The sequence below is a fragment of the Talpa europaea genome (genome assembly GCF_964194135.1).
Source record: "Talpa europaea genome assembly, chromosome: 7".
Lineage (NCBI taxonomy): Eukaryota > Metazoa > Chordata > Mammalia > Eulipotyphla > Talpidae > Talpa > Talpa europaea.
Window position 1 is genome coordinate 102,872,529 of NC_140074.1, and position 144,179 is coordinate 103,016,707.

The 144,179-nt window shown below is 47.9% G+C and overlaps 1 protein-coding gene and 1 pseudogene across 2 annotated transcripts; one reads left to right on the forward strand and one right to left on the reverse strand.

Moving 5' to 3' along the window:
* Window positions 1-344: 344 nt before the first annotated feature.
* Window positions 345-62,260, forward strand: PHF2 (PHD finger protein 2; the record flags this gene model as incomplete). The annotated part of the gene is made up of 22 exons (XM_084238518.1): window positions 345-442; window positions 31,181-31,266; window positions 36,392-36,506; window positions 40,790-40,950; window positions 42,130-42,271; window positions 43,281-43,467; window positions 44,165-44,327; window positions 45,177-45,264; window positions 45,660-45,766; window positions 47,021-47,112; window positions 47,796-47,885; window positions 48,374-48,742; window positions 49,630-49,749; window positions 50,287-50,405; window positions 52,182-52,360; window positions 52,506-52,576; window positions 53,332-53,492; window positions 58,207-58,481; window positions 59,522-59,617; window positions 60,273-60,382; window positions 61,119-61,503; window positions 62,172-62,260. The coding sequence occupies 22 exons, from the start codon at window positions 345-347 to the stop codon at window positions 62,258-62,260; spliced, it is 3,303 nt and encodes a 1,100-aa protein (XP_084094644.1).
* A 28,441-nt stretch (window positions 62,261-90,701) lies between these two features.
* Window positions 90,702-91,274, reverse strand: LOC311173848 (small ribosomal subunit protein eS1-like; annotated as a pseudogene). Its single transcript has one exon. The product of its transcript is annotated as a small ribosomal subunit protein eS1-like (transcript).
* Between the last annotated feature and the right edge of the window lie 52,905 nt (window positions 91,275-144,179).

Here is a 144,179-nt window from a genome sequence, read left to right on the forward strand (position 1 = left end):
GCTGACGTAGAGGCCGCTCGGCGGCCGGGGGTCCCTTCGGTGGGGCCGCGGCTCCCCGCCCGCCGCCCCCGCGCGTCCATTCCCTTTTGTGTCCCGCGCGCGGCCCGGCCCCCGCGCACACTCGCGCCCTGCGCCCCGCGGGCCGGCGGGCGGCTCCCGGCGCGGCCCCTGCAGCCCGCGCGCCCGGCATTGTGTGGACGCGCCGGCCGGGTGCGCGCGGGCTGTCGTGCGCCCCCGTCCCCGTCCCCGGCCCCGGCCCGGCCCCCGCCCGGCCCGGCCCGGCCCGGCCCGACCCGGGCGGCGCAGCGCAGCTCGGGCCGCGGGCGGGCGGGCGGCGCGCGAACATGGCGACGGTGCCCGTGTACTGCGTCTGCCGGCTGCCCTACGACGTTACCCGCTTCATGATCGAGTGCGACGCCTGCAAGGACTGGTTCCACGGCAGGTGAGCGCGCCGCCCGCCGCCCGCCGCCCGGCCCCGCGCCCCGCGCCCCGCGCCCCGCGCCCCGCCGGCCGCGCGCCCTTTTGTGCCCGGGGCGGGGGCCGGGGCCGGGCCCCCCTGGCCGCCGCCGCGCACAAAGCGGGCCCGCGGGAGGCGGCGGCGCCAGCCGGGCCGCCAAGTTGGGGCGCCGGGCCCGGCCGGGCCGCTGACAGCCGGGCCGCGGAGGCCGGGCGCCCAGGCCCAGGCCCGCGCCGCCGCCTCCCCCGCGAAGTTGCAGGAACTTTCCCCGCGCGGGCTCGGCCGGCCGGGCCGGGAGGAGCGGCGCTCAGCTCGCGCGGTCCCCGGAGAGGCGCGAGTGGCGGGCTCGGACGCGGGCGGGCTGGGGGCGACGCGCGGCCCAGCGAGGTGGCCGCCGCGCGCCCCCTCCCCCGCCCGGCCTGGGCTCGGGACCCCGCCGGGCTCCCCGGGCGGCCAGACCCGCCGGCCTGCGCGGCCCCGGCGGGAGTGTGGGTGACAGAACAGTGTCTGTGTGTGGGTGGGGGGTGCTGTGGCTTTGCCGCCTCCTTCCTGGCCATCGCGTTCCCCTGTTCTCCCCGCGCCCCCCCGCTCCAGAAGGGGACACGCTGGTTTTGACTTGACCTTATGCTCTAGGAGGAAGATGGGGGGGGGGGTAAGGCTTGGCCCTTCAGTGGCCATGATCAGCCTCTGTGGCTAGTTTTCAAAAGCCAGGTCCCTTCCACCCAGAAGTGGATGGAGGAGGAGGAAGAGGAGCTGATGCGGTGCCCAGACTGCTCCAACAGGTTCTCATGTGTCTGGGCCTCAAAGGACCGGCCAGGGGCTGTCCAGGCTGTGTGCCCTCCGGGCTCCAGCCTTCAGGATCCAGGATTGGGACCGGGGGCAAGACAGGGGCATGTGGTGGTAGGTAGTTCCTGACCCAGACAGGAGACTGCCCTGCAGATTTTGACTGTGAATGGGCCAGTGACACTTACACACAGGCTGTGGCCTCCAGTCTCACTAGTTCACATGTGGGGAATTAGGCAGCCAGGATGTGACAGGGCCTGCTCAGGTTGGCCAGTGCCAGAGCCAAGTCCCACCTCAGTATCTGTGACAGGGACCCCAAGGGAGTGGGGGGCTAATGGGGCAGGGATACCCGCTGAAATCTCCCAGATCTGTCAGCTGCCTTCCTTGGATGCCCGCCTGGGGTGTAAATGCTAGGCCCTGCTGAAGACATGCCGCTATGGACACCCACCAAGTAGCGTTCTCCTGAAGTCCACTGCGGCACCTGGGGTGAAAGGTGCCTTCAGTCCTTCAGGGCTCTGCATTTCCAGTGATGCTGAGAAACTTGCCCCCAGTGCTCTGAAAGTGGAGGGCTAGTGAGGGGCTGCCATCACCCTCATCTCCCTCTGTTCTGAGAACTCCTGGGGCACCTATTGGCCCCGACCTGTGCTCCAAGCCGAGGCTGGGGAAGATGTGGGGTCTGGGAGGACCTGTGCCTGCCCAGGAGCCCCCTCCAGGCAAAACCAGTTCTGAACTAGACCTTGAGATGGAAAACCGAGGAACGAGGGCAGGAAGGGGAGAGGGACTGTGGGCTCACTCGGAGGTCTGTGGGACTTGCTGGACTGGGCGAAGTAGAGGCAAGCGATACCTTACTGGGGATGTTTGGGGGAGATGTTAGCTCCTTATTTCTTATTTCTTGTCTGGAGTCTTTAAGGGAGTTTGGTCAGCTCAGATTCATTTCCACCTGTGTGGGCTGGTAGGGTCCAATCGGCCATGCTTCCTCTGCCTGGAGGCATCTCCTGGTAGAAGCCACCAAGGGGCACTGTCAGTGGTGAGTCCTGAGGCCAGAACTGAGCAGATGCTGAGTGGCAAGAGACAGATTAGAGGTCAAAACCTTTCTGGCTGTGACCCCGCCCTCTGTGACAAGAAAGGTGTATGACATGGTCTGTGAATTTCTCAATCTTCAGATGTTCCTGGGTGACCCAGTGACTCTTTCCAGGTGCACTACTACTTGCTCTGTTGTTTACTTTGTATTCTGTAGCTCAACTCACTTTTTAAAGTTTGACTACTTTGTAACTTTTTATTTTTAGAGAATTTTATACTGACAGAAGAGTTACAAAAATGGTATGTTTCTCTATATCCATCCCCCTGCCTCCCCTCAATTTTACATCTGATCAAATAAATCACGGTGGAGAGGAAGCAGAAACCAGATCAGTGCTGTTAACCAAACTGCCAGCCCCCTCAGGTGTGGCCCCACCTTGTGTTTCACTCTGTGCCTCCTTTCTTCCCTGAATATTAACCTTTACAAGGAAACTTCCTATCATCCTGGAACCAGAATACTAGTATAGTGTGCCATAGACAGTACCTGTGAAAACCTGAAACTGTTACAGGAAAAGGCTCTGTTTATGTCTCACCTGCCATCTGTCATGTCCCTCCAGTGCATCCCATTTTGGGAGGATTGGAAGAGGGTCCCCGAGATCCCTTTAACTTATAGTGACCAAATCTTTGCTGCAGATGAATCTAGCAGCTTCCCCAACTGAGCACATGGGGGAGCAGCCCCTTCCTGGGGTCTAGCCTCCTCCTAGGATAACCCAGCTCTCTCCCAGCTTTCTAGGGGGAGTTTCTTGGGAGTGCCATCACCCCAAGAAGTCAGGAGCCTGGGTTCTACCCCATTTCACCATGACTGGTCTCTCGGGCCGGGTGTCAACCTAGCTGCATTCCTGGCACTGACTGGAGTGTCACCTGGCAATTGGCTTTGACTAAGAAGGGATGGATTTGGGTTTATGGGTTGCCTCCAAGCTGTCTTGTGTGTTTTATAGGAAGTGTGGCACCCAGCAGTGTTGGGACCTGTCTTTTTGGAATGCCACAAAGCCATTTGGGCAAAGTACTGCAGGTGCTTCTTAGACCTGTGTCCTCCTCAGACCCGTGTCCCACTGCCCTTGTCTTCAGCGAGGTGTTCAGCCGTGGCCGTCGCTCCAGGGAATGACCTGGCACCTCACCTTGTCACCACCCTGATGTGAAGAGTCTCAGTCTCTGGGAAAGAGGAATGATTGTGTTAAAGTACCAGACATCCTAAATCCTAGCCCTTGTTCAGTTGTCTGTTATATTAAACTTGAGGATTTTTGGAGGCAGAGACAGTACAATTGATTTCAGAATTCAAAAACTAAGGTGCTGTGCAGTCCTGTGAGAGGTTCATTCATTCCTTGGTAAATGTTCATTGGCCGTGCTGTGTGGGATGTAGTGCTGACCTGGGGTACTAAGGCAGAGCCCTGCCTGTTTTGGGACTTTTTCTTTGGAGTCAGACTCAGAAGTCAAGAACTCCAGGCCAGCCTGGTGGGGAGGGACCCTGTTGGAGTCACGATGGAGCACTGTAGGGACAAGAAGTAGGCTGGGGGTGAGGAGCACATCAGGGGGCCGGCAGGGGTGACTTTTCCCTGACAGCCAGCGCCACATTGGCAGACACTGAGCAGAGGGTGGCAGGAGAGGATTGATGATTTAAAAGGTCTCTCTGACTGCCTTGGGGACAGTTGGGGATGAGGGTGGGGCAGGAGCCCACCTCTGGGTGAGAGAGGAGTGGGCCTGAGGGGTGGGGCCTGGGGTGGGAAGTGGGGGTCAGTTCTGACATGAACAGTCTCCAATTTCTGTGTGTCTGTCTGTACGTCTAGGCTCTACCTGCCCTCCTTGCTGGGGTCATCTCTGTGCCTATCCCCGCAGGACTGGCTCAGCCTTTGGGGCTTCTTGTAGAGTCCCTCACCCCACCCAGCCTTAAGCTTCTTGGGAGAGAGCCATCTCTGTAGGTCCTTGGTTCTCACAGGCGATTGTGACATGGAGCTTGGCCCATGTTGCCCTTGGAGGCAGGGACCAAGCTTCAGCATTGTAATGTGGGCGATTAGAGCTGACAATTGTACCAGGGGAGCGCCATCCACTTGGAGATAGCCTTGTGGCTTGTATGATGAGTTTAGCAATAATGGTGAATCATGCAGAAGTGAGGCGTTCTCACTGTGCCAGTTTAAGAAGCTGTTGATGGTTGAAGGATTGTCCGGGTGGCTCTAGAGAGCAGAGTGGATGTCCTGTCCCTCTATCCTTTCCAAAGGAGGCAAGTTCAGGGAACCAACTTGGAGCAGGACTCACTGAAGTCACCAGAGTCTCCAGTTTTACTGAATACATGAGCTGGAGGCATGTTTGGTATGAACCTCTCTCTGCCTTTGCACATGGACTTGTGGGACCACTGGGCTGAGGTGTTGCTCTGGCCTCATGACAGGGGGTAGAGGTTGGGAGCTTGGTGTTAAGCCTGCCCCTTCCCCCATGGGCATCCCTCTTTTGTAGCCTCCCCTCCCCTCCCCTCTGTGCTCATGGCACATGGCAGGGCCATAATCCAAAAGAATAAGGAGATTGCTGTTGGGAGTGAGGATTGGCCAGAAAATGACCTCCAGCTGTGTGCTGGAAGAATCTCATTCCTGAGATTCTGTCAGCTTTGAAATGACTGGTGTGACCAACAGTGCCGCAAGTTCATGCTCACTGGCCTTTATGGTGTCAGGACGAGTTCAGGGTCACCTCTTATTGGTCTTACAAAGACCTAGGCCAGGCGGATTGCCCTCCTACTTCTAGCCTGGAGGGGGACATCTCATCTTCTGACCACCTGGGTACAGGAGAGAGGTGGCAATTAATTAATTAGGTTGTTCTGGCTGAAGGACCTGAACAAATCCAGGCACTGACATCCCCATTTGTGTCCATGGTTGCAAAAGTGCAACATGGATAGAAAGCTGGCAGCCGGAAGGCTACTGCTCCCTTGCCTAGTGGGTCAGCCAGCATCCTTCAGGACTCAGTGGCCCAGTGTCCTGCCATCTTCCCCTGCCTCTTTCCCTTCATCTTGAGTATCTTCATCCCCCTTGTGCCTTGGTTCTGAGGATTTTGGCTTGGTGATTGGGAAGTCTAAGTGTGGCCTTCAGAATGGGGCTTGGCTCTATGTTTTAGGGTAGAGGATCTGGTGATCCAAAATGCTGGGTCATGCTCCGAAAAACATAGACTCGCAGCCAAGCTTTGACCTTCGAGCACAGGAACTGAAGGTCTTTGTGGTATTTGCCCAGACAGATGGAGAAACTAGCCTTTTATTTATTTTTCAATTGGGGTGAAATTCACATACCATAAAATTAACCATTTTCAAGTGTAGTTTATGGCATTTAGCAGTTCAAAATGTGCACCCATCATCTCTTATCTAGCAATAATTCTTAGTTATTTTCATCACCCCCAAAGAAAACCCCAAACTCATTAAACAACTCCTTATTCCCCTCAATCCCCAGACCTTGACAGCCATCCCCCAGCTTTCTGTCTTACAGATTTATCTCTTCTGAACTTTTATATAACATACTCTATGGAGTATATTATATATTGTGTCTGTATAGTATATATTGTGTCTGATTTCTTTCACTTAGCATGAGGTTTTTTGAGTTCATGATGTTGCAGTAGGTATCAGAACTGAACTGATTTTTTATGGCTGAATAATATTACGTTGTATGGTTATACCACAGTTTGTTTATCCATTCACCCCTGATGAACATTCAGGTTTTTTCCACCTATGGCTATTGTCAATAATGCTTTTATGAACATTCCTATACAAATATTTGTTTGAAGACCTGTTTTCAATTCTTTTGGGAGTTGCCAGGTCACATGGTTTATTTTATATTTAACTTTTGAGTAACCAACAAACCATTTTCCACAGTGCTATGCCATTTTAGATTTTCATCATGAATGTGGAAGCAATCTGATTTCTCTACATCCAGGCCAACACTTGGGATTTTTATCTTTACAATTATAGACATCCTAGGGGGTATGAGGTGATAATGACTCTGAGCATTGTTTCAGGTGTTTGCTTTCCATTGGTTTATCTTTTTTGGAGAAATGTCTATTGAAATAGTTGGCCCACTTTTAAATTGGTTTATATGTCTTTATTGTTGAATTGTAAGAGTTCTTTGTATATCCTGGACATTAGACCTTATCAGAAACATGATTCGCAAATGTTTCTCCATTCTGTGGATTGTCCTTTCACTTCTGTGATAGTGTCCAGTATCTGGAAAAGTTTTTAATTTTGTTGAAGTTCAATTTATCTTTTTCTCTCATTGCTTGTACTTTTGGTGTCATATCCAAGAAACCATTGCTAGCTTAAAATCATGAAGTTCAAGGTAAGAATCAACTTTATTAGTTTACATATGGATGATACAGGCCATTTGTTGATAAGACTGTTCTTTCCCTACCAAAATTCTTGGTGGCCTTGTTGAAAAATCATGTGACCATAGACATGCAGATTTATTTTTGGGCTCTTTGTTCCATCCCATTGATTTGTATGTCTATCCTTTATGCCAGTGCTATTCTGTTTTGATTATGGTAGCTCTGTGGTAAGTTTTGAGGGCAGGAGGTTTTGTTCTTTTTTTAAAAAAAAATTCTTTTGGCTTTTGAAGGCTCCTGAAAATCTCATATGAATTTCTGCAAAAAGCGTTGTTCGGATTTTGACAGGGATTGTGTTGAGTCTGGATTTTGTGGATAGTGCTGACATCCTCAAAATATTATGTCTTTTAATCCACAAACAAAGGATGTATCTACATTTATTTAGATTTAGATCTCTTTGATTTCTTCAGCAATGTTTTGCAGTTTTCAGTGTACCAGTTTTTCATCCCTAGGTTACATTTGTCCCTAGATGTTTTATCCTTTTGGAAGCCATTGCAAATAGGATTGTTTTCTTAATTTCCTTTTGGAATGTTCGTGGCTGATTCTGTCACCCTTTAAAAAAAAATCTCTTTCAGAACCAGACGTGTGCAGGGTGCCTCCACATGCTGTTGTGTTCCTGCTCTGTACACACTTGGTTGCATGCCCTCAGCCTTTCTGTCTCACCATAAGTGTTGGTTGAACTGGGTCATTTCTCTATGTGTGTGGGTTTCCTTGTATTGTGTGTGGGATGCTCTTTGAGGTGTTCACCCTGACTTTGAGGGAATTGTGGCAGCGCAGTGCAGGGCTGATGCTGATCTTCTCGATGACTGCAAGGAGGGTGAGGTGGGCTGTTCTATCAGGAGGGAGCATACTGACACTGGACAGCCTGCCCAGGTGACAAGACAGCTTGATGGGCAGGAGTGGCCTGACAGTGGGAGTCTGCCTTGGTACTCCCCCCAGCAACTCATTGCTGAGAGTGGTGGGGCAGTAACAGGACCCCAAGGACCCGCTCTGGTGTGAACCTGACAGGAGAGGTCTGTACCTGGGATTTTAGCCCAGACTGTTGACTGAGCCATGAGCCTTTTGCTGGGGGTGGACTGTGTCCCCAGTACACTTTGGACATGTGTGCCTGGAACAGAGCTGAGCCCTTGGCACTGTGCTTTGGGACTGAGCCCCCCAAGGGGGTGTCATTTTCTGCTTCATCTGGATTGGGCCACATTCTTTCTATTCATGACACACTGTGGGCCTGGCAAATGTAAGCATCTGATTGGGCCTAGAGGGTGTTCTGGGGACAGAATCTGAAAGTGTGACAAATCCCCACTGACCTTTGCTGGGCACCCCCAACTGCCCAGCTATATGGACTGTGGTACATGAGGATCCTATCACTCTGAAACTTTGTTTTCTTGTCCCTTAAAACCCCACTGAGTCTGGGGCAAATCTCTGGGAATGCTGGGCTGAGCAGGAAGGACTTCCTGGACAAAAGCACATCTCGGGGTACAGGACCTCCCCTGCCATTCCCGTCTCCCCACCCCCGGGAATAATTGCCATCTTCATGGAAGACAACACACATTTAGGCATTCATGAGAGACTGAAATATGGTATAGCATCCCGGCAAGATCCAGAAACTGCAGCTAGATCTACTTTGCCTCACAGATGACCAGACTGGGGGAGAGTTGAGGTGTGACTTCTTAAGAACTCCCAGATCCTGGGTGGGGGGAGCCTCCAAGGCACATGGGACACATGTTGGGGTAGGAGGTAGATCCCTACTCCTGCTGTTGAAGTTTGTGAAACTCTGGGATAAATTGCCATTGGTATTGTAGAATCTTTCCCTTAGTCTGTCACAACTCCTGATAGTGTCTCTGGCTGCCTGTGAGTTGCAGCACATAAAAGGTGTCTTAGAGCCAGGCACCCAGGGTGGCAAGGGATTGGTCTGTCACTTGCTTCCTGCCAGCACCTGTACTTTCTGTCATCGCCCCTGGACTGTCCAGCCCCAGGGGCAGTGAAAGTGGATGCTTGTGTGCATGAAGGACCTGCCTGGGGTGAGTCCACAGGTGTTGGAGAGTGTGAGGGGGGTCATGAGGAGTGGTGTGTCTTTGAGTTTAGGGGCTCATCTAGCATGTCCCCCAAGCCCCTCGGGTCAGCTCTGAGGACTGTTCCCATGGTTTCTGCCTTGAGGACAGGTGCAAATGCCTTCTTCCTGACCACGGGCAATTGGGGGCCAGTCTTCAGCTCATCTTTGCCTGAGTGTATGGGGTAGCCTCTCCTGGCCTCACAAGTCCCCTCTCCAGTGTTAGCCACCCCTATAACATCTCTCTGGGGCCCTGAAGATAATGTTGGTAATGATGATGGCACAGGGAAATCTGGGCATTTGGGTGGGGGTGCCTGGGCCCTGCCCTTTAGGTCCCTGCCACTTTTTTTTTTTTTAGATTTATTTATTTATGCATACAAGAATGGCAGTACAGGCCAGAGGTGCGGGGGCAGGGGTTGGGGTGAGAGGATTCACCAGAAACAGAGTGGGGAGCAGAATAGGCAGACTGACTGAAATACACTCTTTTTTTTTAAATAAATTTTATTTTTATATTCCCCATATAATTGCAATCCCCTTATTTTGACCCCAATCCCTCCCCTCCCTGCCCCCCACCCCCCACAGAGTGTCTCTGGTTCATAGTTTTTGTTGATTTTGATTTTCACTTTCTTATAGTTATTCATTTTCCTGGTCCCTTATTTAAGTTTTCTAGATTCCTGCTATGAGTGAGACCATCCGGTATTTTTCTTTTTCTTTCTGGCTTATTTCGCTGAGCATGATCCCTTCCAGCGCCATCCATGTTGCTGCAAACTGCACGTGTTTATCTTTTTTGACTGCTGAGTAATATTCCATGGTGTATATGTACCACATCTTCTTGATCCAGTCATCTATTTTTGGGCATGAAATACACTCTTGAGAGGAGCAGCAGGTGAGGCAGGGAGGTCTGCTGTGCCATCCCTGCCAGTTTTCAAGACTCATGGTTTCCTTCCCTCTGCAAATGACTCTCTAGAATGGCAGGTGGGGGTGTGGGGCCAGGGGCATCCCTCTGCTTTTGCTACCAGTGCAGGCCAGCGAGCTCTGGAGGGGCAGGTTCCAGGTCCTCTTTCTGCAAAGCAGATGTCTAATTTGGGATAAAAGCTCAGGAGAAGGAGGCACACAGATTTGTCTTCAACTCGAGACAAAACTTTGCAATCATTGGAGCTGTTGCCAAACCAGCCATGTATGGAGCAACATCATGCTGGTGAGAGTGGGGTTTCTCAGCCTCTGCTCTATTGACATTTGGGTCAGGAATTCTCTGCATGGTGGTTTTTTGAGCAGGACATCCACCGAATCCCTGGCCTCTGCTCCAGAATCCAATAGTACCCCCACATCCCCAGCCAGAGCTGAATGTCCCCTGGGACCAAGTCACACCAGGTGAGGGCAAGAAACAAACTACTCACCTTCATTGGGTAAAAAGTGGCACCTCTAACTACTGTCTTGTCTTGTATTTATTTATTTATTATGAAAAGAAATAACTGTGTTTATTCACTTAAAAATAGTTAATTGCATAAATTTGCAAATGGAACACTAGCACAGTTTAAAAAAAATAAAGGACAAGAATATGAGTGAAAGCTTGTCTTCTCCCCATACCCAGCTGGATTCCAACTCCTTAGGAAAAAAGGCAGAGGTTTTTGTTGATATATTTGTGTGGTGTACCCAACCTTCTTCCTTGCTTGTGTGCAAGCGTATCTGTTGGGTAAATTCCAGGATGGGAAGTTGTGGGTCTAAGGGCATCGTATTTCCGGTTTAAAAATTGCCAGATAAATTATGCCAATTCCCCACACACTGGGCAGCCCATTTTCTGAAGGTTTTGATCTTCTTTAGTTCAGCCTGGATAGTGAAAAACTGTATCTCACTGCAGTGTTAGCGTGTGGTTATTACAGGATATTAAATATTATTATATATTATCATCTAAGTTACCTAATTATTGGCTTGCTGGCTTTTCCACTCTTTCCTCCCTGCGATGGTAGGATTATATAGGTGGCCCAGAGTTTTGCTAATGCAAGCTGAAAGAACAGGTTCAGTCAGTCTGAAAGGTGGATGCAGGCATCTTGGGCAGAGGGTCCCATCCCTGCCTCCTGCCCCACAGTACCCGAGCCTCTGCTTTCTGGGCTGGGCTGGTGGAAGGTATAGGCTCACCTGTTTGCCATGTGTCCCCTCCACTCCCTTTCTAAGTCCTCTTGTAATGTCAGACCTTATTTGCTTCCCACCCTCTGCATAAACGTTTTCTTTTTTACTTGTTTTAGAAAAATTACAAACATGGTAGTGTTTCTGCATGTCCATGGCTCAGATTCCCTGAATGTTAACATCTCAGGCACCACTGTGCCTTGTGAACCCACATAGGTCCTGCAGAGCCAGCCACCCAGAGCAGACCCCTCTGTCTACTCAGACCCCTTCATGGGGTCTGAGATCCCTTCATGGTCTGTGTGCTTCTGAGGAGCCCTGTCTTCCCACCCCTCGCCTTACCTTCAAGCACCCTGACCAAGCACCTCAGCCTGGAGGGAGACACCCCTGTAGCTTTCTGGCCCCATGACCTAGGAAGGTGCGGTTCAATAGCATGGGTGGTCTCTGCAACGCTCTTGGAGGCACTCTCCACAGCCTGGCCACATCGGGTCATGGATGCTGTTCCTTCTTGTTTCTTCTAGATCTGTAGTGTGTCTTATTTTTTTACCTTTAAAGTGTTCCTTGAAAGGACCTCCCTGGTGGTGCAAGGGGTTAAGAAGGTGCCCGCAGCCACTGCAGCACGCGTTCGATCCCCAGCCAGGGAGCTACCGACATGGCGCAGCAACCTCTCCTGTCTTGCCCGCTGCTCCCCTCAGCAGTGTTATTTCAGTCAATCCACCTGTTGTGTTCCCCACACTGTCTCTGGTGAATCCTCTCACCCCCCACACCTCTGGCCTTTACCCCCATTCTTGCATGTATAAATAAATAAATCTTTAAAAAATATAAAGTGTAATAGTCTTTGGAATCCCCTCTCTGAGGCGCTGACAAGAGCACTTTGGGCCCTTTACCTCCCCAAACCCCTGCTTTGAGTACAGGTGTGACTACCATGTGGTCTGGACACCCCAGTGCATTGGGTGGTATGAGCTGGTCCTGGGGAGCATGTGACCAAGCCCCTGCTTCATAGACAGAGCAGAGACGGTCCCATTGTGTCTTTGGCCAAGTGCTCATGCCTAACCATGCTAACAAATCCAGCAACACCCTGAGAAGACCCCAGGCCCCAGGTGTCCCCAGAAGGGCTAGAAAGCCTCTCATCCAAGTTGGGGAAGCCCTGTGGCTGGTCAGTGATCTTTTGCCATTGAACAGACCCATGATGGACTACACTCCTGGATCCTCGCCATGGCGAGGCCACCCCTCAAGCAGAAGGCTATGTCCAGCTGGACTTATGTTGGAGGAAGTAGCCACAGGCTTGTCTGCCATGAGCATCCTCCTGCTGGGTCCCTCTTCCTAACCCCGCTCCCTCCCCATTTGTCTCAGAACCTGAGACTTGCTCCCACGTTGGAACCTTGATCAGGAGCCAACTCCTTGCCAGCCACCTCCACGCTGGCCTTGGAGGCCCTTGGGGTAGCAGAACCAGGCTGGATTGTCTTCTGCCTTCTCCTTCCTGACACTCTGTGATTTGAGACTGAGGTTCATTTTTAAACTCTTGGGGAACCTTAAGGACAGCCCCTGTACAGGAGGATGGAAGCATGTGGTAGAAGCCCCATTTTAGGGAGTGGGACACAGAGTTACCTCCCACATGGCCCTGTTCATTCTGCAGACTGTCTGTTAGTTAAGGAAAGGCTTTGGTGAAATCACCCTGGCAACACCTGGCACTGGCTGCTGGGCAGGCGAGTCCTTACAGGCCTTTCCTGAAGTGTCCCATTTAGGTTGAAAATCATGGACGAGGCATAACTGTGTGCTTGTTGATATTCTGGAAGCTGTTTCTAGAGTCATGTGCCTCCAACTATTGGCATGGGTGTCATGCCAATAGAAGGATGGAGGGCCCTGGTGCCTCTCTGCACAGTGAGGCTGAGTTCTGTGCACCTCATCTTGTCCTCAGGACTGTCCTGTGAACCAGACAAGCCCCAGATTTAGTGGTAGGGACCCTGATGTTCGGAGTGGCTCTGGAGCCAGGCACAGGTGGGCTGCCTTGTCCTGAATCACAACTCCTTGGCGCTGCACATGGCTACTACTGGCTAAATCTGGTAGCTCAGCTTTCACCATCCTAGCTTATAGCTTGGGCCCCAAGGGATGGCCCATAAGACACTGGCCCCATAACCTATGGCCGTTGGGATTCTGGGACAGGGCCTGTGGGTTGGAGCACCTCCAGATTTCTTAATCTTTGTTTTTTCAGTCCTTTATGGTTAAAAATGGAGGGGAGGGGCAAAGAACAGTAAGACAGGACCCTGTGTTCCCTACAGACACAGCAGCAGTGGGGACCAACCCACCTTTTTTCTAGGGCTGCTTCCCTAGGGTTACAGTACAGAGGTGGTCATCAAACACCACCCCCAGCTACCCTCTAAGCTTCTGTTCTCATGGTATGCTGGCAACTGAGGACAGGGGCCTCCCTTGATCTAGAGTTCATATTTCTCTTAATATAACCTTGGGCTGCTTTTGCTTTCTGGTCAGATTTGTCGCCCAGCAGCCTTGTGGGTCTCTGAAGGTTTTATCCAGATGGAAGGCTGTAATTCCCAGAGGTTCCCAACAGAGGTATTTGCTCTATATCTGCATACAACTGGTTTCCTTAGAAACTGCTGGAGTAAATGCTGCTTCTGAATTTTAAAGGGACCATGCACCTTATCTAGAATATCTGTTCAAAATCCACCAGAACAGGTTTTAAAATATATGGGGAAAATGTATTTTCAGTATTCATTTAATATATCAAGACTTCTAGACTCTTGGATGACAGAGTTGAAGGGATGATTAAGGAAATTATAGTGTACTCACACAATAGAAAATTATGTAGTCATCAACAATCATGTTTACAGTTAGATTTTAATGATATTGAAAATATTTATGAATAACCTATATATGATTTAAGTGGAAAAAAGCAACATTTAATATCTTGTATGATAGCTGGCGTTAATTAGTCAGAACAGAAAATATACAAGGAGACACGCTAAAACGTTAAAAGCATTAGGAGTATTTTTTTTTCCTGCTGCTTTTTCACTTTTCTGTGTTTTCCAGCTTGTTTTCTGGGAGCATAATATTGCTTTTATAACTAGAAATAAAATAAGCACAACTATAAGATGGTCAGAGTTCAGAGGTATATAACCTGTCTGCTAAGAAGGGCTCTGAGAGCCCCTGGGTAGGAGTTTTAAGCCTCTTGGGCTCTGCGTGGTCAGAGTCAGGGACCTCAGGCTTCTGGGTCAGGAGGGTACCCAGCTGATGACTGAACTCTCACTACTGCTTCCTAAGCAGCAGGACTTCTGTCCTCAGCTGCTCTCATGTCTGAGGATCCCTCCCTAAGTGGGCACGCAAGCTCCAGGACATTTGGGGCTGCTGCATGGGGCTTTAAATACTTACTTTCTTATGTGAACTCAGATACAGATTCCGGGCAGTTACTTGGGTGCACTTGGATGTATACAGATACCAAGTGTTTTACTGATACTCCATCTGAATGTAGACTGTGGGGACACCTAAGGCCAAAGTTTGAGGAGCCACTTTCAATTGGACCTACCTAGGAAGACAGCAAAAAAACCTGAAAATGTAATGTAAGCCTTAGAAATTTAGCATTTGGTGTGGCAGAAAATATTTTCTGACTACATTCATTGTGATTGTTTATTCCAAAATGCCCAGTTCTAGAGTGGATTGAGACAGGTGTGCACACACACACCCTTTCTATTTGCCAGACACATTGCAGCGCACAAAGGGGCACGTGGCTGTAGACACCGGGCTCACATTCTTAACTTCTACATGGCTGGTGTGTGCCAGATACGTGTATATCTAAGGATTCCCTGTTCTTTTCCTTTTTCTTACACAATTTACAAAGATCAGTTTCGTATTTTCCTGCTTTATCAAGGCACAATCAGTAAATAGATTTGTTATACATTTAGAGTGTACGACATGAAGATTTCATGTAAGTGTGGATTTCTCACCATGGAGATAATTCAAACACCTTTCACCTCACAAAACTACCCCCCCTTTTGGGGTGAGAATACTTAGGTTCTGCTCTTCCACACAGTGGGGGTCTGATATGTGAGACCCCTTACCCCAGGGTTTACTCAGTGCCTGTGCACTCAGAAGCAGTGTGTTTTATCCTGAGTGTTCTCCTTGAAAGATTTCATTCCTGCTGGTTGTTCTGCAGCCTCATGAGCCAACCCCAGTGGAAGTTGCTGCTTTGAGGTCTGGAGTGGGTGTTCTAGCCATGCCCTGTGTGGAGGTTGGAGCTCCGGCACCGTACTGCAGGCCATTCCACTCCTGTGGCAGGACCGGTAGCTGGCCTGGTCACAGAATGACTTACACCCCCAGGTCCTCGCTGGGAGAAAGGGGTCCACCCACTTGTGATGGCACCCCATCACCCCTGGTTGGCCTTGCTGCCTCCAAGTTCAAGAAGTGGGACAACCAAAGGGTGGGTGTTTCAGACAAATTTCGTGTGAGCAGTGGCAGAGTGTTCCACAGAAAGGGGGTTCTGGGTCTGAGTTGGGAAACAGTGCTTTGACTTGTTTTAGTTTGTTGAAATAGAGTTGACACAGGACTTGTGTAAGTTTAAGGTTCACAGCATAATGACGGGACATACTTACATCTGTACTGAAATGATCAACTACAATAAATTTAGTAACATCTATTACTTAACATAGCTTTAAAAAGAGGGTTTTTTTGACTAATTATAATAAAGTAAAAATCAAAATCAACAAGCAACTATAAATCAGAGACATGCTACAGGGAGGGGAGGAGGGAGTAGGATCAAAACAAGGGAGGGTGGGAATTGTATGAGGACTATAACCAATATGAAAATGCATACATTGTGCAAAAAATGAAAAATGATGAAAAAATATATAAAGCAAAAAAAATTAATAAAAAAATTTTTTTTCCTGTGATGAGAACTCGAGGATTTAGTCCCTGAGTAGCTTCCCACAGCAGTGTTAGCTCTGGTCAGTGTGTGGTACATGATATCCCAGGACTTAGGTATTTTGTAACTGGAAGTTTGTATCTTTAGACAACCTTTCTCCAGCTCTCCCTCCCTAGTCGCCTTCCCTGCTAACCATGAATCTGATCTCCTAAGGATTTTTTTCTTTTAGATTTCACATATAATTGACATCATGCAGTATTGTATTTGTCTTTCTCTGTTGTGACTTATATTTCATTTCACACAGTGTTCTCCAGGTTCATCTATGTTGTCATGAATGGCAGGATTTCCTTCTACTTTTTCACGACTGAGTAATATTCCATTAGATATATATTCCATACTTTCTTTATCCATTTCTCTATTGATGGGCACTTGGGTTGTTTCCATATCTTGACTATTGTAAATAATGCTGCAGGGAATACAGAGATGCAGATAATTCTTTAAGGTAGTGATTCAATTTCCTTGGGTAAATACCCAGGTGTGGAATTACTGGGTCATATTATAGATCTTAACATAGCTTAAAAAAGAGCTTTTTCCTGTGATTTTTAAAAATTTTTTGAGGAACCTATATACTGTCTTCGTAGAGGCTGGAGCAGAGCAGTTTGCTTTCCAACCAGCTGTGCACTAGGGTTCACTTTCATTTTTCACAGGTGTGTATCCAGTTTTCTCTGCACCATTTATTGTCTTGGGTCCCCTGTTAGTTAATTTCATATGCTTGGATTTATTTTAGGACTCTATCCTCCATATCCTCATCAACGCTTACATCTTTTTTCTTTTTGATAATTGTCATCCTAATAATGATGAGGTGAAATTGCATCATGGTGCTGATTTGCACTTCCCTGATGACTAGTGATGTTGAACATCTTTTCATGTGCCTGTTGTTGGCCATTGTATGTCTTATTTGGCCTTTTTTTTTTAAGATTTATTTATTTATTTATACAAGCACTGGGTACAGTCAGAAGCACAGGAGGGTGATAGAATTCACCAGAGTCAGAGCGGAGAGCAGAGCAGGCAGACTGACGAAGTACACTGCTGAGGGGAACATTGGGTGGCAGGAGAGGTCTGTGTGCCATGTAGGACCCTCACCCAGTGGCTGGGGATCGAACCGGCACTGCAGAGGCTGCTGGCAGCTTTGCAACCCAGCGCTCAACCGCTGCGCCACCGGGGAGGCCCTGTATGTCTTCTTTGGAAAAATATTTCATTTGGATCCTTTGTCCATTTTTAAATTGGATTGTTTGTTTGTTTTCTTTCTTTCTTTTTTTTTTGCTGTTGAGTTGTATGAGTTCTTTATATATTCTAGATATCAGATAGATGGTCTGCAAGTATTTTCTCCAATCCTGTAGGTTGTTTTTTACTTTGTGATAGTTTCCTTTGCCCTGCAGAAACTTTATTGTTTAATGTAGTCTTTGCTTATATTTGATTTTGTTGCTTATGCTTTTGGTGTCACATCCATAAAAATGTTGCCAAGACCCATGCCAAGGAGCTTTTATCCTCTATGATTTTGGATCTTATATTCAAAATCTTTAAACTATTTGGAGTTAATTTTTGTGAGTGGTGTAACATAAGGTTCTACTTTCATTTTTCACATGTGAGTATCCAATTTGCCCAGCACCATTTATTGTCTTGGGTCCCCAGTTAGTTAATTTCATATGCTTGGATTTATTTTAGGACTCTCTGTTCTATTCTGTTGCTCTGTCTATTTTTATGTTACCACCATAATGTTTGATGTGTATAGATTTGTAATATAGTTTGAAATTCTCCAGATTGCTTTTGACTATTCAGGGATGGATGTGGTTCCATACAAATTTTAGGATTTGTTTTTCTACTTCTGTAAAATGTGCCTTTAAAATCTTGCTGGGAATTGCATTGGTAATATGGACATTTTAATGATACTATTTTTCCAATCCATGAGCATGGGATATCTTTTCTTCTTTTTCAGATAATTTGTTGTTAGTATATAGGAACACTACCAATTTTTTTGTATGTTAACCTTATATCCTGCAACTTTACTGAATTCGTTGATTAGATTTAACAGATTTTTTTTTTTTGGTAGAGTCTTTAGGATTTTCTGTATTTAATGCAAATACAATTTCATTTCTTCCTTTCCAATTTGAGTGCCATTTCTTTCTTTTTCTTGCCTGATTGCTCTGGCTATGACTTCAAATAATCTTGAATAGGAGTGGCCAAAGTGGGCATCTTGTTCCTTATCTTAGAGGAAAAGCTTTGAACTTTTCACTCTTGGGTGTGATGTTGGACTTGTCATATATGGCTGTCATTACATGGAAGTGTTTCTTCTATACTTAGTTTGTTGGGCATTTTTATCATGAACAAATGTTGAATTTTGTCAATGCCTTTTTTGCATCTATTGAGATAATCATGATTTTATCCTTCATTTTGTTAATGTAGTGTATCATCTTGATTGATTTGTATATATTAAACCATTCTTGCATCCCAGGGATGAAGCCCACTTGATCAAGGTGAATGGTCCTTTTAATATACTGCTGAATTCAGTTTCCTAGTACTTTACTGAGTATTTTTGCATGTATATGCAAGCATAGAGGCCTTTTTTTCCCTTTTCTTGTAGTGAGTGTCCTTATCAAATCAGCAATTAAAAAAAAAAGCAGAGTGTGCTATATTCATGGTTTGAATGTCAATGTTTCAAAAATAGGAACCAAGACCACTAAGCAGCTCATGAGGGAATGGCCTAACCCCTGGAGTTTTTAATGAGGGCCCCCATTTTACCTCTCCTTGACTTTATTAAATGATTAAATGTCCCAGCCAGGGCAGCTGGTGTTCAAACCCATACCTTGCATATGAGCTACTTGTCACATTGCAGATATCAGAGCTGGAGGGGATTTAGAAATGCAGGTATCAGATAAACACTGATTTGTTTCTCTGAAATTCAAATTTAACTGGGTGTTCTGTATTTTTACTTGCTGTCTGGCCAGCCTGGCAGATTAACCCTCTTAACTTTGTCAAGGAAAAGGCAGAACTTGACTTAGGTCAAGAAGGTCACAGCCCTTCTCAGGGAAGGAGTTTGGCTATTGGGATGTTCTGTGCCCTGAGCTCTGTCCAACCTGCTTTGTCATTGAGAGGAGAATGCAATAGTTTGTGCTTGTGTGGGTGCATACGTGTGATATGTGTGTTGTGTGGCATGTATGTGTGGTTTTGTGGCACATGTGTGATATGTGTATTTGTGTGAGGGTATGTGATGGTATGTGTGATACATGTCTGTGTGTGATGTGATATATGTGTGTGTGTGTGTGTGTGTGTGTGTTTCCCTGAAGAGATGGTGGAAACACCAGGAGGAGAGACTAGTTTTCTAGAGCTTCACGGTGTTAAGCTTCACAGACTTAGTCTGAAGTCTGTCCTTACTGTTGGAATCTGAACTGTTCCAGATGCCCTGCTCTGCAGAGTAAACGAGGTAGATGGGGTGGACAGGGTGGGTAGGTAGAATTGGGCATATGGGTCTTGGTCCTTGGCCCCATGGCCTAGAGGTTCTTGGTCAAAGGAGACAGGGAATAGTGCCAAGGCAGGCACCTGGGAGCCCAGCCAGGATCATTCATCCTCAGCCACTGCCTCCCTGCCTCTGCACCTCCCCGGACTCCTGACGCCCAGTTATGTTGTGTTTTCTTGCCTCTCCCAGCTCCAGCCATAACCTTGCTCTGTTTCCTATCTCATCTTCTTGCGGGGTTACATTCTAGTGACTCTAGGTCACCAGTTCTCTGAATTTGATGAATGTATGAAACAAACCTATTGCTTAAACTGTGCATGGAGTTTTAACTTTTAATGGCATTTTCCATTTCTAGAGGTTCTTCTTTTTCAGACCTGTCTACCCTATTTTTCTAGTGTGCATCAATGTGAGTCTTTTTTGCAATCATTTGAAAGGATTCCTTGTTAGATGGCTCTATTATATGATGGCCTTGGGGCAGGTCATCCTGTGTTTGGTAATCCAAGATAGGGAGGGGGCTGTCTTCTGAGGACACTCTCCCTACCAGCTCCAGCCTGCACCACAGTATTGCTTCTCAAGGGCATCTGCGATGCCCCCAGAAGTGCACCCCACCTCCCTCCCCCACAGACACTGTAGGCCCTGCCTGCTGCAGCAACTTCAACAAGGCAGCTGTCTAATGACCCTGGACCTGGACTGCTCTGACCTCTTACCCGTTTTGGACAAGACCTTGAAGGACTGGTGACATGGCTGAGTGGATGGTACTGTGAAGGGGCCCTGAGCAATAAAGCCACCCACACCATTGTGCTGGAATTGGGGCTGCAGCTTTTCACTCCTGTCCTACCCACAGTATGCCTCTGCTTCTGCCCTTGGCCAGCAGGTTCCTTTCCAAGCTGGAGATCTGTCCCCTTGTGCAAAGTTTCCCCATGGTCATCGTCTTTCAGGGCAGCACGTGACTAGTTACATCAGGAGCACCCAGAAATATCCTTTATGTTCTTTGGAATCATGTCTTTGGGGTTGTTTGGTCAGAGGACCCCATGATATTGTGTGACCCATTTGTTGTGATGTTGCTTTCAGGGACTCAGGTATGGTTGTAGCTCTGTCACAAGCTGTTCAGACCATGAGGAGACAGAATCTTCTAGTTCTCCCACAGCCTGTGACTGGGGTCCCTGCTCAGATGTCCTGCATGTGGCTGGGGCCTGGAGAGGGTCAGCCTGCACCCACTGGACTCTGTCAGGCTGTCTGTGGTTAAACCAGAGATGCCTGATGGCCAATGGGGCATTTCTGCTAATTGGCCCTGACCCTGGGAGCACATGGAGAACATTGAGTTGAAGAGGGAAGGACCCTGAGATAAGGAGGGAGAAGACAGATAGGGCTCCCAAGATCAGATGAGAGGCGGACCACCGGCAGTAGCTGGAAACTCCTTCTTCTTCAGGCAGAAGGACTGAAGTACACTGCTGAGGGGAGCAGTGGGCGGCAGGAGAGGTCTGCGCGCCATGTGGGACCCTCCGCCGGTGGCAGGGGAGCAGCCGGGGATCGAACCGGCGCCGCAGAGGCCGCGGGCAGCTTCGCAACCCAGCACTCAACCGCTGCGCCACCAGGGAGGCCCTATACATGGTTGAATTTGATTTGCTAACGTTCTGCAGAAGATTTTTGCATCTATGTTCATGAGAGCTACTGGTCTTTAGTTTTCCCTTCTTATAAGGTCTTTGGTTTTGGTATTAGGGTAGTGTTGCTTTCAGAGAATGAGCTAGGAAGTATTTCCACTGCTTGTAATTTCTGGAAGAGGTTGTAAAAGAATGGCATAATTTTGTCCTTAAATGTTTGGTAGAATACATCAGTGAGCCCATCTGGGCTTGGTGCTTTCTATTTTGAGGGTTATTTATTATCAGTTTAACTTCTGTTACAGGTATAGGACCTATTAAGATTATTCCACACCACACTCCACTGCCAGTATAAGTTTTGATAGACTGATTTTGCAAGCAATTAGTCTATTTCATCTAGGTTCTCAAATGTGTGGCTGTAAAGTTGTTCACAATATTCCTTTATTGTTTTTGTAATGTCTATGGGATCAGAGGTAATGGTACCTACCTCTTTCATTTCTTTTATGAATAACTTGTGTCTTCTCTCTTTTCTTTTTTTCTTTGTTAACCTGACTAAAGATATCAATTTATTGATCTCTTCAACTAACCATGTTTTGTTTTCATTGATTCTTCTATTTGCTGTTTTCAGTTTCATTGATTTTTAGCTCTGGTTTTTATTATTTCTTTCCTTCTGTTTACCTTGGATTTAATTCTTTTTTTGTGGTCTTGTTTCCTCAAGTGAAAGCTGAGATGGTAGATTTTAGATACTCTTTTTGCAATGTCTGCATTCAATACTGTGAATTTCCCTCTATGCATTGCTTTTACTATACCCCACAAATTTTGATATGTTGCATTTAATTTTTATTTAGATAGAAATATTTTTAAATTTTCCATGAGACTTTTTTTTTAAAACACTGATTTCTTTTTTTTTAAAGATTTATTTATTTTTTTATATAAGCACTGGGTACAGTCAGAAGTGCAGGAGGGTGAGAAAATTCACCAGGGCCATAGTGGAGAACAGAAGAGGCAGAATGACTGAAGTACACTGCTGAGGGGAGCAGTGGGCGGCAGGAGAGGTCTGCACACCATGTGGGCGGGGATCGAACCAGCGCTGCAGAGGCTGCGGGCAGCTTCACAGCCCAACGCTCAACCGCTGCGCCACCAGGGGAGGCCCTCCATGAGACTTCTTTGTTTCTGTGTTATTTAGAAGTGTGTTGTTTAATAACCACATATTGGAATTTTCCAGGTATTTCCTCTTACTGGTTTCTGATGCAATTCCTTGAGGTGTGAGAGCATCCTTTGTATGATTTCTTTTAAATTTGTAAAGGTGTGTTTTATAGCCCAGAGTGTGATCTCTGTTGGAGAATGTCCTGTGATTTTTAAGAATTCTGCTTATTCTGCTTTTGTTGGATGAAATACTCTAAAAATGTTATTAGATCCAGTTGATTGATGGTCTTGTTCAGTTCAACTATGCCCTTAATGATTTTTTTTTTTTTTTTTGGTCTGCTGATGTGTTAGTTATTGATAGATGATTTGGAAATCCCCAAAACAATAATGCATTTCTCTATTTCCTGTGCACAACTTCTGCACAATGTACCTTCACACACTTATGCAGTATACCTGTGCACACCTGTGCAGTATACCTACACACTACACCTTTATAGTATCCCGGGCCTTCCTGGAAAGGACCATAAGAAGGGGTGTAGGTTCTCAACCTCAGCAGCTCCCCTAGAAGTTGTGTGTGCCATGTGCATTCTGCTGACAACATATAAGAGTAAGTGTCCCCACATCATGGACTCCTTAGGGTGCACAACCAAGAGAGGACAACCTGTCAGCATGTGTTACTATGTCTTACCACAAGGGATGCTACACCTGTTTCATTGTGTTAAAAGTCTTTTGTGTCATTTCTGCGCACTGTTTACTTCAAGTCACATCAAAATTGTTACTCATGGGGCCTCCCCGGTGGCGCAGCGGTTGAGCGCTGGGTTGCGAAGCTGCCCGCGGCCTCTGCGGCGCCGGTTCGATCCCCGGCTGCTTCCCGGCCACCGGAGGAGGGTCCCACATGGTGCGCAGACCTCTCCTGCCGCCCGCTGCTCCCCTCAGCAGTGTACCTCGGTCCTTCTGCCTGCTCTGCTCCCCGCTCTGGCTCTGGTGAATTCTCTCACCCTCCCGCGCTTCTGACTGTACCCAGTGCATGTATAAACAAAAACAAAACAAAACAAAACAAATAAAGAAAGAAAAGAAAACATGCCTCTATAAAAAAAAAAAATAAAAAAAATAAAAATAAATAAATAAATAAAAAAATTGTTACTCAGGCAGACATAGTTCATTCTCCTTTCCTGCTATCTCCACATCCTGGCGGTGGGTCCAGATCTGGGCCAAGGTCTCTCTGAGGCACTCTGTTGAAAGCACTCATTGACTTGGGTATTTGATATTTTCAGTCTTGGTGCAGCTGTTCTTTGTTTGAATAATTTGAATTTCTTTGTTGCCATGGCCAGTATAGGAAATTCTGGCAGGCAGGGCCACAGGCAATGTCCCTCTTAGCTGGCTGTGGGTGTGGGGAGGCCAGGTGTCCCTCAGGCTCACAGCCTGCTCCAACTTGGTCTTGCTTACTGGCACAGCCTGTGTACCCTTACTTTTCTCCAGCAAACACCCATTTATAATCACCTGTAGATAGGGTTGTACTTTTACGGGTTACAATGTTAAGAAGACAATCCTTAGGAGCCCGCTATTATGCTCAGCCTACATGAGAGACTTGGGCACTTGTGTGCTGTTGCCACTTTGGTCCTCCTCCTGTTCTTATTTGCTTATGGGTGGGCGAGTCTGCTCACCTGTGCCCTACATGTGGAGTGACTGTGCCCACGGGAAGTCAGGACTCCCCTACTTCTCCTGGGAGCAGGGCCAACTAGCCCTTGGGTTTCTAGGTCTCGGAACTTTAGTCTGCTTGGACTTTGAAGATGTGAGGAACTCTGCCTCCTTAAGAGATAAGTGATGTGTCTTCTAAGTGTGGGTGGCTCTGCTCCCTTTGACAGTTTGTAGATAAGGCAGAGCCATGCCTAGCACAGACTGAAGCTCAGTGCCAAAACTGCTGATGTGAACACAAGTCTGCCTGGGACTTTTCTGGAATGGGTTGTGTTTCCCCCTGAAAAAGAAGTTATAACTCCTGATGGGTCCCTGAAAACCCAGGTGAGGGGTGAGAGGGACTTTAGGCTCAACCCCACACAGCTCCCCAAGACAGGCCCTGCTCCAGCTGCTCCAAGGCCTGACCTGTCTTTAGGAATAGGCCTGATCCAATAATAGGGTGGGTGGGACTTTGGAGCCAAAGTCCAAACTTTCTAAACGTCTCCATAATCTGGTCGGAACACATCACCACGATAATGTAATTGTTGGACACATCACTAAGTGGCACCTCCAGGGCAAAAACAGATTCCAGCACTGGACACTGAGGACACAGGTCATAAGTGATGACCACTCTCTGTTGTCATCACCTGACAGTAGACTCATCCCAGCCAGAGACCCGGTCCATGTACCAAGAGGGCACAGGTTGACTGTGTCATGGTCTGACCAGCACCAGCCACAGGCCCCAGCAGAAACCTGGTTGTGTGGAAAAGATGATCCATAACACCATCTCCTAGACACAGTGGTACCACATACAAGAAGCCTGCCCTAATCAGAGACCTGGCAGCTAAGGCCATATATGACCCTGGGCCAACTATACATAGTGCTGGTAGGAAGGTTGTTAGGTTTGGACTCTGAGGAGGTGGGTGAGGTGGAGACTACTTGATGAACTAGGCTCTTCTGATATCTGTACTGCACTTGCAAATGTTTTAGGAAACAATGTACAGAGACATAAAGCAAATGAGGTAAGTTGTAACCACTGGAGAACCCAAATGAAGGGAGCATAGATATCCTTTATACTAACATTTTTGCGGGGTTAAATTTTCAAAATAGGAAGTGGGTAGGGAGCCCTCTCAGGTGATGGTGACACTGCGTGGGTGGAGGCTGTCTCCTGCTTGCATCCCTCACCTGTGCCAGGTGAGGCTTGGGTCCCGTATGTCCCTTTGTGGCTTGTAGATTCCCAGGGCTGTGCGCCACCTCACTTGGGATCCACCCCACGACCCACTCTATTCCCTCTCATTCATTTAATCCTCACACTGCCTTCTGTGCACCTCCAGATTGAGGACTCAGGTTAGGCACGTGAGCTCCCTGCTCAAGGCAGTCACAGAAGAGACTCCACCCATCTCTCCCCATCAGAGTGGGTGGCATCAGTCTATAGGGTCATGAGCCGCCTTGTTTGCCAGTGAACTAGCAGGGGAGGAAACCCTCTCTCCCCATGAAGGCACGCCTGTGAACTCTCTTCCATTGTAAGTATGGACGTGCATACATCTCTTGTGGACTGTGATAAAGCGGAATAAATGGAGAGGTTAGACAGCACTCTCTGGCCCTACTTTCTTCACCCTGCAGAGGGACTTCCTTCGAATTCCCATCAATGGCATCTCAGGGATGACCTAGAAGACAGTGGAAGCTTCTTTCCAGCCTGTCTGCTGTGGCTTCCATTCCCCCATGCCTTCGTCTCCCTTGGGTGCCCACATCTGTTGAAGGGAACGAAGGTGTCATATCCAGGGAGGAAAGGGCTTTGGGTGATATGGAGGCAGGGCTCAGCTGGTCAGAGGCCGCTGACCCGCCCATCCTCCACTAGGAGATAGGAAGGCATTGAGATGGGGTTCATTTCCCAGGGGGGTTGGAGGATGGATGTGGGACATCTAGGATGAAGGAAAGGATGATGACATTCTTCCTATGAGAATTCTTTGCTTTCCGCTGCAGTTTTGCTCTTTCTCATGTACTTGTTGCCTACATAAGAGCACATGTTGTGGTCAGCCCAGCAGGAGAAAATACCGTAATGATGCTGGTGATGGTGACAATGGTGATGATGGTGACAGTGGTGATGAAGTTGGTGAGGGTAGCTGTGACAAACAATAAACAGCCCACAGGCCCTTTCTCTGTGCCAGGCACTGCTGGATATTGTACATAGTCCCCTCTCAAACTCACCTGCCCCACCAGCCTGGGAAGATAGTTGTCCTTTGAGTTTTTGAGCCTGTTTTTACCTGTTTCTGTGCTTTCAGCCCCTCACTCTAGTCCTGGTTATCTATGACTGTGATAGTCACCCCAAAACTCACTAGCTTCTGACAATAAGCATGTTGGTTTACTCCACAAGTGTGCATCTTGGGCTCAGCAGACAGGTCTCCTGGGGGCCTTCTCAAAGTTCTGTCATCAGTCTGGGGCCGGGTCCCTGTGAGGGCAAAGTGGAAGTCTGTGGCCCTTGGGGTTCCTATTGTATTGGGTGCCCAGACAAACTGTCCTCCAGGGGACAAATGGAACCCCTCTTCTGTGGGGCAGTGGCAGCTGCTGCTTTTTGTGGCCTAACACTTATGACACATGCCTTGAGCCAGGCTCTTCTGATCAGGCGTGGTCCAGTTGTGTTTTTTTTTTCTTCTCCAGTAGTGACTTTCCCTCCAAGGACTTGACTGGATCAGAACCAGTTACATCCCTTCTATGTCCCCCTAAACACCCCACTGGACCTGTGCCTGATCTGCCCCTCCCACCGCCCTGGTGTGAACTGCCCTTTCCTGCATAGTGGACCCTCACCTGGCAGGGAGCTGTGGAGGCTCCTGGACTTGGCATATGCAGCTGAGGGTGCAAAGATACTCGGCTGCCCTGCCTTCCTGTGTGGTCCGGCAAGTGCAAGCCTCTCTGGGCCCTATTTTCCTCCTGTGTACCATGCCTGAAGCTCTCAGGGTGACAACGAAACCTGATGGATAGCTGCTGTCCCGGGTACTCCTGCGTAGGGGTCGGATGTACTGTGTTCAAAAGGAACGGCTGGCATCTGGCCCAGCCTGTGGCTCACCTGTGGTCACGTCCCTTCTCCCACTGCAGCTTCACCTCTGTGGTGAGGAAGAGGCCCTGCGGTGCCTGGACCAGTGACTGGGCACTCAGTTACTTACCTGTTGTTGGCACAATTAGGATTCCAAGACCACCTTAAATTTGACACTGGCTGATAATAGTCTGAAGCCAAGTGGCGATCAAGTTGTGTGCCCCACAGCTGCTCCTTCTGGAAGCGTGTTAGTGTCCAGTTTCCAGGTTCTCTCCAAGACAGCAGATAGGCATGGGAGAAGAAGTGGGTGTTCCTCAAGAGGTGCCTGCTGGATGGGGGACCCCAGGTTGCTGCTTGGGAAAGGGCAGGGATTGGTGGGCTGAGGTGTTGGGGCCCTCTTCCTCATAGCTCCCCTTCGTGTCTTCTTGGGTGCCTGACTAGCCCAGGCTCCACACAGGTGTCTGCCTACCTTGCCTCTCCCTGTCCCTCCTACCAGCCTGCAGCTCACCTCCCACTTGGTGCCCTTACCGCAATTCCAGAGGCATGAGTCCAGCTCCCTGCAAGGTGGACAGCTCAGGAGCCCTCTATGGGGTGCAGGGACCTGGAAAAGTTGGGACCTGAGCCATTCAACCTTAAAATAAATCAGGACTTTTGTTGCCTGTACAAAGGGAATCCACAGTTTATTTTAAGTGATTTAGGAAAGTCCAGAAAAGTATAAAGAGAAAAGGAGCCAATTGCTTGCTATTTTAAATAATCCTAGGACAAGCCACTTTGTGCATGAGCCCTGTGTGCATACCCACTTCTGCCTCACAACCTGTACATGCAAAATCACAACCTGAAGAATAGAAACTTTTTTTTAAAGATTTATTTTATTTATTTATGCATATAAAGCTGGGGTGTAGGCCACAGGTGTGGGGGCAGGGAGGGGGGTGAGAGGATTCACCAGAGACAGAGTGGGGAACAGAACAGGCAGATTGACTAAAGTACACTGCTGAGGGGAGCAGCGGGAGAGACAGGAGAGGTCTGCTCAGCTCTTGGGTGCCAGCGCCTTGGTGCCTTGGGTGATGCTGCAGGGCTGACTGAGTGGCTCTGCCTGCTGAGCCTCCTCTATGTTGAAAGGGGCCACTTCCTTTTTTCCAGACACTTCCTAAAACTTAAAAAATAAATAAATGTCAGGACAGGGTTGCAGAAGCTGTAGTTTACATTGAATCAATACTCTTGACAAAGGAAAAAATAAAACATAGTGCAGTCTGTGAATTCCTGAGAAAATTTTAACCTCAATTCGCAAGTACCAAGCAGTGGGGTGAGAAGTGTCTGCCTCCTTCTTGTCTTTAAGGGGTCATTGAGCCCACAGCCCTGCATGTGGGATGGCATTTCCTCTGCTCCAAGAATGGTATCCATCATGTACCCTCGGGTCCAGGGACCAAGTGACAGTCTCCTTCAAAACTTCAGTGCCTTTGCTCTTGATTTTAATGGAGGAAAAATATTTCTGACTTTTCCATAGCTGTTGTTCTCTTCTCAGATTTTTGGGTAATTTCCCAGATAATTTCTTAGGGGGCCCACAAAAAGCTTTAACTTTGGGATCAGAAAAATCAAAGTTGTTTCCCTAAGTGATTCTCCCTTTGAGGATAGTGATGGCAGCAGGACTGAGTGCTTGGTGTGCCAGAGCTCATATGAATAGGAGCCCCCCAGACACTCTGGCTGTCCTGTAGGCAACAATCACAGGCAGCCACAGAGCAGGGTGGGGAGGGGGAAGGAAGTTTGGTTTTCAGAAGTCAGGGGTCCTTGTCAGATTTGGGAGCACAGGGTTGGGGGCACAAGGATGGGTTGCTGGTATCATGAGCTTGATGGACAAGCAAGCTGAGACTGGTCAGCCCAGGTCACCGTGCAGAGCAGGCCATGGACACGACAGAGGGGGATTCACCTGTCACGCCTTCATCAACGCAGATATTACCAGTTACTGTGTTTGGTTTGGGGTAATTTATCAGCTGAAGATTAACTGTGCTGCAATTTAAATTCCCCTTTGTCTCTTCATGGTCACTGAAGTGGGTGTGTCTCAAGTAGTGGCAGAGCACCTTCTGTTCAAGGCCTTTTGGGGGGCAGTCACCTCCGTTCATGGAGACAGATTGTGAGCCCTTGCTGCATTCCCTGTACTTACTTTTCATATTTGTATTTTCAAATTGATTCCATGATGTGGAGCACTGTTTTAATCCATCAGCGCTCTCTCAGCTTCCTTTCCAATTCTTTGTTTGCTCAGGAAGGCACTGAGCACCGTGGGAGCAGACAAGCCCACCTTCCCCTCTGCTCTTACTCATTAAACCACTTGGCTGGTGTTCTGAGGTGACAGGCGAGCTTTTGCCATGGTCTTTCTGGGCTCACACCCTGTCCCAACTGTGGCTGTAGGTAACCATGTCCCTTGGGTCCTTGTTGGCCTGTGGCGGTCCTGTCTGTTGGTATTCACACTGGTTGATGCAAGGTTTGAAGGTGGACTGTCCCCAGGGAACTCTGGGTGCTCTGGAATGGGGCAGCCTCTAGCCTCCCTGCCTTTGTTTGCTGGGTGGTAAGGAGATGCCTCTCTACCTCACCTCGCACTGCGGAGTGCAGAGGTCGAGGCACATGCACACATGCGAGCACCCACAGTGAGTGACCCCTCCAGTGTGTGCTGGTTGTGATGACTCGGGCTGGTCAGCTTCTTTTACCTTTTCAATTGAGATAAAATTCACATAAACAGAAATTTAACCATTTAAAAATGAACACTTCAGGCCTCCCCGGTGGCGCAGCGGTTGAGCGCTGGGTTGCGAAGCTGCCCGCGGCCTCTGTGGCGCCGGTTTGATCCCCGGCTACTCCCTGGCCACCGGAGGAGGGTCCCACATGGCGCGCAAACCTCTCCTGCCGCCCGCTGCTCCCCTCAGCAGTGTACTTCAGTCCTTCTGCCTGCTCTGCTCCCCGCTCTGGCTCTGGTGAATTCTCTCACCCTCCTGCGCTTCTGACTGTACCCAGTGCTTGTATAAACAAAACAAAACAAACAAACAAATAAATAAAAAAAATCATAAATAAATAAAAATACATGCCTCTTAAAAAAATAAAAAAAAATGTTAAAAAAAAAATGAACACTTCACTGACATTTAATACAGTCGCAGTGTGGTGCAATCATCACCTCCATCTATTGAATAGTTCCAGACCATTCTCAGCGGACAAGGAGGCCCACCAAAGAGTAACAGCCCAGCCCTCTCCCCTGCCTCTGCACTGCTAGTCAGCCTCCCTGTGCATTTCCCTCTCTGCACCACACACTTCTTGCCTCCCTCATTCAGCATCATGTGTTCAGGTTCATTCATGTGGTAGTGTCTGTCTGTGCGACATTCTCTTTTAAGGCTGCATGACATTCCAGTGTGTGGATGGACACATGTGGCTTATCTGGTCCTCCGGAGAAACTTGGCGTTGCTTCCGTGTTTCTGTTATTGCTGTTCTGAACATTCGTGTACCAAGATTAGTTTGAGTCCCTGGTCTCAATATTCTTGGGTAGATTGCTGGGTTATATGGTAATTCTATGTTTAACTTTTTGAGCAACAGCCATACTGGAAACTGCCATTTTATGTACCCATCAGTCAGGTAAGAATATCTAGTTTCTCTACACCATCCCCACACTTGATACTTTTCTTTTTAAAATTCAGTTGTCCTTGTGAGTATGAGGTGGTATCTAGTGGTTGTCATTTATATTTCAATAACACCCTAGTGTTGAGGGCCTTTTCATTGGCTTGTTTACCATTTCTTTATATTCTTTGGAAAAATGTCCACTCATGTCGATCCTTTGCTCATTTTTGCATTGAATTTGTTTTTGCTTTTGTTGTTGAGTTGTAAAGCTCTTTATATATTCTGGAAGCTAGACCATTAGTAGGAACATTATTTGCAAATATTTCCTCTTACTCTGTGTGTTGTTATGTGGTCATTGTCTTTTCTCTTTATGGATAGTGTCCTTTAGTGCACAACATTTTTAATTTTTGTTAAAAGCCAATGTATCTTTTGTTGTTGCTTGTGCTTTTGGTGTCATATCTAAGAATCCATGACCAAATCCATGGGGAGAAAGATTTACCCCTAAGATTTTTTAATTTTAGCTCTTATATTTAGGTTATTAATCCATTTTCAATTAATTTTTGATTATGGTGTGAGTAGGGGTTCAATTCCACTCTGTTGCTGTGCAGTTGTCCCAGCACCAAGGTGTTGCCTCTTGGGGTGGGTGACTTCCAACAGTTCGCCATGGGGGCCCACCAAAGGCTCTGGACTGTTCCTGGTGAAGTGATAGAGAGGCCTGATGCCAAGACTACCTCAGCCTCCCCGGCTGTGGTGGAAGGTCAGTGAGGGCTCTCACAGAAGCAGTCCTGCAGAGTGCCCACTTACCCCACCTCTCAGGGTCCACCTCCTCCCACTACATACCCCCCAACCCCCTGGGCCATTGTCCTGAGAGGTGAATGGGAGCCACCAGAGGTATGTTGGACTCTGGTGACATCTGTGTTTCATCCATTTCAGCTGCGTTGGAGTGGAAGAGGAAGAAGCTCCAGACATCGACATCTACCACTGCCCAAACTGTGAGAAAACCCACGGGAAATCTACCTGTGAGTATGGCCTGCTGATGCCCCTCTGCACCACCTCTGGCGCAGAGTCTCTGCTTGGCCTTGACCCTGCCCCTGCCCCAGGCATGCTAGCCTGGTGCTGCCCTCAATTACTACCCCTTCTAGTTTCACTGTCCTCACTGTGGCCCTTCCTGGTGTGTTCCTGCCTAAGATGCAGCTGAGGCCACTCATGGGCCCTGGGTGGAGACCTTGTGGACACTAACCCCAGGGCCTGCTGAGACGGGGATGCTGACTGGAGGCTGGGTTAGTGGTGATGCTGGGCCAACCCTGAACTGCCTCAACCCTGATGCTGGCTGCCCTGAGCAGCCTGCTGGTCACTGCCAGGAGGGAGTCTAGGAATGTGCTCCTTCTCCCTTCTCCAGACCACTCCCCCAAACTCACAGGCAGTCAGATGACTCCTTTTCCCAAACTGCCTGCTCTGTGCACCTCCCCAGGGCTTTATTCCCTCTTCTCTGGACTATTGAGGGTGTGACAGGTCCTATGGGGACTCCCCAAGGTGCAGGTTTATCCTAGGTGGCTGGGGAGGGGGGAGGGGAGCCGATGTCACAGGTGGGAGGTGATGTAATCTTTGAACTCCAGGCTGAGTTCACATGGGGTCTGTAGGACCTTGGCAAGAGCTCACCTGGAGTCAGGACAGTGGCACAGGGGGCGGGGTGGTGTGGCTTGTTCATGTGGCATCTGTTTCTGGCTAGCAAGATGCTCAGCTACAAGCTAGACACTGCCATCCTGAGCCCTGTGCTGACTGGCAAGGTTGGGGGATGACCCTTATCACTCTCCTTCAAAGGAAGCCTCTCCTCCTGGTTCTCAGTCATAAGCAGGAGGACCTTGGTGCCCCCATGGAATAAGTCCTATGGATCCAGAAGGAGCAGAAGAAAAACACTGGCACTGGGGAGCACCCCCAGAGCCCTTTTCTGTTGCCTTTGGGAAGTTGGACACTGGGCAGGGAGCTCTCTGCCAGTCTGTGCCCCATCCTTCCTCATTCCCTGACCCCTAGCATAGTGTTGCCATAGTAGCACACCACCTATTGCAAATGTGTGAGCTGGGGACTCTTATAAACAGGAGCCCCTGCAGCCCCTGACCTTCTCAAACAGGAGGTTCTGAGGTTCCCAGTTCATAGCAGTCTTGTCTCAGAACGTGTCTGCTCCCTTGCTCTGGGCACTGCCATTCAGTGGACTCCAGCATGTGGTTAACTGAGCCTCCAGGGAACTCAGTGCCCATGTGCCTGGGGGACTGGACAAGTGCAAGATTGGAGCCTGGAAACCCTACCTGATCCCCTACAGCCAAGGGAACTCAAAAGGTGCTGTCTTGGGGAACCTCGGGGAGGATGTATTTCGGGGTACTGTCATGTGAATCAGGGCTGAGGTCAGGCTACCTGGGGTGTGAGCTGAGTACCATGTCCGCATGCAATTCCAGAAGCATCCTTCCTGGCAATGACAGTCCCCTGCCCACTCCTGCCAGTGACACTTGTGCCTGCTTTATGCAGACCCTGCCCTGTGCAGGAGGGTGGGCAGAGGCTATGGGCCACAGTTGCCCTGAAGTGCTCTTATAAGCCAAAGGAAGATGCCCCTTTCCCTCACCTACAACCAGCTACACAGGGAACAAGGGACTATGGCCTGGCAGAATAGGCAGCTGTGTGTGTGTGTGTGTGCATGTGCATGCATATGTGTGCACTGTATGTGTGCACATCTTTGTACATGCATGTGTGATTTATAAATCCGTGAATCTGATTTTTTGTCGTTGTTGAGTTTGTATACCTACCAGGGATAAAAGTGCAGGGTTCTAGTACCTTCCGCTAGCATGTGTGCCCACATTTTCATTTGAAATGAAGCCTCTGTCATCTTTTTGCCTCATCGACTTGTCGCACCTTCTGTAGTGAGGCTTATGTAACACCTCATGCCTCCAGGGAACCCCAGACCCATAAGTTACACTAGGGGTTCACTTCCCTTTCCTACCCCTGCATGGGATGGGGCTTGCAGCTTGGCAAGGTGAGGATTACAAAATGGATCAGGATGGGGTGGGAAGGCATTCCCAGGGCCAGCTGGTCTGAGGCCACCTCCCTCCCATGTTGCCTTGTTTTAGAGATCCTGGGGTCCCCTTTGTATGCTCTTACCATATGACCCTTGACCTGGTTTTGCTGTAGGACCCCTGAGCACACAGGTTTGCCTGATTCAGATTTGGTGAGGAGCTCAGGGGTCCAATGGGAACTTGTAAGGAGTCCCCATTTGACACGAAGGCTCCCAGGAAATAGGTAGCACTGCTCGTTAGCTCTATAACTGCTTAAGAAGTCACCTCACTTATTGACTCTCACTTTCCTCCTCCCTAAGTCCTCAAAATCCCTGCAAGGTTAGGGTGAGCTGTACTCAGGGGGTGGGCAGGACTCTGGTGCCTGCTACCTGCAGGACAACTGTCACTTCCATGCCCTGGGTGCCTGCTGAGGCCTACCAGTCTTTCCACCGGCCTCCATCTCCAGGGCACATTGCTGGGGTGGTGTGGAAAGGCATTCATTCTCCAGGCTCAGGGTGTCCAGACCCTCAGGAGGAAGAAACCCATCCACCAGGTCTGCAGGGTTTGGGGGAGGCCCTGGAGCTCAGACCCTGTGTCTCCACTCAGTTTCTGTCTGCTGTCCAGTGCCAGTGCTCCAGCTACATTTTTGGCTATGTTCTGGCCTCTCCCCAAGGTGTCCGGAGCAGCCCAGTTTCAAGTGAGGTCCCGGAAAGACCGTCTGGTCTGGGTCTGCTGCCAGGCCTAGTTAGCAACTGCTTCTCAGGCTCTACCCCCCATGAATATGTGGAGGTGCTGCTGCTTTCTCCTGTGGTGCACTGCACCCCCAAATCCACTGCTGTCACTGCACCCTGCATCCATTGTCCTTCAACTGTGTGTGCCCCCTCTGAGACTCAGTTTCCCCATTGCTGCCTGAGACAAGGTCCTGCATATAGGTTGCTGCATCCTCATGCTCCTCTGGACCCTCCCCAGGGAGACTATGACATGGCTTCACTCCAGTCTACTCCCTGGAAGTGGGGCTCTCCCAAGACAGCCTACTCAGTGTCCTCAAACCTCACTGAGAAGACATCACTGGGGAGGATGGGGGATGCCCCAGGTCTGCTAGCCTAGAGGGGCCCGTGGAGCATCCTCTTCCCTATACCTCCCTTGTCCTCTGCCTCTCTCTGTCAGTCCCCCATACTACACTGGGATCACATCTCTTCACTGGTCTTCCCAGCCAGGCGGTGGCCTCTTCTGTCTGCTAGAATGTGTCTTAGAGTTCTTTTTCCATCCCCTCCTCAAACCCTGGAGTTTCCTGGGTCCCCTCTAAGTGGTGACCCCCAGGACACTCTTGGGATCAGAAAGGGAGGCGCCCCATTCTGTGTGGACATGCATGCAACCTCTGTTTCTCCAGGGCCTTTCTCCAGGGCACCTTGTAAATATGTCCCAGGATTGTTCTTGGTGCAGCCTCATGTCTAACAGGGAGGAATACAATGCTAGGTTTGCTTCTGGTTTAGGAGTAACCTGGATCATTAAGGGGCCTGAGCTGAGCTGAGCTGAAGCCCATCCTCTCTCCCAAGAGCCCTGGGTAAACCATCCACCCCCAAACATCCCCGTGTTCACTCTGTGCTGGGTCAGGCAGTGGGGTATAGGGAAGAGCTGAAGCCTGGAATAGGCACTGAGCCCTGTAGGCACACCTCACAAGGAGCCCTGGGATGCCAGAATCTGCATCTCTCGAGAAAAGATGGGACATAGGGATGCTCAGTAACTTGCCCAAGGTCACATAGCTACAAGACTTGGGGCATAAAGACTAGAACAGATGTCCCAAGCCTGTAACCTCCCATCTATGCCTAGTGCTGCCACTGGGGTCCCAGCTTGGAATCCTCCCTCTGCAGGATCAGGCCAAGTCTCCGTACATCATGGAGGCCAAGCATGACATAAATGTCACACCATTTTTGGAGATGGTCTCAAGTGCCGTGACCCAAATGGAGACAAGGAAGGGGGACCCGATCAGCCAGAGAGATGAGTCACAGTCCTTGCCACACAGCACCTCCCCTGCTGGGGAAGCTTGAGAGATAGCTGTCACCGTACTGTCTTCCCTCAGCCCCACCTCTACCAGGTGTGGGAGGAGGAATCCAGGGTCTTGTCCTGCAATCCTACCCATGGTGGGCCCCTACGACCTCACCAGTCCCTCCCTACATCCAGTCTAATTTATGCTTGTACCTGTCACCTGACCACCCGGCAACCATGCTCCATGGGAGGGCCCATGTCTTGTCCTCACTCATCCGATGTTTCCCAAGATGAGATCAAGGGCCAAGGAAATCACTTCTTACTCTCCAGGAGCTTGCAGTCCAGTGCCCACGTGTGCCATAGTCCTGTAGGGATGTGCGTGTCTGTGCTGTGTGCTCACAGGTGTCACAGTCCATGGGGGTGTATTTGCATGTGTGTGCGCACTTGTATTTGTGTGTGCCGGCTTGTGTTTCATAGTCCAATAAAGGCGTGTGTGCAGTGTGTAAAAAGCCCTTAGGAAGAGGTGTGAAGATAAGACAGCCTGAGGGAGCAGCCAGTGGAGCTCAGCAGCATTCAGAGGGTGTGAGGTGCAGCACCCCAGGGGTGCAAGAGGGCAGAAGGCACAGCAGGTGGCAGCCTGTCTGCTGCTGTTGTGAGCCCTGGGCTGTCAGTGAGGCTAGGTCCCAGCAGGAGGGTCTGTGCTCGGAGGACAAGTCCAGGGGAGGCGTTGTCCAGAACAGCGAGGCTGCCCTTGGTGGACCCATCTCAGAGGTGCCTCTGATGTGGGCTCCGCAGAGTGCGTGTTGAGTGAGGGGGTCCAGGGAGACCCCAGCTTTTGGGCACCATCAGCTGAGCCATAGCATCAGAGTATTGGGTGGGGAGGACCATGACCTGAGGCTGGGTGTTGGGCTGCTGATTATGTGATGCCTCAGGGTGGGGGGGGGGTGGCCACGTGCCTGAGGACCCCTGGCTTCTAGGAGGTTTTGGTCTCTGGGTGTTTGCTCCTTGACTGCCCTCCTGCTGGATCCCCTGGGCTGGATGCCTGAAGTCTTGGGGAGGGGCCATTGGAGAAGGGGCTGCAGGTGACAACCTGCCTCCTGTTCCCCACCCCACACAGTGAAGAAGAAGCGGACCTGGCAGAAGCACAGCCCAGGGCAGACGCCCGACGTCAAGCCGGTGCAGAACGGCAGCCAGCTCTTCATCAAGGAGCTGAGGAGCAGGACCTTCCCCAGGTGGGCCTCCCTTAACCCTCAGTCCCAGGCTCACCAGCCCTGGTCCAGGCTGTGGATTTCCACCCAGGGAAACTGCAGGCTGCACAGCTCCCCAAAGTCCCAGGCAGTCTCATGTGAGTGACTTTCTTCTTGAGCCTCCCAGACAGGGGTGGTGGAGAGGGGCCTGTCCCCTGCCTGGTGTGGACTCCCACAGGGTCTCCTGAGGGAGAGGTGTGGCTTCATTTTGTGGATAGGGGAGGGGGGAGTGGAGGCAAGGGTCCTCCCTCCAACTTGGCAGGACCCCATGGCCACCGGCTCCCCTCTGAGCTCATGGACTGGTCTAGCTGGTGTCCTAAACAGTGCTCACCCAAGGGCACGGCCAGGGCCCAGGAGTGGTTTCTGGTGAGAGGGCATCAGAGACCCTTGGACTGGGCAGCAGCCAGCAGCAAAATTGCCCCTGGGCCCTTCGTGACGGGATAGTTGCTGTCTGACAGTCTTATTTCTCTTTCTTGTTTGAATGATAATTCACCAGACACAGTATTCTAAGTTGATGGGTTTTTTCTTTTAACTTGAAATGTTTCACTGCATTTTCTTCTTGCTTGTGTGATTTCTGATGAGAAATTCAAAGTAACTCACACCCTGTTTCTGGGTGGATCTTTCCTCTGGCTTCTTTCTATCTCTTTTCTTTTATTGAGACATTTTCTGGTTTCCTGTGGTTCACCCATTTAATGGATACAGTTCAGTGATTTTTGGTGTATTCAAAGATGTGGGGACCACCACCAGTTAATTTTAGGACATTGTCACATTACCCCAAAAAAACTGGTGCCTTTATGGCCACATCCTGTCCCCTCTCTCCGGCCCTCAGTAGCCACTGATGTGCTTACTGTCTCCATAGATTTGCCTATTCTGGACATTTCACCTAAAAGGAATCATAATATGTGGTCTTTGTGTCTGGCTTCTCTCAATCAGTGCCATGTCCTCAAGCTTCATCCATGTGGTAGGGTGTCAAGGCTTCATTCCTTTTCATGGCTGAATACTATGCCACTGTGTGAACAGATCACATTGTGTTTATCAAGACACTGAGAAACTGAAGTCTAGTTGAGTTACAACAACTGCACTATAGGTGTATTATGGCTTGTAAACCACATGTTACAGTGGTCGTGGTACAGTTCTCCTGTTATAGCAGTAGCATTTGAGTTCTAACTTGACAGATGTTATTCAAAGTTTTAATCTACAGTTCAGGCCATATAGACAGACTCAAGAAGCACTTGAGCTGTATGTCTAAGCTGCTGCAGGTGGGAGGTGTGTGCTTATAAAGGCAAAAAGAATACTGGGGAGAGCTAATCCTTAAGCCTCTACTTTTGCTAATAAGGTTTTCAGTCAGTGCAGTTCTGATTGGTGGAAAGTTTGTCAAGCAGTGATTGGACTGATGGAATTTCAATCCTTCGTGTGGCTGCCTGGCTGGTATCATTTTCTTCTCTGGGCTGGATGTGTCTGCATCTGCGCGTGACCCAACATACTGGGGCACCTGACCTGCCTGGGACCCGACCCTCAGTAGTCTCCCAGCTCCAGATTGCATAATTATGTGGTTTTTTTTTTTTCACTAATATGAAGAATTCTACCATAAACATGCTCACACAAGTTTTTTGTGTGTGTGTAGACAGAGGTTCTTCTTTTTTTAGGAGTAGATTTGCTGGGTCACATGGTAACTATATTAATTGAGGAACCTCCAAACTGTTTTCCATGGTGACAGCACCCCGCCAACAGTGTTATGAGGGTTCCAGTTTCTCCATCCTCACTGGCATGTTAGCTCAGTTTTTTATTCTAATCATCCTTCTAGGTGTGAATTGGGATCTTACTGTGATTTTTGATTTCCATTTTCCCTCCAGCTAGTGATGGTGAGCATCCTTTCTCGTCCTTTTTGGCCATTGTGTATATTCATTGGAGAAATGTCAGTTCAGGTCCTTTGCCCATTTTTATTATCTAATTGTTTGTTTGTTATTGAGTTGTAAGAGTTCTTTATATATTTCAGATACATGTCTCTTTTCAGATATACGATTACAAATACTTTCTTCCATTTCGTGAGTTGACTTTTCACTTTATGGATGCTGTCCTTTGAAGCACAAAAGTTTCTAATTCTGGTGAAGTCTAATTGACCTGTTTTGGGAAGCTTTGTCATTTTCTTCTAAGAGCTTAATAGTTTTAACTCATAGTTTGGTCTTTGATACAATTTAATTTGTGCATGTAGTGTGAAGTAAGGATCTGATAACTTCCCCTTTTTTGTCTTTCCAGGCAACTATTCATTTTTCTTAGCATCTTTTCTTGAAAACACAATTCTTTCACCATTCCATGGTTTTGACGCTTTTGTTGAAAATCATTTATTTCTGGACACTCAATTCTGTTCCACTGATCTCGGTCTGTCCTCAGGCCAGAACCACACTCCCTTGATCACTGTACTTTGCAGTAAAGTTTGGAATCGAGAAATGACACTGCCAACTTGTTCTTCTTTCCCAAGATTGTTTTGGTCATTCCAGGTTCCTGGCATTTCTGTGGGAATTTTAGGATCATCTTGTCATTTTCTGCCAAGGTAGCAGCTGAGACGCTGTTGGGAATTGTGTGGAATCTATAGATCTGTAGACTCAAGAAGTCAAATTGCCATCTTAATGTTAAGTCTTCTAACCCATGCACATGGGTTATTTTCTCAGTTTTTGAGATCTTTTAAAAATTTCTCTCAACAGTGTTTTATCATTTTTAGAGTATAAGTTTTGCACTGCTTCTCATAAATGTATTCCTAATTAGTTTATTCTTTTTGGTGCACTAATAAATAGAATTGTTAATTTTTTTAGCATGTTCATTGCTACTGTACTGAAATGCAATTGATTTCTTGTATATTGATCTTGTATCCTGCCACTCTGCTAAACTAATTTATTAGTTCTAATAGGTTTCTTTTTCCTTCAGTCTTTTGGCCATATGGGTGTCTTGGATTTCTGTTTGGTATTCCAAATTCAAACTAAGTACCCACTGACAGATCCGAGGGGGAACACAGATAAAGAAAATGTGGCATGCATACACAATGGAATACTGTACAGATATTTTGGTTAGCCAAGGATGACTCTCAACCCACCACCCCTGGCATTGGCAGTTGGCTGCACTTTTTCCACACTTCCAGGGCTCCTTCCCACAGTTGCCTAAACGGTGCTTCTTCCTCAGCTTCCTCTCATGCTTCCTCTCATGCTTCCTCTCATGGTTTTGGTTTCCTCAACACCATCATGAAGTCAAATCCAAAGGATACTCCACTCTCGGCAAAATGTGGTGCAGCCCCTCTCTCCCTGAGCCCAACCTCCACAGACACTGTGAGCCCAAGCTCTCCTGTCTGTGCTTCCTCTGTTGTTAGCTCACCTCCTCCTTTGCTGACCACTGTCCCCAGGGACTGCCGGCCTCCATTCCTGTACCCACCTTCAGTGTTCATATCCATTCCTGGAGCCAGTTCTAGCCTTGAACTCCTGACCTGTGTGTCCAGCTGGTGTATCTGCTGGGGAGTCCAACACAGGCGTCAGACCAGCTGTGTCCCCTCTCAGATCTGCCCTTCCCCCTCTGTCCCTTCTCCCACCCCAGACCATCCCGCAGCCATCGCCTTGGTCTCAACTGCCCTCTCCTGTGTGACCTAGCATCATTTTCACTGATGTCTGGTGAAGGGTCCAGGTCCAGGACCTGGGCTGGTCTTGCAGGTGACATCCTAGCTGAGGCATCAAATTTTTTTTTATAAAATCTTGAGAGGTTGTACCAGTAGCCACAAAATCCTTCCACAGTAGGTACAAATGGGCCCTGATGTGTGGGGGCCAGGTCACCCCAAACTCAGGCTCTACCCGTCTTGTCCATGTGTCCAGTCTGCTCCCAGGTCCTGTGTTCTGCTTATCCAGGGCATGGGTTCTCCCTGAAAAGGGGTTTGTCTTTATCTGCTTTATCCTCAGGCCAGACCACCTGAGTAGGATCCCACCTTTGAGCATGGAGTGGGGAGGGATCTCGCTCAGGGTTACTGGCCTGTACAGTGGAGACAGGGACATCTGTGTCCCTGTCCTTACTCACTATGGTCAGAGCAGTTGCCTGGAAGTTCTGTGTGTGGGAGTGTGCAGAACCCTGCCGTGTCTGCCCCGTGACTTCTCTGGCACTGCAGGCAAGTCTGTCTCCTGGGACTATGTGAGATGGTGGAGGGAGCAGCAGGCCCTTGGGATCTGTCCAGGCCAGTCTTGGTTGGGGAGCTGGCACTGGTCCAATGTGACCTCCGACTTGTGCTGCCCCCACAGCGCAGAGGACGTAGTGGCCCGAGTACCAGGCAGCCAACTCACACTGGGCTACATGGAGGAGCATGGCTTCACAGAACCCATTCTCGTCCCCAAGAAAGATGGACTGGGCCTGGCCGTGCCAGCCCCCACCTTCTATGTCAGCGATGTCGAGAACTACGTGGGTAAGTGCCGCTTCCCATGGGTTGTGGGTGCCAGGCCTGCTGCCACAGAGCCGTCCCTTCACTCTGTGCATGCTGCCCCCAGAGCCTGTGCAGAAGCCCCTACCCCTGGCCTGGGTGTATACATCCTCATATACCCCCTCACCCCTCCCTTGGCTCTAGCCCAGCTGTGCAAGCAGGTGAGTCAGGGTCTTCACACCCCTTTCTCTTAGAATGAGACCCCAAGCCCTACCAAAATGACATGAGAACCCTGGCCCCTGCCCCTCTTAGTTACTCTGGCTGTAAATGGAGGCTGTCTTGAGACCTCTCGATTCTTTCAGCTCTGAGCTCCAGGACCTTGCAGTTGTGTGCTAAATGTGCTAATGTCTTTGATGCCCTGGAGGGCCCCACCCTTGGAGAAAACAGGCTTGTTGGTCCTAGAGAATTCCTACCCTGGGGATTTGGGAAAAGCTCACATTCAGGACTTAGTTGGCAATGTCCCCATAGTGTCATTTAACCTGTTCCCTGTCCCCATCCATTCCTGCATCAAGTGTTAGAGGCTTACTAGATTTGGTTCAAGTTGTTGCAGGACCCTCCCTACCCTGGGAGTTGAGGGTACCTGGCTTTTAGCTGGGGGACCAAAATCCAGCCTCATTTGTCCACAGAAAGTTCCATCAGCCCATTCGTCCAGGCCCCAGCAGAGGTTGAGGACCTGTGCAAAGGGAAAGCTTGCTAACCCTGCCCTTCTCACTCTCCCTATCAACTGAGTTGATACGGAACTCTGTTTCCTCGATTACTTGGGTAAACTGAATTTCCTGACATCAGTGATAGAAAATGCAGGATTTCCCCCATTATTTACCAACTTTTCAATATTTAGAATAATGAGTTGCAGCCTAGAAGTGCAGTCCTTTGATATTCTGATTTTTAAGTATAAGTGTGTCCCATACATTATGGGAATGTGCGTATGCCGAAAACCTCTTTGCTATTTATCTGAAGTTTAGGTTTACCTGGGTGTTCTGTATTTTCATGTGCTAAGCTGAGGCCCATGAAGACCCCACTATACCAGGGGCCTTCATGTCAACCCGGGCAGGCAGGTGGGGGTCGGATCCTAGAGCCCAGAGCATTTTGCCCAACCCAGGCCCCCACTGGTGGGAGAACACCCCAGCTCCCGGATGCACTACTTTCCTCCTGCTGCCTCCTCAGGCCCAGAGCGAAGCGTGGATGTGACAGATGTCACCAAGCAGAAGGACTGCAAGATGAAGCTGAAGGAGTTTGTCGACTATTACTATAGCACCAACCGCAAGCGGGTCCTGAACCTCACCAACCTCGAGTTCTCCGACACCAGGTGAGGGGCGGGTGGGGCCCTAGGCCCTCCTGGCTCTTAGCCCTTGTTGGTGTTTGTCAGGCAGTAACACCCTTGGGAGGTACTAAGAAATGTAGAAAATGTCTTGGGCCATAAAACCTTGTACATGGCTTTAATGTTCTGTTTCCCTTTTAAACTTTGAATATTATGCATTGTGAACAATTTAGCCAGAAAAGGAACAAAAAGTCAAACCCTCTCTGGCCTGCTTCATCCTGCCCCACAGAGAGAACAGGTGGTAAAAGTGTGGAGTAGTGTCTTCCTGAGCACATAGGCTCACACCCATGCATGACACACTCACACATTTGCTCATATACCTGCCCACCTTTAGCACACACTTTGTGCCAGTGGCACAGTAACCCCGTGTCCCCACCCTGCCTTCCCAACTGGGGTGCCGCACTCAGCCCTTAACTACTTGCTGCTGTTCTCAAGGCGAGGTCCCAGATGATGCACCCTGGCTTCCCCAGGCCTCATAGCTCCAGGCTTCTGTTGTCTCAGAGGTTGGTCAGACTTGGCTGTACCTCTTGTCTCCTGGTAGCTGCTCTGCCAGGGTCAGTACCCCTGCCCCTCCTGCCCACTCTGTGAAATTCCCAGCTCTCCAGCTGACCCTTTGGTCAGCAGATCCACAGAATGCTCTCAGGGTCTTCTGCCTCAGGGACTGCACAATAACTGTCAGGCCCCACAGTGAGATGGATTGTGGGCGATGTGCATAGTGTCCCTCATTTGGACACATGCTGTCTCTGCACTCACCCACGGGGGTTTGGGCCACCTCCTCTCCCCCAGGGAGGCTCAGCAAGACTCCAGGGTGCAGCTGGCACTGGCTACAAGTGAATGTCTGACTTGCCACCGAGGAGCAGTCAAGCAAGGACAGAAGACATTTGGGTCATGAAAGGAAGACAGGCGGCCCACCCCCTGTGGTGCACTGAGCAGGCACCAAGTGTGCAGGACTCCCTGCCCCCAGCCCTGCTGATCGCTCTTTCTCCTGTGCCCCCAGAATGTCCAGCTTTGTGGAACCTCCTGACATTGTGAAGAAACTGTCCTGGGTAGAAAACTACTGGCCAGACGACGCACTGCTGGCCAAGCCCAAGGTGACCAAGTACTGCCTAATCTGTGTGAAGGACAGCTACACAGACTTCCACATCGACTCGGGGGGTGCCTCCGCCTGGTACCATGTGCTCAAGGTAATTGCCCACCTGTTTCTAAAGAGACGGTGACTCAGGCGGCATTGGGGGTGCACACTGGGGTGAGTGACCTAGTGCTCAGGAGGACAGTGCTGGGAGATTCTCTAGAAGAGGGAACAGAGAGTGACTACTGGGGACCCCCACAGGAGCACGAGGGGGGACAGTTGGGGGGTGAGTAACTTAGCTCCTTACCTCCTTACCCCAGTCCACCTGCCCTGTGCGTGCCTCCATGCACTCCCCATGGTCTGAGTGCAGGGCTGGGGCCTGGCGTGGACCATCCTTCTACCTCCTGCCCAGCACTGATCAGCTCTTGGAGAATAGTTTCCATCTTCATCAGACAGCTGGCCCAGCTCTGCGGCCCCTTGGCGCACAAGGCATTTGCAGTGCTGCAGGACAGGATGTGAATGACCAGGGGTGGGTGGAGCTCCAGCGTGTCAGGGCACCTAGCCTAGCATCTTCCTAAAATAAGACTTCTGAATTGTCCTGGAACATGGCTCCACCATTTCTGAAGAGGAACAGTGGGCCTGGGCACAGTGGGGTTCAAGCCAGGTCCCATCACCAGGAACTTAAGCATCCCTGGACATGACGAGCTCATTCCGCCCCCCCACCCAGTGTCCCTGAACATAGCAAGCTGTGCCCCCCCACACACAGCAGCTCTGGCATGTGGAGGGCTCTGCCAATGGCCTCTCGTTGGCAGGGGGAGAAGATCTTCTATCTCATCAAACCGGCGTCGGCCAACATCTCCCTGTATGAGCGCTGGCAGTCTGCCTCCAACCACAGTGAAATGTTCTTTGCTGACCAGGTGGACAGGTGCTATAAGTGCACCCTCAAACAGGGCCAGACACTCTTCATCCCCTCAGGTGAGCATCTGTCCTCAGTGAGGCCCACCTGGGGTCTCTGTATTTTTCCCCAGCCATCTTTGCTGGGGCCTGGTGGTCAGTGTGGGCACACCACCACCTCCTCCAGGGCCACCTCAAGGCCATGAGTCCCTCGGCTGCTGGCCCAGCTGCTCACAGAGGCCGGGTCTGGGCCATGAGATTGTGTGGGCCTGGGTGCCCTGTCACCCAGCCACATCCAAAGATGGGTGTTTGCTGATGCCAACATTTCATACATAAGCAGAGGGAGGAAGCGCTACATAAGCAAACATCATACTGCTTCACCATAAACATTTCACCATTTCAGAAAGTCTTCCTTTTAAAAATAACAAAATGACAATATTGCTTTCACACCTTAAAAAGGAACAGTTAGCAGCAACTCCTTTGTCTAAATAGCCAGCGGTGTTTGGATTTCTGCCACATGTGGGCCCACACATTGGTTTGATCTATGTGCCTCCCAGTGTCCTGGTCTGGGCCCTTCCAAGTCCCCACTGTCAGAGTGATTCCTGCAGGCTGGCCAGGCTGCCTCTGGGAGGGGACATGCCCACTTGCCCCAGGAAGTGGGCTAGCCCCCATCTCCTCCTGCCTGAGTGCAGAGGCCAGCGCGCTGGGCATCCTGAGCCTAGGGCAGGCCTTGGTTTCTTCATCTGTCTGTGATGTACAGCTGGGCCTGCTTGGATTTAGGCCCTCTGACTTAGAGGACCAGCACACTCTTGCATGGTGGGCAGGGTGGGTAGGGCTGCAGCAGCTCTCTCCAGGCAACCTGGGCCTGGGGGGAGCAGCCAAGCACCAGCACCAGGGTCTGTGGAGGGCTAGTATTCCTGTTTCTCCCAGGCTGGATTTATGCCACACTCACACCAGTAGACTGCCTGGCCTTCGCGGGACACTTCCTCCACAGCCTGAGTGTGGAGATGCAGATGAGGTAAGACCACGCTGCTCAGCCAAGATCACTGCCCCTGAGTCCTGACTGGCCAACCCAATGGTAACCCTGAGCATGACTTTTCGCCTCACTGGGCCTGTGTATGTGGGAGGAAGGAGGTAGCCGAGGTTTTACCAGGGCCCCTGAGTGGGGAGGTCACTGGACATGTGGCCCATGATAGGTCTGGGTTGGCTTTAAAGACCACTGTTCTCTTCCCGTACACTCAACTGTTGCTCTAGAAGCCAGGCTCCAGGGGGCCCAGAGACTGTGTACCCTGTGCCACGCAGGGCCCAGTGGGGAGGCCTGAGAGGGCCCTGGCCTTGGGGTAGTCTCTGGCTGTGATGTGGTGATGACAGGGGTTTGCTTTCTCCCTGATGTGTTCTTGCTGTGGCTTACAGAGCATATGAAGTGGAAAGAAGGTTGAAGCTAGGCAGCCTGACTCAATTTCCCAACTTCGAAACCGCCTGTTGGTACATGGGGAAGCACTTGCTGGAGGCCTTCAAAGGTAAGTCTGGTCAGCATCTCAGTCCGAGGCTCTGGTGGGGCTGTTTTGCAGGGGAAGCTCAGGGACATAGGATGGGTGACAGAGCAGTCAGCTCGACCCTGGTGTGGCTGTGTCCCCTTAGCTCCCAGTCTCACAGTCCCCAATGTGTGCGGTACAGCACTGGACTTGTGCCTGCACGGCTGACTGGTGTTTCAGAATGCATGGCAGTTGCCTGTCCCCAGGCCTGGTGTGCTCTCTAGTCAGTGTGCATGCTGCCTGTGGCTACTGACAGGGATGCTGAGGGGCTTGGGGGTCTGTACTGGCTCTGATCACCAGCCCAGGTGCCCTAGAAGACTCCTACCTAACAGTGATGGGTGTGCATGTCAAGGTTCCAAGGAGAGGCCTGAGGGGCAGTGGCAGGCTCAGCCAGGCCCCTACCATCTCTGGATACCTGCCAAGAGGCAGTGCATGGCTCCTGGAAGTTCCTGCTCAGCATGAGGAAGTTCCTCAGCAGGAACTTCATCAGCAGGAACTTCATCTTCCATCAATCCTCAGATATGGAGCCCTAAATTCTACCCCAGCAGAGGAGAGATCTGCCCTGGGGACTCACACTGGGGAGGTGAGGTAGGGTGGGATGGGGTGGGGTAGGATGGGGTGGTGTGGGGCAGTATAGGCAGAACCACATTTAGGACAGGCTTAAATCCCAGGTGAGAGCTTGCCAGCTGGGCTGGCCCCACCTTCTGTCTCCCACCCTCCTTGGAAGGGCACAGCACCCCAAACAGACAGTCACCTGACGCCTCAGAGCTTGGGAGCCAGAGGGTTGGATGCTACTCCTTGTTATGGTGCTGCCTCCCTCCTCCCCTGCTCAGGGTGCCTTGCTTGCCTGGGCTGCTCCGTGGGAATCAGACCCACTGCCAGTGTCCCTCAGCTTGCAGGTGACATCATTGTGGGGGTCAGAAAGCACTGGAATGCTTGGTGTGGGTAGGACTGTGGCCTCTGCTAAGGGTGATCAGGTGTTGGGGGGAGCTGGGCTGCCTGCTTGAGGACCTGGTGGGAGGATGGAGGGAGGGCCAGTTATTGCCCTCTCAGGGTGTCCCAGATAGATGGGTACCCCCCAGGTTCCAAGAGGAACCGTTGGCAGTTGGGCAGGTGGCAGTGGGCAGAGGCCTGCGGAAGGTCCAGCCCTTAACAATCCCTCCACCTGGGGTGTGAAGTCATCTGCAGGTGGCAGTAAAGGTGCATGGGTGCCCACCCAATAAACCCTCCATCCCCTAGGTTCTCACAAATCTGGAAAGCAGCTGCCACCTCATTTAGTCCAAGGAGCTAAAATCCTCAATGGTGCTTTCAGATCATGGACAAAAAAGCAGGTAAGGAAGTGCCGGTGACACCCTGTGGAAACGAGAGAAAGGCAGGGGGCATACCTGGGCTCATCCTTCCTCAGGGGAGTATCCTAGGAGGGTGGAAGTGTCCCCTGTCCAGCAAAGACATCTCTAGGGCCAGGGGTATAGACTCGGGGAGCCCTGCATCCCAGCTGAGCTGAGGGGTAAGTTTCAGTGAGAAGGGAAGCCCCGGAGATGGGAACCATGGGAGATGGATGGGGCAAGTGGCTGGGCCCTCCCAGGCTGCTCTCGGCCACATCCCCCTCTAACTCCAGACCCCTCCTCTCTCCATGTGGTCAGGCTAAGCAGCCTTGTGTCTGGGCCAGGGGCACGGTGGGCTTCCACTCCTGCCCTGGTGGTGGCTTGGGCAAATCCCGCCTTCTCGGTGGCTGTTTTCCACCTGTGGAGTGGGGCCATGGCACATCCTTCCCAGTAGGCCAGCATCTGGCCACAGTGGGTAACTCTTCAGGACTCACGCGGCACTCACACCGTGGAGGCCCCACTGATGAGGGGTTAGGCAATGGACCTGGAGGGTGGGGGTGTGGGTCAGGAGACAGCCTGGTTAGGCCCTGTTATGGGGAGGGAGCGCAGTTGGATACCATTGGCACCCAAACTGTGGTGACCGGTGCTTGGCCAGCGCTGTGTGACTGACCTATGTGGCTGCCCTGCAGGCTTTGGCAGAACATGAGGATGAGCTCCCAGAGCACTTCAAACCCTCGCAGCTCATCAAAGACCTGGCCAAAGAGATCCGGCTCAGTGAGGTAGGGTTGATCCCAGGAGGAGGGCCACTGTCTTCCCTGGCTCTCCTTAAAGTTGCCTGCTGGGTCATGGCTGGGACACAACCCCTGCGTGGGTGGGCTGGGAATCCTTGTCCTGAAGATGGCCTGTGGTGTCCTAGGGAGAGCCCAGGGAGTGAGAGATGGGCTTGCTTCTCTGAAGTTCTTGGGGGCGGGGAAAACAGTCCAGCCCGAGACCCTGCTTATGTGAGCCTGAGAGCCCCCAGCCTCTCAGTGCCTCAATGGGACAGAAGTCCCCATCAGGGAAGGGGCAGGGCTAGTGGCAATGGCGTGGATGAATGTCGCACAGCTTCTGTGGGGCAGATGTGAGTGTGTCACACAGCTGCTGTGTGAGGGATGTGTACCACATGATGGTGCAGTGGTTGCTCCCTTACTTCATGAAGTGTCTCCTGTGGCTGGGCTGTGGGACCCTCCTGGTAGGAGGTGGTGGTCACCTCTCTCTCCTCCCCTAGAATGCCTCCAAGGCTGTGCGACCTGAAGTGACGGCGGCTGTTTCCTCGGATGAGGTCTGTTTTGGGGACCGTGAGAAGGAGGAACCCCCGTCTCCCATTGAGGCCAGCCCTCCTCGGTCTTTCCTGGAGAAAGTGTCCAAAAAAAAGACTCCAAAAACCGTGAAGATGCCCAAACCATCCAAAGTCCCTAAGCCCCCTAAACCACCTAAGCCCCCGAAACCCCCCAAATCACTGAAGCTCAAGGATGGGGGCAAGAAGAAAGGGAAGAAATGCAGGGGGTCAGCCTCACCCACCATCCCCAACCTGGACCTGCTGGAGGCCCACACCAAGGAGGCGCTGACCAAGATCGAGCCACCCAAGAAGGGCAAGGTGCGCGACCTGCCCATGGGCCAGGTGCCTGTGGGCACTTCCCCAGGGCCACACCTGTGGGAAAGGGGCTGGGCCACCATGTCCCTGCTCTGAAGACCCAGGGTGGGCAGGCGGTGCCCAGATAAGCTCAGCACAGTGGCACGTGAGGAGAGACGCTCCCAATGCCTTTGGTGATACAGGGCAGCATCGAGTAGGCTCATAGGGGTGGGGATGTGGGGTGTGAACTGGCTGAGTCTTCCCTAGTGTCAAGTATTAAACTTAGACCTGAGTGCAGGCAGGGCGCCCGGTGCAGGGCAGCAAGGCAGTAGAAGAGGTGGTGGGACACATTGTCTCGTGGGGCCTGAGCCCTTGTGGGTAGTGAAAGAGGTGACCAGCCCTGCGATCCCGCTAGTATAACAAGGGAGTTGCACGTGTGGGCCTCAGGAGCCACAAGCGCCTGAGACTGGGCCCCATTGAGGGGGATTTCCTGCTCTTGGGAAGCAATTACCCACTTCCTAGGGGTCAGCAACCACTAGGACCAGCGCTGCAGGGCTGCAGTGAGGCCTATTGATTTTCCTTTTTAAGGCAATGAGAGCAAATGAATGAATGAATGAGGAGATGGGTGGATGGTTATTTGTATGTATGGGTGGGTGTGTGGATGGGTGGGTGGGTGGGGAGTGGATGCATGGGTGTGGGTGTTAGTGAATAGGTGCTTGGGTGGGTAGATGAATGGGTTGGGTAAGTGGGTGATGGGTTGGTGGGTGCATGGATGGTGGGTGAATGAGTCTGTGCTTGGGCCAGCAGGAGGCAGGGGCTCAGTGCTATAGCTTTTGGCTTTGTGCTGTAGCCTGAGAGCATTCTGTTGCCTTCCTGCCTCGGGCCACTGGGTCATGGCTGTTATTTTCTAGGCCACTAAGAGTGTCCTGAGTGCTCCCAACAAGGAGGTGGTCAGTACCCAGAATGATGTGGAGAGGCTGGAAATCCGAGAGCAAACTAAGAGCAAGTCAGAGGCGAAGTGGAAGTATAAGGTGAGGTGTGTCCCCACGTGCCTGTGTGCTTGTGTGTGCATGTGCAAGTGGGGGGTCCACCCTCCCAGAGAGCTGTGTGGGTAGAGAAGCTGGTGTGTGAGGAATGTTTGGGCTCAGAGGTGTGAGCAGAGGTATGTGCTGAGTATGTGTGTGCACATAGGTCATGCAGGTAGATGTCTCAGGTAGCATGCTGTGAAGGTTTACTGTGCTCTGGACACCTTTGTGGGGCCACTTCTGGCATGGGTGCAGGCACATCTGGCCTGAGAGCCAAGAGTGTTGTCCTCAGTTAATAAACAGCGTTGTCCCTTATGGCCCTCTCCTAACTGGAGCTCTCACTCCCTGGGTGTCAGGTAGCATCCGAGGGCAGGTTCTGTAGGCCTGGTGGGTGTGGGTCCAGGGTGCAGCCAACACCAGCCTGGCAGGTGTTGGACATGTTTCTGAGTGACACACAGAGGGAGGAGGCTGGCCCAGCCTGTCCCTTCTGCCACTGACTGACCACCTGAGTGCAGTCAGCATCATCCCGGGTTTGTTTTTCAGAACAGTAAACCAGACTCCCTGCTGAAGATGGAGGAGGAGCAAAAGCTGGAGAAATCTCCTATGTCGGGGAACAAGGACTCCAAATTCTCGTTTTCCTTCTCAAACAAGAAACTCCTTGGGTATGTGAGTGCACGTGGCAGGAGGGGTGGGTGCATATGCTCCACATCTTCTGAGTGTGCATGAGCATGTGCGTGCACACACATATACACGCACACACACGTGCACACACACACACACTTTGTGCATTTCCCACACAAATATCACCCTCACACCCCATGTACACATATACTGCACACATACACACTCTCCTGGAGAGCTCCCCAGGTGAGGCCTCCTTCCCAAACTGGCAGCATCACCAGGCACACCCCTTCTGGGGTCCACATTGGGGAGACCCCTCCGTGCCTCCTAAGCTGATGGCTCAGCTCAGGTGGGTAGGGAGGGGTTGTGGTGGGTGCCTGCAAGTGAGGGGCAGGTGGGCAGGGGCTGGGGCCTGCAGTGAATATCAGCAGGAGAGGGGAAGATGTCAGCTACGTGGCTGGTTAGGCAGATGTTAGCTGCATGGCCAGTTGAGCTGGTGGGGGTCATGGAGCTCAGCGATTAGTGGGGAGAGGCTGGTGTGAACCTGGTACTCTAACCCATCTCTAACTAGTACAAACCCATGTCATGTTCTGCCATGGTGCCATGAAGGAAAGTCATGGAGCACGAGGGTTCCCTGAGGACCTTAGGTATGTCTGAAGGCTGTCTCATCTGGGAGTCAGGATGCTTCCTGGGGGAGCCAGTGCTGAACTGAGAGATGGAGATGGTGTGGTCTGCAGTGGGGGTGTGCTGGCCACCCTACACCACTGGGAAGCGATTGCCACTGTGGTCCAGTGGGCCACCCTTGCTGCGTCTAAGACCAGGGTAGATGCCCCAGTCTGGGAAGCAGGTGTGTCCCTGTGGGAATGGGCCCATTTTCTTCCATGAGCCTCAGTTTCCTCATCTTTAAGAGGGAAGGAGAAGGCCATGTCTAGGGGTAGGGAACTGACAGTGGGCCATTACCCCGGGAGTCTGAATGATGTGGAGGCTTAAGAGTGTATGGTCTGTAGCCAGATGCTCCACTTCATGCCCCATGCGTGCCCCTGGTTTACCTGCAGTTCAGCTGGTAGGTTCTGGGGAGCATTTAAACAAATGAACTCTACGACCAGGTGCTATGTAGAGTTTAGGAAATAGAGGAAAGTTGATGGGATTCTCTAAGCTGTGGGGTGTATGTGCATGTGTGTGTGATGTGTGTACCTGTGTGTTGTTACATACTTGTGCCCACACCTGTAGGTTCATGGTGCCAGGCACTCCCTGTATATATCCCTGTCTCTTGCCAGGATTGGAACCATGTCTGTCGGGGTTACAGATGCTTCTGGCCTACTATCCTCATACTGAGTGGGCATGGTGCCCTGAGCACAAGGGTGGCCGTGACAGAACCTGAAGCAGCAAGCCTCACCCCAGGAGGGAGATGAGAGCATGAAATTTTTTAGACCGCTGTGTCTACACCATGGCCCTGACCTTATTTTTCAAAGAGCCATGGAGGAAACCCACTGGCTATTGCCCTTTTGACACACTGTGAGGTTATGCAGTCTTCAAGCAGGCTAAGCATGCTGGCCCAGTATTCAGGGTGGTCAGGGGCACATAGCCAGGTGGCCAGGGAGAGATTGGACACACCCCAGGGTCAGCACTATCCCTACAGGGCCATGGCATCAGGGAGCTGGCCTTAGGGCTGGGGGTGCCCAGCCAGTCACTCGTCCCGGAGACTCACCTGTGGACAGGGGAGGATGCTGACCCCCTTCAGATCCTGTTTGGGGAGGGGAGCCTCAACAGGCTGAACCACATAGCTGCCCGCTGACCACTCATGTCTGCCACCCTAGCTCCAAGGCTCTCAAGCCGCAGCCGAGCCCAGGGGTGTTCGGGCCCTTGCAGAACTTGAAGGAAGACAAGCCCCAGCCTGTGCGGGACGAGTACGAGTATGTGTCAGATGATGGGGAACTCAAGATTGATGAATTTCCCATCAGGAGGAAGAAGAATGCCCCCAAGAGGGACTTGTCCTGTGAGTCGGGGGCCCTGGGTGGGGAAGGCAGTCTCTGAGAGCCAGGGGGTGGGCATCTGTCTCTGAAGTCTCCTGCAAGTGGCGGGGTTGGGGGTGGTCGCAGGACTCCTCCCAGTCCTACGACGGACCTTCTGCTCTCCTATAGTCCTGCTGGATAAGAAGGAACTGCTGCCCACACCCGCCACCAAGCCAAAGCTGGACTCGGCGCTCTACAAGGTGAGCCCCCATGGGAGGCCAGGGACGCACCCGTCCTGTGGCTGTCTCCACTGTACCGTGTCGGGTCTGCATGCTGCTCAGTTCTGCAGGGGTGCAAGGGTCCTCACACTTGCCACGTGTGAGTTCATGGGGAGCAGGTTGGGCTCCAGTTAGTTGTGAGACCCCACACAGGAGGGATAATCCCATGGTCACTGGGGCTGAAAGCAGGTGTAGGGCATGTAGGGCCTGCAGGTTTCTGTGAGTGGTGGGGCCTGGGGAGCCCTTGCCACTGCAGAATCCACTGTGGAGAGAATGCATCTCCCTGACGATGCAACAAGAAACACGCCCAACAAAGGGGTGTCAGGAGAAGTGGGGCCTGGGCCTATGGGAGGGGATGTCTACATCCAGCCCCAGGTCGGGGTCCCTGTCAGCCACATGCTGCCTGGGGAGCCTGGAGTGTCCCTGCAGAGCCACCTGAAAGAGCTGTAGCTGGGACCCCTCTGGCTGCAGGCGTCCCCTTTCTCCCATCCCACCTCGAGACTCTTCTACGTCTATTCACAATTGGGGCTCCTACCTCAGGTCTTGTGAGCCAGGTCTCTGCGAACAGCGCAGCATGTGAAGTCCACTTGCCCTTTGCAGGCAGGCTCCTGGATCCCACTACACAGCTTGACACCCGCGTGGTGCTGGGCAGTGGTGTCTGGTGTCTGGCCAGCCTGCCCTGTAGTGCCCATCCTCCCCCCAGCTCTGCTTTGACCTGCCACCCTGCCCCTAAGCAGAGCGACGACTCTTCTGATGAGGGCTCACTGCACATCGACACGGACACCAAGCCCAGCCGCAACGCCAAAGTGAAGAAGGATGGCGGGAGCTCCGCCGCGGGCATCCTGGACCTGCTGCAGGCCAGCGAGGAGGTGGGCGCGCTGGAGTACAATCCCAACAGGTAGGCCTGGTTGCCCACTCACTGGGTGCTCACACACTGGGGGACCCACTGGGGCTTCCAATGGGCTTTGTTGGCTGTGGCAGTTTGTATATAAGGGGGCTCTGAGGGAGCGATGCCAAGGGCGCAAAGACTCATCCTAGCAGTCAGGTAGCCTGGTGGAGGTGGCACCAGACAGCCAAGGAACCAAGTGGGGTTGGCTGTGTGGGCTCACTGTGTTGGTGCCCTAAGGTCTGCCCTAAGGTACAGAGTTCTGAGGACAGATGCTCCTCCGTGGTGGTTCTTGCACCCCTGGGCAGGAAGGGGCTGAGGAACTGTTGTACATCTGGGCTGTGTAGGGAGGAAGCAGCTGGGCCAGGCTCTTGGTGTCTGTCATGGCTGTTCCATGCTGGGACATCCAGACATCTCTGTTTCCTCATTTCCCCCTGCCATGCAAATATGTAAGAAAAATCCCAGGCATGGGCCCAACATCTGAATGAAAGTTGGCTGACTTCCTGCAGATACCTCACCTCAAGGCCTGGGCACAATGGCTTCAGAGCTCAGGGACCATAGAGCCCCTGCTTTAAGGAAGGGCTAGATCAGTCAGGTTATCAGATCGTCACGCCTGCAAGGGGCTTGCAGAAGTCAACCACGCTGTCCTTGTAATGCTCCAGCTAGCACTGTAGCCAGATGTTGGTATAGAACCCAACCATGGGATCAGACAATAGTCCAAGAGGATACAGGCTTGGTCCCTGAAAGCTCAGAGCCTATGCCCTACAATTTCACCATAGGTTATATTAATAGAGGCAATGTGCTGAGCTCAGGAGGGGTGATGGTCCTGACCCAACATGAGTCCTTCCACCCAGATGTAGGAACATGTGGCCTGACCAGAGGGTGAAAACCACAGCACTGAGGCCTAATTGGGTCAAACTCCACTCACTGCTCTGGGGTGGGACGTAGATGCTGTCCTGCCTGGAGTTCTGGGATTTGGGGCAGGCAGGTAGGTGCCTGGGATATGTATCTACTCGGCACTGTCCAGGTAGCCCTCCCTGCACAGGCCTGTCAGGTCCAATCCTCTGATTCAAGAGAAATGGATTAATCCCTTCTGGGCTTCGCTTTTGATGAGGGCTGGGGCTGGTTTCTCTCATGATGGTCCCAGTTAAGTTCTCTCAATCTTGGTTAAATTTTATTTCTAAGTAGCACTGTCATTTTTTTCCACGTGGAATTTCCACAAAGGCCACCGATAGATAACTAAGGGTTTGGGCCTGTCCCCCTTCCTCTATCCTCCCACTTGGATCTGCAGAGGGCTCCCCTCCTAGGCCTTGGGGGGAGCTGTGGTTTCCTGCTGTACAGATGGGGACATTGAGGCTTGAAGTGCTTAGATCATCCACTTGGAGTGGAGAAGCCAGACCAGAACTCCCAGCTGCCTGGTTCTGGAACCCAGGCAGAACCTTGAAGGCCGGCCATGCCATGACATCTGTGGGCCAGGCTTGCATGGTGCCAGTTGGTCCTTAGGTCTGCCCTCCACCTGTCCCCTTTTCCTTTGACATTGTGCTTCCAGAATGGAGGACCCAGGGTATGGGAGATCTTTGGGGCCACATGTCAGTCAAACCCTCGAGGCTGGTCAGGGCTTGATTGGAAAGGGCTCTTGCTAGATGGCTGTATCTTCTTTCCCAAATTACTATTTTTTGTGCAATGTCATGTTCATTGGTGGCCCAAGGTGCCTTCTTTCCCGGGAGTGAAATACAAATGGAGATGTCCACAGTGCTTTTGGGGGGGGGGGGCACATTTCCTACTGGGAATAACTGGTGTCTATCGGCTGCAAACCCAGCCCCTCACTGCAGAGATGCCCTGTGGCCTTTGCAGTGGTGGGACCATAGGAGGGGTAGCTCAGCTGGGACCATAGGAGGGGTAGCTCTTCCCGGAGGGTGCTGGCACCATGCCCCTGTGGTGGTGCCTATCTTCTGGGAGGCCCAAGGCTCAGGCCCTAGAGAGGCGCCTGGGATCTAAGGCCCCTGTGAGGTCCATCAAAATGGCTCTGGGATGAGGGCTCCTTGTGGAGCCGGGGCACAAGCACCGACTTGAGGCACACGTGTGCCCTCACACGCCCGCACACGTGCCTGCCGCAGGCAGTTCCTCTCCCAAGTCTCCCATTTGCAACATCGGTCAGTTTTTGATGGTCCATTTGCTCTGTTTTAAGTATTTGCTCTTTGGAAAGAAGCAGCTGAAGAAAATGGAGGAAAATATGTTAATTTCTTGTGGATGGTTTGCTTAGTGTTTACCTCGGGGGTGGGGGTAAGGGGGAGGGCGAGGGTTTTGGTATGATAATTGGAGGATTAAGGTATTATTTTCCATGTGGACTCGTTAGACTACTCCTTGATTCCTGGTCCCTCATGGACAGATGGGCGGCTGGGATGGGCATTTGACCCCTCCCTGTTGGGCTGCAGCCAAGCTAGACTGGGACCTTCAGGTCCAGGTGGCACGGGCCGGCGCTGGCTTCTGCGCTGGCTCCCAGGGTCTTTGTGGTGGGTGTCCTCACTCCTGCCCTTTGATCTCACAGGGGAGCCTGCAGTTTGTCGGAACCTGGGGCTGGGCGAGGGTCTGAGACCTTCAGGGCAGGACTGACCAGGCCTATGTAGGGTCCAGGGGAGCTGGTGCCAAGAGCTAGGGTGTCTGCTGCCTCCTGCACTCTAACAGGGTGCAGGTGCCTGCCCAGTTTCGGTGATGGTGGCACAGCAACGGCGATACGTGGCCCCAGCTGGGGCTGGGCAGCCCTTGGCCTTTGTGTTACAGTGGGGGCTGTTACTGGGGTGGGGGGCGCTGGGGCAAGCGGACGACTGGCCAGTGGGAACTCCATACTCTCCAGGGTGTTTTAACAGTATTTGCTTTTCCCCTTGTTTGTAGCTTTGGAACCACAGTCCTGTTTGGTTCCAGGGAAATTGCCATCCAGGGCATCTTGGCAGGCTGGGAAGTGGTGTTCAGGGATAGCTGCCCAGAGAGGTGCCCACCCTGTGTCTTCTCTCTGCTTGGGCAGAGTCCCTGGCTTTGGGGCCACAGTGCCCCTCTAAGCTTTTGTCCAAGCTATTCCCTGGGTCTCCATGGACAGCCTTCTAGCCACACTCCCTGTGAACCTCCCCTTTCAGACTAGGGAGCCCCTGACTCCTTCCCATTTCAGTGGTCTTACTGAAATGGGCCTCAGACATTTCTTGGAAGTTGGAGGTGGGGCCAAGGCACAGAGGAAAAGGAGGGGTGAGTTGGGGTGCATAGAGAAGTTGGGGTGCATAGAGAAGGTGATGTAGACCCTCAAGGGCCTGCGTGGGTTGGTGCTTTTGGGTATTGCTTGGGCATCTCAGCAGCCCTGGTAACAGGTTGGTCTCCTGGGGTATGCAGGAGGGGCCTATGTCAGCCACAAAGGACAGGGCTGCCTGATGCCGCTGGTCTGTGATAGTGCAGAGGAGGGCTAGGTAGGGCCATAGCTTGGCACACGCTCAGGGCTAGGGACTGCCTCACCCTATACCAGCTCCTGGTCCTACCTCCCAGGGGCCCAGAGAAAGAGGAGGGTCAGCTGGGGAGCTCCCTTGGTGTCCCTGAAGGTTGAAGTAGGGCTGTGGTGTACTGTGTGGCTCAGGCTTTGTGCCACAGGGCAGAGGGTGAGGGCAAGGACCAGAAACAACTGCTGAAGGGAGATGCTGGCTATCATGGCCTATGCTGGGTGTTGCGTGCCTTGGGGAGTGATGTGGGGGACCTGTAAGGGCAAACCTTCCCTCTTGGCTGCATGTGGGCATCCAGAGCCCAGCCAGTCCAGAATCTCCAGGCAATGTCTGGGCATTGTCATTTTAAAGCTCCCAGGTGATTCTGGTGCTCAGGCAGGTTGGGGGGTTCTGGCTGCAGGAGGTTGTGGGCTGCATGGGGCCGTTGGGTGGATGAGGGGCATTGAATGGACAGGACCCCATAAGGAGGCCTGGCAAAACCCCATGTGGGTCCTCGGGAATAGGAAGGGAGTGAGAGGGGTTAAGAGGGACTAAGCTCAGTCTGAGCCAAGGTGTGGCTTTGGTGTCAGGAGGTGTAGGTGTAGAGCAGGTATAGGCAGGGTATAGATTTGAGTGTACGTGTAGGTGAAGGTATAGATTTGGTTATAGGTTTGGGAGCAGGTGTGAGTACAGGTGTAGTTTTAGTGGGAGGGAGAGGGCTATGCTGCCCCAATGTCAGAGTGCCAGCTAGGGGGGTGCCCTGCCAGATTCAGAGGAAGGGACTGGGACCAAAGGCAAGGGTCTAGGATGGGAGACAGGGCAGGCCCAAGGGAGCACAGATCCAGCTGGAGTGGAGGGAGGGCAGAGGCCTGGGGCCTAGGAGCACCTGCATGTTGGCTTTATGGTGCAAGTCGAGCGTGTGGTCGGACTGGAGCTGGGGCTTCTCAATCTGCCACTCACTCCCTCTGTCCCCCTTTCTGTGTCTCCTGTCCATGTCCCTCTCTACCAAGACCTTCAGTCCTCCCTGGAGGGCTAGGGTAGGATGTGGATAACCAGTTCCATAGGGAAGTCATTGGCTCAGCCCTACCCTCTGCACTACACCCTCTCTGGCCACTGGGCAGAAGGTGGTGCATGCCATGAAGGCCCATGGATTATGGGCTTCGGGTTGTGGGCTGTGGAGAGGGCACCATGGGCTGAGGGCCGCGCAGCATGAGCTGTGTGCTGTGAGCCACAGACCGTGGACTGAGTGCCTGTCTCTCTGCCCCCAGCCAGCCCCCAGCCTCCCCCAGCACACAGGAAGCCATTCAGGGAATGCTGTCCATGGCCAACCTGCAGGCCTCAGACTCCTGCCTGCAGACCTCGTGGGGCGCTGGCCAGGCCAAGGGCAGCTCACTGGCAGCCCACAGCGCCCGGAAGAACGGGGGCGGTGGCAAGAGCACGGGCAAGCGGCTGCTGAAGAGGACCGCCAGGAACAGCGTGGGCCTGGACGACTACGAGGAGGAGCAGGACCACCTGGATGCCTGCTTCAAGGACTCAGACTACGGTGAGGCCGGGTGGGGAGGCCTGACAGGGTGTGGGCCGGGCCTCTTCTGAGATGTGGCTCACAGGCTGTAACAGGCCCCTGTAAGAATGCGCAGTTCTGTGCTGTTCCACACTGTTTGGCATGTGAGGTGTGCGCCACCATCACATTTTGTCATCCCAAAAGGAGACCCTGGCCCTTACTCATCACCGTTGCAGCCTCTCCCCCTAGCTGTTGGCCACTATGATGGACAGCACCTCCTAGGTGTCCCGCTCTGGACTTGCCACCTGAACAGAACTCCATGTGCCGGGGGCTGTGGGGTGGCCATATTAGCATGCCCTTCTGGGTCCATCCACCTGGCAGCTTATGACAACACTCCTGCCCTTTTCTGAGGCCAGCAGCAGCGGGCACGCGGATGCAGCATGGTCCTTTGACCATCACAGTTGTGATGGTGGGGGCTCTGGCCGTCAGCTAGAACATCCCTTTGGTTTAGTCGCTGATGCCATGGGTGTGCATCCGGGGCGGCGGGGGGGGGGGGGGGCCGTATCCAATCAAGTTGAAGAGCATGGCCCATTCAGCCACTGGCCCCTTCCCTGTGGCCTCGCCATTTCACTCTCTGAGGCACATGAGACCTTGTTCATGGTCTCTCTCTATAGTTGGAGAAGCAGAGACCCAGGTGGTCAGTGAGTTGGGCTGTGGCCTCCACAGCTGGGCTATGGCCTCCATCGGGATCTCTGGAGGGATCTGCTCTGCTCTGCTCTGTGGGAGTGGACTTGGCACCCATGAGTGCAGGGACTGTGCAGTCCTCTGCTCCCTAGTGGTGCAGGGCCTGCTGCGAACTGACATGACAGCAGAGTGGGCTCCCATTTTGGGGCCTCCCTGGAGGTTTAGGGTGGATCCTGGTGTTTCAGGGGCCACAGGCCCTGGAGTTAGGGGGACTCAGAATCACAATCTGGGTACCTGTACCCGTGCCCGACAGGGGCAGCTGTAACCTGAGGATAGGTGGGGGGACCCAGCAATCTGCAGCACACAAGTGGCTCAACCCTTCCCCTTGGACTCTCTAGTGTACCCCTCTCTGGAGTCAGACGAGGACAGCCCTGTCTTCAAGTCCCGGTCCAAGAAGAGGAAAGGCTCGGATGATGCCCCCTACAGCCCAACAGGTAGTGCTGGAGCCGGACACCTGACTTGGAAAGCCGGGCCTGCACCCCTGGCTTCCCAGACTGTGGGCACAAGCTCTGTGTGGAGTGTCACCTGCCTACAGGGTGTGATGACCGCTTCCCTCTCAGAACCCAGAGCCATCACTGTGTGCAGCTCCCAGAGTGAGCTTGTGCAGCGCCCCACAGCTGACCCTCTTGCTCATGTCCCCGGGAAGGGTCACCTCAGACCCTGGCCCCCTTTGTAGCAGGCCCTTTCTCATGTATTTATTTGTTTATTTAATCATTTACTTTTCTTACATTGTTGTTCAGTTTTGTACAGTATTTGATTTCTCCCTCAGGTGTAGTCCCCTAAATCTCCTGCCACCACATCACCCATGGACCATCACCATGATCCCTTTGCTCTTCCCACCCTGTTTTGATCCCTTTTCCTTCCTCGCCCTGCTTAAGCCTGAGACCTATAGTTTGTAGCGGGAACCTTCTATGTGGCCCCTGCCCTGCACTTGATGGGGTGTGAGAGACCACCTTCTGTTGGGGCTCAAGATGGCCCTCTCCAAGTGGTAGTGTGTCCCTGGATTCTGATAGACTGGGGCAGGGCTGGGGGAGGTCAGGCCGGGGCAGGTGCAGGCACTGCTTGAGGCAGCTGACTTTTCTTCTACAGCGAGGGTGGGCCCATCGGTGCCCCGGCAGGACAGGCCCGTGCGCGAAGGCACCAGAGTAGCCTCCATCGAGACCGGGCTGGCGGCTGCCGCAGCCAAGCTGTCCCAGCAGGTGAGGAGAGCAATGCACTGGGCTGGGACCCCACTGGACTCTGCTCCCCAGAAGTCTCTGTCCCTACCCTGGGCATAAGCCACTTAGGCTGGGGACTGTCACAGGCTTGGGGACATTCGGATATTGCAACCCCTCTTTCTCCTGGTCCCTGAAAGTGGGGTGGGCCTAACACTGGCAGGTGCCTTCTTGCTAAAGCTGGTTTTCTGGCGTGGGGTTGGGGGAGGACTCCCTGTCCCCTGTGAGCCAGTGTTTTCCACCTGTCCTCGTGGAACGGGAGGTGGGTATCCCATCACTATAAGCTCTGTTCTACCATCTCCTTTACCACCGTCAGCTCTTCCCAGGCCCAGTTATTCAGAAAGAAGTGTCCCAGGCCTCAGGTGCCACCTGGATCAGCTGAACCCCATCTGTGCACCCAAGGAAGTTGATAGGACCAAAGTGGATATCCTAGAACCCAGAGTTCCACAGCAGCTTGGAGTGGGGTGATGGGGGGCTGGGGTCTATCCTATACACCCTCCACTAGGTAAATGTAGCCTGAGCAGGGCCCATCTGCTGTTGTGAGTGTTGGTGCCACATCCTGTATGTCCCGATGGTCAGGACAGCCCTTCCCCAAACGGGAATGCAGTGACCCCCTGCCCACTGTGGGGCTTGGGCATGGCCTGCTCTGACACCAGGGGGGTCCAACACCTGAGGCCCAGCCTATCCTGAGGGGTAACCTGCGTGCTTGCTTTGTTCAAAGGAGGAGCAGAAAAGCAGGAAGAAAAAGAATGCCAAAAGGAAGCTGGTTCCCAACACTGTCTCCCCCTCAGCCTCTGCCAGCACCACCCCAGCCGGCACCACGTCTGCCGGCACCACCCCGGCCGGTACCACCTCATCCTCTACCACCCCGGCCTCTACCACCCCAGCCTCCACCAGCACGGCCAGCAGCCAGGCCTCACAGGAGGGCAGCTCGCCTGAGCCCCCACCTGAGTCGCACAGCAGCAGCCTAGCCGACCACGAATACACAGCGGCCGGCACCTTTGCTGGGGCCCAGACGGGCCGCACCTCTCAGCCCATGGCCCCTGGGGTCTTCCTCACACAGAGACGGCCCTCTGCGTCGTCCCCCAACAACACCGCTGCCAAAGGTACTGTGCCCGCCCGCCCTGAGTGACCCTAGACTTGCACACTGTCCTGGATACAACCACAGGCGCTTGTCCCCGCTTAGCGTTGGCTGCCCTGTCTGCCGCTGCACATTCTGTCCGTGCAGGAGAGGAAAGGTGTCTATGGAGACCCCGGGCCTAGGGTGACCCTCCAGGGGGCTGCTCATCCCAGATTTGGGCTTGCAGACCTCCAAGGCCTTAGCTTTGGGCCCTGGCTTAGAGTCAGAGTTAGGTCAGCAGTTTGCTGAGGGTAAGCTGGGAGGGGGCCAGAGTGGCCCCAGCTCCTCTGTGTGAACTGGGGTGGGTGACTGGCTGGGCCCCCTCACTCCCCGCCATCCCCCCAGGTACCATCTGTCTGCACCCTGGCTGTGGACCCCAGCAGCTGTGCAGGGGGGGAGTGTGGCTCCAGATGAGCCTGCTGCCGGGAGCTGGGGTGGGGCTTCCTGTGCAGTGATGCCGGCCCTGCCCCTCCCACCTAGCCCTCCACTCCGCTCCTGGCCACCCAGGCCTCTTCCAGGAGCACTTGGCCAACCATTCATGATTTAGAGGGGTGCTGGGGCGTTGCAGGCCACTTCCCGGGAGGACCCCTGGCCCCACCCCTCCTTCTGCTCTCTCACTCACCTTCCTCCTTGTGTCCTTTCCCCCGCTCCCAGGAAAACGTACAAAAAAGGGCATGGCCACCGCCAAGCAGAGGCTTGGGAAAATTTTGAAAATTCATCGCAACGGAAAACTGCTCCTTTAAAGTTTGGAAAGCCAGGATCCTTCTGCTCCGCTCAGGACCCCCCGGAGCCCCGCTAAAACATCAGCCCCCAGGAGGGTGGCCACGCTGCCTCGCCCCAGGGAGGGCCTGGCCTCCTCCCGGCCACCCCCCACATGAGCATCTGTTGCTTCAGCTGGCAGAGCTCGCCCACACGGACGTCCTTTCTCAAGTTGCTTAGAGTGACCAGTTCCCAAAAAGCGGCCCTGCCAGTTTGAGGACCAATCCAGTTTCAGGACAGCCTCCAGGCACCCCTGAGCTTGGGTGTGATTGCAGGGCTTCCGCAGCTCTCCTGGGAGCAGGAGTCCTTCGAGGAAGGTGTGAGCCAATGCTCACCAGGCCCAGAGTCAGAGCTGGCCACAGGCTGGTAGCCTCCAGAGGCTTAAAAAATGGCAAAGAACACTAGAGAGGAAGAGGAGGAGAAAGCAGGGTGTTTGCGTGCCCCCCTTCTCTTCCCGAGTGATTCTCAGACAAGTCCAGAGAGTATTCGGCCCAGCCAGAAGAGGGGCCTCTGCGCTCCCTGGCTGTCGGTGGCGGGCCGGATGGCGGTGTCGTGCCCTGAATGCCCTAGGCATTTTTGGGGTGGGCAGCAGGGTCAGTGTGTTAGTGGTTGGGGAGCCTCTTGTAGGGCCCCTGGGAAGGGCTTGGGCCCAGCCATGATATGGGGCCCTGGGGGCCCAGGCTAAGCCACGTGGGTGGGTCCCTTCCAGCCCGACAGCCGCACTCCCCAGAGGCACTTCTCAGAGAGGCACCTGCCCTGGACCTGGCGGGGCCACCCTGCTGAGGACACAGGCCAGGCCCTCTCTTCTCACCTGTGGGCGCTTGGTGTCGAGTGCATGGCAGATCCTGGACCGCGTGTCCGCCCATCTACACAGAGGGGCTGGATTTGTTTCTCAGGCAATCCTGTATTTTAATTTTAGATGTATTTCCTGAAGCATATTTTTCATAGAATGTAGCGTGTAAATAGCTTTTTAAATAACTTCTTTTTTATAAAAGTAAGAGTATCTTTAGGAATTTCTTTCTATAGAGTCCTTCATTAACATTTATACGAGTTTTTTGCCGAGTATGATGAACAGTTGCGTTTCTGATGCTTTTCCTTTTCCTTCTTTCTTTTTATTATTATGATTATTATTATTATTTGTTCTTTTAGGAACTAAGGTATTGCCTGAAAAACAAGTAATGTCTGTGCAGCCTTATGTCTGTCTTTACAGAAGCAAACAGTAAAAACGATCTCTTTCAGACACGTTTTGAAGATGAATCTTCAACTTGAATACCAGCTATTGTTTCCTTCCTGTATGACGAGGGTGGGGGATACAGTTATTTTATTAGCACCTTGTGAAGTGTTTCTGTGTTTTGTGATGCTGTAATTTATTAATGTTTGTAGCTTTTTATATTTGTACATTTCTTATGAGCTTTGTTTATATACCCATCCCTGGGTGTTCTGTCCACGAGGGGACGCAGCTTCGCGCAGCCTTACCCACCCGCCCGTCCTGTCGGGGGTTCGCAGCCCCTGGGCCCAAGGCTGAGGGGCAAGCCTCCCAGCTGGATGACCCTGACCCGGTGTCTGGAAGGTTCCTTTCCCTGTCCTTGAACATTTATACAATCTAACCCGGGCATCAAGCTGTGCTCTCTCTTTCTCTCTCTTTTATTTTTTTAATTTTATTATTATTATTTTGGCAACATGTACATTTCTAACAAAGTTTATCGTGGCTATTAAAGTGTTTTATTTCCCAATTCATATTACTCTTGTATCGAGTCCATGAGGTCTAAGGTAACTTAGATCAAAGTTTTAAAAGAGTAAAAATATTTCAGGTTTTGTACAGAACCATGTCTGTGTCATTTCTGCTTCCTTTGCCGCCATCCATCCTGGTAGTGAGGGCAGTTGTGGGGCCTGGATGTCGGGAGGGGGCGTTCCAGGCTGCAGCTTAAGAGCTGGGTGTGAGGTGGATAATCAGACCAGTCCCCCACCCCAGGCTTGACTGCCAGTGTGCCCCTTGGAAAGCCCTCAGATTGCCCACAGTACCCACATAGTGCCCGTACCCCAGAACCACAGCACCTGAGCAGATCTGCAGCTGTGAGTAGAAGAGACCCTCCCAAAAGGCAACCTTCTACCAGTCTCAACCCTGAGCTTTCTCTGCAGACTCTAGAACCTTCTTATGGTGTGTAGTTTGAGACCTATAAGCATGAGGCCAGCACCCAGGGGCAGTCAAGAATGCATATAGGATTTCTGACTGAATCCAGTGATATCCACAACAAGCCAATAAAAATGACCTCCTCCCCAATACACAGTATGGGGCTTGGTGAGGGCATAGGACCATGATGACCTCGGAGACCATCCGGAAGCATGGGCCACAGCATAAGGAGGGCCTGGGCCTATGCTGGACATCTCAGATACTATCGGGCCTGGCACCCCTATGGCCAGCGTGAGTGGCCTTTGCATATGTTCAGGCTGGGCACTCACCCTTTGGCAGCTTCCCCATCCCCACCCAAACATAGCCAGATTCTGCTCTGTGGTCCACCCAGGGTCCCCATGCACTCACACATAGCCTCTGGGAGACTGTACCCTATGCAGTCCCTCCAACCCCAAAGGCTCAGGCCAGCTGGGTTTTCAGGCTGAGCCATCTGTCCCTGGGTCCCTCCAGCCCAGTGTGGCTGTCAGACCTGGATGCCTCCCCAGAGGGTAATCAGGAGTCAGAGAGCCTGAGAGCTGGACCCCCAGCTGTCGCATGCCTGGAGGTGTGTTTGAGGTATCTGTATACCTATACTCTGGGGCACGTCTGTGTGGACCCCTGTCATGTGTTTATGGCTGTGACTGTGGCAGGGACTAGGTGCCATGGCCCTTTGGATGGCTTATTGCCTCTTGGTGCATTAGCCTGGAGTCATCGCCACTCTCCTGTCAGGTGAATAAATGGAAGCCCAGGCTCCTCACTCACCAGGCAGGCTGGGGTCAGCTGTGGGGGTGCTGTTGAGTTCAGTTGCCGTGGCCCTGGGGCGGGACACAGGATGCCAGGGCTGTCCACACAATAGGGATGGGAGTCCCGTCTGCCCCTAGCTTGTGCCATCAGGCTCCTGTTCCCATCATCTCCATGCAGTGAGGAGATGGGTGCTGCAGCAGTTGCTTATTTTGCAAGGCCTTGCCTGGCTGGCAGACAGACCCCAAGCCTGCAGGAAGAGGTCCCACCAGGAGCCTGGGGCAATACTCAGAGCTGCCACCAGGGGGCAGGGGAGGGCTGGGAACCAGGCGTCCACGGCGGCAACCTCTCATTTAGCTCCTTGTGTCCGGGACTTGTGGCTGAGAGGACAGCAACCAGCAAAGAGAATCGAAGCCGTTGTGCATCGTGAGTGCTGGGAAGGAGGTAACAACAACCAGACCAACTTCTTGACTGTCTTGCACCTGTCTGAAGCAGATGCAGGTATTCAGGTGTCCACCTTCATGACTACCTGGAGGAAGGTCCCAGCATTAGTTCCACCTTACAATGAATGGGAACACTGGGACATATCTGTGTGGACCCCAGTCATGTGTCTGGGTGTCACTGCAGCAGGGGGCTGGGTGTCATGCCCCTTTGCATGTCTTCTTGCCTCTTGGTGTAGTGCATCATCCTGGAGCCAGCATGAACTCAGAACCAAATACAAGCAGACCAGCTCTAGGGCCCTAGGCTTTTTCAAGACCTCCAGACAGATTATCTCACAGAGGTGACTGGAGGGCAGCCCCTGTGCTCCCAAGGAGGGGATACACCAAGAACAGAGAAAGGTATTCGCCAGCCATGCAAAGGCCCTGAGGTGTAGAAAGGGCCAGGCGCCATCTTTGAGAATGGCTGGACAGAGTAGCTGAGTACAGGGGAGGGGCAGCAGCTTAGGCAGGACAGCAGGGCCAGTCCAAGTGTGGTGCTGGGAGCTCGTTCAAAGGTAGCAGCTCTGTCCCTTTTCTTCTCTTTCCTGCCCCTTTCTCCCCCTACCCTGCCCCCCCAAGGAAGCCTCTTGCAGGTGGAGACACTGAGGCGGGGCTTGTGTGGAACTCTTGGATGCAGGAGGTTTCTCACTCGGTGTGCATGGTACTGACGCTGTTTGGGGTGTGGGAGGGAGTCGAGGGCTCCCCACTGGGGGCTTAAGAGAAAGATGTTGCTAATTTAGAATCCAGTCCATGTTCCCAGCCCTGGGGACTTGTCTAATAATGATTCCCAGGAATAAGGGTGCCTAAACATCACATCACAGACATGAGCCAAGTAATGGTTTCATAAAGTGACTGTGCTACTACTATGGACACATTTCCTGAGCACCTACTATGTGCAGGGCAGGGTGCTGTGCACCCTGCAGAAAATTGCTTATATTGCCTGGTGTCTACAGAAAAGACCATCTTTGACAGAAGCCCTCAGAGCACAGGACCGGCGAACAGACTGTGCAAAGACCCTCAGGCTGACCTAGTTGAGGGAGCATGGCATCAGGGGATGGAGAACTAGGGAGAATCAGGGATTCTGGTTTTGTCCCTTCCAGGCCTCAGCTAGGCTTCTTTTTCTGCGTCAGTGGCTGCACCATTGTCCCAAAAGCCTTTGGCAGCCACTGCCCAGTGCATCTGTGGGACCTCAGGGGTTTCAGCTTCCTCATCTCCAGAGTGGGCAGAGGCTGGAGGGCTGATTCCTTCCTGAATGCTGCATTCTAACCACCTGGCTCCCTGTGGAATGCTCCTCACTCCTTGACCAACCCACCTGAGGCCCTGTCTCTGTATCATCTCTGTCCAGACTCACCCCAGACTTCTGGGCTTCTGCCGTTCTAACAATAAGGACAGGAATGGGTGAGAAGGCAGGCCCTAGCTGGAGCCACCGGGCAGCAGTCTTTACATAGTCTGCCCTGCATCTTGTCTACACGGCCTGCAGAGGCTTCCCACGTGGGAGGCCAGTCTTAGTAGGACATAGCCAACTCAGGAGGCCAGGCCTGTTTGGGAGCTTCTACTGGAGTGAGGTGCTGTGGAGGCTTCACCAGGGGCCCCTTGGTTTATGTTCCACTGTGTTGATGCTCAATTAAACATCTACTCACTTCCAGTTTACAGTCTCCTGCTCATATTCTGGAGGGAATTCTTATTTTTCACAACCCATAGCTTTGTGTTCCCAGAGCCCAGGGGTCAGGGAGATGCTGGGTGGGGCCAGGCTGCGTCAGGGTGATGGGCTGACAGATGGCCTCCCTCCCTAGCTGCCTGCCGCCTTTCCCAGGCGAAGTCTTGCCGGCCGCCTCATCCAAACATCCCCAGGGATGCCACCTCGGCAGAAAAATGATGCTGTTCCATTAACATCTGACACGGATTTGCAGGCCCCAAACAGAGGAGCGTGCATGTAAACACCCGGCCTGGTTGGGCCCTCGCCCGGCTCAGAGCGGATCTTCATAATTAATTGTCCGCCTGGGCTGCTGGCCTGGCCCTCGCTCCAACCCCTGATATTTCAAGGTTGCAGTCTCTCCTTACCCCCTTGCAAACTGCGTTTACCCAACAGCGGATGTGCTGGCCTGCAGAGAGGGCAGAGCAGGGCTGATCTCTGAGGGCTTTGGCTTTCTCCATGCGAGATGACGCCATCACCCCCTCTCCCCCAGGGGGTGGTGAAACAACCCATATGACTTGGGTGGGCCTGAGCACCCCCACACTTATCAGCTGACTGTCTCAGCTTTCCAGGTGCCAGGGGAGCAGGTGCGGACAGACCACAGTTTCCATGGGACTGAGGGGGCCTTGCTCCCACATAAAACCCACCTGTGGTACTGTACCTCATCACTTCCACTCAGTTTGCCTAACTCTGTGAGTGTTATGAGGCCCCTCCGAAGTTGCTACAACATATGTCTTGTTACCTTGAATAAGGAAGTTTTTTTTCTAGAATGCTATTCTGGAATGTTCTAAAATGTTGTGTAGAGAAATCACTCTTGTGTATGTGTACACCAATAAAATCTTTTCTGCTTGTCAAAGGGAAATCTTCTATAGATAGACAACAATTCTTTACATTTTGTAGACTAAGCATTGCCAGTCTCACACATTTCCTTCCTTTAGGGTTCACGTCTTCTAGAGTTTATGAAAACTGCATGATTTTGCCTATAGTGGACCATTAGAGTTCTTGCTGCTCTGAACCCTGGCAGGGACAACACCCTCTTGAGCTGTGATGTGGGGACAGTCATCTTGCCTTGGGGGTGCTGATGGTTAAAGACAGATGTTCCTGGGATCAATATCTGCTTGAAAAGTCACTTTCCCATCTTTAAGTCAGAAGAAAAACTCCAGACTTTTTCCTTTTCCTTTTCTTTTTTTACTTTTAACCATCTAATTCTGACCCTGCTGTAACTCAAGGTATAGAACCTGGCTGAGTGTATCCTCCGATTATATCCCAGTGTGTGTGGGGATCAAGGATCATGAAAGTTGGTTTCATCCTGCTTCGTCAGATGTCAGCAGCCTTCCAACCTGCCTCAGTCCTTCCAGGGAGCCCTTACACTAGCCCTTCCTCATTGGTCCTTCATTGGGTACCACCTTTCTTGGAACTCCTATGCCAGCCCCACACTCCCTCTGTTGTCACTTTAATTTCCTTGTTCACTTCGTCATTCTCCTGCTCAACTACCTTCCATGTCTTCCCTCTAACTACCTGAGGACTCCCACACTCCAAGACATTACAAAAAAATCAATGAATCCCAAAATTTCTCCCTTGAAAAGGTCAATAACATTGACAAGCTTCTAGTGAGAGAGACTAAGAAAAAGCGGAGAAGATACAAATGCCCAGTGTTGCAAATGGTATAGTGATTATTGCTATAGATCCTGCAGTTGTTCAAAGAATAGCAAAGGAATGTTATGATCAATTTTATGCAAATAAGTTTGGTAACTTAGATGACAAAATTCTTTGAAAGACACAAATAACCAAAACAGATACAAGAAGAAATATAAAATCTAATTAATTCCCTCTACATAAAAAATTGAATTTATAATTAAAATGTCTTCTCACAAACAAACAAACAAACAAAAATCCAGTCCTTGATGCTTCACTGGTGAATTCTAGCAAACATTTCATAAAGATAAAATATTCAAAATCTTTCAAAAAATATAGGATGAGGGAACTTCTTATATCACTTTATGGGTCCCGATATCAATAGAGAATCTACAAAAGAACTATGGAACTGCTTTGAGCATAAACCAGTTTTATGTGTAATGGACAAAGAAGGAAACAAAAAGGAAAAATGGTAAGACTGGAGGGATTAGCAAAAAAAAAAAAAAAAAGCATAGTTTATCATGGCCACAGGATGAACAACTGAAAATGAAATTCTAAAGCAGTGCTTTTCACAGTCGCACCAAAACATGATATACTTGGGCATAAATTTAACCAAAAGATGTGCAAGGCTTACACTATATGCTAAAAACTACAAAAAGTTCTAAGAGCGATTAAAGAGCACTTAAATAAATGCAGAGCTAAATTGTATTTATTGATTGGAAGAATCAATATTTTAAAATGTCAATTCCACTCAAATTTATCTATGCTTTTATTGTAATGCCAATCTTAGCAAGATTTTGTTAGTAATTGACATGGAAATGCAAAAAACCTAGAACATTCAATGTAAACAACTTTATAAAGAAGAACAAATTGGATGTAGTTGGTTGATTTCAAGATGACACATAGTTATCAGTTAAGTAAATAAAAACACTAGAATAGATATGGAGCAAGATGAAATGTCCAGAAATTTGTATGTATTCAATAGATTTTCAACAAAATTACCAAGGAAATTCAATATGGAAAGGAAAATATCTTCAATAAATGGTGCTGGATACACTAGATATTTGTCTTGGGAAAAAATGGACATTATCCCTTACCTCACTTACATACAAAAATTAAAGCTAAAGGTATCAGAGGCCTTAACTTAAAAGTTAAAACTATACATCCTCTAGAAGAAAACACAGGAGAAAATGTTCATGAATTGAGGAGGTAAAGATTTCTTAGATTGCACACAGAAGAACAAAACATAAAAATTAAAATTGACAAACTGAGCTTTGTCACAATAAAAAATATTTCATTTTTGTAAGTTTCTGATAAAAAAAGTCACATGAAAGACATAAACTTACAGATTCAAGAAGCTGAACACACTCCAAATGAGATAATTTGAAAGAAATCCACACCAACCAAACACATCAGAGTTAAATTTGTGAAAACTAAAGACAAAGAAAAAAACCTTTTAAAAGGGCAGAGAAAAATGGCACATCATCTATAAAAAGGCACCAAATCAAATAAACAGATTCATTATCTCAAACTATGAAGTTCAGAAGGAAGAAGTACAAGATTTTAAAGTGCTAGAAGAAAAAAATTGTCAACCTCACACCCTATATTCAGCAAAACGGCCCTTTGTAACCAAAGGGGAAAATAAAGACACTCTTAGATGGTTTAACATTAAATGAATTTGTTGCTAGCATATCTTTTCTTCAAAAATAGCTAAAAGAAACTATCCAGCATAAAGAAAATGATACAAAAGAAGAGGATAGAGCTTTCAGAAAGGAAAGAACATTGGACTAGGTAAAAAACAGAAGTTACATAAATGTAGTCTCATAATCTTAATTTCTTTTTTTTTTTAAAGATTTATTTATTTATTTATACAAGAACCATGGTACAGGCCAGATGCGTGGGAGGGTGAGAGGATTCACCAGAGACAGAGCGGGGAACAGAACAGGCAGACTGAAGAAATACACTGCTGAGGGGAGCAGCAGGCACGACAGGAGGGGTCTGCTGTGCCATAATCTTAATTTCTTTAATGACATTTTGTGGTTGGGACAAAAGTACTGGCCTCCTTAACTATGGTACTCAACATATATAGAGGAAATAATTAGCAATTTGGGAGAGTAAGGGAACCTAAATGGAAATAGAGCTTTATATAGTACTCAAGCTGGTAAAACATTTACACCACCAGGTTGTAATAAGCAATGTCTGTATATGTTAATATTAACAAAACTATACAGAACTATAGACTTAAAATTATTTTGCATAAATCAAATGGAACCTCAAAAATATTCAAGTACCCACAGAAAAGCAAGAACGGAAAAGCAGAACAGCACAAAATGAACAAACAAAATCTTAATAACAAAATGACAAACTTAAGCATTGTCAATAATTGATTTAAATGTAAAGGATATACGGACCTCCCTGGTGGTGCAAGGGGTTAAGACGCAACTTATGAAGCTATCCTCAGTCAGTGTAGCACGAGTTCGATCCCTGGCCAGGGAGCTACCCACATGGTGCAGCAGACCTCTCCTGACTTGCCTGCTGCTCCCCTCAGCAGTGTATTTCAGTTAATTTGCCTGTTCTGCTTCCCAGTCTGTCTCTGGTGAATCCTCTCGCCCCCACAACACCTCTGGCTTGTACCCCAGTTCTTGTATGCATAAATAAATAAATCTTTAAAAAATGTAAATGATATAAGTACATCAATTAAATGTAGAGATTGACAGCATGGATAAAAATAGTTCTGATTACAGGCTGCTATCAAAAGACATACTTTGAAATAAAGACATAGGTTAAAAGTGGGAGGATGGAAATAGATATTTGCATTCCAATCATTCATTTATAAAAGGAAGTAAGCATATTAATATCACAAAAAGTAGACTTAATCTGTGTGGTTTTGCTAAATATAGGATGAGAGGGTGACAATTCTTTTCTTTCAGGACTTGAAAATAATTGTGCTTAAGAACAAAGAAAGGATAAAGAGGGGCATTACCTAGTGATAGAAGCATCAATTTACCAAGAAGATTTAGCAATCCTATATGCTTATGCACTGAAAGCTGCTTCTTTGAGAAGATCAACAAAATAGATTAATCCATAGCTAGGTTAACAAAGAAGAGAGAAAACAATGGAAAACAGAATTAGAAATGAAAGTGGAGAAATGAACATAGATGGCACAGAAAAGATAATAAAAGATAACCTTGAAGAAATGGAAAGTTTTTAGATTACCTTACTTTACCAAGACTTACCTGGGTAGAAACAGGAGAATTGAATAAGCCAATCACAAACCTGGAAATTAAAACAGTTGTCAAAAACCTCCCAAATCCAAAGTCCAGAATCAGAGGGCTTTACAAACAAATGCTGTTAAGCCTTTAACAAAGAAATTATACTGCTCTTGCTCAAATTATTTCTAAAACTCAAGAAGAGGGAATGCTCCCTCTAATACATTTTGTGACACCAAACACCACCCTAAAACCAAAACCAGACAAAGATAGTACAAGGAAAGAAAACTGCAGACCAATGTCTCCGATGAATATTGATGTGAAAATTTTCAAGAAATACTAGCAAATCAAATTCAACAGTTATAAGGATTATACATCATGATCAAATTTTATGATAAAACTCTAAACAAGATGGGAGCAGAAGAGATCTGTCTCCACATAATAAGGGCCATCCATTACAAACCAATAGCAATATAATACTCACTGGTGAAAAACCGAGACTTTTCCCTTTAAAATCAGGAACAAGACAAAAAATGCCCATTTTGGGATGTAAACTTGTACAGTCATTTTGGGAAACAATCTGTATTTACCTTAAAAACTGAAAATGAAGATGCCTTATGACTCAGTAATCCCACTTGTAGGCATTTAGCCAAAGGAAATGAAAACACCAACTAAAAAAATAATATGCTCTATAATATTTATTGCAGCATATTTACCATATCTAAAATATGTAATCAGTCTAAAGCATGGATAGAGGATTGGATCAAGCAGATGTGGTACATCCACACTTTGGAGTACTATTTAGCCCTAAGGAAAGACAAAAAATAGTAAAAGATGAAGTGGGAGGAATCCCGACCAATGATAAGCTTCCTTTGAAGCCACAGTGAAGACCATGTGGTGCTGACAAGGAAAGACACAGAAATCAGCGGGACAGAACAGACGGTCCAAAAAGAAACACACTCAGTATGGCCAATGTTTCGGGCAAACGTGCTAAAGCAATTCAATGGCAGAGAACAGCCTTTCTACAAATGGTGTGGAGAGATTAGCCATCCATTAACAAACCAACCAGCCTCCACCTAAATCCATACCTCATGCAAAGTTGGACTGAAAACGGAACAGCACAATTGAAATGTGTAACTGAACGAATTTTAGAAAAAAAAATAGAGAAAAATATTGCAATCTAAACTAAATAATTCTTAGACTTAATATGAAAAAAGTGATCCATAAAATGAAAATCAACTAAAAATAAAAATTTCTTCTCTGTAAAAGACCCCAAGAAGAGGATTAAAAGATGTTTGCAAGTCACATACCTGACACAAGTCTAATATCTACAGTGTATAAAGACCTCTCAAAATCTAACAGTAAAAACCAAATAATTCCATTAGAAAATGGGTTAAATGTATGAACAGACATTTCCCTGAAGATGGTACACTTAGGACAAATAAGCTCATGGAGCCATCGTAGAAGTGTGACATCACCACACACCCAGAAGAACAGCTAAAACAAAACCAGATACCAACAAGCGCTGTGGGGATGCAGTAGAACTGGTCTCGCCCCTTCCTGGTGAGGAAGCAGATGGCATGGCCACTCTGCACATTTCTGAGGCAGTGCCTTTTAAGCCTGTTCATGGATTTGCTAGAACACCTGGGAAACACACTCTTGGACAATTGTCCCAGAGAATGAAACTTCTTTTCACACAGAAATCGGGACAAGGAGGGTCATATGAACTTTATTTGTAAGAGCTAAAATCAGCAAAGAACCCCATGACCTTTGAAGACTGAATGTGGAATGTATGTGGAATGTAGCATGTCCACCGCCGAGAACGATGCTCGGCAAGAAAATGGAGTGAATATGGAAGCCCATAGAAATGTGGATGAATCTCCAGTGAACTGTGCTGAGTGAAAAAAGCCAGTTTCAAAAAAGACACGATTCCTTTTATGTTACATTTATTAGAAACACAATTATAGATGGAGAACCAATAACTGGCCCCCAGAGATTAGGGCTGCGGTGGGAGCGGTTGTAAAGGGTAGCGTGAGTGGGTCTTGTGAGGGTGATACTAGTTGCATCTCGGTCATGGTGAAGGTAACATTGAATTACACGTGGTAAAACTGCACAGAGCCACATGCATGTGTAGTGTACACGTGTGCACATGCACACCTGAGTCAGGGCTGCCAGAATGGTAGGGAACATGATGGTGCCCTGTGTGGTTTTGCACTGCTATTACATAATATGTTGACCTAGGATGGTGGCGGGGTGACGGGTGTACAGGACCTCATTATACACTTTATTGCAACTTGCTTTGATTCTTTTTTTAAAGATTTATTTATTTATGCATACAAGAACTGGGGTGCAGGCCAGAGGTGTGGGGGTTGGTGAGAGGATTCACCAGAGACAGGGTGGGGAGCAGCAGGCAAGTCAGGAGAGGTCTGCTGTGCCATGTGGGTAACTCCTTGGCTGGGGATCGAACTCGTGCTGCAGAGGCTGGGAACAGCTTAACCCCTTGCGCCACCAGGGAGGCCCACAACTTACTTTGACTCTACAATCATTTCAGAGTAAAAAGTTAAAACACACACACAGAAAAAAAAAAAAAAAAGGCAAGCCAAAGTTCACAGAAAAAAAAAAAAATGATCAGGACTTATACATCCAAAACACAGAAAGAACTTTTGCAATCAAGAACAGGTCAAGCACAGCAAAATGGTCTTGAGAAAGACCTCTGTCAAGAAGATAGTCAAGTGGGCACTAAGCCCAGGAAGAGCACTCCTGTTACTCACAGTTACAGGTACAGTAGCAGTACTCACTGCTACTGAGTCGTGAGTAACGACTCACCAGAGAACCAGATTAAATGGCAGGAGACCCCATTCACTAAGTTTGCGTGAGAACACTCACATGGAGATGCTGACAGAGCCACCACCATTAAAGACAGGTGAGCTCATACACTTGGGGAGAATGGGGACATAGCCCCCAACCCCCAGCCTGGTCAAACATTCTGGCAGTTTCTCATTAAGTTAAACACAGTTACCATAAGACCTACCTGTCCCTAATTCTTAAGTACCTCCCTAGAGAAGGAAGACCACACACACACCCGCCTCAGCAGCTTCCTTCCACTTTAGGAAACAGCCTAAACATATAGTAAGGACCAAGGGTGAGGATCTCTGGTGCTCCCACCCTGACCATTTCAGCCTAAAGGAGGGGCAGGTGACTCGCCATTGCAGGGACCAATCAAAATCTTGGTGCTGAGTCTAAAGCCCCATGTGCCACCCTGGGGGACAGCATCCTGTGTCCCAGCTGGAGGCTCCTCCAGTGAGAGCAGGACAATGGAGGGGCGGGGAGGCCTGGTGGAAGGACAAGGACGGCTGCTCCTATCTTCCTGTGGTGGGGTCAGTTGCTCCCAATAGGCCACTACAAGGGGAGTCCCAAGGTGCTGAGTCTAGAACCTCAAAAAGAAGGCCACAAACAATTCCATGTTATCACCTTCAACACTCACGTTTCCCCTCTTCCCCCCGCCATCTCCCCACGTCTCTCCCCAGGTCTGCCCTGCATACTCACCCTATAACCTACAACCCCAACAGCCCTGCTGGCTGCGTGGCTGCCATTGCTTCGGGACTGGAATCTTTCATGTGAAAGCCCTTTTCCTTGTCTCCTTGGGCACCATGAAACCCACGGACCCCAGCTGTCCCCCAAGGCCTGCTCTCAAGGGCTCTCCTCCCACAAGGCCTTCACTGGACTCGTGGTCTTCAGTCTTTTCTTCCAGTCTCTGTTCAGGTCTGTCCTTCTCCTGGAGGCTCTTGATCCTCCAGGCTGAGTCTGGCCCCCTGTCCGCCCCTGTGTCCCACAGTATCACGGCACAGGCCTGCTGCTGACCCTTCCTGAGAGTTCCCTCTGATGAGCCCTCCATCCCGCAGCCTCTTCCTGCCACATGTAGCCTCTCACTTTCCAGCCCTGTGTCCACGGAGGAAAGACGCCGGGATTCTGCTGGGACAGGGGCCGGAAACCTGCATTCAATCTCTGAGCGGCGGCCTTACCTGCATTGGAAATGCCAACCTGGTAGGTGTGGTGGCCCGTTTGTGGGTTCAGGGCTGATTTGTTAAAAGGTTTTATGAAAGTGTGCTAAATAGACCATGCAATTGTGAGCCAGTTCTTCTCTGTGGAAATTACTCAGCCATTTGGTTTTTATTTTTGCAAACGCGGTTCGGCCTTTTTGAACACTCACTTGATACGCCTTTGCTGCCAAAGCAACAGGAAGATATGCTTTGAATTCTCCGTAAAACCCCCATGTAAACACCAGGCTTAGGGGTAATTGCAACAGAACCCAGCTCTGCTTGGGAGCCTTCCCTGCCCCCCTGACTACTGAGGGGAATGCTCTGCCCTTGGGTCCCCTGCTGGCCGCCAGCACCCACCCCCAAAGCTTCCAGGGCCTAATTATGCCAGTGGGCCCCTCCCCAGACAGAGCAGTGGGCTTCTGGGAGGATTTTCTTGGAGGGAGTGTCATTTCCAGGGGCTCTAGCCTCTGGATGCCCTGTCCCGTGTGTCTCTCCCCAGTGGTTCTCAACTCTCAGCTCTGGTTCCCCAAGTCCAGTCCTGGGAGCCTTGTTGAATTCAATTCAGGTTCTGAGCAGCTCCTACCTTGTCTGGCTTGGCTCCTGGCTGATGCCTGGTCTCCAGGCCCACCCCCACAGGCCACCCAACCGGGCTTGCTCCTTTTGCCTACACCACCTGGCTCCCCTCATCACCTCCCCTGGGGCAGCCTTAAGGGTCCTCTCCACTCACCATCCGAATGTTGCCCCCCAGAAGCCATGTACTCCTGCTTCACAACCTTCCTGAATCTTCCATGCTGAAACATGTCACTTTGGATTGGACTATCTAGGAGTCCTGGGTGGGAGCCTGCCCAGGAAATGGCTTGTGTGCAAGGTGAAGAGGTATCTTTCAGACCAAGTTTCCCAATACAGAAGACTGGCCATCCCAAGGCCACATTTGGAATCCATACAACCCAGTCCAGCCAAGTCTAGGGGAGTCCAGGGAAAAGGTCAGGTGAGGAGAGTAGGGGTGTGAGACTTCCTTGGAGGGGGCTAAGTAGGCCTCCTTCCTGGGAGCAAATCTGGCGGGGGGCAGGGGGGAATATTCTGCAAGTCACAGGAGTTTGTCTCAATTATCAGGAGACTACAGCCTAGAGGAGAAAAGTGGGGTCCCCAGGCCGATCATCTCCAGGCCTAATGCAGGGACCCCATGTGTTCTCCCCTGCTCTGAACAGGTCTGGTGGACCCTGAGCTGGAGGCTGGACACAGCTTCCAAGGTTCCTGACTTAAGAGCAGAGTTACTTTAGGCTGCTTTGTACTTTGGGAACCTGGAAAAATGTGGCTCAAATAGGAATGGACTGTGAGACGTGGCCTTAGAACCTCAAGTTCACAGTCCCCACATGCTGTGAAGAGATGGGCATGGGGCCCTGCGGAGAGGTGTGAGTAGCCTGTGTCATTGTCACTCACTCATTCAGTCATGCATGTGTACAGACACTTATTCATCCATGCACTCATTCATTCACTTATTCATTCATTCATTCACTCACTCATTCATTCATTTGTCACTCCCCAGAGCTACTGGCCACTGAGGGTGGCTTGGGCACTACTCTAGCCCGATGGTGAGTCCCTGATGAGCCTGGGTTGGTGCGGAGGCATAAACTGAAACATACATTGACCACAGGTATTGCAAAACCCAGCGGAGCCCCAGGAGGGCGTAGGTGGGGAATGGAGGAATGAGTGATAACCTGCTCCCGCTGTGGGCACAACACAAAGGCCTTGGTGACAGCAGTGAGGGTGGGGCTGCCCACGGCCACAGAAGGGTCTCTGAACTGCCCAGTCTCTCTACAGTGCGCAGGCCCATAGAATCTGGTCAGAGGACCAGAAGGCCCCCAATCTAGCTTCCACCCAAGAATGGAAGTTTCTGTCCTGCCAGCTGCTACTTCCCCCTGCTCATATGCCCCAGGTGGGCCCTTCTCCTGTCAGGGACCTCCCTCTTTCAGCTGAGAGATCAGCAGAGCCCGGAGGGTAAATGGGAAGCAATGCAGAGACTGACCATCAGGCTGTTCTGTGACCGGCCTGTCAGGTGCGGGCCCCAGAGAATCAGTGGATTTCTTTGTGCCTCAGTTTCCTTATCTGTGGCAACATGGAGATTGTTCCCAAACATGCAGTGCTGTGGTGAGCGGTTAGCATAGTAATGTGTGTGAAGCTCTTCACTCCGCCAGCATGTGATGTGCTGAGTTACTGCTATAACTTGATTCCAGAGATGCCTGTTGCATTCCCCAGCTAGGACTCTGCCTCTCAGGTCAGTTCTGGGGGCTGGGGAAGCTGGGGTGGTGGGGGCTGAGGTGGGGTGGGTGGAGGTATGGTCCTGTAGGGTAAGTAAAGTATCAGGCTTTTCTGCACTCCTGCCATCAGGATTGATGATGGATCTCTGTGGCCCTGAATGCATGCCTGATGGTCGGCACCTGGAGTAGGGTGTGGGCATACGTAGGTGGGTACACCTGGGCTGAGACTGGGATTTTTAAGGGAGGTGGTGCAGAGCAGACCACTAGGAAGGAGAATAAACAGCAGCAGAACCAGCAGAGAAGCAGAGGCCACGAGAGAACGCCAGAGAGCCTAAAAAGAGTGAAGATTCTCAGGGGGGCTAGGAGTCCTGCCAGCCTCCTGGCCCCCAACACCCTTGCCTGCCATGTACCTGGTAAAATGGCAATAAAAGACTGAAAAGCCACCGGGGGCTCCAGGACTCCTCCTTCACCTGTCTGCTTGGATCCTAGAAAAACTGCCTTGTGCCATCCCGCCGCTACAAGTCCTTTCTACTGTGAAAAGTCAAAGGCAAGACCGCGGGCAGTGAGTGTTAGTCTAGGCAGCACCCAGTATGAGATGGGGACCCATCTACAGTCTGAGCCAGAGTCTTGGCCTGTCTAGTGGCCTCGGTAAGCCCCCACCAATACCTCCTAGAACTCCCACTGGGGGATCCCTACAGCCAGGGCTCACAGGGCCTTGAGGAGCAGCCTAGATCAGTCATGGGGAATCTCAACCACCCTATTCTTGTTATAATAGTCACCTGGAATAAAACGAAGTCACCTAGATGCTGGGCTGGGTCTAAGTGAACCTGCCCTCCAGGCCATGTAGAGATGAGGCTGTGCTGTCCCCGTCCTTCACCTTGGCCAAGAGAGGGCCCTTTGTCTGTCACATGGGGCCCTGGTGGCCCTGGAGATAGCAGAGCTTTAACAGGGTTCCAGAGGTGAGAAAACTGACAAGGGCACACAGTCCTGGCTGTGTGTGTCCAGCAAGGAGAGACCTGCAGAAGGAGAGGAAGGGAAGGTGCCTCCTTGAAAGTGACGCTTCACCTTGGATGTCTGAGATAAGGCCTGAGGCTGTGCAGAACTATGGAAACCTCCCTCCTGCCCTGGTTGGGACAGGTGGTACAAAGGCCCTGGGGTGACCCTGAGCTGAGAGTGTTGGTGCAAGGCGTGGCTCAGGAGAAGAGGGGAAGGACATGGGCTCAGAGACCTCTGGCGTGGTCGGGAGGCTTTGCCAACCTGAGGGGTACAGGGTGGAGGAGTGTATGAGTATCTCAGGGGTCACCCCACACCTGGCTGTCCCTCCTTTCCCCACTTCAGGTCACATGTGGGGTCAGTGCCAAGGCTGTTGTCCTCCCTCCCAGTCCCACCTCTGCTCCTGGATTCCTTCCTGGCAATGGGCGGTGGATCAAAAGGCCCCCTGGGGCTCGGCCTTGCCCATCAGGGAAACATCACATTGCTCTGGAATGAGGTGATTTCGAGCAGCCGATGCAAGGAAATGGGTATTTATGTAACGGTGGGCATGGTTTTTATTTTCTCTAATTTTCAGATTACTTTCGATTAGGCCTCTTCGGAGTAGAAAAGGCTTGAAGTGAAATGGATCCTGCCTAAATCATTACGGCCTGCCAGGCCCCAGGCCGCCTCTGCAGACAATTACCCCGGACCCCAAGGTTAGGGGGCAAACTCCAGGCCGGGCACTTCCTCGCTCATAGCACCGGAGAGCCCCGGGCGGCCAAAATGCCTTTGTGAGGCCTGGACACACAGCGGCCATTGATTCTGAGGTCCCCCTGGCCAGAGAGACTGGGGAAAGCAAAGGTAATTCCTACCAACATCTGGACTCTATCTCTTCTCCCGCCCTCAACTTGGGACAAGGTGGGGGAGGGGGAGGGAAAAAGGAAAAAAGTGCCCAGGCCAAATTCAAATGCTTTCATAAATTTTGCACCAGAAATGTTTTGACATGAGTATTTTTGTCAGTCTCCAACTTTTGCCAAAAGAAACTCTACTCCATACCACAGCTCGAATACAGTCTCTCCCTGATTCTGGAGCCGTCGGGAGGCCGGGTAGCCTCAGCCTCCAGCACCTGCAAGGCACGTGGGCCTGGCGCCTGGCCTGGTGTGGTCAAGGGTACAGCGGAGGTCGGGGTGAGGGATTAAGGGGTGATGGTGGTGGCTGGTCTCCATCTAGAGGGCCTGGTGTGGTACCCCACAGCCAGGGGTTGCTTTCCCAATGTGCACCCAAGGAGCGGTCCTGCCTAACGTGATGGGGGTAGCTGTGGAGGACAGCAGACAGGAATGTGAACCTGAAGGAGGGAGAGGAGAGCTGACACTTTTGGAGAGAACCACACACACATGTCAATCGTGGGCTCTTCTGCAAAGTTGAAAAATGTAGTCATTTTTGTTTTTCTTGACTATAATTTTCCGTTTTCCTACAATCAATAGGAATTACTGAAAATGTCATTTAAAAATATATTTCTCTTCCTCAAAATAATAAAAATAGAAATGTCATATGATCCTGTAATTCCACTTCTGGGTACATACTCAAAAGAACTGATGAATGGAGAAACAAATGTGTTTCATCCAAACAATAGAATATGATTCAGCCTTAAAAAGATGAAAGCTCTGACACCTGCCACAGCATGGATGAACCTTCAGGACAATTCACTTAGTCAAATAAACCAAACAAAAGAAAATAGGTATGTATAATTCCTCTCTGGTGAGGACCCCAGAGAAGTCAAGTTCACACGGAGTGGGAGGGTGGGAGCCAGAGGCTGGGGAGGGTGGGTAGGGAGTTAGTGTTTAATGGGGACAGAGTTTGTTAGGAAAAATGAAAACGTTTTGGAAATAGATGGTAGAGATGGTTGCACAGCAATGTGACTATTCTGTACACTTAATGCCACTGAGCTGTACACTTAAAAATGGTAAATTTTATGTTATGTGTATTTTACAACATACACAAACACATACACACACAAATTTAACAAATTCTTGTCACCCCTTCCTGCCAAATCAGTTGCCCTCTTTGCTACAGAGAACCTACCCAAAGGTGTTCCTGGGGACTGTGGCCCAGATGGGCCTGGCTGGAAGGTGGCTCCACACTTGCCCATAAAATGGGACTCTGCCTCCCCCAGTAGAAGGCCAGGGGAAAGGTCAAGCATTCCTCAGTCAGTGTCTGGGGCTCAGTGGCTGTCAGGGAATTTGACAGGAGCAAGGCAGGGTTCTGTGGGGCCAGGCTGGGTGGCTGCCTTCTTTGGACGTCTCTGGCTTCCCTGAACTGGTCTCCTGAGGACATCCAGGCTATGCTAAGAAGAGCCAAGGAGAATGAACCCTGAAGGGTCGCTGGGCCTGGAGATGAGCGGGAGCTGCACTGACACAGATAAGGCAAGCTCCTCCTCCTCCAAGCCTCAGTTTCTCCATCTTTATAGGGGATGGTGGTGCTGGGGTTGTTGCCAGGGGTCGTGGCGAGCCCTGAAGTAGTGGTTTCTGCACACAGAAGCCTGAACCCCAGAGGTGGTTTATGAAGTAGGCCTGTACTTGTCCCTCTACAGATGGGTGACAATATTGGCTGAAATTGTTTTTATCTAAGAAATGGGAAGCCCCTGTGCTCATTCATTGTTTCGTCCAAAATACTTCTCTGAGGACCTGGCTAGAAGCCAGGTGTATATAAGGGGAGTCCCTTCCTGGGCCTACAGGCCGGGTGGGGACAGGTTGCAACTGGATGAGCCCAGATAGAAAGGTCAAGTGCCACTTGACAGAGGGACAAAGGCAGAAGTGAGGGCCATGAGTGCATGTTAGTGGCCTGGGGGAAAAGCACCCAGGAAGGAACCGTCTTGGGAGGAGGAACACCTGGCAGCATGGGTGAGGGGGCATGTGCCTGAGGACTGGCTCTTTCTCTGCTTTTGTTATGTTTGGTCTCTAGCTTCTTCCTCACTGATCAAGACTAACCCTGGGCACCAGGGCTATGGGTGTTTGGGTAACTCCACTAGCTTGCTGAGCAGAGGTCTCTTTTGAACAAAGTGTATGATTAAGAGGGGAGGACCTGAACAAGTCTGTCTCTGGCATGAGACATCCAGGATCGGGTCTACTAGCCATAAATTCTCCCACAAACCACATAGGTGTTGATCACAGGCATTGACAGCAGTGATTAGGGATATCTGTGGGCCACACAGGACAGAGGGTATGCCTGAGCAAGGAAGAGTCTCTGTGGTTTTCAGCCTCTGGGATTTAGGGGGGCTGTTGCTGCAGCAGAGCAACATGATGGTGATGGTGCAGACATGTCACATAAATAATGGAATTTTCTGGAAAATATTAGGAATGCTGTGCCTCCCTGGTGGTGCAAGGGGTTAAGTACCACATTATGAAGCAATTGCAGCCTCTGCAGCACAAGTTCATTCCCCGGCCAGCCAGGGAGCAACCCACATGGCGACCTGTCAACCCAAGCCTGTCTCTCCTGCTGCTCCCTTCAGCAGTGTATTTCATCAGTCTGCCTGTTCTGTTCCCCACTCTCTCTGGTGAGTCTTCTCATCCCCTGCATCTTTGGCCTGTACCTCAGCTCTTGTATGCATAAATGGATAAATCTTTAAAAAAAAAAAAAAGAAAATATTAGGAAATCTGATGTCATGAGGCCGTACCACCCAGGTGGCAACCAGTGGATGGGGCAGCTTTATTCTGGGGTAGGACAGTTCAAGTTGCCTCAGTCTCCTCAGTGCATTGGCTCAACCATGTGCCTCTCCACCCCCAGTGGCCTCTGTCACTCTGAGTCTCCTCTATGAGGACTCCTGCTCCCAGGACAGGCTCTGAGACCCAGCTGCCCTGGTGTTTGAGAGGCTGCCACCTTATTTGCATCCACCACTGGCTGGTGTGGGGTGGTCTGTTCACGGTGGCTTTGTTGACCAACAAGCCCCTGAGCTCAAGGAATGGTGTGATCAATAGGAGGCTGCCCCTCACACACACCTTAACCAGTCCTCCCTCCGTGGGCACTTAGATTGATTCCATATCTGAGTAAAATGGAGCAAAAGGGGATGGCCCAGTTGGTAGTTTCTCACCCATCCTCTTCAGAATGTAGGGCGGAGCCACACAAATGCAGACACTCAGAGAGAAACAAGAAAGGCTTATTTACACAGGGAGTGAGAAAAGGGAGAAAAGAAAGAGTGCAGGAAAGTGTATTGGACAGTAAGCAGTCAGGTGCCACTGATCTTGCCACAGGCTCTGTGGAGCTGAGCCCAGGGTCCAGGAAGCAGCCACAGGCAGGGAGCTAGCCAAGAAAGCCCCAGCCCAGAATAGGAGGCAGCCCAAAGAGCCCTTGAAGTGGCAGGTGAGAAGCCAGTTAGGCCACACACAGGTGGGAGCTAGCCTGAAAAAGAACCCCAGACTTTGATAGTCTGTTCTGTCTTTAAGGCTCACTGGCTGGCCCTGCTCCAGCCCTCAGTCCCAAACCCACTCAGAACATCAGGGCCCTGAGACTCGCTGCTCGATTCTGCAGCTATTGTAAATATGCTGTGATAAAAATTGTAGAGCATGTTATTTTTTGAGTTGATGGCTTCAGGTTCTTTGGCTAGATGCTCCCAAGTGGCATTGCTGGGTCCTAAGGCATCTCTGTTTTTAGTTTTTAAGGTAAATACAGATCAGTCCCCAAATCGACTGCACCAGCTTACATTCCCACTAGAAGTGTATGTTCCTGTTGCTCTGCATCCTCTATAGCGCTTGTTGTTGATGTGTTTTTAATATGTGCCAGTCCCACGGATGTCAAATGATACCTCACTGTGGTTTCAACCTGCATCTCCCTATTAGAAGCGACGATGAACAGTTTCCCATCGATCTATTGGCCTCTGCTGAATTGTCTGTTTATATCTGCTTCCTAGATGTCAATTGGTTTGTTTGGTTTTTTATTGCTGAATTGAATACAATTTTGACATGTCTTGGATATTAGCCCCTTGTTGGTTGTGTAATGTGAGAATATTTTCTCCCATTCTGTAGGATGTCTTTTAAATCTACTTTCATTCATTAAAAGTAAAAACTTTTGACTAGTGGTAATCCCAATGCTTATTTTTACTTTTATTTCCCATATAGGTGGAGTCTTCAATATCATCTTTATTATCAGTATCATGAGACATATTGCTAGTGTTTTCTTCTGTATATCTTATTATCTCAGGTCTTATATCTAAGTCTTTAAACCATTTTGAATTGACTTTGTACATGGAGTAGAGAGTGATTCAACTTTGTTTTTTAACAGGTGCTTTTCCAAGGTTCCCAGCACCACTTGTTAAAGAGACTCTCCTTTCTCCATTGTTTGGTTGTGGCTGCTTTGCCATAAACAAAGTGTTAATGAATACATGGTTTTATTTCTGGATCATGGGTTTATTTCTGGACCTTTGATTCTATTCCATTGAGCCGTGTGTCTATTTTTATGTCAATACCATATTGTTTTAATTACTGTTGCTTTATAGTTTAAAGTCTGGTAATGTGAGATCTCCATTTTCCCCCTATGTTCTCAGCATTGCTTGAGCTCGTCAAGGCCTTTAAAGGTTTGATAGAATATAAAATAAATTTTAGTATTTGTTGTTCTATTTCCTTGAAGAATGTCACTGGCCTTTTAACAGGGCTGTATTAAATACATATATTGCTTTTGGTAGAACAATCATTTGGACCAGGTTGATTGTCTTCATTTGTGAGCATGGACTGTCTTTCTATCTCTTATGTCATGATCTCTGTCATTCAGTAGTTTTGTAGTTTTCTTTATCTAAGCTCTTTATCTCATTGGGTAAGTTAATTCCTAAGCATCTTATTCTTTTTGAAGTGAGTGTGAATGGAATTATTTTCTTAATCCCTACCTTCTTGTTGTTTTTATATAAAATACAACAGATTTTTATATGTTGATTTTGAAACCTGCCTCTTTGCTGTACTCATTTATTGCTTAACATTTTGGTGAAGTCTGTAGGGCTTTCGCTATATAACATGATATTTTCTGCATATAGGGATAGTTTCACTTCTTTTCTGACTCGAAGTCCTTTTATTTCCTGTTGCTGTCTTATTGCTCAAGCTAAAACTTCTAATATTAAATTAAACAGAAATGATGACAATAGTCATCTTTGCCTTCATCCTGATTTTAAAGGGAAAGGTCTTAAGTATTATATTGCTATTGGTTTGTAATGAATGGCCCTTATTATGTGGAGACAGGTTCCTTCTATTCCCATCTTGTTTAGAGTTTTATCATAAAATTTGATCATGATGTATAAATCTTGTAACTGTTGAATTTGATTTGCTAGTATTTTGTTCAAGATTTTCATATCAATATTCATCAGGGATATTGGTCTGTAATTTTCTTATCTTGTACTGTCTTTGTCTGGTTTTGGCTTTAGGGTGGTGTTTGGTGTCACAAAATGTATTAGGGAGCATTCCCTCTTCTTGAGTTTTAGAAATAATTTGAGCAAGAGCAGTATAATTTCTTTGTGCAAGGTTCTGTGGAATTTGTTAGTAAAGCCCTCTGAGTCTGGGCTTTTGTTTTGGAAGAAGATTTTTTAATACTGTTTTAATTTCCAGGCTTGTGATTGATTTATTCAACTCTTCTGTTCTTCTTGGTTTGGTCTTAGCAAATTGTTCTACAAATTTGTTCATTTTTTTCAAGATTATCAAAGTTGATGGCATGTAGTTGTTCACAGTAATCTCTTGTAATCTTCTGTATTTCTGTGCCCTCTTTGGTAATTTCTCCACTTTAATTTCTAATTATTTATTAATGCCTTCTCTCTTCTGTTTTTTGTTAACCTAGCTAGAGGGCTATCCATTTTATTTTCTTTAAGAACCAGTGCTTAGTTCTTGATCGCTTATATGGCCATTTGAATTCTATTTCACTTATTTCCACTTTTATTTTTATTATTTTCTTCCTCCTACTAATTTTGGGCTCAGTTTTTTCCTCTTTTTCAAGTTGCTTTGGATGTAATGTTAAATTGCTTATTTGGGATTTTTCTTGTCTCTAAATATGCCTGTATTGCCATTATCTTCCCCCTTAAGATAACTTTTACTGCATTCTTATTGATTTTATTTATTTATCTTTTCAAAGAACCAGCTGTTGGTTTCATTTATTCTTTGTGTTATATTTTTGGTTTCTATTGCACTTATTTCCACTGTGGTTTTATTATTTCATTTCTTCAACTGACTTTTTGTTTCATCTGTTCTTTTTTCAAGCTGCTTTAGGTATAAATTTAAATTATTTGAGATTTTTCTTTTCTCTTGATTTAGTTCCATCTTGCTATTAACCATTTAGTACTGCTTCTGCTGCACCCCATAGTTTCTGATACCTCATGTCTTCAATTTTGTTTATCTCTAAGTACTTTATTTCTTTAATCTCCTTGTTGACTCATTGACTATTCAGAAATATGTTGTTTAGTCTTCACATGTTTGGAATTTTTTCAATTTTCTTTCTGTGGAAATTGATTACTAATTTAAAGCATTGTCATCAGAGAAGATACTTGGCATGATTTCAATCTTCATAAATTTATTGAGAGTTGTTTTATGTCCCAACATATGGTTTATCTTTGAGAATGTGCTATGTGCACTTGAGAAAAATGTAGATCCTGCTGTTTTGGGATGGAATGTTCTGTAAATGTCTATTAAGTCCATCTGGTCTAGTTTATCATTTTGGCTACTGTTTGCTTATTTATTCTGTCTTATTGACCAGTTCCTAGTTTTAAGTGGGATGTTAAAGTTCTCTATGATTATTATGTTGCTATCATTGTCTCTCTTTAGTTCTTTTTTTAGCCCTCTATTTAGTTCTATTAGTGATTGCTTTATGTATTCTGATACCAGTTACTATCTTGCAGGAGCACTACCCTGGTTCATCATGAGGTCTGATGGCCTTAGGAGCTTCTGATGGCAGAGGAATGGGATATTTCACCATTTAACCCTGGCTCCCTGGTTGATTTCTACCACTCTGACATCTGCCCTTGATGGCACCTCTCAATCAGAAGAGGGCCTGATAAATGCTTCCAACAGTGTCTCTGTTCTCTGGGTGACTAGCCCTTCCTTTTATTCTCCCACTGGAGCTTCAGATTTTCCAAATACACATCCATCCATTAAATCTGTGTATGGTTCATCTATCTGCTGCTCCAGCACTCTAACCTACGTTCTCCAGAGGAAAGCCCCTTGTTTTCCACACCTGGTTGTATGCTCTCCAGCACAGGATCCCTGATGTTGGAAGGAGTCCTTCAGCCCCCAGAAAGAGGCTCTATATCCCTACCACCCCTCCCTCTTTTGGGTCACAGTTCCCTGATGGCACTCCAGGTGAAGTTATGTTTTGACTTTTCCTATCCTCTCCCATATTTTCTGTGATTTTACCCTTGTGGAAATGTTGATTATCTAATCTTTTTCATGGACAATTGCTCTTATATGTGTTGTTGCATATATTGGGAGGACATGGGCTCAATGTCTTTACAATTCTGTCATCTTGCCAGAAGTCTTGGAATAGTTTTCTTAATTTCTTTGTCATTGTTGGTATATAGAAATGTGATTGATTTTGGCATGTTGATTTGGTGTCCTATAACTTTTCTGATTCATTTATTAGCTATGATAACTTTTACTGTATGTAGATTCTTTAATACTTTCTACATATAAGATCATGTCATCTTTAAACAGAGAGAACTTTACTTCCTCCTTTCAGTTTGGATATCTTTACTTATTTTTTCTGCCTAGTTCCTCTGTCTGGTTAGCATTCCCAGGACTGTGTTGAATAAGTGAGGAGACTAGGGCCTCCCTGGTGACACAAGGGGTTAAGACGCAGCCTATGAAGATATCCACAGCCACTGCAGCACAAATTCTATCCCTGGCCAGCCAGGGAGCATCCCACATGGTGCAGGAGACCACTCCTGAGTAGCCCGCTGCTCCCCTCAGCAGTGTATTTCAGTCGATCTGCCTGTTCTGTTCCCCACTCTGTCTCTGGTGAATTCTCTCACCCCCTCTCACCTCTGGCCCGTGCCCCAGTTCTTGTATGCATAAATAAATAAATCTTTAAAAAAAAGAAGTGAGGAGACTGGGCATCCTTGAAATGTTCCTGATCTTGGAAGAAAAGTTTTCAATCTTTCACCATTGAGTATGAAGTTAGCATTTATCATGTTAAGGGAGATCCATCTATTCCCAACTTACTGAGTGTTTTAAATCATGAAAGAGTGTTGAATTTCCCTGCATCTATTGAGAGGATCATTGGTTTTATACTTCATTGTATTAAAATGTCATATTTCATTGATTAATTTTCATTTGTTGAACCACACTTGCCTTACTGAGATAAAACCCACTTGGTCATAGTAATCATTTTATTTAACAGATTTATTTTAATATGCTAATCAATACAGTATTTTCTTGAGGATTTTTGCATAAACATTCATAAGGGTCATTGGTCAGTAGTTTTCTTATAATATCTTTATCTGGCATTGGCATTAAGATAATACTGGCCTCATAATTGAGTGGGGAAGTATTTCCACTTCTTAAGTTTTTGGAATAGTTGGAGAGGGATTCATATTATTTCCTTTCTATATGTTTGTTTGATTTTTATCAGGTATTTTAGGCATTTCCTCTATGCAATATCTTAAATTACTGATTCAGTCTCTTTTCTAGCTACAGTTCTATCCATATTTTCTACTTATTATGTTTTGGTTTTGATACCTTGTTTTTAGGAATTTTCCCATTTCTTCTCGATAATTCTTTCAATTATTTCAAGTGTATTATTGTTCATAATATTCCTTTATAATCCTTTTTATTTCTATAAAAGTCATCTTATCCTCATTTTCATTTCTAAATTTTCAATTAGCATTTTTATTCTTATTTTCTTTTTCAGTATAACTATAGGTTTGTCAATCCTGTCAATTGTTTTGGTTTTCTCTGTTGCTTCTATGTTTTCTACTTATTTCTACCTTAATTTTTATTTCTTTCCTTCTGCTAGCTTTAATTTGTACATCTTTTCTTTTCTTTTTTTTTTTTGTGGGACCCTCGCTGGCGCCCGGGTCCGGCGCTGCAGAGGCTGCAGGCAGCCTCGCAGCCCAGTGCTCAAACGCTGCGCCACCAGGGGAGGCCCTGTATATCTTTTCTAGTTCTTAAGGAATAAAGTTAGGTTATTAATTTGAGATCATTTTTAAAATGTGTTTACTGCTATTCACTGTCCTGCTTGTTATGTTGTACATTTGTTTTTATTCATCTCAAGGAATTTTCACTTTTTTTTTTTTTGATTCATTGCTTGTTTAGGAGTGTGTAGTTTAATTTTCACATACTTGTGAACTTTCCAGTTTCCTTTTGTTCCTTCTGTCTTTCCAGCTTCATTCCTCGATCAGAAAAGATCCTTTGTATAATTTTGGTCTTTTGAAATGCATTAAGTCTTGATTTGTGACCTAACATGAGCTTTAACCTGGAGAATATTGTATATGTACTTGTGAAGAATGTACATTCTGCGGTTGTCGAGCGGAGTGCTCTGTATATGTCTATTAGCCTTGGTGACATTCAAGTCCTCTATTTCCTTATTGATCTTCTGCCTGGTTATTATTGAAAGCTGTGTTTTTATTGTGAAACTGCCTATTTTCCCCTCTACTTCTGTCTATGTTTGCTTAATACATCTTAGAAATAAGCTATTTGATGGATATATAATTTTAATTGTTATCTATTCTTGATGAAGTTACCCTTTTATCAATACATAGTGTCATTTGTGTCTTGTAACAATTTTCCCCCCCATAAATATGACTTTTTATTTGTCACCATTGAAAGTCTGAATTTTAAACAGATTCTTGAAATAGTGGCTCATATCCAGCAGTTTGTTCAACTTCAGCACCAGTGTCATCACCAATAGCTTTCCTGGAACTACTGCCTTCACTATGAAGCTCCATGAGTTTTCTCAATTCAAAACTGGGCTTCTTCAGCATATTTAGATTGGTGTGCCTGCCCTTTATCTTTCCCAATGCTGTCAAGAATCAATTTTTTTTTTAACTCTTTTTTTTAAAGATTTAGTTATTTATTTATACAAGCACTGGGTACAGTCAGAAGCACGGGAGGGTGAGAGGATTCACCAGAGCCAGAGCGGGGAGCAGAACAGGCAGACTGAGGAAATACACTGCTGAGGGGAGCGGTAGGCGTGGCAGGAGAGGTCTGCACACCATATGGGATACTCGCCAGCAGCCGGGGATCGAACCAGTGCTGCAGCGGCTGCGGGCAGCTTCACAGCCCAATGCTCAACTGCTGCACCACCGGGGAGGCCCTGTCTAGAATCATTTTACTGACCTCTTTCAAGTCATTTGTGTGCACTTCTCAGGTCATGATTCCCACCATTTTTCTCAGATTTGGCGGACCTGTTGGTACTCAGCATAAGAGGTCTTCTGAATCTGTTGTGTTTTATAGTAAAAACAAGACAGAACAGAAGAAGCAAATAAGCATCAGTAGTCTTGGCATCAACATGAACTTCAATCATGGTCTGCTGGTTTTTTACCATGGAGCACATTTCATCTCGAGAAAGATCCAGGCCATGAAAGTTAGTCAGGCAGTTTTTACCCCGAACATCCTCAGTAATATGCTTGAATTTTCTAAATGCAACTTCATCATTCTGCCAATTAGCAAGGCTCACTTCAAAAACATGACCCTTGAGATCATCAGATATGATTTTGGTTCCTTGAGTTCTCATAACTAGTGTTTTTTCAATATTCTTATATTGAACATGGCTGGTGCTTTCACATCATATCAATCTTTCTTAGAAAATGGGCACCTTCTTCTTGCCTCCCTTCTTCCACCTTTCATAAGGCACCTGTTTTTGATGACCACCGTAGTGCTGCTCAGAGACCCCAACAGTAAATATTTGACTTAAGGTACATTTGTGTGAATTAGTGTAGCTCTCTCAGCTCTCTTTTGGTTATTATTTGCATGGAATATCTTTCCGTTCTATCATTTTTGGTCTATTTGTGTCTTTAAATCTAAAATGAGTCTCTTGTAGATATTACAGATCTTCCTTGACTTATGATGGATGACCTGATAAACCCATTACAAGTTGAAAATATCATAAATCAAAAATATTGGCCACAGAGCACACTGTAGAGCGTTGCTTGTTCACCCTTGTGATAGTGAGGTTGATGGGGAGCTGTGGTTTATTCCTGCCACCTGCTTCACGAGAGAATCTTGTGTCACATATTGACAGCTGGGGAAAGAATGCAATTCAAAAATTGAAAGTACTTTTTCTACTGAATGTTTATCATTTTCACACCATCAGAAAGTTGAAAAATCCTACATTAAACCATCCTAAGTTAGGGACTGTTTGTATATCACTGGATCGATCATTTTTCTTCTTTCATTCTACCTACCTTTTTTTTTTTAAACATTCATTTATTTATGCATACAAGAGCTGGGGTACAGGCCAGAGATGCAGGGGGTGAGAGGATTCACCAGAGATAGAGTGGGGAACAGAACAGGCAGATCGACTGAAATACACTGCTGAGGGGAGCAGCAGGCAAGACAGGAGAGGTCTACTGCACCATATGGGTTGCTCCTTGGCCAGCTGGGGATTGAACTCATGCTGCAGAGGCTGCAGATTACTTTGTAGTGCGGTGCTTAACCCCTTGTGCCACCAAGGAGGCCGGCCCTACCTACCTTTTGATCAGAGAGTGTTAACCGTTTGCATCTAAAGCAATTAACGATGAAGTACTGTTGCCATTTTGCTCTTTGTTTTCTATACTTTTATAACCTTTTCCCTCTCTTGCGCTTGTTGCTGCCTTCTTTAGGTCTAGTTGATATTTTTCAGGCAAAATATTTTGATTTCCTCCTTGTTGCCTTTTGTGTGTATTCTATAAATATTTTCTTTGTGGTTACCACGGGGCTTACACTTCACATCTTAAGTTAAAACAATATAATTTGAATTGATACCAATTTAACTTCCGTAATGTACACATCTGTGCTGCTACACTGCTTTGCTGCCCTTTTCATGTCATTGATGCCACAAACTACATCTTCACGCATGTGTGCCCAAGAGCATAAATTCATAATTTGTATGAGTTTGTCTCTTAAATCCTCTGGAAAATAAAAAGTGGAATTGCAAATTAAAATAAAAATAACTGCCATGTATATATCCTCATATAGTTCCCCTTTCTGGATATCTATTTCTTTACACAACTTTGCATTATTTAGCATCTTTTCATTTCAACCTGAGTAACTCCTTTTAACATTTCTTCCAGGACTGGTCCAGAGGTAACAAACTCCCTCACCTTTTATTTACCTGGGACTGTCTTAATTTCACCCTCATTTGGGAAGACAATTTTGCTGAATAAAATTCAGTTCAAAATTTTTTTCATTCTGCATTTTAAATACACAATTTCCTCCAAAATTTTTGAGGAAAAACCAGTGGATACCTTTTTTTTTTTTTTAAGATTTATTTATTTATTTATACAAGCACTGGATACAGTCAGAAGCATGGGAGCGTGAGAGAATTCACTAGAGCCAGAGCAGGGAACAGAACAGGCAGACTGACGAAATACACTGCTGAGGGGAGCAGCAGGCGCGGCAGAAGAGATCTGTTGCGCTATGTGGGACTCTCGCTGGTGGCCGGAAATTGAACCGGCGCTGCAAAGGCTGCAGGCAGCTTCACAGCCCAGTGCTCAACTGCTGCGCCACCAGGAGAGGCCCAGAAGTGGATACCTTTATTGAGGATCTCTTGTAAGAGACAAGTTGCTTCTCTCTTGCTGCTTTCAAGATTTTCTCTTTGTTTTTAACTTTGGTCACCTTCATTATTATGTGTTTTGGATGGATGCCTTTAAAAGTTCCCTGCTTGGAATTCCCACAATGTATATGTTGATTGACTTGATGGTATCCCCAAGGTCCTCAGGGTCTGCTCACCTTTGTTATTGTTTTCTCTTTCTACTCTTCCTACTTAATAGTCCTATCTTCAAATTCCTTGATTTTTAATTCTACCTGCTCAAATGTACTGCTGAACTCCTCTAGTTAATTTTATGAATTTCAGTTTTATGTATTAGTGAGGGATCTATCAATCAATCAATCTATCTATCTATCTATCTATCCATCTATCTATCTATGTAACATCTGTCTGTTTCATCTACCTACCGCCTAACTACCTATTGCCTATCTTATTGTGGTAGGGCTCACACCAATGTTCTGATTCAATAGGGCTTGGGTAGTACCCTATCTTTTGTTTGTATGCTTGTCCCTAAAAGTCCCAGTGATTTGATGTCCACACATGATTAAGAAGATTGATACAGCCCTCAGTGTTTCCAAATGTAGCCTCTACCCCTGGCTAAGCCAGAGTTTCTCTCTCCTAAAGGAGAGCTTCATGTTCCATAAGGTATGGTTTAGAAGGAGCTCCGCAACTTGCCTGATTTCTTCTTGTGATTTTCTTGTTTTGTGGCAACATGGTTCTGGTTGGAGTGTTAGATGCAAGAGAGCTCAGATCTGGGCTTCCTGGTTAAGCTTATGAAAATCCACTGTTATTTTCCAAGATCCTCCTGTCATCTACATAGGCAAGATAGAAGAGTTGAATGGGGATGTGGTGGGAACCAGCACTCTCTGCTTTCATCAAAACCTTGACGGTGACACTAATCTCTATTTCGTAGGTGGAGGCAGTTTCAGTGTCCTTGCCCGCTGCCAGTCCCCACTCTGCAGGTCAAGGAACCTGTGTTGGAATTCTTCTGGCTGCTGAATAGATCTATCTAACTATGCATTCTGGAACTAAAGAACAACCCAGGATGGGTTCAGAAGCCCTGCTGTGAGACAGACCTGAGACGAGACCCCATGGGCCACCTGATCTCCATAAATCCCTCCTTTCTCTGGGGTCACAGTGTTGCTTAGGTCTCCATCAGTCTGGAACTAGTGTCCATAATTTCCCCCAAAGTCTGATTATTTTCCTTTTCCTAATGTACAGTCACCATAGGTCCCTTTTGAAATGATCAGTAGAAAGATTAGCAGAGTAAAGTTTTCATAGTGACTTGGTTCTTTCTCAAGGGGACCTGACCTCCCCTCCATTGAAGGGTTCTATAAACTGGCTCAGGTATGGACTCTGACTGCAGACTGTAACTATTTTAATGATTCAGGCTAGATTTCTGTTCACTCAACCAAGAACTTTTCTGCTTACACAAATCATGTAAGTATTTAATAGATCCCCATCTATTTCAGTTCTAGGAAAAGAGTTATCAACAGTCAACTCTATATGTCTACAAGTCACATTGTTCTCTTGGCTATTTTAGCCCCACTGCCCGTAATGCCTTGGTGTGATGTCAGCCTGGCTTTGGTGATTAAGTGCAGCCACTTAGCCCCGGTCACCCATGATCTAATCCCTACTGCATCAAGGTTTCCCAATTGAGTCATAGCAGCTCCCACTGTGATTTCTAAGCTTCAGAAAAGAGTGACCATAGAGGATGCTGAGGCTCTCCCATAAATTTATTTCTGGTGAAAGTTGTGCCCTCCCTCTTAGGACAGTAAACAGAGCAGAGTGACCATAGAGGATGCTGAGGCTCTCCCATAAATTTATTTCTGGTGAAAGTTGTGCCCTCCCTCTTAGGACAGTAAACAGAGCACAAGTGACAAATTCATACCAACATCCTCAACTCCCTCAGCCTTGGGATTCCTCCCTAGAGAGTAAAAAAGGCATTTCTGGCCTGTTGGAAGCTGAAGGCTCATTTGCTGTCAGTCACTTTTTGGTCATTATTTCTGCCCAGATGTGCTGTTAAAACCCTTCTCTATCCCTGAGTTGCAACATTAAATCCAGAATCTCTGTTTAGGGGGGCCCATGTCTTCCTCAGCAAACTTTATGATTCTTCCACTCTGACTCCACACACCCTTAATACTCACTACCACACATGCCTGCGATCTCTGTTGGCATAAATTGGAAAAATCTAGTCATTTTTGGAGTACAGCACACCTCCCCATGGATCACACTTTTTGCCTCACCTGTTGGGCCTGCCAGGACTTGAATCCAGTCATGCACCTAGAAGAAAAGGCCATGAGGGGAATTAGCAGTGTCTTGCAAGGCCATATATAGGAAGAGAGACATTATATGGCCTTCAGGTGAAAGAGAGTTAACTTCTCAAACGAGGCTAAGTTAACTTCTCAAACACCTTTCATAAAGGTGTCATAACTTCTTCTTCTGGCGAAGTTCACTCAGCAGAATTTAGGGGTTTCACGTCGTCAGATTCACTGGAATCTTTTCATGTGACCTCCTTCCAATGTTTAAGATTCCATTCTTTCTAATCAACACCCTCACTATAATAGCATCACCATGCAAATTTGGGTATTCAATTTGTTTTGTAATTCAGCCTCTCACAGTATGAGATTCTTTGTTTGGTTTACAGAAATCCCAGTCTATGGTTGCAAGAAAAGGGGGTTCAGGACAGATGTATGAGATGATATGTATCAGGTATTCAGTGCAGAGTGTGAACTGGGTCTGAAGCCCTGAGTTCACCCACTTCACATGCAATTGTAAGAACAGAAAGAGCTCATGTACCCCTTGCTCATTTCTCCCAATTGCAATATCTAGCAAACTTATGTACAATATCATCATCAGGATAAGACATTAAAACAATCTGCCAGTGTTATCAGATCTCCCTAATTTTATCTGTACTCGTGTGTGTGTGTGTGTGTGTGTGGTTCTGTGCAACTTTATCATGTGTGGGTTCATGGATCCATCTCCAGTAAGCCACAGATGATCCATCTCCACGAGGGTCCCTCCTGCTGCCCATCTGTAACCACACCCACCTCCCACCCCAATCTACTCCTTAAGCCCTAGTGACGAGTGATTTGTTCTTTATTTCTATAATTTTACCATTTCAAAAATATTGCATAAATGTAATCATACAGTATACTACCCTTTGAAAGTGGCTTTCGTTTTTTCCAATCAGCATAACTCCCTGGAGATTCACCCAAGCAAGTTGTTGTGTATCAGTAATTCAATCTTTTTATTGCTGAGCTTATCCATGGTACACCACCTACACTGCAGTTGTTTAGCCACTCACTTGTTAAAGGTGTCATAAAATAATTCTATTTTGTAGACGAGAGCATGTAGCACTGGGTTACTTCTTTAAGTGGTAGCATTCTCCTGTGAAACCATGTGGGCCTGGAGATTTCTGAATTGGAGGCTTTCTACTTACAAATTCAATGTCTTCAATCATTATAAGACTGTTGTTATTACCTATTTAATCTTGGTTGAGTTTTCATGTGGTATTTGAGGAATTAGTTCATTTCTTCTAAATTGCTGAGCTTGTGAGCATGAAGTTGTCCATAGTGTTTTTATTTGTCTTCTGGTGGCTGCAAAGTCAGTATTGATGTCCCCAACTTCATTCTGGATATTGGTGGCTTGAGTCTTCTCTCTCGTTATTTCTGTCAGTCCTACTATAGATGTGTCAAATTTACTGATTCTTTTGAAGAACCAGTTTTTTGTTTTATTGATTTTCTTAAATTTTTTAATATTTTTGATTTCATTAATTTCTGCTCTTTGCTCTTTCCTTCCTACATTTTATTTCTCTTCTCTTACTTGTTTTTCTCTTCTTTAATATCTTGAGGTGGAAAGTTAGATTATTCATTTGAGATCCTTCTTCCTTTCTAATGTCAGCATTTAAGTGCTATAAATTTCCCTCCCAGTGACCAAGCAAACTTAGGGGGGAAGGAGGTGACCTATTGAGAGGGTCCCCACCTGCATGCTTATGACTACAGAATGACTCCAAAGCACAGGAGAAACAACTGCAGGGTTTGTTGGGTGTTCTATAAATTAGATTCTGTTGGCTGGCTGTGTGGTTCAGTTCTTCTGTCTTGTGGCTGATTTTCTCTTTGGTGGTTCTATCACTTGCTGAGATGGGAGTATTGTGGTCTCCAAATACAATTATAGATTTGTCTATTTCTTCTTTCAGCTGTACCAGTGTTGGTTTCTTGCATTTTGAGGGTCTATGGTTTGGTTAGAACATACATGTCTTCCTGGTGGACTGATATTTTTCTTAATCTATAATGTCTCTCTTTGTCTCTTATAATTTTCAAGATAACATATAATGTCTCTTGTAATTTTCTTTACTCTGAGGGTTACTCTATCTGATATTTATATAAGTCCTCCACTGTTTAAAGGTTAAAATTTGCATAGTATCTTTTCAAATCATTTTCCAATCAACTTGCCTTTGTTGTCAAATTGGAAGTGAAGTTCTTACAAACAGCCTACAGCTTTGTGGTGCTTTTTGTTCACTGTTCTAAACACAGTCCAGTCACAATTCCCCTTCTCTGAATTCAATGTGGGCCAGAGGAACCCCCTGGTATGATAGGCTAGGATCCTACCCCAGGGGCCGTTCTACTTCAACTGTCTGACCAGGAGAGAGGAATACATGCAGAGGTGTGGGCCTCCACAGAAAGACAGGAGACAGGGGAACACAGAAACAGCTGCCCCTGCCCCATCCTCCCACTGACCAGATACATTCAGCTCCAGCAGGGTCAGGCAGTCCTACCAGCTTGCTCATGGGTGGAGGTAGGTTGATCGCTCCTGCCTTGGGAACTGGGTTCTAACTGAGTCTGACAGTGTCCCAGCTCTGCACTAAGAACTGAAAGGCAAGGGAGGCGACTAACCTGAAGTCTCCTGAGCCAGTTACCAGATGGGCACAGAAAAGGAGGCCAGAATTCTGAGAAGGGAAAGTTGGAAAGCCCTGTGCCATCTGAGAAGGTCATGGTCAAAGGCTGGAAGGAGGGCTGTACGGGAACTTCCAAATCCCTAACCTGCAGAATCATTTCTTAGGTGCCCCTGCAGCCTAGGGAGGTTCAGGCAGGTGCCCAGGGATGCAACTTACTTCCAGCAGGCAAGGCCCTGACTATCCTATGAGGCCTGAGGTCACAATTAAAGTTGCAGGAAGATATCACACTGTTCCATTAGCTTGATGACATTTCACTGATTGAACCTAGTGTGTGAGAAGTAGCAACTGTCCTAGACTTACTAGTAAGACCTTTTATGTGTCACAGGGTGAGAAAAGAATTTGACCAAAATTCAGGAACCATCTACCTCAGTGAAATTTCTAGGAGTATGCTAAGATATCCCTTCTGAGGTGAAAGATATTATTACATTCAAAACTCCCTGAAAAAAAAAAATACAGAAGCACAATGCTGGGGGGGGGAGAGACCTTAGGAATTTGGAGGCAATGTAGTCATACATATGCAATTCCAGCCCATTTACTGAGTGACCTGAAGAGCTGCTGGTTTGGAGGGGACCCAGGACAAGAGAAATCTCTGCAATAGGTCAGTCTACTGTACAAGCTGCTGAGCCACTACCATCCGTGAACTTACAGAAATTTTTATCCACCATCGTGGAATTCCATAAAGCATTTCTTCTGATCTCAGAACTCACTTTACATCAAAAGAAGTGAGTCAATGGGCCACTGTGCATGGAATTCCCACCACCCTGAAGCAGCTGGTTTAGTAGAACAGTGGATGGCCTTTTGACATTCCACCTGACAGTACCAGCTGCCTTGTGGTGTTCTGTCATGGCTCTCGGGGAGCCTGTATGTGCTCTGAATCAGCTCCCACTATAGGACTCCCAAAGTGAGGACTAACAGGTCCAGGAATCAAGGGACAGAAATGGGAGAGTGACACTACTCATTATTACTGCTATGACCCATAAGCAACATTGTTGCTTTCTATTCCTGAAATTTTATGCTCTGCTGGCCTATAGGTCCTGTGGTCCCTCTCCATGAACCAAGGCTGTGTGTGACCCACAGGTATTAGTCTCCTGGGACTGTCTTATGGGGGGTGGGGTGGAGGCCTAAAGCAATGGGAATTATTCTCCCACTGTTCGGTACTGGAGGCCAGAAGTCTGGAAACAAGTTGTCAGTGGGGTGGATGCCTTCTGGGGGCTTTGCGGGAGAATCTCTCTGGGCTGTCGCCCTGCTTCTGGAGGCTGCCAAAAACCACGCAATCCTCAGCTTACGGCGTATTGCTCTTCTCTCTGCCTCCATCATCACATAGGCTTCTCATTAGGACACCAGACATTGGATTTAGGATCCAATCTAACCCAGAATGACCTCATCTTAACTAATTACATCTGCAAAGATCTTATTTCCAAACAAGTTCCCATTCTGAGGTTGAGGTACTCATGAATTTTGAGCGACACTATTCAACCAGCACTCTACAAAGCATGGCAGAGGGGACAGCATATCACTCCACAATCAGGCCATAAAAGACTGGGCCTTCTCAAAAAAAAGACTGTGTCCTGGATGACCTGCTCTGGATCAACCAGCTGCCAGGTACAAGGACACACGAGCAGCCGTGTGGAAAGGTCCACATACAAGGAGCTGAGGCTCCTGCCAGTAGCCACATGAGTGACCCTGGAAGCAGATTCTCCAACCCCAGTCCAGCCTTTGTCTGAGACCAAGGCCAACAGCTTGACAGCAGCCTCACACACGATCCCCAGTCCCCTAGCTAAGCTGCTCCTGTTTTCCAACTCACAGAAACAGTGAGTGTTGGCTGTTCTAAGTTGCTATGTTTTGGGGTGATTTGTTACACAGTCATTGCTAACTATTACAAATGTGGAAAGGTAGGGCAGGACTCCAGGCACAGGAAGAGCCTTGTGATGGGCGGGGCTGAGAGCAGGCCAGTGCAAGCATGTGATGCAGAGTGGTCAGTGTGTCTTCCTGGCCAGGCACGGTACCCATAAGTCCTCCATAAACAAAGTTGCTGGTATATGACATCTCCCGGATGAACTGCAGATGGTGCCTCTCCCTAGCTTCCTGCACACTGTGGGGGTAGGGGGGAAGGTCTGCCCTGACCGCAAAAGGGGCGTCCTATGAGCCCTCCCATGCTGCCTTTTGTTTATATGGTGTTTTGTTTTTTCTGGGTTCCTGGTTTACAGTCACCAGATGTTCGCTGCTTTTAAACGCGCTGGCTGGCGTTCATGGAGTTCTGGGGGAGAAACGCTGCCCAGCGTTGCAGAGAATTATAAATGAGTCCATTAGGGGAGGCAGATTTACTAAAAGGTTGTCTTCGTTCCACCTGGTCCAAAGCATCGCTCACATGATCGATGATTGCGAGGCCTTCGGACACGTCTTAAACCTTGGCGAATTCTTAATGCCTCAAAAGTTTCCAATTAAAGTCAAATGGCTCTTGGCAAAGTCCAAGGCATTTTTACTAACTAAAATAAATACCTGGGCAGGCTCTACAGTTTATGACTTCTTCGCGCGGTTGAGGATAAACAGCGCAGGGACCGGGTTAGAGGCTTGTTAGGGAATTGAGGACAACCGGCCCGTGATCACTAAGAGCCGGTGCCCATGGGCAGGGCGTGACTGCACAGGCTCCAGGCTAGGTGGGCCCTCTGGCCTGTCCCTGTGAGAAGACCAAGGCTGAGGAGGACAGTAAGGTGGGACCATGCCATGCAGAAGCCAGGCAAGTGGGCGCAGGGCCAGTCATTTGCAGCACGCCTCCACTGGGATCTTTCCAGCCACCTCGCACACTCCCTCAGCCTATTCTGCCTCACCCTCAGTGCTCAATAGGTATGAGAAGTCTCTAGAAGGTGCCATGGCAGCTGCTTCCCAAGCAGGGGAGGTTCTGAGAGGGAAACATGTGGCAAGAGGTCTCTCTCCTTTGTTTTCTTCCCACCCTCCTGATTGCCTCATGGCCCTGGGGCGCCAACAGGCTCATTTTTGATGGTAGCTCGAGTCTGGGCCTTTGAGGCTGGGTTCATTCCAGGCTCACTCCCACAAGGAGCTCTTGAGAGCTCAGGGGCCATTCTGGGAATAATAGTTACCATTGCTCGTGGTCTTTGGTTGCTAGGAACACTTGCCAAGTGATTCCTCCCCCTCCCCAACCCTGGAGTCCACTTTCCCTCCTCCCCAAGGCTCAGCTGCCCCTGGCAGAGGATGTGAAGACAACCCCTTGAGAACCTCATCCTGCAGCAAGGAACTGAGGTCTCAGTCAAGGAGTTAAAGCAGCAGTCACGGGGGTTGGGGCAGCCAGGACACCTAGAGCGGGGGTGGCCTGGAAGGAGTGGGGGGGGCACTGTCAGGCTGGAAAGGGCTGTGGGAACTTGTGGTAGGTACTCAGAGAGAAGGAGGAGACCCCCAAACCCAACATTCCCTACACACTGGTCCCTATAGATGGTTTAAGACCACATGAAGTTGGATGCCCATGGAGAGGACCCTCTCAGCCCCGCATAGGGCCCCCCAGATGTAGTGACACTGCCCCACTCTGCCTTCCCTTCATTCTGCCTTCCCCTGTTCTGCAAGCCAGTCTTGTTTCCATCAGCCCTGTAACCCCCAGATCCACTTTGCCTCCTCTGCTGCAGGTTAAGCAGTGACGTCTGAGCTGCATCCTCCTCCCGAGCCTCTTCACATGGTTCACCTGCCACATATTGTCTTGTGGTATTTGTGGTGTCGCTGTGCATATCTGGGGAGGGACTGAGGCCTGCTGGGACCACACTTTCAGGGATATGGATGCTGAGGTTGGCCAGGTCCGGCTGAACTGTGGGGGCAAGTTCTACTCTCTTGCCTGTGCCCCAGAGCCACAGGCCTTCTTGCATAAGACTCTCAGGCACCTCAATAGATGGGTGTCTAGGGGCACCTAGGGGTCAGTCTCCCACAGACACACAGATGGTGACTGCTGCAGCTCCTTGGAGCCAACCAAGGACAGTGGGAACCCTGAAGGGTTGACATTGACTGAGCCCTGCTCCCTCCCTGCCTGCCCCAGGTGCTCCTGAGACCAGAGAGGTCCACAGAGTTGGGGACAGAACTCCCTCCAGTGCCAGCCTGACATCCCCGAACTTCCTGTCACCTGCCCCACGCCAGCCTGTGTGAGACAACTTGGGGCAATAGGTCCCGAGGCCTCTGCTGTCCAGACTCTAGGCCTGTTCCTGGGGCTGCTGTTCTCCCCCGAGCCTTACTTCCTCATCTGCATTGGCCACTTCCATGAATTTCATGGAAAGCGCAAACATGGAAAACATATCCTGTTTCCTGGCCTTGGAGCCCTTGACTAGATCAGCCAATAGGCAGGCTCCCACGTCTTCTGTCAGGTACACCTGCTGCTTCAGGGGGTCCAGATCTCCCCCTGCTCTCATTCAAGCAACTATTTCTCATCTTTTTCATCCTTGCTTGTTTTTTTTTTTTTTGTTTTGATTTGTATTTTTAAAATTGTTTTAAAAACTGAGATATAATTGACCTATAATGTTATTTTAGTTTCAGTTGCACAGCATAATGATTGTTTTGATTATTAGTTGCTGTGCTGTCTTCTCTCCTGCTTATGTTGTGTTGTTTGTAAACTATATTCTGACAATTCTGAACAGTATGTGAAATCCAGCTGATGGTCTGATGGTGCCAGCGGGGGAGGTGGGGCTTCCCCCACCCTTGGGCGGTGAACCTGCCCAGTGCTTGCAAAACTAGTTTGGCACCAGCTAGCGATTCCCACCCCATCCTCTGGCAAAGCCACTGCTCAGCAAGTGCCCACACATGGGCACCAGAACCTGGCATGGGAACATCCCAGTGATTTTCTTGGAACAGCAAAGCTGTGGGGCAGCCACAGCAGACAAATTGTGGGCATTTGTACAATGGAAACAGTGCAGTGTTGAGGACAAATTAATTACAGCTACGTACTTAGCCATGCAAAGAGGCAAGTCACAGAAGGATGTGTATCATGTGGGTCTAACGACTGACAGTCCGTGAGATTACACGCTGAGCTATTTAGGGTAGCAAGACTGTGTCCAAACAAATAAGGGGAGGGGACAGGCTCTGAGCAGGTCTCATTTCTTGGTAGTCTTCATCCCTCACACCAGTATCAGAAATGACCAGTCAAACAGTTCAAGTTATTAAAATATAGTTTGGGAGAGGTGTATTTTGAAGGTCTCCTATTTCTTTACAATTCAGGGATTCCATATCCCCAGTCCCTTCCCAGCCTACCACTGCTTTCTCCCAACCCCAGAGTCCCTGAGTTTTGATCTTCTGCCACTGGCGAAGTCCATTCCACCAGCCACACAGAAAACTGATCTCATTGTGCAATTAACGAGGAACTCATTATCAAAGGTTTAATCTTCCCAGGGTGTCATCTTGCTGCACTGCACACAAGAATCCATGGAAGTCTGAGGTGAATAGTGAGGACTTCTGACCCCTCACCTGCATCCAACTGTGTTTCTAGGGACCCAGGCTCCGCCTCAGTCCAGATATCTCTGGCTGGGGCCCAGGCCTTCTTCCCTGTGAGCAGCTCTGCCAGGGGGACACTCCAGGGGTGGGGGTGAGGATGGGGGCAGGGTCCCCCATAGCATTGTTACCAGCCAGAAACATGGAGGTCAGCCTGCAAGGGGTGGCATCTTTGCCCCCTGAATTTCAAATGGCCATTTTTCCATAGCTGCACCCCCTCCCCAAAAGTTCTACGGAAGTCCTGATCCCCAGGGACCTCAGAATGTGACCTTATTTGGAAGTAGGGTTATCACAGAATCAGTTAAGATGAGGTCATACTGGAGGAAGGTGACCCTGATCCAACATGACTGGTGTCTCTGTTAGAAGAGAAGCACAGCCACAGACAGGGGAGAAGTCAAGTGACCATGGAGGCAGGACCCCCCAGAGCAGCCAGGAGCTGAAGGAGGATGGAAGGACCTTCCCCTGGAGCCTGAGCAGGAGCATGGCTTTGGGTCACCCTGGTTGTAGACTTCCAGCCCCCACAGCTGAGAGAGAATAATGTTGTCTAAGCCACTGAGTCTGTAGAGCTTGGTTTCAACACAGAAGAAACAAATATGCTGGGTGTGCTCACAAAATACAGCTGAAACACCTGTAACCCTGCTACCCAATGGAAACTGCAGCCTAATTTCTGATGATCACCCTTCTAGCAGTTTCTGGGAACATAGTGGGCTTTGATTTACAGACTCTTAGGTGGCTCTGAGACTGGCTTTGCCACTTGAGGACCTATTGTGGCCACTTATGTGTGGATCGGCAGCATTCTTTTAAATCACAGCAACACCCCAGAAAGGAGAGAACATACTTCAACAACTCCCTGTTGGAGATCACTAAGGTATTTTTCTCTTCTCTCTATTCTCCTCTCTTTCTCTCTCTCTCTCTCTCTCTCTCTCTCTCTCTCTCTCTCTCTCTCTCTCTCTCTCTCTGCCCCTCTCCCCTCTCATCTCTCCTTTCCTCCTCCTTTCTCCCTCTCCCTCTTTTCTTTCTCCCTCACTCCCCCTCCCTCTCCCTCTTGCTCTCAAGCCTCCCTGACTCTAGAGAAATGAGAAAACACAGACCTTTCTGATCAAAAATGTTTTTAAATGCCTGCGTATTAATGACTGGTGAGTATGCGTGTTGGCGAGCAGAGGGCAATCTTTCTTGTCTTAAATGAGAAAAAGTCATAGGAAAAATGGGCTTTGTGTTGTCAAACATTAGCCTGAGCAGACACCCTCTGAGAGCTGGCCCCCAGAGGCTTCCTGAGACCAATTGCATTTTTCCTGAAGGGGTGTGTTTAACATCAGCACCCTGAGGAGCTTGGCTGGGAAGAGCCCGAGGCCAAATATTTACATAGCCAACCCTAAAGCCCCATGGAAATGACCTAATGAACATTGTTGTTAATTCATAAGACTTGGTGATGAATAGGAACCACTGCCTTGTCTCACTCATTTCTGGACAGTGAGGTTGGAGTCTGGGTTCCTGGGACAGTGACATAGAGTGGGGGAGGCTCTAGTGCCAGGTAGGCTGGATATCAGCTCTGGCTCCTGCTCCTTGCTGTGTTGTCTTACCCAAGGTGTTGCAGTTCTCTGATCCTACGTAAATGGAATGACACCACCTCCAGGCATCCACCTCCAGGCATGAGAGGATGGATGTCGATGTGGGTCTGTTCGTGGCACTGAAGGCTGGCAGCCTCTCTGAAAAGGGTTCTGCTTATCTGCTTTTGAGATCTCAGCACAAAACTGCCATGCCCTGACAAGGGTTAAATCAGGTGGTGGAAGAGTTTCCAGAGAACAGCCAAATTGAAAGAAGGTATGACAGGTGCTCTTTCACTCCCAAATTTGGAAACCTCTGATTCGTGAATGGCTGATGGTCACTGTCCTCTGGTCCCCCACCGACCCCTCCCTTGTCCTCTTGTACCACATCAGCCCATAGCTGACAGCCAGCACCTACATCTCCACTAGAGGTCTCTGCTCCAAGAATTTTGCTCTCCCTGCACTAGCCAGAGTGCCAGAGAATTAACACCTCAGAGCCAGCACTTAAGCCATGCAGGCGGGGTTGGTGCATCTCCTGTGCTGCTTAGGTTGGTTACCTCCAAGGCGTGTATTCTTCCTTGACTCTCGGAATTCTCCAGTGAAATTAAGTCTTGATTGCCTACAGTGGTAATTTTCTAAATTATTTAATTAGTTTTTCTCTTTTTTTATTGAGGTAAGATTGGTTTACAACATTGTATATGTTTTAGGAGTACAGGTTCACACCTCTTCAAATTATGTGACCACACTTCACCCATGACTAAAGTACAGCAACCCTCGCCACCGTGCATTGGACCCTCTCCGTCCTTTTTTTCTACTCTGCTTCTCTGGCGGCCTCATTCTGCAGTCAGAATCCAAGGGTTTGTTTTGGTTTGGTTTTGTCTATTCCTTTGCTTTGTTTCTTTGCACTTCACATGAGTGAAATCATCCGGTATTTGTCTTTCTCCTTCTCACTTATTTTGCTTAGTTAGCATAACCCCCTCACGTTTCATCTATGTTGTCACAAATGGCAAGGTTTCATCTTTTATGACATAATGATATACATAAGAAACCTTAAGGACTCCACTAAAAAAATCTATTAAAAACAATACAATACAGTACAGTAAAGTGGTAGGCTGCAAAATCAATAGACAAAAACTTTTGCATTTCTATATGCAAATAATGAACTAGAAGAGAAATAAATCAAGAAAAAAATTCTATTTACAATTGCACCAAAAAGAACCAAGTATTTAGGAATAAATTTAATATGGCATTGTTTAAAAATTAGAAAAAAACACAAAGAAATGGAAAGGTATTTTGTGGATGGACTGGAAGAATTAATATTATTAAAATACTCTTCTTACCAAAAGCAACAGACAAATTCAATGCAATTACTATCAAAATTCTAGAAACAACAGAAACAACCAGTGTTGGTGAAAATGTGGAGAAAATGGAGCATTGTACATTGTTGCTGGGAATGTAAATTGGTGTAGTCACTGTGGAAAACAGTACAAAGATTCCTCAAAAAATTGAAAATAGATATACCATATGATAGAAATTCCATTTGCAGGTATCTATCCAAAGAATAGATTAAAAACATTAATCCAAAAAGATAAATGTACTCCTGTGTTCATTGTGATATTATTTACAATAATGAAGTTACGGAAGCAACCTAAGTGCCCATCAACAGATTATTGGATGCAGTTGTGGTGTACACACATGTGCGCACATGCACACACACACACACACCCCACTAGACTACTACTCAGTTTTTAAAAAATTTTTAATTCTCATAATGGTAACTTTCTTGCCAACATACCCTCTGTCTTCTCCTTCTTGCCTCCCAAGTTCCCTCTCATGCACTATAGTTCTACTCAATGGCTCAGGTTTTGAGGGAGCCCAAGAGACATACTGTCTTCATGTCTGAATCATCCAAACCTATTCCCTGTAGCTTCCTTGCTGTCTTTCCCTTCGTGACAAGCTGAATATAAATTCTAGCGCTCAAACTCAAATTCCTTGCAAGATATTTGATGCCTTTCTTTCTTGACTCCTACATCCATCACCAATACCTGGTTGACTCTAACTTCAAAACATCCAGACACTTTACACATCATAATTATATTCCTGAAAAATGGTTATAAAGGGAAAGTCTTAAGTTGAAAAGAAACATCACGTACAGAAGAACAAAGATGAGAAAAACTGCAGACTTTTTGTCGCATTTATACAACTAAGAAAATAATAGAGAAATATTTTTAAAATACTAAAAGAAAAATGTGTGAAATTAGAATTCTATACCAAGCAAAAACATCTTTGAGAATAGAGGCAAAACCAGGCAAAACCAACCAAATGCTGGGGAGGATGTGAGGCAGTAGAGACTCTCATTCATTGTTGGTGGAAACAATGCAAAATGATGCAGCCACTTTGGAAGGAAACAATTATACAGTTTGTTGCATAATTTAACATACTGTTAACATAGGACCCCACAATCACAATCCAAGGCACTTACAAAATGAGTTAAAAACTTATGTCTGCACCAAACTCTGCACAAAAATGTTTAAGGCAACATGATTCGTAACTACCCCAAAGTGGAAGCAACCAAGATGCCCTTCAGTAGATGGATGGTATATCCACACAATGGAATATTAATGACTCTAAAGAGAAAAAAAAAGAAGCTCTATCAAGTGTCAAAAGACATGGAGGAAACTTAAATGCATGTTGCTAGTTCAAAGAAGAGAATCTGAATAACACATACTCTATGACTCCAATTCTTTGACATTCTAGAAAAGACACAACTATCAATATGAAGACAGTAAAAAGATCTGTGGTCACAGGATAAATGACTGCCCTGAGAACTGGAGAGTCAGGGAGATAGACAGAATTACCATGAGCTGAAGTCACTACCAGAGTTAGACACCTGGTATAGAGGTATAGGTATTGTATACAAGAAATACATCTTACCACAAAGATAAGCATAGACATAGAGTTAAAAAATGGAGCGCAGTCCTACAGGCAAATGCTATCAAAACAGGAACAGCTATATCAAATAAAAGAGACATCCAATTAAAAAGTGATGAGAGGTGGAGTCAGCTATAAGATAAAAACTGGAAAAAGGATGAAGACATGCAAGGGGCTAAGGAGAAGGGATGTGGGAGTTGCTATTTAATGGGTACAGGGTTTCAGTTTCACAAGATGAAAAGAGTTCTAGAAATGGATAGTGGTGATGGTTGCACAAAAATGTGAGTGTACCAAACATCACTGAACTATGCGCATAAAATGGTTAAAACAGTAAATTTGTATTATGTGCATTTTATCACTATAAATAAATGATATAATGGATAAAATGAAGGCATATAAATCTTTTATTCAAACTGAAGTGAGAAAATTTGTTACACAAAATATCAAAAAAATTGCTTTAGATACTAGGTACAATAGAAATTTGGATCTACATAAAGATAATAAGTGCTGAAAATGGCAATTGTGTGGGAAAAACTGGCAAAAAATGGCAAAAAATTTTTTCCCATTTAAAAATGTTTTTACAGCAAAAAGTAAACTTACTCTTATAGCAAAACACCTTGTGGGGTTTATATTATAAGTAACAGTAAAATGAGTTAAAATAGCACAAAAATGAATGGATGTTCATTCCTATGCAACAGATAAAGTAGCCCAATATTATTTGAAGGTGACGCTAATGAGTTGTTGTATATTATAAACCCTAATGCAACCAATGCAAAAGAAGTATGATTAAGTTGTAGTTGAGATTAAGTTGAATTATTAAATAGCTGTTTCCAAAGGAGGAAGGAAAATATTAAAAAAGAAAAGACTGAGCAAATAAGAAAACAAATAGGAAATTTATCTATTTAAACTCAACTATATTAATAACTTACATTAAATGTGAGGGTAACCATTCCCAAAATAACATATTTTCAGATTGGATAAAAAAGCAAGATCTATTTTTTTTTATAGATTTATTCATTTATACAAGAACTAGGGTACAGGCCAGAGGCGTGGAAGGGTGAGAGCATTCACCAGAGACAGAGTGGGGAGCAGAATAGGCAGATGGACCGAAAACACTCCTGAGGGGCGCAGCCAGCGAGGTAGGAGAGGTCTGCTACACCATGTGGGTGTCACCCTGGCTGGCTGGGAATCAAACCCATGCTGCAGAGGCTGCAAATAGCTTCACAGTGCTGTGCTCATTCTGCTGGGCCACCGGGGAGGCCCCCTGACTATTTTTTAATAAGAAGTCTACTTTAAATCTATAGATACCTATAGATTAAAAGCAAAAAGTTGCAAAACATGTACATGCAGACACCAAAAGGAAGCTGTTGGAGATATCTCAATTTCTGAAAAATTAGGTTTTAGAGTAAGGCCTATTACCAGGGATAAAGAAGGATATGTTGTAATGAAAGAAGGGGTCAGTTCATCAAAGTGATATAACTCTTATTTCCTTCTAAAGTTGTATAAGTGCTTGGTAACAAAAGAGCTTCAAAAGACAAAAGACGTGAAATGAAAACTAATTGAACTCAAAGGAAAGGCAGACTAATCCAAATGTTTAGTTGGGGATGTCGGCACTCCGATGTCAGTAATTGATATGGAGAAGAACATGGAAAACCAATAAGGATTTAGAAAGCTTTAATAACAGTCAACCAACTTGAACCAGTTATCATTTATGGAATAAGTCACCAAACAATAGCAGAACACATTCTTTTCAAGCACATACAAAACACTCACCAAAATAGACCATATTCTAGGATATTAAAACCTCAACAAATCTAAAGGAATTGAAATTATGCCCAGTGTGTTCTCTGACCATATTGAAATTAAACTAAAAACCAATAGCACAAAAGTATCTGAAAAATCCCGAAATATTTGAATATTAAATAATAAAAATTTAAATAACCTATGATACAAAGAAAAAATCGCAAAGGAGATTTAAAAATATTTTGAACTGAATAAAATTGAAAATACAGCATATTGAAATCTGTGAGATTCAGCCACTGTATTGTTAGGAGACAGGTTCATAGCATTAAATGATCAAATGTTTATATTAGAAGTTTTAAATCAATGCTCTAGGCTTCCATCTTAAGAACATTCAAAAGGAATTGCAAATTAAACCCAAATTAAGCAGATTATCTCAACAGATTTTTTTAAAAGTACTTGACAAAAGTGAATACAGACCCATGATAAAACTCTCAACAAAGAAGGGAAGTTTTTCAACCTGATTAAGAGCAACTATGAAAAGCCTATAATTAATGTTCTACTTCATGGTGAAAATTTGAATTCCCCCTCAAGATTAGGAACAAGGCAAAGATATTTATTTTAATCACTTCTATTCATTCAGTAGTTTTAGCAACTATAATAGTAGGTAGAAAGTGAAGTCATAGATTTCAAGAGAAGTAATGTTGACCTTGCACAAGCAATATGTACATCAATATAAAACACTCTAAGTGACATTTTTGAATGTTTTTTCTACTATGACGTGAGTTTAGAAAGACTGAGGATGCAAATTTAAGGCACAAAATCAATTGCATTTCTATATACATACAATGAACACTTAGAAATTGAAAATTTTAAAAGTCCTTCTCAAGACCATCAAAAAAGTTAAAGACTTAGGGATCAATCTAACAATACTTATGAAAAATGTGTACTTTATAAATTATAAAATATTGCTGAAATTAAAGAATACCTAAATAAATGGAGAGATACAGCATGTTTAGTAATCAGAAAGCTTGATATTGTTAAATGTCAGTACTCTCAGGAATGTAAGGCTGTTTTAACAAAAGACAACCAGTTCATATAATATACCACATTACTAGAATTATTGGAGGAAATATCAGATGATAATCTCAATTGATTCTGAAAAAAAGTATATTAAAAATTTTCACCACCTTTTTTCATGATAAAAACATTCAGAAAACTAGCAATGGAAGGGAGATTCCTCAACTTGGTAAAGTTGAACTTTGAACTTATCAAAACCCACCGCTAACATCAAATTCAAGATAAAAGATTGAAAGCTTTCCCTAAGATCAAGAATAAGATAAGACTACCTGATTTCACCAGTTCTGTGGAAGTTTTAGTCAGTTTTAGGAAGTTTTAGGCAACAATTAAGCAAGGAAAAGAAATTAATGGCATCCAAATTGGAAAGGAAAAAGTAAAACTATTTTTACTTAAAGATGACATGATATTATCTGTAGACATTCTGAAAGAATCCACCCCAAAAATTGCTTGAGCAAATTAAAAGGTTCAGCAAATTTTCAGGTTAAAAGATCAACCACAAATATTAGTTCTATTTCAATAGCCAGAGAGGAAAGATCTGAAAAGGAAGTTATGAAAATAATTCCCCTTATAATAGCACCCAAAAAAGCAAAATACTTTGGAATAAATTTAACCAAGGAGATGAAAGACTGGTACACTGAAAAAGACAAACTGTTCCTAAAAGAAATTAAAGGTGAAAAGACATTCTTTGTTCATGGATTGGAACTTAATGGTGTTAAGACGTCAACACTATCCAAAGGATCTACAGTTCAGTGCAATCTCTATGAATATTTCAAAACATACTCTTTTCAGAAATTAAAAAAAGCCCTCAAATTCATGTGGAATTGCATGAGGCCCTGAATAATCGAAAGAGTAACACTGAAAATTGAAGGACTCGTACATCTCAATTTCAGAACTTAGTACAAAACTATGGTAATCAAAATATAGTGACATAGACAAAAAGATAGATGTATAAACAAATGGAATCAATTGGAAGTCCAGAAATAAAACCACCTATGGTTAGTTGATTTTCAACAAGGTTTCCAAGACCATGTTTGAAGGATGAAAGAATAGTCTTTTCAACAAATGGGACAACTGTGTTTCCACATGCAAAAAATGAAATAATATCTTTCACTCTCTATATAAAGATGAATTCAAATGAATCAGTGACTAAAACGTAAGAGCTAACTTGAAAAAATTTTAGATAAAACCTCAAGGGTGGATCTTCATGACCTTGCATTTGGCAAGACTCTTAAGCAAACAAGAAGAATGAGTAACAAAAAAAAAAAATAGATATATTGGATTTCATCAATATTAGAAGCTTTCGTATATCAGAAATAATCAAGGAAATATAACGGCAATCTACAGAATGGGAGAGAAAAATGGCAAACCATATATCTGACAAAAGATCTACTACCCAGAATACACAAAGAATTCTTACAAGTCAGCAACAACAGCAGCAAAATTTTTAATAGGTAAAGGACTTTAATGAACATTTCTCCAAAGAAGATATACAATTGGCCATGAAAAGATGCTCAACAGTGTTAGACATCAGAGAAATGCAAATTAAAATCACAATGAGATACCACTGGATAGATTCTAGAATGGCTAAAAACAAACAAATAATTAAAAAAAAACTTTCAATACTAAGATGTCAACCAACTGGAACACGCATACATAGTTGAAGAGAATGAAAGCTAAAAAAATTTAAAAAAATAAAAAAGAGGATGAAAGCTTATACAAACACCCTGGAAACAATTCTCCAATTTCTCATAAATTTAAATACACACTTAATGTGACCCAACTGTTCCACTTCTAGGTATTTACACCCATGTCAGATTATTAAAAATTTCATCCCCTTTTTATGACTGAATAAATATTCCATTATATATATATACACACACCATATTTTATTTATATATATTTATCTCTACCTTATAGATAGATATACCACATGATAAATATACATTATATATTATATGTATAAATATCACATTTTGTATGCGTGTGCATATGTATGTATATGTACCTTTTGTTTATTCATTCACCATTGATAAATATTTGGGTTAATTGCAGATTTTGGCTATTGTGAATAATGCCACTATGAAATGGGTGTGCAAGTATCTGTTCAAATCCCAGTTTTCAATTCTTTTGGTATATACCCAAGAGTGGAATCTCTGGATCATTTGGCAATTCTGTGTTTAAATTTTTGAGGAACTACCAAATTATTTTCCACAGCAGCTTTACCATATTACATTCCTACCAGCAATGCAGAAGAGTTCCAATTTTTCCACATTCTTGCCAATATTTGCCATTTTCCTTTTTTTAAATTATAGCCATTAGATGTGAAGTGGTATCTTATTATGGTTTTCATAATGATCAATGAGGTGGAGCATCTTTTCATCTGCTTATTAGGCACTGGTATATATTTGGAGAAATATCTATTCATCTTTTGCCAGTTTTTGAATTGGATTTTTTTGTTGTTGTTGAACAGATGATCTTCATAAATTCTGAATATTAATGTATCATTAGATATTATTCACAAATATTTCCCCCCATTTTATAGGCTGACTTTTCACAGATAGTGTTCTTCGACACATAGAAGTTCTAAATTCTATTGAAGTTGAATTAATATTTTTTTCTTTTGTTGCCTGTGCCTTGGGTATCATATCTATGAAATCATTTCCAAATGCAAATTTATGAAGGTATTGCCTAATGCTTCTAAAAATTTTTTTTATTTATTTGTTTGTTTGTTTATACATGCACTGGGTACAGTCAGAAGCTCGGGAGGGTGAGAGAATTCACCAGAGCCAGAGCAGGGAGCAGAGCAGGCAGAAGGACCGAAGTACACTACTGAGGGGAGCAGCGGGCGGCAGGAGAGGTCTGCGCGCCATGTGGGACCCTCCTCTGGTGGCCAGGGAGCAGCTGGGGATCAAACTGGCGCAGCAGAGGCTGCGGGCAGCTTCGCAATCCAGCGCTCAACCACTGCACCACCGGGGAGGCCCATAAAATTTTTATAGTTTTTTCTCTTAAGGTATTTTCTGTGCATTTTTTGTGTTTGTGTGGTAGTATAAGGTAAGAGTCCAACTTCATTCTTTTGCATGTGACTATCCAGTTTCCCCAGCACCATTTGTTGAAAATATTGTCTTTTCCCCCATTGAATGACCCTAAGTAGTCATTTTTATTTTATTTCTACCTCTCTATTCTGTTTCATTGATCTGTATATACATTTTTATGCTAGCACCATACTGTTTTGATTACTGTAGACTTGAAGTGTTTTAAAGATGTGAATTTAAATGTGAATTCTCTAATTTTCTTTTTATTTCAAGATTGTTTTGGTTATTCAGGTTTGGTAATTCAACCTTGCAATTCCCTTGCAAATATGAATTTGAGAGTCAGCTCTTACATTTCTGTAAGATCAGGATTGTATTAAATCTGTGGATCACTCTGGATAGCATTGAAATCTTAGCAATGTTAAATCTTCCTATCATGAATATGGAATATCATTCCATTTATTTAAAGCATCTTTAAAATTTCTTTCAGTAATGTTTTGTAATTATCCACAAACAAGTCTTTCCTTTCCTTGCTTAGATTTATTCCTAAGTATTTAATTCTTTTAGATGCTATTACAAATAGAACTGCTTTCTTAATTTCAACTTCAGATTGTTCATTGTTAGCATATATAAACACAACTGATAGTTCTAGTGTTGATCTTGTAACTTGCAACTTGGCTAATTTATTGGTCCTAGTTCCTGTTGATTCTTTTTCCTATATATAAGACATGTAATCCATGAATAGGTATAGTATTATTACTTCCTTTCCAATATGGATGTTTTTGCTTCTTTTTTATATTTAATAACTCTGGCAAGAACTTCCAGTACAATATTGAACAGCAAAAAATATATGTATGTAGAACAGTAGTGGTGAAAGTTAGTATCTTTGTCTTATTCTTGTTATTAAGGGAGGAAATTTTTAGGCTTTCACCATTGAGCACATTAACTAGCTTTTCGTAAATACCCTTTATCATGTTAAACAATTTGCCTGCTTTCCTAGTATTCTAAGAGTTTTTTTTTTTTATGAAAGCCTGTTGAATTTTGTTAAATGCCTTTACTATATTATTTCCTGTGTTTGAGTCTTTTGTTCTATTAATGTGATTATTGCATAGATTAATTTTCTTATGTTAAACCATGCTTGCATTCCTGGGATATATCCTACTAAGTCTTGGAAAATAATCCTTTTAATGTGCTGTTGGATTTGGGTTTTTATTTATTTTTATTTTTATTTATTTATGCATACAAGAATTAACTGGGGTGTAGGCCAGAGGTGCAGGAGGTAAGAGGATTCACCAGAGAGAGAGTGGGGAGCAGAACAGGTGGATCTACTGAAATACACTGCTGAGGAGAGCAGCAGGGGAGACAGCAGAGGTCTGCTGCACCACGTGGGTTAGCTCCAAGGGGTGGGGGGGGGAACAGGGGGGTGAGAAGGGATTGAATTCAGACCCTAGCAGCTGGTGATAGCTTGATAGTGCTGAAACTTAACCCCTGCGCCAGGGAGGCCCTGTTGTTGGATTTGATTTGCTAATATTGTTTTAAGAATTCTTAAATTTATATTTATAAAGGGCATTTGCTGTAATTATATTTTCTTGTGACTTTTTTTTTTTAATCAGGGTAAAGCTGTTCTTATAGAATAACTTAGGAAGTGTTCCTTCCTCATCTGCTTTTTGGAAGACTTTATCTAATTTGTTGGCTAATAATTGTTGATCCCATCATAGTCTTCTTATCTCTATAAGATAGATACTAATGTCCCTACTTTATTTCTGATTTTAGTCTCTCTTTTTTTTTTTTGTTTTTGCATCTTTCCTCTTTTTTGTTTGTCAGTATAACTAAAGATTTGTCAATTCTGTTTACCTTTTCAAAGAATCAACTTGTGGCTTCATTAATTTTCCCTATTTTTCTACCCTCTGTTATTTCCTCTCTAATTATTATTCCTCTTTACTTTTTTTTTAAATAATAAATTTTATTTTTATATTCCCCCATACAATTGCAAACGCCCCATTCTGACCCCAATCCCTCCCCTCCTGCCCCCCACCCCCTAAAAAGTGTCTCTGGTTCATAGTTGTTTGTTGATTTTGATTTTCACTTTCTTATAGTTATTCATTTTCCTGGTCCCTTATTTAAGTTTTCTAGATTCCTGCTATGAGTGAGACCATCCGGTATTTTTCTTTTTCTTTTTGGCTTATTTCGCTGAGCATGATCCCTTCCAACGCCATCCATGTTGCTGCAAATTGCATGTGTTTATCTTTTTTGAATGCTGAGTAATATTCCATGGTATATATGTACCACATCTTCTTGATCCAGTCATCTATTTTTGGGCATTTGGGCTGTTTCCAAAGCTTAGCTATTGTAAATAGTGCTGCTATAAACATAGGGGTGCAGGTGTTCTTTGGAATTGATGTTTCTGTGTCCTTTGGGTAAATACCTAGGAGTGGAATTGCTGGATCACATGGAAGCTCTATGGTTAGTAGGTCCAGAAATCTCCACACAGCTCTCCATAGTGGTTGGACCAGTTTGCACTCCCACCAACAGTGCAGAAGAGTTCCTTTTTCTCCACACCCTCGCCAACATTTGTTGTTGCTAGTTTTTTTAATATGTGCCATTTTCACTGGTGTGAGATGGTATCTCATGGTAGTTTTGATTTGCATTTCCCTGATTACAAGTGATGTTGAACATTTTTTCATATGTCTGTTGGCCATTTGCATTTCCTCTTCAGAGAAGTTTCTTTTTAGCTCTTCTGCCCATTTTTTGACTGGATTATTTTCTTTGTTGTTGCTGAGTCTCATCAGCTCTTTGCAGATTTTTGTGATCAGTCCTTTATCATTAGTGTTGGGTGCAAAAATGTTCTCCCAGTTGGTGGGGTTTCTCTTTGTTTTTGTTATTGTCTCTTTTGCTGTGCAGAAGCTCTTTAATTTGATGTAGTCCCAGCTGTTTATCTTTGCCTTCACTATCACTGCTTTGGGTGATATGTCTGTAAAGATGTCTTTGATGTGCAAATCCCGTAGTGTTTTGCCTATATTTCCTTCTATGTATTTTATGGTTTCAGGTCTTATGTCTAGTTCTTTAATCCATTTTGAGTTGATTTTTGTGTATGGTGTGAGGTAGTGGTCAAGCTTCCAATAGGAAAAGAAGAAGTCAAACTGTCACTATTTGCAGATGATATGATAATATACATAGAGAACCCCAAAATCTCCACAGAAAAACTAATTCAACTCATCAATCAATTCAGTAAAGTGGCAGGATACAAAATCAACACGCAGAAGTCAGTAGCCTTCCTATACACAAACAATAAATCTGAAGAAGAAGAAATAAAAAAAACCATCCCTTTTATTATTGAAACAAAAAAATCAAATATTTGGGAATAAATCTAACAAAAGAGGTAAAGGACCTATACAAAGAAAACTATAAAACACTGTTAAAAGAAATAGAAGAAGACACAAAGAAATGGAGAGACATCCCCTGCTCGTGGATTGGAAGAATAAACATTATTAAAATGGCCATCCTACCAAAAGCAATATACAGATTCAATGCTATTCCAATCAAAATTTCAATGTCATTCTTCAAAGAAATAGAACAATTATTGATGAAATTCATATGGAATCACCAAAAACCCCGAATAGCCAAAGCTCTCCTGAAAAAAAAAGAAGGAAATGGAGGCATCACACTCCCAGACTTCAAACTATACTACAAAGCCATAATCATCAAAACTGCATGGTATTGGAACAAGAACAGACATACAGACCAATGGAATCGAATAGAAAATCCAGAAATAAACCCACAGATTTATGGTCAACTAATCTTTGACAAAGGGGCAAAGACTATGCATTGGAGCAAAGAAAGTTTGTTCAATAAATGGTGCTGGGAAAACTGGGTCGCTACATGCAAAAGAATGAAGCTTGACCACTACCTCATACCATACACAAAAATCACCTCTTTACTTTTGAATTCCTTTTTACACCTGCAGGGAAGTCCCGGTCAGCACCCGCCCCTCCCACCCCCACTCACCTGCCTGTTCTCACTCACCTCTTCTCCTGCCTGCAACTTCACAGCCCCCACCCATGACCCTTCCCTGATCATCCTCTTCACTGACCCCTCTACGTAGCTCACTAAGCCACCCAGTGCACCCACTGCCTGGGGCACAGAGCACCTTACCTGTGAGACCCTAATGCTCTTTGCTTCCCTGAACCTACATTTCCTGGCTCTGCAAGGAGGAATGACCAAGAACTAAGAGTTACTTCTGCCTCGCAGAGGCCTGCAACAGAGCCTGCAGCTCTGGGAAGGGGTGAACAACCTGGACAAGCTGGTGAGCTTCTCTGTGCCTTCACCTCCTGTGTAATGTGAGGATTCAGTGACCTACCACCTATACACTCAGGTAAACTGATGCAGCGCACACACAGCTGGTGCTGCCCAGGTGCTTGCTGCCATGAGAGGCTGTGACCTGGCTGTTTCTACTACTATGCTGTGATCAGCTCTGAGAAGTGGGGAAGGTAGGGGCCTCACCTTTCCCACACACACACACACTGCCAGACCCCACTTTTCAGTCTTGAGGGAGCATGTCCAGCCTTTGTCTACTACTAGAAGAAGGTTCTCCTAACCTGCCCAGGCTTCTAGTATCCAGTCCTGCATCCAGCCTCTACCCCTATCCCAGGCCACACCTGCTCTGGAATTCACAGGAAGGGACCCCTTTCTGGACTTTGGGTCACACATACATGCTTCCTGCCCTGTTCTTCAGTGACTTCCGTCGCCCTCCCCCACCCAGGACAGTGCCAGTAAAACTGGACAATCTCCAACAGATGGTTTATTCCAACACATTGCCCTCCCCTTGCCTGTAGCCGCCCTTCACACAAGCATGTCCCCCCTCCCATGTTCCCTCACCGTTGGGGCGCGGCTGAAGGTTGTGTTTGAGTAATTTGGGCCCCCGTTTAAGGAGAGGAAGCAATAATAGGGGCCATAATTGTCCAAATTACTGCTGCCCATTGGAGTTTGACATCTGCCTAATGACTGCGGATGGAAACCTGACCCTGGGCCTTGGTGGTGGCGGGGTGTGGCCACTGGGAGGAGCAGAGCGTCCCAGAACTGGGGGGAGTAGGGAGGGTGAGGTGGAGGGGGGAGGAGGCAGTAATGAGGATGAGGTGGGGAGCAGGAGCATGTGACCCAGGTTGGATCCAGCCCGCAGGCAGCCTTGGGATGGTAGAGCCTGCCTTACTCCAAAGGAACGGCAACTCGCCCACGATCACACAGTCCACCAACAAAAGCCTGTTAGCCCCTGCTCCATGCAGAATCAGTTCAAGCTTGCTCAACATGGAAGGTCCCTGGTCTCCCAGCGACATGTTGGGGGCAGCAGCGCACTGTGAGCCCCAAGGGGCACCCAGTCCTTGCAGGTATACCCTCTCTCGGCAGCAATTAGAGGGGAGCACCCTTTTCGTTGCAGCCCCAGAAAGAGTACCCTCTCCTTTGTGCAGCTGCAAGGAGAACACTCCCATCTTAGCACAGACCTGCAAGAGGGACACCTTCTCCTTCCTTCAAACTCTGGGGGGCTCATCCACCTCTTCACACAGCTCCCAGAGGCACACACTCTCTGCGCTGTCCAAGGCTCCCAGCTCTATGTGACCATCCAGTTTGGTTTTTGTTTGTTTGTTTTGTTTTTTTGTGGGACCCTCACCAGCAGCCAGGGAACAAACTGGCGCTGTAGAGGCTGCGAGCAGCCTCGCAGCTCAGCGCTCAACCACTGCACCACCAAGGGAGGCCCTGACTATCCAGTCTTAAACGCACATTGGCTGGTCCATGGCCTTGAGTGTGTCTAGGGGTCCGCTGCCTCCACCAGGTGCAGGAAGGTTGCACAGGGCAGTGCAGGGTGAGTTCCTCCAACTCCTCACTGACATTGATTGAGCACCCACTGTGTGCTGAGATGGTTCTAGGTGCTGGCACAGCACAGGAGAGCATGGGGTCTCTGAGTTCAAGGAATCAAGGACTGATTAGGGGCAGGGGTGTATGAGAAGGGGGAGCTGGGTCAGAGAGTTCTGTGGCTTCTGGGAGGAGAGGCAGGACTAGGGATGAGGGAGATCTCTGTGTGAAGCCTGGGGGTGGGGAGCAGCAGACAATGGTTAGAGAGGACTCTGGAGGGAGAGGCAGGACCTGGGGCCTTAGTGGGGTGGGAAGAATGTCTCATGGGCACAGTTGGCTCTGGAGGATGAGCAGGGTTGAACCCTTGTCAAGGGTCCAATGGGATAGGAGGAAGGAGGGCTGAAGGGCAGATGGGCAGTGGACAGATCGGATAGCAGAGGGAAGTTCTAACTTGAAGGGTAAACCTTTAGGCCATCAAACGATTTTCGTTTTAGTCTTTTTTTCTAGCAAAATTTGATGAACAGTAAGCATTCAGACAATTTCTGGCAGTTCTGTTGAGAGCAGGCAGAAACAGGAAGGCCCAGGCCTTAGCTGGTAGTGGTGGTGGGGTGAATAGCCTCTGGGTCCCGCTCACATACACCTAGCTCTCCCTTCTCACCCACACAGGCAGGGAACCCCACAGACCTGGGACAGAAGCTACTTTGGGGAGGACCTGGGTGGGCAGCATGGGGGTAAAGTATCTGTCATTTGGTATATTTTGAATTTTAAAGTAGGTATTGTGTTTTCTATTAAAAAATTAATATGAACAAGGGCCTCCCCTGGTGGCTCAGTGGTTGAGCACTGGGCTGCGAGGCTGCCGGCAGCCTCTGCAGCGCCCGTTGGATCCCGGGCCGCTGCAAGGGTCCCACATGGTGCGCAGACCTCTCCTGCCGCCCGCTGCTCCCCTCAGCAGTGTACTTCAGTCCTTCTGCCTGCTCTGCTCCCTGCTCTGGCTCTGGTGAATTCTTTCACCCTCCCGTGCTTCTGACTGTACCCAGTGATGTATAAATAAATTAAAAAAAATTAATATGAACAGGCAATCTCTCTTTGCCTCTTGCCATGATCTCTCTGAAAGGTCGGAGATACCTGGTATGCTGGCATCCAGGTGAGATACTAGCATTCAGGTGAGAGACAAAGTGTAACTTACACCCAGGTGAGAGAATCCAGTGTAACTGGCATCCAGGTGAAAGATACCAGATGTAACTGGCATCTAGGTAAGAGACACCAGGTAAGGTGTGCCTGGCATCCAGTTGAGAAACACCAGGTGGGCCTTTCATCCAGGTGAGAGACACCTAGTCTGTCATCCAGACAAGAAACTCCAGGTGTTTGGCATCCAGGTGAGAGACAGCTGGTGAGCAGTACATTGCTCTCAGCTGTTGATACCACTGGGCTGTGACCTCCTTGGAGGACACAGAGCACAAAGCGCCTTCCAAAGGGAGGATCAGACATCATGGTTGTGAGAGTCAGGAGACCTAAGAAGCTCTGGCTGTGGGATTTCATGAGCATGTAAGCTTAGAAAAGTCAGGAAGAACTGTCTGCTGCTCCACAATGAACCATCAAGCAAGGAGCTATGGCCATTGTTGTCACTAAGAGTAGATGCACCAGCATCAGGACAGTTCTTTCCAAGAAGGAACCAGGTGATTGCCTTGGGGCCTTGGGGTTGGTGGGTTGTCCAGAGCTCAAGGAAAAAGGAACAGGGTCCCAGGGCTAAAAATTTGGAAGAAGGAAATGTCACCCACCTTTCCCAGCTCCATCCTGTCTGGTCTGCTCCGCACAAGCAGGTCCTGCACAGCCCACAGCCCTATTCTATGTGGGAAAAACTCAGACTCATTGAAAAGCTGGGGTTGGGACACAAGTTGGGGGAAACCAAAGGTGTGCCTTGGGATGAGGAGGGAAGGCAGAGCGTTTAGGAGATCAGGGGTAAGCTCTATTTCTTCCAACCAGATAGTTGGGGTGTCTACCCTGGGGCTCTAAAAGGTTCAGCAAAGGACCAGTGCCACCCCCAATGGGGCTCAGATAGCATGGTTACCCGTACAGATGGGGATTCGAATTCTGAGGCTGGCCCAGGGCTGGAGCTCAGGATCAGCTTGCGGTTTCTTCCATGTTGGAATCACTTATAACCAATTTATCTTATTCTGCTTTTCTAGAAAACTCTGACCCTCATGTTCACAGTCTGGAACAGGCTAGGGGAATTCTGCAGCTGCAGGGTCATAGGCTGATGGACAGGGGTTTTTCAAGACCCCAGATGGCATGTGGGATGAGCAAACCTGGAGAGGGGGTACCAGGCCTGTGAGCCCCTGTGCCTAAGTCCCTCAGCCCTAGACACTCAAGTCCCCCAGCCTGGACACTAAGGTGACCTGGGGCTCGATGGGTGATTTCTGCTCTACCCTCTCCCTGTGTGGTGCCCTCAGGTAGCCTGGTCACTGAAGCCCGCACCTCTGGTCTGGGGTAGATGCGCTTCTGGGCTGCAGGGCAGATCTGGGCGTGGGAGAGAAGAAGGGAGGGAAATGTCAGTGAGCACCAGTACTTATGCCTCTGGTCTAAGGTCCCCACTGAACTCACTCCTGGCAACCCTCAATCTACAAAACATCATAGCATCACAGGCAGGCCCCAGGCTTCTGAGTTTCTTTATTGGGGCGATGTGCTGCTTAGCCAGATACCCTGAGGACAGCCCGGCCATGAAAACCTGGGTGCTCCTCCAACCCCAGCTCATCACCCATGACCCTGGAAGGAGCTGAGAGTCTGGGATGCCCCCGGGTGCTCTGCCTCCCCGTGACCCCACATCCATCTCACCCTATTTGCCTAGAGGACTCCCCCTCCCCCCCATCCAAAGACAGGGCTCAAAGCAGGCCGGCAAATTGCCAGAGTCACAGGTGGGTCTCAGAATTCTCTCAAGGGAGGGGTCCGGCTCCAGCCCAGCACTTCCACCCAGGCCTAGAACCTGCTAAAAGCAGCTGCTTCCTCGAGCCACTTGCTAAAAGCCCTAGGTCCTTCCGGCCACAGCAGCTGGGGCCTCGGGAAGAGCATAAAAATGTCTGGATGACACTCTTTCACCTTTATTATATACAGAGGCCCCTCATCTCCTGCCTTTCAAGAGGGCCTCTCTCTGGGCTGCCGTGGGGGCAGCCACTCCGAGGCCGTTTATCTGCAAGAGGAATGTCTGTGAGCCCCGAGGATGGAGCCTCCTCCGCCCATCCATCACAGCCTGCCCAGAGCCCTCACTGTGCCCGGCGTGGAGGTCTGGGGGGACAGAGGCCTGGCCAAGCCCATGCCCCACTCAGCAGGAAATTCATGCAGCCTGACACAAGCGCTCCCAGAAGGCCTTTGTCCGAACACTATGCCTGCACATCTTAGGTTTTGGGTTCCCACTGAGCCCTCAACCCCTTCCAGAGATACACCATGCTCAGTTCTATCACCACAAAAGGAGGTGCATGCACAGGGTGAATGCAGCCTCCATCAGGGTCAGAGGAAGTGAAGTGTGGGCCGCATTATGGTGGTAACGCAGCCCTTGGGTGTGGACACACGCATTTGGGGGCCCCTGTCCCATGCTGGGCCCTGCTCTAGGCAGCAGATACACATGTGGGTAACACTAGCTCAAGCCTGCTCCCTGCATTGATGTTCTGACAAGGAAGGCCAAGAGGAACAAGTAGAAAAACAGAACCATTTTGGAGAGAGAAGAGCTGTGAAGAAAGGAACCTGGTCACTGTCTGGGGGAGGGGACTTTAGCTCCGTGATCCGGAAGGGCTTCTGGGGATGCCACGAGCTGGAGCCAGGCTTCACACAGCACGGGGGGGCACAGCTGTTCTCCCCATCTGGATGCTGGGTGGGAATCCTAAGTGCTTTGTGGGTACAGCACTCCACATATATGCACAAAGCACCACAGCCAAAGGGAGGGGTGGGGTGGGGTTGGGGGGAATGGCATCCGGAACAAGTATCTCTCTTGTCAGGGAAGGTAAATCTCTCAGAGGCCCCTTTCTCAGAGAGTTCTCTCTATAGGTCATTGGCCATAATTGCCACTCCCTCTGTCACCTTCCTTCACTGTTAAGTGAATTAAGAGTCTGCCTCTTGCACACACATACACATACACACACACCCCTCCCATTGGGAGGGGTGAAACTAGCTTAGGGGTGAGCCAGACAGTGCCATAGCAAGACTTCCCAGAATCTGCCATGCTTCTCTCTCTCCCTCCCTCCTTTCTTCCTACTCTCCTGCCCTTCCACTTTCCCCTCCCTCCCTGGGCTCCAAGCATGCCATATTCTCACTGATCCTTGAACAACCCCCACCCCGGCTGTTCTTGCCCCAGGACCTTTGCACATGTCATTCCCTGGAACACCACACAGGTCCAAATATCTGTCCATGTAACTCCTGCCCACTTCTTCAGGCCTTTGTGCAAAGTTCCTTTCTTAGCAGGCTCAAGCCCTACCAGATCCCCTAAGCCCCTCAGGGTTCTCTGCATACAAACCACACCTGACCCTGACATGCTTTTCCTGATGCTCCAGCCTCCACACAGGCTGGCGCGTGGTGGTGCTCCAGAATTCATTCACTGCTTTATCCATTCATTCAAGAAACACTGATTAGCGCTGACAGGGGAGGTGGAGGTCATTAAAATCCCTCAAGAGCCCCTCCGTCTGGTGCGGAAGACAGCCTTGTAAACAGACCATCACACCAGTCGTTTGGTAAGTGCTGAGGCGGGAGGGGAGGGGTAGAGAAGCTGCCATGTGAAGCCCAATGAGCTGAAAGGGACTGGACACAACTCCAGAGATGGGGTGCCCAAGGTGCTGGCCCCGAAGTGGGCGGGGACGTGGCATGAGGGCTCTGCTGAGTTCCTAGTACAAGACTGTGGCAACAGCCTGGGGCCATCTTAATCTGTGTCTCTCCCAGAGTTACAGGTTGCACTTGGGTGCCAGTGTGGGGCATGCAAGCCTGGCACTTGCTGTGTTTGGAGGCTCAGCAGCCAACCTCTGCTCAGGTGAACCAGGTGCATCCACAACCCAAACCCCCCTCCCACCATGCACACCTCCTCCTCCTCTGAGCTCCTTAAGCCCTCTGTTTACACAAGCAGCAGCCAGCAATACAAATCACCTGCCTCCACTAATGGATGCCCGCCCAGGCCCCTGACAGCTGCGAGATGCTTTCAGGAAAGCTTTTGACATTCGGGTGCAATTTCCCACTCAAAGCCCTCCACCCCAGCCCAGCCCCCACACTGGGGGTAGGGCAGTGAGCGCACATCACGTACATAAAGGACATTTCCAGAACAAAACACTGCACGGAAGCAGGAGATGCCAGTTCCAGGAGCGCCAGGGCTGTCTTCCTTGTGGGTCCCAGCTGGCAGGGCTTGGGCCCATGACCCTGGGCAGAGACTTTTCTTGTCCCATCTTGCTTCCCATCTCAGCAACTTCCCAAAGGGGAAGTCGCATTGGGGTTACTAATGTAGCCTATCAGCTCAGGGGACCCCGGCATGGTGGCCCAAATAGGGATGTGGGTAGCACCCTCTTTCCAGTCTTTTGGGAACCTCAGGCCTGCTTTAGGAGCAAGTGCCTCCCACACCCTCCAGGCCTGGCTAGAATTTAACACCGTTGTGGACTCTGTCGTCTTCATTTTCCTAGTTATGCCTCCATTTATGAGTTGATTTTTAATGGCAGTGGTACAATGTCTCCTTAAAAGTAAATTAATTGAGGGAAATGAGAAGCAAACCCATTAAAGGGAAAATAGGTGAGCCACCACTGAGGTGACCAGAGATGTTTCCAAGCCTGAAAATGGCTGTGAAATGTCAACGAGCGGCCTGGGTCCACATGGGGTGGGGCTTTGTTTGCCAGTGACCCAGCCGAAGGCCAGGCCCTCACCTTAAAGTCGCCCACTTACCCACCCACGATCTGGGTCAGCCACTGCCTCTTCCACACTTTGGCATCCCCTTCTGGAACGTGGGGGAAAGTCTGCTCTCCCTCCCGTCCTAAAAATGTCGTTTGATGATATAACGTTGCTAGAGGCACCTACAGGCACACGTTTTTTTTTCCTTTTAAATAATTTCTGTAGGAAAAACACTCCCAAGAGGGGGATTACTTTGCCAAAGGATATGAGCATTTGGGGGACTGGTTCCAATGCTTTTAATGTCTCAATTGCAAATAGTTAAACATGCTAAACCCACTTATCATCTTGGGTTCTGATGGACATTTTTTCCCCTTTATTTATTAACCACAAGTGGGCTGGTCTCTCTCTTTCAAAATTCCAAGCAGTCATTAATTATTCCCAAAGATTTTAGGCTTTTCAAGGAGATTTGGAGCCAAATGGTGGAGGAATCTACACTCCCTCATGAAATCTGCTGGCCCCTCACCCGCCTGATGGAGACGTAGGACCAGAATGTGAAACACAGGAACTCTCAAGAACGACTCTGAGACACTTCCCGGTACCAACTCAGATAATTGCTTTTTTTAAATATAACATCTATTGAAACATAATTCATATGTCATAAAATACATCTTTTAAGTGTATAAGTCAGTGACTTAATATTTAGAGTTGTGCAACCATCATCACCTGAAAATTTTCATCACCTGGAAAGGGAACTCCTTAGCAGTTCCTCCCAATTCATTATCACCCCCACTCCTGGCCAGACCCTGGCAACTGCTCACCTCCTTTCTGTCTGTTCTAGATGTTGCATATAAATATATGGCAGATCATGTGATCCTTCACGACTGGCTTCTGTCATTCAGCACAATATTTTCAAGGTCCATCCATGTCTCTGTGCTCTATTCCTTTTTATGACTGAGTAATATTCCATTGTAGGGATGGACTGCATTTGCTTATCCATTTGTCAAACGATAGACATTTGGTTTGTTTCCACATTTGAGTTCTTTTCTTTTTTTAAAGATTTGTTTATTTATGCAAGAACTGGGGTACAGGCCAGAGGCACGGAAGGGTGAGAGGATTCGCCAGAGACAGAGTGGGGAGCAGAACAGGCAGACTGACCGAAACACACTGCTGAGGGGAGCAGTGGGTGAGTCAGGAGAGGTCTGCTGCGCCATGTGGATAGCTCCCTGGCTGGCCAGGAATCGCACTGGTGCTGCAGAGGCTGCAGACATCTTTACAGCGCTGCGCTCAAACCTCTGTGCCACCGGGGAGGCCCCACATTTGAGTTCTTGTAAGTAATGCTGCTGTGGACACTTAAGTACAAGTTTTTATGTAGAAACATGTTTTCAGTTCTCTTGGGTGTTCATGTTCTGAGTCAGATGGTAGCTCTATGTTAACATTTTGATGAACTGCCAATGTTTTCCACAGTGACTGCACCATTTGCCACTGTACCAGTCAATGTTTTCTAAAAGCCTTGTTTTGTTGTCTCTTACATTTGGATCTTGATCCATTTCATGTCAAGCACGTTGTTCTATGAAACAGTTCATTTTTCACACTGACTGCCTGGAGGAGGTACTTTCTGAGGAGGGCAGGTAAGGCTCAACTTACCTTCTTCATCCTGTACAACATGCATGGGTTCTGGAAGATGCCTCTCCATGAGGATGGGGAGCTCACAGTCCTATGCTCTGCCCTCCCACAGCCCTGTGTGAATACATTAACAGTCCATTCACAGAGAGAAACTGAGGCTCATGAGCAGGAGGTAAATAAAGCTCAACAGAGGGATTGAGTCCAGTTCTTTCCTCAAACCTTCCTGCCCCAGTCCCCAGCAGGAAAACAAGTTCTGCTATGGGATAAGGTGACCTCCTTGCCCAACAGATTCTTCCTTACTCAGAAACCCCTGTCTCCCGACTGCTCCTGGTGGAGATGGTGACTGAGGGTTAGATAGTCCATGTTCTATTTCTTAAAACAATAGCCTCATCTGTTGAAGAAGGGAGGGGAGATGAGGGAGGGAGGAAAGAAAAAGAGGGAGGTAAGAAAGAAAAGTAGGGAGCAAGGGAGGAAGGAAGGAAGGAAGGAGAGAAGGAATCTTTCTCAAAGCAGTAAACCGTGCTGACCCCCAGGCAGTCTCGGGAACATATATAAGTCCATGCACAGGGCCTAGGTCACCAAGTCTGCAGGAGACAGGCAGACAGCCCAGTGGGTACAGGCAGCCGAGGCCCAAGAAGCCTAGCTGGGCTCACAGTACCCGGTACCTGGATGCTATAGCCATGTGCCCCCGGTGCAGCATGTGCCCCCGTGGGCTCAGTGCCTCATCTGTCATACTCCTGTGCTAGATGGGACCTTCGGGCCTGACAGGCTAAGACTCTAAGTGCTGCCAGAGTGAAAGCAGCAAACAACACAGGGGCTGTCAGGAGTGCCTGGTAGCTAGAGTGAGTGATGGTCCTGGGAGATTGACTGGCTGTTTGGGTGTCCCATAAACACGGCCTTAAAGTGGCCGGGTGATGCCCATCCATCATGTCCAAGGGCCACGGGAGTTGACGCCGCTTTGGCCCCTTCCGGGTGGCGCATGGCTTGTGCCTGACTGTTGACAGCTCCTTGATGGATGGGTCCCTCCACTGAAGAGGTGTCACATTCAGCAGGCCCAAGGGATGCCCGGGGCTTTGGTAGGAAGAATCCGGGAGGAGGCAGAGCTGTCCCTCCTGGCTGCAGCCTGAACCCTAGGGGCAGGTGGTGGAGTCAAGGCCTATGGTCCATGGGGAGAGTCCCAGCCCAGACACGGTTGCCCCTGTGCATTCCAGAGCCCCCCTACTGCTGAGGCTGAGAGCCCTCTGGGCATCTCTCCTGGCTATAGATGGATCACCAGCCCTACCCTAGCAAGAAAGAGCAGGCTTGGGGCCTCTATGGGAATAGCACAGCATGGCAGGGACTGTGGCAACCAGCACACAGGCCTGCCAGGCCTCTCAGAAGTTCAGAGCCACAGCAGCTCTGTTCTGATTCCTCAGGGAGCCCTGAATGACCCACGCACAGTCTTCCTGCAACATGAAGGTCTGACCACGGCAGGCAGCGCGTTCCCCCTCCCAGTACTCTGTGCATCAGGCTGAGCGCTGAAGATGAATAAATGCAGATTGGTGCCTGACAGCCTGACTTCCCGAGGTCATTCAGAGCGGACAGTCGATTGTCCCAAGATCGTGTCCCACCTGTGAGATGAACGTGGGAGCAGCCTGTCTTCTCATGTGTGCGTTGCTGTGAGCCTCCGGAGCTGGGGAAGGGACGGCTCTGACGGGACCCTGGGTCTGGCTCTGGCCACACAAAGGTGGAAGTCACAGTCACAGCACCTGGGGTTGACCTGGGAGGCAGGGGGCTGTGGAGAGAGCTAAGATCCCTTCAGTGCCCTCCCCACGTCCTGCTTCCTCCAAACACCCCCAGCTTCTCTAGGTCTGGCTTTCCGCCGCCAAGGCCAGCTAGCTATGCAGAGCTGAGGAACAGAAGGGACCTCAGTGTCCAGGAATTCCCTCAACAGCCCCCTTAGATGTTGGGCATCTGCCCCTACCTACATGCCTTGTGGGATGGAGAGCTCACCACCTGCAGGCAGCACTTCCCATCCCTCTCCTTACTCTGGTCTCTGCACCTTCTCCCTCCATCCCTGCCCCATCTCACCTGTCCTGGGTTCCCAGCTCTTCTCCCCAGCTCTAGGACTCCGTCATCCTTCCTGCCCTGTCTATAGACCCAAGCCTATAGAGGTGTGGGAACAGTGAGTGCCTCTCCCTGCTGCTGTGCTGCAGCTCCTGGGGTTGTGGTCGCCAACCCCCTCCTCACCTTTACGCTTCCTGTCAGATCCCTGGTGTCCTGTCTGGTTCCCCCATATTTCTCCCACATATATTTCTCTTGCTCACTGCTGCCTGCTTTGGCCACTTGGGGGCAGAGAGCCCTGTGGTCCACAGAGGCTCCAAAGTGGACAGCCAGCTCCATTTCTGATTTTATTGGGTCTCCTCAGCCAATATGGGCAGACTGAGCGTCTCTCCCTTAGGTTGTTTTTAGGACTGATCCTAAAGTTGACTCTCCCTCATTCCTGGCACCCCCTTCCATTTTCAGTGTGGCAGGGGGAATGTGAGTAGAGGTGATGGTGACCCCTGTGGGTCCCTATCCCATCCCAGTGGTTAGGGTCTCCTAGGACAGTGCTGGGCTGCCCCCTCTTGATCCCCCTACCTTTCCTAAATTGTCTGGGCCATGGTAGGGGATCAAAATGATTACTGAATGAAGAAGTGAATCTGCAGTCAACATCATCCCTGGGCTTGGCAGTGCCTGTGGGACCTTCTGCCCAAAGACTAGACCCCAAACTCCCTACCTGGTATTGCAGGTCCCTCCCTTACTCCATTTCATAGCCTCCCCGGCCTCATGCCTGTGTACCCCAGCTCACCCAGCTGGTCCCTCAGGACCTTGGCCAGTGCTCCCCCACAGGCAGAACACTCCTTTCAATGGTTTCTTCAAAGGTTTCAGGCCTCTGCCCAATGTCCTCTCTCAGCATCCCCTTTTAAGTTGCTTTTCACCCATGTCACTGTTTTTTCTTTTTACCTTTTATTTGGAAATGATATAAAATTCACAGAAAGTTTTGGGAATGAGAATAGGACAATGAACACCTGAGTGATCACATTCAGGCCACCTACTGTTAACTTTTTATAATCTACTGTATTGCTCCCTCCACTTGTCTCACACACACACACACACACACACACACACACACACACACACACATAGGCACACAACTTGAGGATAAGTCATAGGCATAGTGTTGCTTCCCCTAAAGACGTGAGTGTGTATTTCCCAAGAATTAGGGAATTCTTATGGGGCCACATTTTGGTTCTTCACTTCAGTGGACTGAACACTGACCCCACACTTCTCTCTGACCTACTATCAACACACCAGTTTGCTCACTGGCTTCTTAAAGCACTTTCTTCACTCTGGGCCCGGATCCCTCCCGGGGTCTTGCATTGCAATCTGCCATCTCGGCTCCTGGTATCCGTGGGTCTTAGGTAGCACATAACCATATTATTTATTTGTTTGTTTGTTTGTTTGTTTGTTTGTTTGTTTGTTTATGCATACAAGAACTAGGGTACAGGCCAGAGGTGTGGGGGGTGAGAAGATTCACCAGAGACAGAGTGGGGAGCAGAACAGGCAGACTGACTGAAATACACTGCTGAGGGGAGCAGCAGGCAAGTCAGGAGAGGTCTACTGCGCCATGTGGGTTGCTCTGTGGCCAGCCAGGGATCAAATTCATGCTGTAGAGGCTGCGGATAGCTTCATGGGTTGTGTCTTAACCCCTTGCGCCACCAGGGAAGCCCAGCACCAAACCATATTTGATGTTGTAGATCATGGTCTCTTTAGTAACTGTCTCAGTCTCCCCATCTGGGTTGCCGTCGTGTCTTCCCAGCCAGGTGCAGGCAACGTTAGGGCTGTGTCCTTCTCAAGGCACTATGTGGAGGCTGTTCTGAGGGGGGAAAGCTCTATCACCAGCTGTGGTGGTCCCTGCCTTCTAATTCTCCATCAGTGGGGGGACTTCTTAAGGGCATGTGAACACCCCCATCCTTGTAATTGTTTGCACCAAACTTAGCATTTGTGGCTGGCTCCTGCCTGAGCAAAGTGCTGATTTTCAGCCCAAGTCTCTTAGCTGGCCCACAGCATTCTCCTATAAAAAGGAGTCCTCTCCACCCCCATTTATCTACCAACTTATTGTAAGGATGGATCGTGAGTTCCTGTTTCAGTGGTTCATCATTACTCTGATTAGCTATTTTACTGCTTCGGTTGTCTTAGATTAGAACAGTGGGAGCCCCCAAATGTTGCTCCTGTGACTTCTGACACGACTCCATCATTTTTCTTTTTTGGAGTACTGCATCATGTGACACACATTTCAGGCTTATATTGAATCCACCCCACTCCGACTTTGGAATGGGCTATATCCTGAGAAGGGGTTCCTTTCCCTGGGGCTTGGCAGTAGATGGGATTTGAGCGCTGAGAGGCTCCCTTTTCCTAAGGGTGGTTTGATCCAAAACTCTTTCCTGTACCAGAGATGGACCCTTGCGATCTGCGGTGTGGCTCACCCTGACATGCCCCTGCACGCACCCTACCCCGCTCCCACCCCATCCTAGGTTTCTAGGAGGCCATGGGATCACCTGGTGTCCTAATCCATCCAACTCTTCATCTGTCTCCCTGGCCCTCCCTAGTCCCACAGAAGCAGGAACAGGCTTTTCTTGTCCTTCACAGCGTCCCCAGAATAGAGGGGGATCTTGAAGAGTTTGCTAACAAGTGCACTTCTGGAAGGAACCCTGGGTTTGGGTTTGGAGTGGGGGCCATGGAACAAGCCAGCCAACTGTGTTGGTGGTTGTAGGCCCCAGCCTGTGACAGATGAGCTTGCCCCTACCTACATGCCCATTGGGGACAGACATGTGGCTGGTCCCTGCCCTCAGCCCCTTTTCTCCTCAGGGTTCCCCCGCAGGGAGCAGAACCTTGGCGCCAGGCTCTATGCTGAGGGTGGGAGTCAGCCGATTCCTCTAGTGCCCCTGCCCTGGGGCTCCAGAGTCCCGTTATTCAGATTAGGAAACGGAAGATCTGTGAGGATGTGGCGACTCTGTGGAAAGAAGGCCTGGGAGCTTTGGCCACAGTGTGACCACGCTGTGTGGCCAGATGCCCTGTCCGTGCCACGGGCCACCTGTACCCTGACAGTTTCTCTTCTCAGAGACACCAGAGCAGCGCTTTAATTTCCCACCCCACGGGCAGAGAGTAGAACTCCTGTGGGCAGCCCTCCCCTCCGCTCACCTTGGCTGGATCTCGAGGGTTGGAGGTCCCCTGGGCTGGCCACTGCCCCTGGGGTCTGACTCTTCAGAACCTGGGCCCCGCCCTCTTTGGCACCACTCGCTGTGTCATCTTCAGGACCTGCTCCCCCAGCCCCAGCCTCGGTTTCCTCATCTATAACTGGGGCCCAAGGTCTTCTCCTTGCATGGTCATTAGGGAGGGGCCCACCTCCCCCTGAGGCCTGGGAATGAGTCCCCCCAAGGTCCGTTCTCTGTCCCCTAAACTTTACTGGCTGTGTGACCAGCAGACACGAGAAAGGGGAGGGCAGCTCATTTTTCAAACAAAACGGTATCAGATGTGTGATTTGGTTTAAAAAAATATATTTCTGGCAATGACTTGAGCTCCGCTTGAGAGAGAACGGGATGGGGGAAGCGGGGCGGGAAGGCCGTTCCAGTGGCTTAAAAAACCCCAGATAAGTGTGTGGTGATTAGGCGCGACCATTAGCTCTAATGGGCAGTAATTGGCGACGAGAAATAATTTTCTGGGCACAACTGCCCCCGGTGCCCCCACGCCCTGGCCCCAGTGGGGGGACGGCCAAGGGGCTGATTAACTCCTGGGCTGGAGGAAATGTCGGAGGCACAAAAAGTTTCCAGATTCGAGGGTAATTGGGAGAAGTTATTTCACTTTCCACATCAGACTGATGAGGGGCCACCCACCTGCCAGCAAGGGAGGGCGGGCTGCTTCCTGCCCGGAGTGGAGGAGGGGACCAGCCTGGGGCGTCCAGGCTGAGTTCATGGGCCGCTGGGCAGTTCCCGCTGCATCAGTGCCCACTGTGGGGCCCAGGCATGTCACTTGGTGCAGACCCTGTTCCTCACATCCCTTACCATCCAGCAGTCTGAGCATCACCCCCTGCCCAGAGGTAAGCTGTGGGACTGACCCAGACTCACTGGCCTCTGCTCTGCACTGTCTGCGCCTCAGCCCCTCCATCCAAACTTGACCGCCCCCATCCATCAATAGGGTTCAGTCCTTCCCATCTTAAACTCACAGCTGGACAAACTTGCCAGCCTGGACCCTGCTGTCCAGGTACCTCTTCCCCAGAACCTTCCCAAGTCCCAGACCTTAGGGCATCTTTGTGGGTTTCAGGGAAAGACACCCCCTGACTAGCATATGCAGCCTCCCTCCAGAGCCGCTGTCCCAAGAGAGCTGGCTGTACTCTGCAGAGCTCCCTGTGTGCAGCGTGCAGCCAGCCCCAGGGCCTCAGCAGACCTGAGTGCTCATGGCTCCACCTCCCACCTCCCCACCCCTCCCACCAACTCCAGGAGTTGCCCTGGCTTCACACAACCCAAAGGCCCCACCTCCATCCTACCCACCTGCCCTCTCCTTTTCTTCTGGAAACCTATTTCTAAGAACGGTTCTCCCTCTAGCCCATCCTCCTCTTCTCCAATCCACAGCACAGATTCTTCCTTCCTCCTTTCTTCCTTTGTTTTTCTATCTCCTCTTCCTCTCTCTGTGTTTCTCTCCTTTTGTTTGCCTCACTCTCTCTGTCTTTCCCTCTCTCTGTCCCTCCCTCCCACTGTCTCTATCTCTCACATGCATCTCATGATGACTCAGGATGGAGGGAGGAGACAAGCATGGTCCCTGCCCTTGTGCAGCTGCTGTTCTAAAGAGACACAGAAAAGAGCTTCCCAGCTCATGAACAGCACCTCTGGGAGAGGAGCAATCCGATAAGCCCTGTTCAAGGTAGGGGCAGCTCAGTGGCGGTCAGAGAAGGCCTCTTGAATAAATGAATGGTTGAATGAATGAGAGGAAGAGGCCTAACAGTCAACTGGGGGCCTCTGGCATAGACCCCCAGGCAGGGGGCTTCATTCACTAGGGTGACCTTTCCCTCAGCTCGGGGCTGCAACCTCTCCCAGGCATGGGGCTGGGCTCCTGTCAGGTGGTGTGTGCTGTGGAGGGGAATCCAGCCCTGTGAGGGTCAGTGGGGTTATCTGAAGATGCTGGCTAGGACTCAACTGAGGCCCTAGACTGACCTCAGAATACCCCTGGCAGTGTCCCATGGCCATCCCTCTGTGCCACCTCCAGGCGAGGGGCCTCAGCTCTGAAAGTGCAGGTGGGCCTCAGGATGCCTCCGTGGTTGACTAGCTGTGACCAAGAGCCTGTCTGATAATGACAGTCAGGGTGTCACCAACCTCATGGAATGGTTATGGGGGCACAGCCCCGAGCTGGCTATTCAGAGACGTCTCCAGCCACCACAGCTGCAGGCCTATTGAAGAGGTGGAGAAATGCTACTGGACAGGCTCCAGGCTGGGCCAGGGCAGGGGTGGGGGCGGCAGTGAGGTCGGGGAGAAGTGTGTGACCCTCAGTGCTTTCTTTTTGCACAGTGTCCTCAGCTACTCAGCTAGACATGTCTGTTTATTCTGCTGCCAACCCCTCTGGGAGGCCTGCTGTCCCCACTCTGTAGCAGATAGAATTGGAGACACACATGGCATAAGTTGTTCGTATCTGGGCCCAAATCATCTGGTCTCTCACTACTGAACTAACCCAGCAAGCACCTTACAATCTCCTGCTCACGGTGGCCAGCGCAACTGGTGACAACAGTGTCTCACCCCATCTCTATGCCCTCTCCACAGATGAGCAGACTGAGGCCTGGCCATCATCTGCCAGGTACAGTGGCCACAGGTGTGTCCAGCCAGCTGACCTGGACCTGCACACACCTGCACCAAGGCGCCTGCATGGTGGACGCAGCAGCCTGGAGGCCAGGGCTTTCAGCAGCTCATCGGTGGAACATTTGCATGTAATTTGGGAGCGGGTCACATGTGGGAGTCATCAGGCAGAGGAAAGGCTCAATCAGGGCCTAATCACTGTCTGTTTGGAGGGGTCTGGGCCCAAGTGAAAAATGAAAACGGGTCTATTTTGCTTGAGTGACAACCATCAGTGGCCACCTTTGACCTCCCCATTCAGGTCGGAGCTTTAAAAAACCAGTCACCAGGGAGGGGGGAGGCTTCTGGACCCAGGCTGGTAGAATTCATTCATCATCTCTCTACTTCCATTCTTAACCCGCATCAGGCAGCGTGGGCCAGTGGTAGGACCCTCGGTAGGGGGACTGGGGTTGGAGTCCTGGCATCAGGTGGCCTTGGGCATGGGACTGTGGAGTATCAGTGTTTCCATCTGCAGGATGGGAGCACATGTACGACGAGGACTCTGCTCAGTAAATGCTGGTAAGTGTGCAGGGTCGATGACACACGGTTGGGGCCTGCAGTATGGGGGACAGGGAGAGGGGTAGCACGATGGGCCCCCTTTGGGCCCCTCTTGGTGGGAAGGGGACCCTGTGTCTGAGGGCATCCTACAAATGTGGTCCCCATCCTACAAAAGAGAGGGCTGGGGTAGGCCTAGTGAGTCTTGAGGACAGGAAGGGCGTGCAGCTGGGAGACTCAAGAGAGAGCGGACCTTGGGCAGCGATGCTCAAACAACTGAAAGTCCAGCCGGGGGCACAGTCCCTGCCCCTGGCTCATCCACCAGCAGGGGTGCCTTCTATTAAGGGCTCCGCTATAAACAGTCTTCCCCCAAAGTCCAAGGACTTGCAAAGGGACTGCCAGGTCATGGGCTCTTCCCTGACCCCCCAAAGGCTAGGCATGAATGAATGAATGAGTGCATGAGTGAGAGAGTGAATGAATGAGTGGAAAATCAGATGAGTGAGCACAGGGTTCTGTCTCCATTGCTCATCTCGTCCCAAGTGCCAGGATCTGGAGGCTGCAGGGGCTGCCCACCAGACCAGCTCAGGAGCTGTTGCCAGCGGTCTATTGGCAGGACTGGGCCCCACCTGACTGACACCCCGATATTCAAGGAGCAGTTCCAGCGGGCAGACTGGGCTATACTTTCAAATGAGGAATTGCTCTCAGGGGCGCCCACTGCATTAGCGCCTGCCCTGCCCTGCTCTCTGACGGTGTTTATTGAGACGGGGAACAGCCTCCAGGGAACCGTCTGGCAGGCCAGCCCTCAGCAAATGGATTGCCAATTAATCAGCATCTATTTATGAGAACGTTTAAACCATTATTAATGTAGTGTAAATACGGAACCGCTGGCGGCCCGGGGCGGCAGGTGGGGGTGGGCTGGCAGGGCCATCTGCTACCGCATTCCTGGGTCATTTTCCTGCTCCTCTCTCCTCTCTTCTGGGCGGCTACCACCTTGCCCCCTATCCCTACCCCAGAATCCACTGCTGCGGGTGAAGTTCCTCCAACTCACCCCCAAAGCAGGACAAACCCCAGCTGAGTTGTGTCCCTGTATCCACAGCCTCACAGGGTTTCAATATGTTTTCACTTAAGATGAGTGGTGAATCACTCAGTCCCTCAGCAGAGGACCTCTCCCTTGCCTGGGTGCTTCCACCTGGGAAGGCCTGGACTAGCATCCCAGCCCCACATCTACTCAGCCCAGGGCTGTCACTGGGCAGTGGGAGAGGATCTCCTCCCTGGCCCTTCCCTTACTGCAGCCCAGCCCCAAACACCTGGGGCTGTCAGCTGGCCTTTTGGCTGCTCAGGCCCCGCCTTGCCCACACCTTCCTTTTTTGAGAAAGAGTCGCTCCCCTTTTGCTCACACTGTGGGGCCTCCCTTGCCTTGGGCCAATCTGGGGCCCAAGCCCCAAGCAGGGCGGGGCCTGCTTGCACACCAAACACCATGACCTTCTCCTCCAAATGTCCCTTCAGTAGGGTTTCTTTGCCATTCAGCCCATTTTGCAGGTGAGACTCAGATATTTAGAAGGGGAGGGGACTGTGAGGTCAGAAACCCAGTGGCCAGGACCATCGCAGGGCACGCTGGTGTGGCCGTGCCCTCATAGGAACTGAAGGGTGACTTGACCTTAAACTCCAGGGCCACATATTTCTGTGATTTGTGAGTCTTACAAAAGTTTCCCAGAGCTTTCCAATTTCTGTTTTGTGGGAAGCTGTCTTGTGTGGAGATTCTGCTCATCTGAGAACAAGGGGTCAGGAGAACAGTTGGCCTAAGATGTTCCTCTACAAGAGACAGAGATTCTGGCTACAGGATGGAATGTGCTGGTAGTTCTGAGGGCCCCCTCCCATGGGTAGTTTGGGTGCTGCCTCACCAGGGCGCCGGATGGGATGGCAGTCATCCACCTAACCCTTTGCCCACATGCTTGATGTTAAAGAAACAGACTGGGTCTCCAAGCAGAATTTCGTGTCCTGAGCCACAGAGAGCCGCCCTTCAGGTCCTGACCTCAGAGTCACTGGGTGTCCACAGACGCTGCCCAAACACTGTCCTGAGCCACAGCTGCCAGGCTTATGGTCTGTGTGTTGGTGGGACTTTGACAGACCCTGTGACTCTTAAGAGTTGGTACACTGCTTCTACCACCTTCACATCTGAACAGATGCAAACAAGTGTTTGTTGACTGACTGACCAACAATTTGTGAGCCACTGCTCAGAACTATTCTCTGACTCCTCTCCTTTCTTCCTACCTCTGCTCAGTTGACCTTAGCTCCTGCACCCTGCCTGCCCCAGAGCAGGCCTGGAATTGAAAATATGTTCCTCATGGAGCACCTGGACACCCACTGAACACTGCAACCTCAGGAGGGACATCCCAGCTGTCCCAACCTGCATGATGAGAACACAGGATCCTGCAGTCACTCAGCACCCCAAAAGCTGAGGTTTTTGAGGTCCTGGGTCTGCTCTGCCCCTGTCTGGCTGTGCTGCACACGCGTGCTAGGGAGACAGGGGAGGACAAAGCAGCGGCGTGTGTGCCCCTACTTTCCGGCCTGCTCCCTGCCCCCCATTAGCCGAGCAAGGCTTGTTTATATTATAGAGGAATTATTCCAGCCCTAATCAGAGGCCCTGTGAGGTTTCAGCATTCGAGGTATTTCTTTACCCAAGGACACTCTCCAATCCTATAATTTCCATTTCCCCAGACGCCCCTGATTGAAAGCAAACATTTTATATTTGGAAAGGAAAAGGGCCCTGTGCTATTCATAGCACAGTCAGGCTGTCCAGAGCTGGGCCCTAGAGGGCCTAGGGCTGGGCCTGGTGGATAGGGCAGATCTGAGAGGGCAGCAGGGGCATGGGCTGTGTTTGGGGCCTGGGGAAGGGGTTGCTAAAATAGGTTACACTTAGAGAACTTGAGTTGCCATAGGTCCAGTTCTGGTCCTTGCATCTCACTACTTCAATGCTTGCCTCCTGGGCTGGTAAGTTAAACTGAGGCAATGAGTATCAGGTTTTTCAGTCCACCCCATGTGCTAAGTGACAAACACTTAATTCTTGTTGGAATGGATGAACCCCAGGGCATTCCTCTCTATAAATATGTACTGTTGAAATAATAAGAGATTTCACTTAAATTTTTTCTTAAAATTTAATTTTTGTTTTTATCAAAGGAATGTATACAGAATATTATTGTTAATTGTTTTATTAAGTGTAATTGACATACAATAAAACACATAAATAATAAAAGTAGAAAAATATGATGACTTTTCAAAACAGTTTTATTGAGACAGAATTCACATACTGGACATTTCACCCTCCTAAAGTATATAATTCAATGTTTTTTAGTGTTTTACTTTATTACTTTCAGTTGTGGTGAAATGTACACAATATAAAATTTGCTGTTTCAACCATTTTAATCATACAATTCCATGGCATTTCTTATATTCACAATGCTGTGCAATTGAACAGAAACTGTCCCTGTTAAACAGTAACACACCATTCCCTCTCTCCACAGACCCTAGGTACCCCCATTCTAGTTTCTGTCTCTATGAGTTTGCTTCTTCTAGCTATTTCATATAAGTGGAATTATGCAATTTTTTGTGTGTTTTGCTTATCTTATTTATCATAATGTCTTCCAGGTTCTTCCATGTGTTGGCATGTATTAGCATTTCATTCTTCTTTAAGACTGAATAATATTCCATTGTGTGTATATATGTTATTTATCCATTCATTATTGATGAACACTTGAGTTGCTTCCATCTTTTGATATTGTGTATAATGCCGCTGTGAACATTGGCATGCAAGTATCTGTTCAAGTTCTGTTTTTAATTCTTCTAGGTCTATACCTAGAAGTGAAATATTTGGGTCATATAGTAATCCTATGTTTAAATTTTTGAAAGTCAGCCAAGCTATTTTCCATAGTGATTGTAACATTTTACATTCCCACCTGGATTGTTTGAATTTCTCCACATCCTCAGCAACATTGGTCTTTTCCATGTGTTGATTATAGCCATTTACTAAGTATGAAGTGGTATCTCCTTGTGAATTAACTTGCATTTCCCTAGTGACTAAGGAAGTTGAGAATCTTTTCATCTGTTTGGTTTTCTTTGAAGAAATATCTGCTCAAGTCCATTTTTAATTGCACTATTTGTAATTTATTGTTGAGTGACCAGAGTTCATTATATATTCTAGTACATGATTTACAAACATTTCACTTTATTTTATAGGTTGATAAAGTTGTGTTGTCGTGTGTGTGTTTCTTGATAAAGTTGTGTTTGTATGTGTGTGTTCATGAAATCTGTACTGCAATAAAATAATGAATACATACATCTCAAAAATTTGCTGTATATAGGGCCTCCCTGGTGGCACAAGGGGTTAAGATGCAGCACTATGAAGCTATCTACAGCCACTGCAGCACAAGTTCAATCCCTGGCCAGGGAGGTGACCCACATGGCGCAGCAGACCTCTCCTGTCTCGCCTGCTGCTCCCTCAGCAATGTATTTCAGTCAATCTGCCTGGTCTGTTCCCCACTCTGTCTCTGGTGAATCCTCTCACCACCACCCACCCCCCCAACACCTCTGGCCTGTACACCAGTTCTTATATGCATAAATAAATAAATCTTTTAAAAAATTGCTGTATATAGAATTTTATAAATTAGCATAACTATGAAGAAATTTGCTCATTTTTTGCACATGTCAATACTTCATTCCTCTTTGCTGGTGAGTTATATTCCATAGAATGAATGTACCATGACTTTTAACCATTCATCATTCATCTGATCTGGTTTGGTTCCGTTTTGACTATTATTTTTTGTTTCTAAAGCTCCTCTGAAAATTTATATACACACATTTTGTGTGTGTGTGGGACCCTCGCTGGTGGCCAGGGATTGAACAGGCACTGCAGAGGCTGTGGGCAGCCTCGCAACCCAGCGCTCAACCGCTGCGCCACCAGGGGAGGCCCTGGACTTACATTTTTAATTCTCTTTAGTAAACAGGTAGAAGTGGGATTGCTAGAAACTATCGGCTAAAGCAGCCACACCATCTTAGCTCCCCACCAGCTTAGTGTAAGGGTTCCAATTTCTCCACATCCTTGCCAACACTTGAAATTATTTTCTTTTGGTTATAACCATTCTAATGGTTATGTGTGTGTGTGTGTGTGTGTGTGTGTGTGTGTGTAGTCTTTCCTTGTTCTCATATGAAGGCAAAAACTGGTCTCGTAGAATTGGTTAGGAAGTGCTCCATACACTTATTTTCAAAAGAGTTTGTGAAAAATACATATTAACTCTTTTCAAATATTTAACAGTATTCACCAAGAAAGCTGTCTGGTCTTAGTGGGTATTATTTTGTGGATGTTATTTGATTACTAAGTCCACCTCTTTACTTACATAATTTAGACTTTCTATTTCTTCACATGTCAGTTTTAGTTGCTCTTTCTAGTAATTTGTCAATTTCATCTGCATTACCTATTTTGTGAAATGCAGTTTTTCATAGTATTCCCTATAATTATTTTGACTTCTGTAAGGTCAGTAGTTAGGGCCCCTCTTTCATTTCTGATTTTAGTAATTTGAGTCTTCTCTTTCTTTTTCTTATCAGTCTAGTTTAAGGTTTGTCTATTTTATGTATCTTTTCTTAGAACCAACACCTGATTTAGTTCATTTTCTCTATTGTTTCTCTATTCACTACTTCATTATTTTCTCTGTAGTACCATTTAATTCCTGCTGTTTAATGTGGGCTTGATTTTTACTTTTTATTGCATATTAAAGTGGAAGTTTGTTGATTTGAGATCTTCATGTAATTTACACCTATAAATTTCCCTCTGAGCGGTACTATAAACGCATTCCAGAAATTTTGATATGCTCCTCATTCATTTTTATTTAGCTCAACTTATTTTCTAATTTCCTTCATAATTCTTCTTTAGCCCATTGGTATTTAAAAATACATTGTTTAACCTCATATTTGTGAATTTCTCCTTTCTTTCTGTTATTAATTTCCAATTTCACTTAACTGTAATTTGATGTCATACTTTATATAATTTAAATCCTTTTAAACTAATTGAGATTTGTTTTGTGACATACCATATGGTCTGTCCTATGGAAAGTCCCAGGTATACTTAAAAAATTGTGTATTCTGGGCCTCCCCGGTGGCGCAGCGGTTGAGCGCTGGGTTGCGAAGCTGCCCGTGGCCTCTGCGACGCCGGTTCGATCCCCGGCTGCTCCCCGGCCACCGGAGGAGGGTCCCACATGGCGCGCAGACCTCTCCTGCCGCCCGCTGCTCCCCTCAGCAGTGTACTTCGGTCCTTCTGCCTGCTCTGCTCCCCGCTCTGGCTCTGGTGAATTCTCTCACCCTCCCGCGCTTCTGACTGTACCCAGTGCATGTATAAACAAAAAACAAACAAATAAATAAATAAATAAATAAAAAAACATTAAAAAAAAAAATTGTGTATTCTGCTTCTGTTCGGTGCAGTTTTCTATAGATATCAGTTATGTCTAGTTTGTGTATATTGTTCAAATTTTCTATTTCCTTGTTGATCTGCCTAGTTATTCTGTACATTATTGAAAAATGCAGTTTTTAAGTCTATCACTTTTAAATTGTCTATTTTGACCTTCACTTCTATCAGCTTTTATGTCACAGATTGCAGACCTCTGTTTTTAAGTGCATATTAAAAAATTGTTAACACCTTTTTATCATTACAAAATTTCCCTCTTTATCTCTAATAAAAAATTTTATGCTATTTTGTCTGATGTTAGTACAGCCACGCCAGCCTTCTTATGGTTGTTGTATGTTTGATAGATCTCTTTCCATGGTTTTACTTTCAACTTCTTTGTATCAATGAATCAAATGTTTATCTCTTACAGCCAACGATAGTTGGACTATGTTTCTTATCCACTCTGGAAAATCCTGCCTTTTGATTGTTTTTTTTAAATATACTCACAGTTAATGTTATTAATATAGTTGGATTTACATCTGCCATTTTACTTTTTGTTTATTATATGGCTCCTTTACTTCTTTTGTTCCTCCCTTCATCCTTTTTCTCTTGTATGAAGTAAATATATTCTACTATCTATAAAATTTGAATTCCTTTAATGATCCTTTCTCTGTATTTTTGAGTTGTTTATTTAGATCCTCCATATACATCTTATTAGAATATACTTCAGATTTCTACTAACTTAATTCCTGTGATGTATAGAAATATTATTCCTAGATTGTTCTATTTCATCTTTCCCCTTTCCTACTATTACTGTTATATATGTTGTATTTATATATGTTACAAACCCAACAATACGTTTTCAAATTTGCTGCTTTATATATGGAAGCTGAAAAAAGAAAGGACAGAAATTATGTATGTAGTACATATGTATGTATTGTAATTCTTCAGGTATTTCCATGTAAGCAAGCTTTTCGTTTTTTTTTTTAAAGATTTCTTTATTTATACATACAAAAACTGGGGTACAGACCAGAAGTTTTGGGGGGCAGTGAGAGGATTCACCAGAGACAGAGTGGGAAGCAGAACAGGAAGATCTACTGAAATACAGTGGGTGAGTCAGGTAGAGGTCTGCTGTGCCATGTGGGTCACCTCCCTGGCTGAGGATCGAACTCATGCTGCAGTGGTTGTGGATTGCTTTATAGTGCTGACGTTTAACCTCTTGGCCACCACAGAGGCCCCGCAAGCTTTGCATTTGTGAAAAGACAATTTTACTTCCTTTTTAATATATGTAAACATGATTAATTTATTTTCCTTGTTTTAATGTGATGAATAACTTCTCTGGTACAATGTTGAAAATAAATGGTAAGTGCTTGATTTGATCACTATATTAGGGGAAACAATTCACATTTCATCATTATGAGATGCAGCTATAGGTTTTATAATAGAAGCATTTTATTGGATTGAATAAATGCATCTCTTCCTTAACTTTCTCAGAATTTTTATTATGAATGGATGGTAAATTTTGTCAAATTATCTTCTTCTATTGAGATAATCATACAGTTTGTTTGTTTGGTTTAATTAATATGATAAAATATATTCAGTAATTTTTGAATGTTAACTCAAATTCATGTTCTTGGGAAGAGCATTTAATCATGATATATAATCATGTTTACATATTGCTTTATTTGATTTGCTATAGTTTGCTAAGCATGTATGTTTGTATTTATGAAGATAATCGACCTATTAATAACTTAAAATACTTTTTTCCAGTGTTTGTACCAAGTTATTGCTGACTTTATTAAAACAGTGAATATGTGTTCCCTCCATTCCTGGGATACTTTATATATTTTTAATTTTAGTAATTCAATAGGTAAATTATTTGTGCCTGTATAATTTTATGGGAATGTTTTTGATAATGAATTATTTTCTTTAGCAGATGTCATTTTTAATTTTTCTATTTTATTTTAAATTCATATTCCCTAACTTGTGAACTATCTTTTCAGGTAGTATTTATTGAGTTGCTATATTTAACTTCTTGCTTACCATTTCTGTTTCTCTCTATTTGGTGCCTATGAGTCTGAGTTACTCTGGTCTCATTTCCTTACTCCATTA